Here is a 144,179-nt window from a genome sequence, read left to right on the forward strand (position 1 = left end):
TCAAATGCTCTTTTTTTAGTAAACGTTTTTGTGTTCCCATGGTTTTGCTTGTTTGTATTTCAAGATAGCCAGTGTGTACTTTTTGTGAAGCTAACCCTCTTATTGTTCAATATAGCAAACACACATGAAACAATCGTGGAAGTCGCATGAAGAAACATTTGTTTTGGACTCCTGCTGGTTTACAGCCTATCTAACCAGTGATACACATGTTACTACTACATGTTCCTTTAGTGTTCGAACAGATGAAACAAAAATAGACTTTTGTCAGTTTGTATTGCTACCATAGTTAGCACCAAAACAACAGTAAGTCCCAATGCAGCTAAAACACAAATTCTTTACGGTCCGAGTCAAATCCATCCATTTTCTATACACCCTTGTCCCTCAAACAGGTCAGGAGGGGTGCTGGTGCCTATCTCCAGCTAACGTTCTGGGTGAGAGGCAGGGTTCACCCTGGACAGTCTGTTGCAGGGCAACACAGAGACAGACAGGACAAACAACCATGCACACACACTCACACCTAGGGACAAAATTTGGAGAAACCAATAAACCTGACAGTCATGTTTTTGGACTGTGGGAGAAAGCCGGAGTACCCGGAGAGAACCCACCATGCACAGGGAGAACATGCAAACTCCGTGCAGAAAGACCCAGGGCCAGGAATCGAACCAGGACCTTCTTGCTGCAAGGCAACAGTGCTACTTACTACACCACTGTGCAGCCCAAGTCAAATCCAATGCAGCATTAATATTAATCTACCGTAGCTGTTCAAGTCTGGCAGGGGTGACTAAACCTTAGATACTTTATTTATCCTGGTCACAGTTTTTATTGTCGCTACTTTAAAATCAGTTAGAGTAGCCAAAATGACGAAGTTCATGAATTAGTGTAGAATTAGTTCTTTGAATTTCTTCAGCACGAACTTTGTCGGTTTACGCACGTGACTACACAGACAGTGGGCGGGCGCTTGCCTGTCCACATGAAAAGCTGTCAAGAGAGAGATAAAGCTCCCAGGTGGTTCTTCAAGTCAGCCGCCTGACAGCCCTAGGGGTTATAGGTGGAGTGTGCAGCTGTATTGGTGTGTCACCTGAACTTCCTTGACCTCACAAGCGCTGCATAACACATTTATTCCTCTATATCCTCATTCTCGTATGGACGTGTCACACACCGGAGCAGGAACCTGCTTTGGTATTTAGGCCAGCGGCTGACCAAATGGATTGATTTATGACTTCTGAAAGCTCTGTGAGGCTGACAACCATGAGCAGTCATGATAATCAAGCTACCACCCTGATGTCGGGTATGCGTCTACCTTATAAGCCAGATGAAGAGTAAAGGGACTTGTTTTTTTCATGTTGAATACCAATGTAATGTGAAGGGGAATATTTCATATCATTTCCTGACATGACATCTACACCAATACCAGAAATGAAAATAATTTGACATATTGGAAGACCTTTAATAGAGCTCTTCACTCACACAAATAATACTGGGCTAACACCATTGACATGTAAATGGTCACAGATGGCATTTATTTAATGTTATCAGGAAAAAAAGACATTGTTTATTCATCAAACCAGTCAACTTTGGTCAATTAGCAACTTGAACATTTTGAGAATGTACATCGGACAATGACACAAAAAAAAGGTCTGTACGAAATAAATAGCTATGTTGCTCATTTACAGCTTGGCTGGGAGAAAAAAAAACAAAAGGGTTAATCTTCATATTTAAAAATGGCATACAGATGTGATGTGATTCTCGTGAACTCACTAACTGCTCCAAAAAAAGCTGTCCTTTTTAAATAAAGCTTTTCACGTTTAATATGTACCTTCAAGAGCCTGTTATAGTTAAATAAATAGAATGCTTTCCATTTCTAACATGCACATCCAATTTGTCCGGGGAAACTATTTACAGTTCACTGATCCTAAACGTCCGCCTCTTTATTTCATTAAATTTTTTTTGTTTTTGTTTTTTAGTTTTTAACTCCTCTACACGTTTCTTTCTCGTCACAAACGCTCATACGCACACAAATGTACAGTCACTCTTGCAGACATGCTGCGTCTATATACTATTAACACAATACCTAAATCTATGGCAAGTGATCAAATGCTAACGGTGAACATGGAAGTCCATGTAGTGTGAAGAAGAAATAGTCCAAACACCACATCTTAACCAGGGAGAGAGGGGCTTACAAAAAGTTAGTTTACAATTGATCATGCACTGTATAAACTCAGCGTATTATTTGGTTTGACAGGTTTTCATCAGTGGCTTCCGTATCTACTTGTTTTCTTTAAGTGAACAAAGAAAAGAGTGAGGAATAAGCAATCCTACCAAATAATCTAAGAATATTTAAGTCCTGTGTAAGTCCCCGCCATTCTTCACTCTCCTACATCAAAGTGGTTTAGCCATCTTTTCGTTAGCTTCCGTGCGTAACCAGGAGCTGCTGGAAGGGGTCGTCTCTTCATGTCCATAGTAGTGTAGGAACCCCAGGCCATCGCGCTGTGGGTTGAGATGGGCAGTTTTGCTTTTTCTTCTCTCTGCTTTTTTTTTTTTTTTTTTTTACGCCGACAATATTTGTTCCGTTCTTTTTCATGACGCAAAGTAAGAGTTCTGCATTGAGTAGAGGCGGTCGATGGGGTTTCCCACGCGGGCCTGCATCGAGTTGACTTCTGAGGACGCCATAAAGCAGTCGCTGAGGCTGGTTAAAGACGTGTCGCTGTCTATGTCGTGGAACGCAGAGTCGTTACCTGTGAGGAGAGGACATGGGAGGCGATCAGTCGTCAGAATTCAAAGCGTGCCTGTTCTGGAGTAAGATTAAAAAATACTACAAGGTGTTGACTAAAAATGTATAGCATGATGTAACTGCTTAAGAGAAAAGCAACAATTTTTCATACTACTGCTAAAACATTTTTAAGGACAGTTTCAATATGTGTGACATTTCTTTATTGTTTTATTTTTAAATACATAAACTATAAAAAAACATACACACCAAATGTAGTAGCAGTCTTCAAGCGCTATTATGCAAATTATCGAGAGCAGAACGGAAAAAAATACAATACAGTAGCACCGGAAAAACAAGCTAATATTCACTGACATGACAGGCACGCTGCTTGCAACATGACTACTTTTATTTTTCTTATAAACAAGAAAAAAATGTGTCCTTAGCCAGCTGAGCAGACATGTGGAGAAACAATTAGTTCCTTCCAACTGAACTAAGCTCTTGCCACTCCTGCACTTTGACTGCCATCTCATTAATACACTGATTCTGTGGAATGGTATGCAGGAACATTTCAAGCTGCTGTCACATTGTTTCTTACTTTTTCATATATGTTGGCGTATTGAGAATAACTTGTCATGGAGGTCTAAATATAAGGAACTGAAGAGGATTTAGAAGACATTAAAGTTCTGTAAAATGTTTGAAAAACGTGTCAATTTTGAAGTGCACCCAGTATTTCTCACGATTGTGTAGTTGTGAGATCAAGGGTGTGAAATTTATAACGTTCACCTGCATCGACACAGGAAACTCTTACTTTTGTTTTCTTTCTAAAAATCTACCAGCGGTCTAAAAACAGAGATTTCTAGAAATCTTTCTCTGTGAGAAATTTCCTTCTCATAGAGAAATAAGTTTCTCCTTTGTGTTTAGAAAATTAGGAGACAAAGTAATCAGAAAGTAGGTCATGCCATGAGTTTCACTTTTAGTTTCAAGCACCCAGTACCTGAGCTTAATGAATCATCATTAGCCTGGCCTAGATGGTGATACATTTCCATACTCAGCCCTCCGTCACAACATGATCGGTCAGGAGGAGAGATTGCTGAAAAGTCAGCAACTTGAGGCTATTGACTACAGGTTTCCTTAAATATAAAACATTTTACCAAGTGGCATAATAAACATAACTTGACTACATTATTTTATGACCTGGATCAAATATGAATATATGTAATGACTTTGAATTTACCTATATCATGAGAATAAGTTGGCTTTATATGTACAGAAATTGAATCTGCCTTGTAAAATGACTTCAGACATTGTTTGTTGTGAATCAGCGATATATAAATGTAGATTTGGAACTCAATAGAGATGCAAAACAGGGCAACATGGGTATTTCTGAAGCTCGTACGTCTTGCCCATTCAGAGGGAGAGACAGCAGACAAAAAAAAAATTAAAAAATAAACGCTGGGCTATGACTATAAAATCACAGCAGCTTTGTATTTAAGATTTATAGCAGAGTTGGAAAATTATAATTACTAATAGTCACTTTGAGAAATAGCTGTTGTGTGTCATCACAATTGCGTTCAGACTTTTGTTAGATATCATCAAAGCTCACTTTTTGCTGCCCTCCCCGGGACGATTGAAAGACAGCGAGGGAGCATGTAAACAAGGGGCACCCTCTTAAAAGATCTGGTTAATAGCAACTGTTTACGCCTTTCATAAAAACCTCAATGTGTTATTTCTCTGGGGGGAATAGTTAACTTTATTACACTCTGGATCTTAATGATAGTGTTGCACAAAATGGGGACAGCGTTTTGAGAGATATCTTTTAATGCCTTGCCAATATTGTTCTGCTCCCCAAACCAAAGGAGAGTGATGAGACGAGGGATTTGGTTTCTTACTGCCGCGAAGAACTAAATGGGAGCAAATTATAAGGAAGTTATGAACTTCGGGAAACGGTCCCACTGGGACACGTTGAGGACATCACTCAGAAATGTGCTGTTCCAGTTACGTCCCGTGGACTCGAACGTTGATCGACTCCTTTTCCCGCCCTGCCTCTATTTGCATTTTAATTCCGTCTCGTATCAAACAGAAATCGGAGGCTTGTTGTCTTCCTACTCCTGCTCCTCCATTATCTCACCCTCCTCGGACTGCAGTGCATCTCGGGCGGCGGCCTGCGCCAAGCCACATGTTTCTGCCGACATTAGGAAACATCTTCAGTGACAAGGCATCTCTTAGAAGTGGAGGCATGGAGTCGAAACCATATTAAACAGATCTGAAAGCACACTTCAAAACCCCGAGAGTTTATGAGAACAGTCGTGTTATCTCATGTGGGAGGAGACGCTGCTCGCTCCTCTCCGGGGAGCGGCTTAGATCAGGGAGCTGTGGCCAGGGAACATGTCCCACACAGAGGAACCGTGGGGCTGGTTACGGGACGGGCATGTGTTTGTCTTGTGGGAGGCGGATGCTCACCATATGGGTTCATATGGTCCCCAGGCATCTGTGGGGGGGTGAGCCCCTGCTGGAACGGGTCTGTGCTGTAGCCGTTCTGATCCATGGTGACCAGCTGCTGCTGAGGGGGAGCCAGCGGTGTAAAGGAGTTCATCATCCCCTCCATCCGATTGGACATCACCTCTGCAGCGAATGGAAAAGCAAAAACATGTACTTACATAAAACACCCTTAATGAAGCGGAAAAAAAAAAAAAAAGACAACGAATGTCAGTCCAAGGCAGTAGGCCTCCCAAAAAGAGAACTGGATTCACACCTTAAGTAATATCCTCTTTGTGTTGTCAATTTACCGTAACCAACCATTATCGCAATCTTGTTGAATGAATTTGAATATTGTTTTATGGCAGTAACTCGATTCACTAAGTGAAACGCATGACGTAGATTAATTACACACAGACCGATGCTTTCAAGATTTTTATTTATCTTAATTATGATTATTTTCTATTTGATCCTTATATTAAAAAATTACATTTAAGATCAGAATATTGCAATGGAGCAATAAAAAACACATTTTTGATCCAGAAATTTGGGCTTCATGAAAAGTAGGTCTAATACAAACAAACTTCTTCTCAATACATATTCTAATTTGCTAAATGTGACTGTGCTGTAGAACTAGACGGTAACCAGTTGCGCCTTGCTTAAATCACATCTGTCTCCCATAAATTGCACATTAATGGCTCTTGGTTTAAGGTGTGCATACATAAAGATATGGAAAACATATTTCCTTATTTTGATAATAATTCTGCCCCAGTATTGACAGAGTACAGGGTGGACATTGTTAAACAGAATTCACATTGCTTCCAATTTGGCCTTTAAGAGACATTGTTTGAGACCATTAATTTGTAGCATTGACGTCATTTTTGGTGGTTTGTGCTCATGTCTGCAGCTGAGGTGAGCATGAAAAGATGCAGTTAAAAGCAGCAAAGCTGTTTCTAAGTTACTACCCTGTTCAAAGCTTACTTAGAAAAAAGTCTTAGCAGATTGACGTATATCCTATATAAAAAAGATAGTGAGGCCAATTTGCGCAATTATCACTGACGCATCACTCAGACTGGAATTTCTATTGGAATTGTAGTTTTAATGGTTCCTATAATAAACTTTTCTATGATTACCAACTCCATTTTAAGATGACATAACCAGAGACAGAACTTACTAAAAAGCTTCAAAATAAGAGCCTTCAATATAAATATCTTGTATTTTGAACTTAGAGAAATTTTTTCAATCCAATTAAAATAACTTCCATGTTTAAAAAAGACAACAGTCTGAGTGCACTGACTGTGTTTGATTTCAAGATTGTGATTTATCTGCGACATAATATAACAAAGAGCAGTTGTTGTAAAATTTTTAAAAAATATCTATGTGAATGTGAACTAATTCATAAAGGAATTCAATCAGGTCATTACCCTCATTAGTTAAGCTAAGTCCAGTTAAGTTGACAATTTGCTGCTGGCTTCAGTTCAAGTGGATTACCTTCAACCTGTGATAACACATTTTCCATTTTCAAGCACATTTTAACAAAACCATGACAACAAATCTCCACACATTGATCATTATAACAGGTTTCCAAATATTTACAAGCCTACAAAATCGTGCATTTATAAACCTTATTTGTTAGATAACTCTGGTGCTACTGGGGGCCCCCTGTTGGTATAGAGAGTCTAAAACAGCTGGTCAGGGTTCTTTCGCCTTGGGCCATCTCTGTTTGCCTACTGCAGTAGCTTTTGAGAAAAGCTCCTGCGACTATCCAATACCTCGATTGCTCGCCTGTCTCTGCGTTAGCATTTCCATGGTAACCTACAGTAGTTCTGCCACAATTCCCCTTGACAAACACTGCTTTTGGCTGACTGAGTGTCAAGAGGGACACAAAGCTGTCTCGCAGCCTCAATACTCGAGCCCATCCCCCCCCCACCACGTTTCACTTTCCAGCGGTTTTACAAAATAATGTCTGTCATTTATTTTGTTTGCCTCCGGAAAACAATTTCCAACTTTGTTCTGTGGTGCTGTTGTTTACCCGCTGACGTGTTTGTAATCTGTTATCCTTGCGTAATCACTGATTAACAAATTTGATTACAGTGCAACACGGCTACGTAATGAGGGATTTCTGAGTTCTCGGTTTCCAAACATCACAACTCTAAATAGTTTAATTGTTTAATTTTATCGGGTCAATTAAAAAGGGCTTTGCAAATATATGCGTCCTTCAACATTTTCCACATTTTGTCACATTGAAAACACAAACATCTATGTATTTCATTGAGATCTAATTTTAGAAAAAGACAAAGACGTATTAACCTCAAGGAGTAATGAAAAGAATACCTTGTTTTCAATAAGTTTTTACAAAAAAAAAAAAAAATCTGGACAGAGTGGTATGCATTTGCATTTAGCTCCCATGAGCTAAATAGTTTTGCTTACGGTTGCAAATTTTATGGAGCACGTCTCTATCAGGTTACCCGTAGTTAGCAGCATCTATACTCCCATCAACTCTGAGGAGCTTCCCAGTCTGTACTGAAGTAGAGCATAATGTTGCCGCCTCTATGTATAAACATAGACACGGTGTCGTCAATGGCAGCCGCACACACACCTCTCTAAATGTCTCATCTCACTAGAGTACCTTCATCCACGTTTGCCGTGTCCCGATATGGCTTGTTATAACTTTTTAAACAGACTGCATGTAGCTTTTTTTTCTTGCTACATGTCCAACAGCTGTTCTTCTGACAGATTATCCCATCACAGCAGTGACATCTTTATAAGTTCCCACATGTAAGACACCATTACCATTTTCAGATAATGGATGGAATAATGTTCTGTCAGCTGGGATATTGTTTAATTTAATTTAGGGGTGTGAGAGTAATGGATGGTTGAATGTCGCATGGATGTTTCAAATTGTAAAAAGAGAAAAAAAAAAAAAAAGCTTCAACGGGTAGAAAAACATTTGCCAGGCCCCGCACAGCCACCGCTGCTGCCGAGAATATGAAGGTCGTACCTTGGCCGAGCCGCTGGGAATTCTGCTGCTCTTGTTGTTGCTGCTGTCTTCTTGCCAACTTCTTCATCTGAAACGAAGGAGTCAAAGTTGTAAAGAACTCCCAAAACCAACATGCTGTCTTTAATTTAAAAAGGATGCTCCTCGCTGTTCACCCTTGCGTGAACCGCCTGAAATCTCTATCTCAGCGCGCCTCGTTGTCGAGTATCAAAGGTTTTCGCGAGATAATCATCAGCAAAGAGGAGGGCGTAGACATTTAATGCAGGACTAAGCGAGATTTGCAACTCTTCGCTCTCGTTCTCCGCATTTCGGCGGGAGGAATGCGGCGATAAGTTTTAACGCACGCATAGTTGTGGTGATTTAGTGGCGAAAACGGAACGGGGCAGTTCTTTCAGACGAGGAGAGTCGGATTGTAAACTGGTGTGGTTTGTCTCTCTCACCTTAGCTCTCTGGTTCTGAAACCACACCTGGACCACTCGAACACTGAGTCCCGTCTCTGCAGCCAACGTCTCCCTCACCTAAAGACAAAAAAAAAAAAAAGAAATACCGTTACCATCACACAAGCCAAAAGAAAATATAACTTTTTTTAATTTTTATTTGGTTGGAGTGAAAACCGAATGGTTCTGTCTTTTTTGGGCCTATTGGTAATCGATTACTAAAGGTTCTGCAGCGACTCCTGCTCCTGTTTTGGTGTTTCAGGGCTGAAGTTATGCAGGCATTCCCCCCCCCCCCACACACACACACACACCCGCCTCATCTCAGTGTGACGTTTGATGCAGACGGACTGTGTTACCATTGCCTTGCCTCGGCAACGCCAAACAGAAAACAGCTTTCCACTTCAAAGCTCAAGTTCAGAGGTGGAGGAGAATTTTTTTTTTATTTATTTTTTTAATTTGAGGATTTTATATGTCAAACTACTGTTGGGTTTTTAAGTCCCCATTACGCTCTAAACAAGAGAAAATAAAAATCCCCACTTTGTCGTGGAAGTTTTTCCCGTGCGGCGCCTCACCTTCCTACAGGGTTTGGAGGAGACCTCAAAGGAGGCCTTGAAGGCCCGTCTCTGCTGAGTGGTCAGGATAGTCCGCGGTCTCTTGGGCCTCCTCGGATCCTTCCCGTCGTCCCCTTTGCTCTGGCTCCCGATTCCTTTCTCTGGCTTGATGTCTAGCTCCTCCTCGTCACTTTTCTCTGCAGGGGGGGAAAAAAAAAGAAGAGCATCGTTTCACCAAAACAAACCCAAATCTCGACAAAGCACAGGCGTTGTTGACAGAAGACTGATAAATGTATATTTCTATTCTGCTACGTCGGGTGAGGAACAAACTTCAAATCAAACACGACATGTGTTTTTGATGCTTTATCAATTTTGTACAAAAGGGGGAAAAAAGCAAGGCATGATTAGACTTTCAGAAGCATGTGGAGAGCACACTGAAAAATGATCTTTTTCTTTACCCTGCTGGACGTGGTGTCATTAGTAATTTATTGCTCTCAGCTTTGCCTAATTTAAACTAAATCAGTCTCTGATAAGGAAACTTACCTCATGAGTACCATGGAAAACCTTTGCGGGCTCATATTGGAAAAGCATCTCTAGGAAAAGTAAGTTTGACTTTGTCGTAGCTTTTAAAGGCAGACCGAGGCTGCTGCCACAGATCTTGTATTCAATATGTTTTGTGTTCTTGAACCTTTTTCAGGAAACAGACAAATATCAAGTTCTCTTTTACCACTACTGTAGATCTTGATTGATTTCAAAGAAATCTATCCCTAGGTGTATTTGTTTTTCACTCAAAGGGGTGTAAACTAACAAAAACTACAGAAGGATTTTCACAAAATAACACTTAAAAACTTCACGACAGAAAAAATCTGCAAAATCTGCTTTCTGTTTTGATGATATCACAAGGGGCTTTGACAATCGATGATTTAAATACATGTTTGTCTCATAATTTACTGTGAGGAAAAGTGGTTATTTGAACTCAACAAATAGTAAGAGGTCACTCAGTGATTTTGGTTTGACCAGGGGTCATAGTTCAATTTGACAAAGAAAAAGCTCAACTGGGAAGAGTTAAAAGTCTCCAGATAATAATATGCATTTGAATACAACAAAACTTCAGCACCAATTATGGTGGTCCAGCACCATAATTGGTGCTGGACCACCAATTGTGGTGGTCCAGCACCGTAATTGAAACAAATATTATCGTAGTCCTGCTACCAAAAAAAGAAAAAGAAAGAAATTGTAGTGCCATGTTTTAAGTAGAACAAACTTTGGTGGAAAAAAGATTTTGAAGTATTTAAGTTCAAAATTACCTTTTGCCAAATTCGCACTGATTTTACATACGCCTTTGATATTACGCTAGAGCTCTACAGATTACATTGTAAACCGTGAATAAAAAGGACAAAGCAAGAAGAATGCACACAGATGTACTCCGATGAAAAAAATCTGCCTCGTGTGATGTCATCATGATGTACGTGTATCTTTTTTGTTTTGGGATGCCAGCTTTTTTTGCCTGATTAAAAAACATTTCATAACCCCAAAAAAACTAAAAGAAGATATGACAATGACATGTTGATCCATTGGCAAACAATGGATCAACATGTCTTCAAACGCTATTATGCAAATAGCGCTTGAACAACAAGTAAAAACAAAAGTGGGTTTAAAACAAGTATTTCCAATTTTGAAGCAGCATTGCTGTTCTTGACTTTCAGGCTGTCACGGCTGAAAACGGAGGCTCTCACACCATGGCCGACTGTCTCCTGTCATCTGGTTCTGATATGTTTCTACATTTCTCAACCGAAAACCTCCGTTTGGTCCCCGACATGCCGAGGTTAACCTCTGCTCGTGTCGAGATTCTCTCCGCCTCGAAAATCCCGGAGACTCCTAAAGACATGTGTGAGTGATGCGCTGGGATGCGAGTAAACGAGGGATGAGGGCGGGTAGAGGGCGGGTGAGTGGGGGCAGCATGGGGGGGAGGAGAGAGGACAAGGAGCAAATATTCCCACAAGTTGACAAAAGTTGACACAGGCACAGATGTATTTGACAAATTCTCGCTTTTGTGAATGTCTAAATGTAAGCCAGATGGCGGCGAACAGCGAGGCTTGGCTAGGTGCCTCGTTGTGTGTGCAGTCTATAGGCGAGGAGCATTCTGGCTGATAAGAGCGGAGGCGAAGGCTTACTGCAGAAAGGCCCCCCAAATCCCTCTGTCACTCATCGTGATACAGTAATTTAATTCTTTCCAGCACCAGATCCTGCCCACGCATGGAGAGCCATTAATGCAGGGTGGCTTGGCTTTGTCCTGTTTCCACTTCCTACTGTATTATAAAGCCACACTCCTCGCTTGGATGAACGCGAGAAAAACCATCGGAGAGCTCCAGATGGAGCCACAGGAGTACATAAGTTCAGCTCCGTCTGGTGCAAGCGTTGCATCTCAGATGTCTATGAAAACTATTCTAATAATAACAAAGTAAGGTGGGCTTCGTTTTCTCATGGAGGGCATCTTTGTTGGCGCGCGCTGTGGTGCAGCAGAGCACACTGAATGCAACACCTCAGTGCCGGATGATGATAGCACCAGAGTGCTGTTCTCACCCTGCTGAGAGAGGGGCGCCGGGCGGGGAGAGGGGTGGGGGCTCACCTGAGTCTGAGTCATCCGGGCTGACTGAGCTGAGTAAGTCTTTCTCCCTCTCGTAGTCGATCTTGCAGAGCAGCTGACCCTCCTTCAGGACAAACTCGTCACCCTTCCGGAGCTGGCGGTCGCACACGCAGCAGCAGAAGCAGTTCAGGTGGTAGACGCACTCCAGGGCCCGCATCACAAACTCCGTGGGGGCGATCTTCTCCATGCAGCCGCTGCACTTGGTGGCAAACAACCTGAGGGTGGAGGAGAAAAACGGACTGTTTAATATGTCATGTTTATAAAATAAAATAAAAAAACGGCACACTGTGCGTTGTTTTTGTACGAGAGGCCGGCACCAAGACTGAAAAACCCAATCCTAATTCCGGCTATCCCTCGGTGCCAACCAGGAACCACAGCTCCGACAAATGTCTCATTAAAATGGTCAGAGTTTAGACGGTAGGTCAGAAAGCTAAATAAAATTAAATGTGTTTTGCTTGAACGGTTCACTTCACATTTTACTTATTTTTATTTTCCAAAATGGAAATTCTGAGTTACTGAGTTGGTCTGGAATATTGTCCACAGTTCAGCTTTTCACATGTTCAGTCAAGTTAGTAAGGAGAATTTGTTGTGCTTATAAGTACAAATTTAACAATTCATTGATAAGATAATGAAATGTACTTAATTAAAAAAATATTTGAGAAGGTGTCTTTATCAATTCATTTAATGATTTATTTATTACTATAAAGAGTGATTATTTTTATTACGTCTTATAGTCACGTCTCTCACTATCAAAATTTTAAAAAAACCTCACAAAATATTATGACAAATCTATAGTTTATATGCATTTCTTTGAAATTAAGAATTTTCCATTCAAATTATCTGTGGTATGTCTTCAATGAAGCTTTAGTTGCTAATAAAGGATTTTTTTTTTTTTTTTTTGAAGACTGGCTCGTTGACCCCTTTAGGCAGTCAAAGGGATGTGACTCCTTTGGCAACAACTCATCTGTTAAAATTTCTAGGGTGGACCCAACCCTGCATCAGTCCAAAGTGAGCTCAGTCATGGAAAACAAAATCCCTTTGAAAACCTAAAAAAAAGAAAAAGAGGCTGGTTCAGGTTCTGCTGCAGCGATCTTCAAACAACAAAACCCCAATCGACTCTTTGCTAAAAGTTTCTTTTTTCCAGATATCAGAATAAGCCAACTTTCCCTTTTTCTGCTCTGATCAGGAATCTGCAGAAGAAATGCTAAAAAAAAATAAAAATAATCAGATTTTTATTTCATTTTCTTTTCATTCAAAGCATCAAAGCTAAGAACTCAAAGTTTTCAGTCTGTAAACATGAAACCTGCATGCACTGTGACGTACATTTTTGTTGTTGTAGTTTTGATGTATTCTTTCATTGTCTGTGGGATCCAATGCTATCAGTTCAAATCACAATCGACGGGTCCGGCCTGAGATAAAGAAAAAAAAAAAAGCAAAGTGGACGTTTGCATTGCCTTGGAAAAGCCTGATTGGTCCACCTTTACTCCTTTCATTTCCACAGTTCTCTATATGCATCAGATAGCATATCTGAGACTGTGATTCATTGCTGGCTACCGTTCATATCTCATCTCTGCGTCTAACACAATGCCCCCCCACCCTCTGGCCCTCTGCGCTGCGACGCCCACCTCTATCACCATTCCCCTGACAACACCTCCATCTTCTTTTATACCCTTTCAGTGAAGATGTTTGCATTGTTTTATCGGTGACTGAGAGGCATTTAATTCGCACTCTGTTGTGTCGGAAGAAGCCACATTAAACAGAGCAAGAAGGCAGAGGAGTGCGGTTGATCTTGTCCAGCTGTAAAAGCTGGATTTATTAGTGGCTTCTGTGTTTGCCCTGGTCTGGGAGACAGCTGGCAACCGCCTATCTGTTTGTGGTGAACATCTATTTCATTGTGCAGGAGGCGGCGAGGGGAGCAGTTGACATCATCGGCAGTTTCGCGACAGGGTTGAACGATAGGGATGAATATAATGTGTAAATATGAGAGCGAGGGGAAACCAAAGGACGGTTTTTGTCATGGTAATGCAGTTATAGGTACTGATTGAGTGCTGATAATGTGTGTGTGTTAGCACGCGTGCGGGTGTGTGTGTGAGCAGCTGTGTGTGTGTGTCCCGAGTACCGACACGCTTTTGTTCTTAACTTTTAATTATAGAGCAATTCATTTGTTATTTTTGCAACATCCTTAATGTCTACCCACTAAAATACAACTTCTTTCTTCCAGCAGGAGGTAAGTAGAGCGTCTTAGTCTTTTTTTTTGTTTTCCCCATCATGCAGCAGTGAAACAACAGAGATGTCAATGTTGGCACTCGCAAGGTTCAAAAATCCTTTAATCTTTCGTTTATTACAATAGGTTAAGAAGATTATTATTGAACTATGGAAAAACCTCCAGGATAATCCTCTGCGAAAGAAATGCTGGCATGCATCTCAAACATGCGGCGCTCTTGTTGAATTGACCTGCCAACCTGGATCTGTCCTCTAAACAACCAAGTTAGGTCCATAAAGAAACAGATGATGGGAAGTTGGACGACGGAGAAAGAGAGAAACATCACATCCAGGGCCGGATTTAGAAGGACGAGGGACCAGAGTCGGTTTTGTTGCCCACGTACATAATTATGTTATTCTTGTAAAATATCGCAGGGTAACAGGGACGAATAAACGTAACGGTTTTTAGGCCTTTTTTTCATGTGAAAATAGGAACTTTCCTACTACAGCCTGTGTATTTATAAAAATGTTCATTATTAACAGATTTCTAGAATCATCTTCATCCATATACAAATATTACTCAAACTGTTTTAACAACTATGCCCAGCATGTTTGTGGGAATCTAACACAGCTACTGAAATGCAGTAAAATTAAAACAGGAGGCATGTGATGCTTTGTCTTATGTCTGCAGTGCTGAGTTGAGGTTTGGGTTTGTGAGACATCACTGATTTAAAATACAATGAAACCCCTGAGTACAAACAAACTTGAAACCGATTTTTTTTTTTTACACTTGGGGACACATAAAAGTCCCCCCAGAGATATATACTCTGATGAACGTGGTTGGTTTGTGACACATCCAGCAGAACGCCTAATGATTTATTTATTACTTTACAGTAATAAATAAATGTATTACTTTATAGTACAGGCAAAACGGAGTCTCACAAAACCCAGACTCTGTTTTGCCTGTACATGCTTATCCTCTGTCTCCAATTGCATCAGCAAAGACACCGACTGCGGTGTAAAAACACACTGAAGAAACACACTGAAGAAACACGTACTGTATAAGCAAGAAAATGTGCAAAGCTTCAGTACACAAGATCCCCGAAGCAAAGCAGCTGTATGTTCCAGCATAACGTGGATGCTATTTGATGTTTTTGAAGCACCTCTCCATCAGGAGCTTTATTTTCAGCTGAAAGCTTAGAAGTAGTGATGATAAACTGCTATTTCCCCACCTGTCAGTCGTCTCCATCCTGTCAGTCGCACCTCTTCGAACAGATTCCCTCAGAAAGTTTGTCCATTGTCTTTATCACTGATTGTTTCATTACATATTTAACAAATAATTATTTTTAAAAAGATGCAATAGCTGTAAGGTAAAAGAAAATTACCTACTAACTTTCAAGATCTTTTGAGAGAAGCCCATCATATTTCCGATTAGAAACAGGTTATTTTTCAAAATCTAAACCCATCATGGGTATAATTAGGCTTTGGTTTAACTGTTCAGTCCATTTACCAGCGATGCTGATGCAATGAGCAGTCTGCTGCAGCCACATGCTCTCTATGAAGAACTGCCGCAAAGTAAATGATGTGATGCAGCTGACTTTCCTCCGATAGATGACTTTTTACCATTTGACAACATGAACCGACTTCGTCTGCATTGAAACACATGCAACTGAAATTGAATCTGACGATATGACCGGACTGCACTGGGTTAATTTTTCTGTGGCTTCGTTAGGTTCTTGCTCAAGTCCAACGCAGCTCACGCCGACTTATTCCACCAGTGGAAAAAGTTGAATATTGTGAGATGTGTCTCTGGTTTTCAGGGGGGATTAGTGCGCTACATGCTGGGATCAGGGAAATGGAGGTGATGAATCTGTCAAGACGAGTTCCCAGCTCCAGCTCTAATGTTTAGCTAATGATCGGCGGCTTAGGCTCAGCAAAAGGGGTGCGAAAAGTTGAGGAAATGACTTGTTAGCGTGGTTTTGATGCGTCAGGCGAGCTGCATTCACCTACGACCGCTCTCTCTCTCTCTCACTCGCGCTCTCAAATCTTCTCATCTGGATGAAAACATTCTCATTCAGCTCCCTTCTCCTTTCTTCTTTTTTTTTCTCCTCGCCGGGCCTAATCTTGTAAGCCATTATTTTTCTATTTCCCCTCTCTGTCACTTTGCATTATTTTTGCTGCTGTAATTCCCATTCGTCCCTTCTGGAATCTTCCTGTCCTGCTTTGTCCCCGGGTCTAATCCGGACTTTCTGCCTGTTTTCAGTCCCCCGGTCCCCATTCTCAGCGGGGTTCAGATGGAATAGCCATGCGTGACGCCCCTCCTATGGCAACCACACCTCCACAGGAAGGCAACGCCGACTTTTCGGATGGGCAGAGAAGGCCTTTGAGAGGCTGGCAGCAGAAGTAAATCCTTCTCTAAGGAACAAGGAGAATTAGCAGGGAGCAGCGGACTAGGGATTTAACCCTACCCCTATCCTTTGAAAGGCACAGTCGGTCCCACTCCTGCGGCTAGCCACAATCAAACAGAGGAGGAGCGGGGAGGCGGCAGTGGGGAGAGGGGAACACAAACTCCCTGAATGACACAAACAGTGGATTGTGGAGGAGCCTAATCCCACTTTAATACCTTTCCAAGTTCAGCTGCTAAAGAATGCTCTTAAAAACAACACCACTGTGTGAGCAGTGAAGGTTGACTGGGTGAGGGTGGGGTGGGGTGGGGGGGTGGAGGCACGCCATTCAACCTCCCTAACATTACCTGATTAGAGGTTTGCGGCCGGGGCTGCTGGGCTGGCACGGCCAGCAGGAGACAGACTGGAAGATGTAAATTATGATTTCATAAATAAAAACAACACACAAGCAGAGGCAGGGGGACGACGCTGAGTCCGCCCGACTCTCCGGAGACGTCTACGACGCCGTAAGTGGCTCTGAATCAAACTCGAAGCGAGTTAGGTCGTCTTTAACCAATTTCCCGCGTTCCTGCCTGACTCCAGCGATGCTAGTTTCCAGCTACAAAAAAAAAAAATCCACTTTCCAGTCATTCATCTGCTTGAGTAACAGGACGCCTGGTGTTGCAAGTCAAGCCTGCGTGAAAAGGACAACACAAAGAGGGACCACCAGCATGATAACTCCTGTTCTGGCTCTCTTTTTTTCTTCCTCCTCCTCCTCCCACACCTGAGCGCACAGATCGAGTGATGAGACCCCGCCGCCTGGATCAATGGCTGCATCTCAAGCAGAGACCTGTCAATATTTACCTAGGCCTCCCTGGAACAGGACTCATAAATGAGTAAAAAAAAAAAAAAAAAGCCCATCTCAGCACATACCTCGGCCCCTGTGGAATCATTACGTCGCTCTTTTTTTTTTTTTTATCTCATACCTGTAATCCCTCGTCTGCTCTTTCTCACATCACTTCTCTGTGTGACAGATTATCACACTGTTGAGGGTGAAATGCGCAGATAGAGAGAGAGAAAAAAAAAAACTGAAAACATTGAGGGAAAAACAAAAGCCAAAGAAGTATTTTTATGTCTGATGAGCTGCACCTCCAAAAAGTTCAACCGGGGGACCCGGGCTCGTCGTCTTCCGCCCCTCCATCCAGGCACTTCAGAGACCCGCCGCATTCTCCCTTTGAGCAGATTAAGAGCAACTTAAGAGTGTGACAACATGTTAAACTCGCACCACGTGTTGCCAGCCATTTCTCCTCTGCAGACTTTTACATTTATTACTTCTGCCGCAGTAGCGAGCATCGGTAGGACGGGGTGGGATAAAAGAAAAGCAGGAGAATAAGAAAGAGAGAGAGAGGAGAAAAAAAGAGGAAGACCGGATGAGGAGGAGGAGGGGGTAGGAGAAAGGTGGCTGGCTGCTATCATGCCACATTTAACCAACACGTGCAACAGCCTCACCTACTCCCCTTTTGCTTTTGAACAACACTCTGAGAAATACCATAACAATTTAGGCGAAGAATAGCCAGGGCCATTATGTCACCGCATCCCTTCAAAAGAAAAGAGAGGACGAGGATTATCCAGGCAGCAGCTGTAAGCTATTACTTTGAAGATGGGCTCATGTGCACGCACGCGTGTGTGTGTGGGTGTGCGTGTGTGTGCGTGTGTGTGTGTGTGCGTCTTTGTTTTTTTTGGTAGGAAAACCTGCGGCTGTGCCAATCATGCAGAGGTGAGGCTTGAGGTCTATGTGGCAGCTCATGAAAAGAAAATACAGATATAAAAAAAAAAAACAATTCAGTTTTTAGGGTTTGATTAAAATAACTGGATGTTTGTTTGATTCTTTCATAGAGTAATGATGTGTGTGTGTGTGTGTGTGTGTGTGCGTGTGTGTGTGTGTGTGTGTATTGGACAACTTTGATCGTTGATGAAAAGCAGAATCAGTACCTAAAAGAAAAAGGAAATCTATCAACACAAATACAAATATCATAACTGAGTTGTTAAGGCATTTCTTCATATGATCTCGGATGGATGTACGTTGATTTAACATTTACCTCACAGCTGGTAGCTATGCTATGTTTTGCACAATAATTTCTGAACTAGTCAGTGATTAGAATTTTTGTCAGAATATTCAAAACTTGGGGGGAAAAAATGAAATAATCACCAACAAACAAAATGTTTTTTTTGAAAAGCTGGAGGACTCGGACTAACCTAATGACACTGCAGCTGTTTTCCTGCTTTGCCGCGTGTGTCAGCATATCAAACAATGTCTGAAGCGCAGGTCTAAACCTGAAGACATGAAGGGGAAAACAAAGTCCGGCCATGTCTTTAACGTGCGTCCGTCATGCCTGATGTTCTCCCGTTCTGAAAAGTGAATGTATGTTGGGATCAAGGTTGTGGAATTCACTTTGCACTGCTGCATCCGGATGGGGTTTGGCAATGACATGACCCACATTTTTCTCATCCTTTTGTCATATTTAAGGCTCCACTGACCATCTGGGATTGAAATTTTAATGCTCTTTGATCACCACCGATTGGTCAGATCATTTTTATCCAAATGAATCAAAAAGTAGGTCCTGCCGCCTGTTTCACTTTACATTTGAAGCTAGGTGAGTGGATCTATCTGCGACATTTGAGAATCAGTCACTTATCTGTATCAGTGACATATTGGGTGTGTAAGAGCTTAATATTTATGTGACAAAATTTTGTATATTTTACTGTAAATCGCTTTTGAAGGCAAAGCCGCAGCATCATTTACTTAAGGCACCACATCTTGCCGTATTGTTAAAACATAAGTCAGATCTTACAAAATAGTGTAAGATGGGCAAAAATAAGCAATTTTCTACATTGATATTTTGATCATTCAACCTAGAAATACCTCTTCCTCAAGGAATAACAATAAATCTGAAACTCATTACCAAGCATAACCAAAGGCACCTGATTAAAGGGATGGTAAAGTGTTAGATGTCATGTTGCTGTGAGTTTGTAGAAAAGAGTAGAAATCCTCAGAGAGGACCGGCAGTCGGTTTTGGACGTTTTTAGCTATTTTAAACAACTCGCAACGGCACCGTTTATATCAACGGGACACGAATGCTGTGTTAAACTTTCACACTCAGAGGAAACACTCTACTGCTTATCATTTCCTGAGCTGAAGAACGTTGGCATTAATATGCTAGTTACATGATTTGAGACAGACTGTTTTATCAATTCGCTTTATCAGCTGTGACTCAATAGTCCCAAAAGTGGAGTAAACCTGTCATTAGTGTGACGCCATCAAAGAGCTTTTCCAGGTCTCGTCATTGTTTGGGAACTATCCCGGGGATCAGCTGATGGGGCGGATGCTGCGGCACAACAGCCATGTGTTGCAAACATGAAGACAGATATTTATTATTAATAAAGCATTCTCTGTCACACATATCAACGTTTCCAAAAAGTGAAAATTCAAAATCAGCTCAAAGAGGGAACACACACACACAACTAAACACTACCTGTAGTAAAACTGATCAAACTTTGCAGGACCTCACTTCACACAAATCTAAACTCATCATTTTTTTCCTTCCAAGACACATCTACTTAAACTTCAGACTTTAGGTTAGAGTGAATGAATACTTCATTTGTCGTAAAGTGTTCCTTATCCTCTTCCCTGTTCCTCACCTCACTTTGAAGACGGCGCTTCGGCAGCCGCGTGAGGAGCCGAAGCCGCGGAGGAACATTTGATGACCAGATGTTTGGCCTCCCCGTTGATGAACAAACCTCTTTAACTTCACCAGAACGTCACGAAAATTACTTTGTTATGCACGGCCCTGCTGTCCTCTCCGTGCAGCCGAGGCTGGATGTTGACCACGCTGCCCTAAAATAGCAACCCCGGATTCTGCTAATACAAGTGTGTGATTGCTTGCAGAGGCTCTGATGACAAAAGCAGGTTTAAGACAGCTGCTCTCGCGAATGTAAAAGAAAAAAGAAAAAAAAAAAAAACTGGTGAAGTTCAGGCCTGTAAGGAAAGCGGACCGCGAAACAAGAAGTAGTAAGGATGACGCCATTTCTAGGAGCAACCTCATTGGCCGACCTTGTTTCATTGTATCAGCGTTTCTCTTTGGAGAACACGTTCATGGAGAGTAATGAAGCCAAATAAAAAGTGCCATCCTCGCGCTCCCGAGGGTCAGCTCCAGTCAGCTCTAAAAGCTGCTTAATCACCATCCCTTGCTTACTACATTAGCATAATAATGGCCTTTAAATTGAGGCTCTTTGTTTTTTAATTAAACTCCCAGCAGGTAAAAGTAAAACACATTAACGGGAAATGTGTACACCACTAATGGCCCAAAGGTGCCTTCTTCATCAAGCGGCTCTTGGCCGAAGGGTCCGGCTCGTTCTCCCGCGCTGACGCGCCGTGCCGGCTGCCTGCAGGCTCACAGGGGGACGAGAGAGACGAGCAGATTGCACTTGCCGTTAAAAAAAAAAAAAAGATAATAGCAGAAATATGTCTGATGTGTTACAGTTTGCATATGCACGTGCCCTTCCTCTCAGAGGAAACGCACTTAGTAATAGATGCTGAACAGAGCAACGCTAAACCTGCAAAACAGAGAGAGGTTACAGAGAGAGAGAGAGAGAGACAGGAAGGAAATGTTTCCAGGATCAACCGCACGTCTGTTACTGTAAAAATAAATCGAGCAACTAGGTTTCTGCGGCAGTATCAGCTCCCATGCGCTAGAATGCGCAGCTCGTCGAACGAGCCTCCAGCCAGACGGACATCCCAGGCCGGTCCGCGCGTAGCAGCACAGCTGCAAAAAGAAATCCTAACCCTGGCGTCGTCATTTCAGTGATCTCATTCCGGGCTTCACGGATTACTCAACACCTGAAATACGGCTCGGCAGAAATCTGTGTCGCTTGTGCTCCGGCTCACTACCGGAACATGATCAAAACATAAAAATCGTTCTTGGTTTTCCCCACGATTTCTTTGTTGAGACAAATATTTTAAGCTCACGTTGAGCTGAAGAAGGTCAGAAATGATGAAGTCATAATAACTATGGCCCAGAAAACATGTCGGAATCAGTGGATTCCTGGAGAGGGGCTAGGGTTAAATTCCTAGAGAAACAAAGGAGGAAAATTAATATGGATGCACCAGTCTGGCTTTTCTTTGCCAATAATTATTTACTGTTGTTTTTTTTGTTTGTTTTTGTTGACATTTTTCTCCCACTAAAAACTAAGAAAAGGCGTTCATGTTTTTTGAAAGAGCAGTTTTCAATCCACCGGTAAATAAAGAAGTCATGATATCCTTCCCATTGAACCAAATACTTTACCATTCACTGTTCAACCCAAAGTCATTCATATCACTAACCAATTTATTACAAATAACACATTGTTTTGGTGAACTGGCTTCATTTGACCAAAAATGTTTTCTTTCCAACAATAAATGGTAAAACAATCTCTATTGGCATTACAGCAATCAGACCTTTGCATGTTTTCACTGTTCAGTGCTGAGTCTTAGAACACCTCTTTGCCACCACCTTCATTTTTACCTTCTATCACAGAAGATGATAGGAGGATATCACAGATTATCTATCAGATTCAAGTTACAATGTTAATATTGATTTCAGGAAGGAAAAGATGTTAGTAAAATCAAAAGAAAACGTTGCGCCTTAAACTGCCAGTGTGGTATGAATAACTTTGGGTCGAACTGTGTCTGATTTTTATTAAATCAAAAAAGCGAATAATAAAGCATGGTGTTGGCTTCAGTGTTCGTAAAGAACGAAACAGAAGAAGGTCTTGCTTTTAACAAATGCAGAACAATAAGTACTTGCAGAATTGACTTGGTATTCACAAATCAAAGATGTTAAAGGGAAAATTGGCAGGCTACAGTCTGACTGATTCATTGGTGTCCTTGTGAAATTTATAGTTTTTGGGAATAAATTTGGTCACAACAACGCATGGTTATGAAGTGGAAACTAAAGGCATGTCACCCGTCTTTCATTTTAATCTAATGTTATAAATTCACAGTTGACAAGCGAAGAGCAGCATGGCTGTCAAGCGGACAATTGCAGACTACCTCGGTTTTTTCGCTTCTGCTCAATAAGAAGCAGAAGCAAAAAAATAATAATTAAAAATGAATTTAGAAGATTTGTATGTTTTTGCTTAATTGCTTAATATCCAAATGAAACTAGCAAAGACTAATATCGTAGATGCCGTTATTTTAAGCCCTAATAATTGACACGTCAATTTATTTTAACGGTGGTAGAAATAGTTGAAATGAAAAGTAATTATGTCATGCTGCACATCTCTGACATATTCTGTGTAGATACCATGAGACGACGGTAGTCCAACACAAATCATCATGCAGTGAGAATCTGTGAGAAAATGGCCAGTCAAAACCAAAAAAGAGGATGTAGAGAACTTCTTCTTCTTCTTCTTCTCCCGTCTTTACTAATGAGTCGCTACAGGACAACAGCGCAGAAATAATCCTCCGCAGCCACACAGGTAGAACAAAGCTCATGGAGTGAAAAGGACAGTGTATTGGGCAGCGGAGGAGGCTAAGTACACAGCTAAATACAAGAGTAAGCAGGCGAGCACACACGATGCTGTTTGGACAGCTGCTGTTCCTGAGTATGTAAAATGAGTGCGACATCACATTTAGGCTCAGTTTTTAAAGCCTCGAGCAAACAGTGTGGTAGCACACGCTGCGCTACAGCATCTGTGAAGAAATGATGACTGAGAAGATTTTTTTTGTTTTCTTTTTTCTTTTTTTTGTTTCTGTGTGCGCCATATTTGAGTTGCTTCCTTCTTTACCTAAACACAAAGACTGTAAATTCTCAAACCTCCCAGCTTGAAGCCGTGTCACACGTTAATCACCGCCGTCAAAAGTGACGAGTTTGAATTTTTGCCGTCGTTCACGTGAACAAAATCGTAATAGAAAACGCACTTTGATCCGTGAGGCGTAAAGCGAAACCTACCACTGCTGAGCTGCTGAAACTGACGCCGGTTTTAAAAGTGAGCACAACACGTGCTTCAGAATTACAAAGTGACTATGACCCCCCAGACAAACACTATTATTATTTTTTAATAAGAGATTGACAGCAGTTTGGGACGTGCAATAATACGTTGCAGCAATAAAAACAATTCATATGTGCAGGAAGACAAGATAGAATCATGGGAGCAGCATCCAGCTCAAGGACACTTTTTTTCCCCCTCCTCTCCTTTCTTTATTGTAAGAAAAAACAAATGGACTCGTCTCTCCGATTCAGCACCGGAATGGTTAAAAAACAACATTTGGATTGGAGGGCTTCATAATTACTATTGACCCAGAGGTTCTGGGCCTAAGAAATAAAACAAACAGTAATATGAGGTGTTCTAAAGCACAAGTCTGCAAATATGCAAAGACAGGGTCTGGTGGAGAGCATCACGCTTTGGCTTCTTTTCTCCGCTCCTAATCTTTGGGCCCTACACAATATTAAGACGGCTTTGGAGCCACTTGTGACCCAGCTGTGCACTAATGAAAAATTCCACAGCTCTGTGCAGAGGCCAGCGAAGCTTGACCCCTTTCCACCCCGAACCGAGCTGTGTCCGTCTTGAGGAGTTTACCAGCACTGAAAGATGGTGGATTACAGGCTAGAATGGGAGACAGAGAGACAATCTGGGAAAGTGTCGGGCAAAAAAAAGAAAAAAAAGAGAGCATTTCCCTTTTTTTTCTTCTTCTTCTTCTCTTCCTCCAGTCTTTAGAATATTGGTGTGAAGTAAAGTGTTTGCCCAGGTTTTAATGGGCTGAGATGATCTGGAGATCCTTGTGACGGAGGATTGTTGGATGAGTGGGGGGCTCTGTTTGCTTAGCAGAGATTCAGTCTAAGCTCAAAATTAGTTTGGAGGGAGAGAATGTGAGGCAACCAGGAATTAGACGTTGTTCACAAGATCCGGATTCATGTGCCTGTGATCTCCCTGCCCTTGGAGTCTCTATTGGAGATATGAGGAGATTGAAAAAAAACAGGAAAACCTTCTCCGATTTCAAGTGCAGTGAGCATTTTAGGTCACAAATACTCACTAAAAGGTATTTTCTGAATATATCTAAAAAGTACAAATGCTTTTATTATATGTTTTTATTTTTATTTTTTTTATTGTGTTTTAATGTACAGCACTTTGTATCAGCTGTGGTTGTTTTAAAGTGCTTTATAAATACAGTTGGTATGGTATGGTATGGTATGTCTTTCTTTTATTCTCTTTGATTTACATATTAAAGCATTTTCAGAGATGTGTCTCACTGCCCAGGGCGGTACGGCCTTTAGGGCGGACCAGGAAAAAAATACAATCTGTCAATTGTTACCCGAATGAGTTTCCTATTGCTTAACTGCATGTTAAGTCATTGAGAAATGGATGTAGCTCTAAGCTGAGTACAGCTCAAGCACAGTAAGAAAAGATGGCCGTACATCACAGTTGGCTAGGACAGATTTTAAAGAAATATAGTTCATTCAGTATTTACCATGGAAACTTTACCGGTTAAATAATGAGAAGGATTATGTCGAAATAAACAAATATTTCCATTGCCCCTTCTATGTAGAAGCAGCTACAAAAACCTGGAGAGAAAACACTTGATAAAAAAGACTTAATTGTCACAAATAGCATCTAATAAAAAAAAAAAAGTTGAACAAATAAGAAAGATTTTGTTCACATTGCTATCTGGATAAGTTAACCTAAACTTTAGTAGCTAAACTTCAAAGATAAAAAAATAAATAAATAAACATTTGATGAAATCTAGCTGGAGAGATTAACTTGATTCTACAAACTGATAAGTCGGTCATAATATTCTGTTTCTTTAAAAATATCTAAATCATTGATGTTTTAAATTGCTGCATCCTTTGAGAGTTTAGTTCTCCATCTCATCTTTTAATAAAAGGGATGAAAGAGGTGGTTAAAAAAAACGCAAATTATAATTAAACACTGTTATTGAGAGACAGGATGCTTTAAGACCCGGGGCCAAGGATTAACATTCGGCTTAGCATTCAAATAATATATTTGAATATCTGATCAGCAATCCTCTTCATAGAGCTAAATCCCAAGATTAGCAGGTGTTATGCTAAAAAGCTGTGTTTTTTTTTTTTTTGGTCAGGAACGTAGCTACACTAGCCAAACAAATATGTCTTTGATTGTGAAGAGCTGGCATGGATGTATGGTTGTAGCCATGGTGACCGGCTGGTAGTCCGGAGCCACGGAGCGGCGGCGCTGTGCTGGAATGTGTCAAACAGACAGAGGGGCGCACACACACCGCAGAGCAAACCAAAAACCTGCTGTTTCACAAAAAGACTAAAGACTGTTCGCACTGAGACCACCTACAAATTCCAAGCAGCTATACTGTCCCTATTGTTTTGTTTTTTTAATAGATGGACTTTTACAAATGGGTTGATTTAGGTGTGCCTTGCCTGGTTCAGAGGGAGTCAGATGTAAAAGTGATACATTTATTCTAGAGGAGATGTCTTCATCAGGATGAATTAAGGAATGTTCTTCCTGCGTTGTCTGAGATTATTCATCCAGTTACCTTTGACCTATAAAAAAAAGAATTCTGCCAAAATACATGCATCAAACATGGCGAATGCGATCAAATTACATCTAAAGCTACATAATCAAGTGGAACAAAACTGCTTTTTCATGTAAAAGTAAGCGATGGTGGCTAAATACAACGTCTGTAGAACTAAAATGTAATAGTCCTTTCAGTGAATTTGGTGCTCATGTCACGTTCCACATTTTGTCAGATTACATCAACAAAGCATCACATTTCTCCTGTTTGCCACAGCTGAGCAGAAAATAATGTCTGTGAAGTGAAAGAAAATTTTAAATATGTTTAAATTATTATTTACAAAAACAAAACACCTGACACTTCTCCTCTGCCCCTTTTTACCCTGACATACCAAAATAAAACATAATAAGCAACAAAAAAGAACAGCTGTGCATAAACAATCTCCATTATAAACTCAATTGTCCTGTGAAAGTCTCAGAGGTTTGCTGTAAAACATTATTGTAAAAAAAAAAAATAAATAAAATCAGCTTCATGAGGACCAAGAAACTCAGCAGGGATGAAATTGTGGAGATGTCTAAAGCGGGACTGGGCTATAAAACATTATCCAAAGCTTTAAATATCTCACAGAGCCGCATTTATCCATCCTCCAAATATTGACCAAATCAACCAAGACATGGCTGGACAAGAAAAACAGAAAAACGGCCAGGGAGAGAAAAAATGTTGACACGACAACTAGTTGTGCACTCCACATATGTGGGTCTTCTTATAGGAGAATTGTCAATAAAGTCATTTAAAATCAACCACAACATGGACAGAGAGAAAGTGCTTTGGTCATAAGAAAACAAGATTAGCCCATTTGACCTACATGCAAAAAGCAACATGGAGAAGAACAGACCATCCCAACACTGAAACATGGCTGTGGCAGCGTAATGTTTAGGGGATGTGTTTTCTTCAGCAGGGACAGAGAACTGATGGGGAGACGGATGAGCTAGGTGCAGCTGTGTTAAACCCAAATGTTCATCTTCCAGAAGGATAATTGTTCTCAGCATCCAGCCAAAGGTTCGATAGAAGATTTAGAAGCACAAGCCTCAAACGCCAGTCCTCAAGATGTGTCCTTGGTATGTTTGTCACAATAACAAATTTTGCTGGATGATCAAATTTCCCAGAAGCATGTTATGCATGATTATATTGCTGTTTTGAGACCCTTTTTAAGTAATCTAACAGTATTTGCATAATAATGCAAAAGCACCCTCTCAAAGATCAGTAAAGCTTAATTTCTAACATATTTAGAATTGGACCTGTGAGACACATCCAAACATAACAAAAAAACTATATAGATACTGAAGTCTTTTAAAGTAAAATTCCCCTCCAAAAATGGTTTAGTTGAGACCAATGCACAAGACTTTTGTCATCCAGTCTCTGGTATAATGAGGCGGAGTCATGAGAACAGTCATGCAACAGGAAACTATAGAGCTCATGTTAATTTATTGTGCGACTAATTGATTCACTGCTTATTGCGACAGTCTTTGTCCTTGGTCCAACACACCTGAATTAAATGACTGAATTTCCTCCTCAGCCTCCAATCAGGTTCTACTGACGTGTTCATGGCCTAAATACGTGATTCAGGTTTGTTGAAGCTGAGACATATAAAAGCTGAAAGGCACCGACGAGAGAGTCTGGAACCTCCGGGTAAGAAAAAAGAATATAGTCAATGGTTGAGGGCGGCCAAGTCAAAACTCTAACTGTGAAATTGTGGTAAAACTTGAAAACTGACGCTTAAATACACCCTCTGTCCAATCTACCTGAGTTTCAGCTAGTATAAAAAAGTAAAATGAGCAAAGACTTTAGTATCAGGGCGTACAAAGCTTATGGAGACGTACCTCCAGCAGTAACATGCGGTTATGCATAGAATTGACTCAAGGTGGGAAAATAAAAATGCGCTGCATATTATTTTGTTTTAGACTTTGTATTGATCTGCCACATTGTTGTCTTCACTGAAGTTTATTGCTAATACGCGACATCATGTGAAAAGATACGCAACTTTTACCTGTGGCAGAAAACAGTTCTTTTTAAAAGTAAGCTGAAACAAGTTTCATTCAAAATGAGCTGTATTTCTGCAGATGTCAAGTCGAACTCAGTCAGAGTTACTTTACCAAGTGTTGTCTCTGTGTTGTTTCACCTAAACAATAAATGAATTGTCTGTACTTGCCGGGACCTGCTGCATGTATGCGAGTGTTTGTGTGCGTTATCTTGAAAGGGAAATTCTCTCCCCTTTGTAGCAGCTAAAGTTACTGTGAAACTATTTTGCTCATGTCTTCAAGTACTCAAGCACGCATTCTGCCCCCAGGAGGTCTGGCAGATGAGGTGTCTGATGCCCCCGCTGCTCTTTTTCTTCAGCTTTCCTCTGTCTTTTCCCACACACCCACACACGAAGGCGCACGCGCGCACGCACGCGCTGCCTCGGCGCTTTTCTGTCATGTGGTTGGTGGAGTGTAAAATCTCATCTCTCCAGCTGGAACAGAACAGGTTCGGCAAAATTCCCTTCGCTGCACGTGGAGCCTCCGAGGCTTGGAGCGGAATGGCCGAGCATGGCACGGCACGTCTGCTTCCCTCGGCACACCAACTGACAGCGTATCTGCATGGCCCCCGCGGCGCTTACCTCCAGTCGGCTCAGTGGCCTTAACCGCAGCCCTTCAGTGACTGCATTATGACCTCTAACAGAGCACTGACACGGTTCATTTTCTTCACTTTGGCTCTGGACTCAATAAGCAGACACTGTATTGTGCCGAAGTGCACACAGATACATACAGATGCCTCGACTCGGATGATTCATGCATATAAAGCCTGATTAAACGGGCTGATATGAATTCTCAAGAGGCTATGACTCAAAGGAGCCGTGGTTACGCACATTTAGCTGCGAACAAGGCCGATCTCGCCGGTGCCCCCCCACCCTGCCTGCCACAATTGCACACATGACTCGATCCGTGCGGATCCGTATTTGTCTTTGGACGCGATGACAGAGTCTCCCGCCACAGTGACACCCATTGTCAGACCTCTCAGGCATGAAAGAGGTTTGCATTCACCCACCAATTTTACACTCTCTTTAGGTCCACGAGCGCCTTTGTGTGGCGGCAGGCAGCCCATTCTCTGAGGCCGTCTGAGAAAAGCAGCTGTTTCTATAATGCTGTGGCAGCACTTTATGTTGCAGAATGATGAATGAAGGGGAAAAGGCAGAGCTGAGGTGCAGCTGAAGCGCACACACACACACACACATACAGGCATACACACCCCGCCACCCCCGGACAATGGCTTAGGAGGGTTCGTTCGCTACATGGATCAGCACTCTGTGCCCGCCTCTCGCTTTGACATGCTCTGCCTCTCAGCAGGTTAGACTCCTGGCGCTTTACCCATAGCCAGAGGTTATGACAGCATGCTGAGGATACCCGGTGGGGATGGGGACCGACACATCCCACCAGTCCTCATGCGGGCCCAGGGGAGCGAGAGGTCGCGGCGGCCGTCCCATCGAGACCTGTCGCATCTCTGTCCTCGGGGCAGTCATCTTCCTTTCCACCGCCACCCTAATGGCAGAGCCCCAAGGCCTCATCACTCCACCCCTCCTCCGCCTTGTTGTCCAGCACAGGTGCCAGTCAGAGGGGTGTCTGCTCTTTGACTGGTGTAGCTGTCCGCATAAAGGACCCCCCTCCACTCTTCTCCCCCACCAGCTCCCTTCTCGCCTTGCCTCTGTGGCCCCGGGCTCAGCTCCTTTCATTTTGAAGTGGCGCAGACCAGCTACGCACCAGCCTGGGCCCTCGGACTGCAGCCTGCTCCATTGTTTGGCCTCGGAGAAAGACTATTATTTCAACTCAATTTACTGTGAGTAAACACTGAGTGATAAGGCCCCCCCATCCTATCCCTCACACACACACACACACACGCATCCCTCCTCCCCTGACCATGGGGCTGTAATATACGCTGCCAACAAATCACTGCCCTCGGCCCATTGCTATCACCAGCTTTAGAATCGAGCCCACTAATTCACTTTATAACACAGATACGAAGACAGGCCTCATGTGTTCCAGAATATGGCTCCATCACTGAGCGGCATTTAAGGGGGCTTGTGGCCATTTGGTGGCCTGTTATAAATTTCGAGCAACTGCATTCTCACGTCCTCACGCAACTATTTACATCTCACACCTGCGCTAATCAGCTGTAAATATTCCAAGATATCGACTGCGAGACAGAGCTGCGACAGTTTATTAAATGGGAATTCCAATCGTTTTTGGCATCAGCAATATCAAAGGCGAGCCATATGATGAATAGCGTATCGCCTCGGATGGATCAGTTGAACTGAATAATCATGAAGGTGGCTTTTTATCTTTCCTAGACAAAAGATTCGGAGCGACTTGCAGCTGCAGGGACGAGACACGACGGCTAGAGCGCAGAGTTAGGGATATTAGGTCCCATGCATTTAAAGCAGCTCGAATAAAGGAAGCAGGAACTGTTAGACAGTATCGAGCCATGCAAGGGACGCAGTGAGAAATCAGGCGTTTGAATGAATCTGACGATCATCTCTAAGCTCGAACCGAACGGTTGGGCAATCCTTTTCATCACCATGACATAAGCACAGCAAAAAAATTCACAACTGGTTCGGCTCACGTTCACATTGCACTTTTGAAGCGGATCGATCGTCTGGACAATGTGACGCGAATACAACAATGAGTCGTCTGAGGTCGCTGTCACAAGAATCTGTCCGATATGAGCAGCAGCCAAGGGAAGAAGCTGTTGGTACGCTGCTGTGTACGCATGAGACAAATGCAGCAGGACAGACAAAGATTGCAGAGGGAGGAGAGAAAACAATGTGCTACTACGACTACCCAGACGCGGAGTGAGGTATTGAAAGGATTCAAAAGGTTTCAGATCACGTCAATGAACGTAAATTGTACGTCAATTCCTCTCTTTAGATCGCTGGATAGTGGACTGTTATTCTCACGGACGCAACATGGCAAGACAGACCAGGGCAGGGATGTCCAACCCCGATTCCTGCCCCTACATGTAGATGTGTTCCTGATCTAACTTGGCAGAAACACAAGCTGAATTAACCAAAAACATAAGTAACCGATTGTTTAAGCTTTATCAAAAACCAGAGAATGGAAATCAGGTCACAAAGATCTGAGATCAGTGCATTTCTACATGCATTTGAGACGTTTCAGCCCCCCGAGTGCATCTTTACCAAGAGCGGTGTTTTTCTCCCTTTTTGTTTTACCCATGAAAAGCCCTCAGTCCCTCTTCCTTGCAAGGAACTGTGCTACATCTTAATTATACAGAATTATCAGCCAGATTTAAATAGCAGTCGTTTGCACTGTCTCCGCCTTATGTGGCTAATATAATTATTTGGGACCCACTTTGTCTTAGGTAGAAAGAGGCTGACACAGTAGCGCAAACTAATGTGATAAAAGCTCAGCATATCACGGCTTGATTCAAGGATTTTAAAGGTAAGTGTTTATGACAAGGTAATAATGCCTCATGCAAAAGGCTGGGCTGTAAATTGGTTAGTTAGGCCATGATGGATGAGGGAGAGCCTAACCTTATTTCCAATAGAGCCTCTTGATTTCTGGAGCTGAGGATAATGAATTTGATTTAATTAGACCATCTCTCATCTAATTAAGAGAGGGAAAAATCTGACCCCACATCTTGCCTCAAAACCTGCCCTACACTTCCCCACTTAATGGACAAATCCAAACAAAGACAAAATTTGATTGAAAGGAATGCCTCTGCGAAGACCCATCACATTATTCCCATCGATCTAAGCCTCCTCGTTCACGAAACAAGTAACGTTAATCAATTAAAGAAATGATTATTTTGAGAAATAAAAACAAACTACCTGCCCATTAAGTACGGACTTGAAAAGATGGGAGTCAGGGATCAGGCAGCGGCTATAAAGGTCCAACTAAAGTGGTGATTCATCATCAGATTATTAATGAAGCTGGTGAGGGTCCCCTGCAGTATTGGTAATAGGCTGGTTGGCCTGCCTTTCCATAACCCTTCGAGTAGAACTTCTCGCTATGCTAGGCTAATCTCTTTAAAGGCCAGGGAGATGCGGCCCGCCAGGGCCCCCGAAGGTGTCCTCTGTGCTTCCTCTTCTGCAGCGAGTTTCTCCGTGCAGCCTTGACAACTCTCATTATGACTCCAACTTTTTCAGGCTTCACCGCAGAGGGAAGAAGGGAGAACCCCTTAACGTGATCATTCGGACAGCCAGCGGTGTTGTATTTGTCATCATATGACTAAATGGAGGGGCTCGCAAGCGCCTGGGATTCGGGAAGAAATGGTGCAGAGTGGGGAACTGCCCACAGCTGGATACCCAAAGTCTGATCTACATCCGGCCTCTGATGGGTTCTCAGCTACAGCATCTCAAATCGGTCATTATTTTCCACACATCTGAGCAAGAATTACAATGCCTAATATTGGCAGTTCATATAATAATGCCCTTTCCCAGCTCTGAAACCAAAACACAACATTCCATGCATGGTTTGATAGAACAACATGCTCCAGACCCAATTATCTATTATACGCACTTCAGTTTATCTCACTCCCAGTCATTATCTAAATTGCGGACATATTATTAGGGAACCTGTTTGTGAGGTGTGTGTTCCTCCTCGTGTCCTAATAGGGCCCAAAGGGAGTGTTGGTTTGTAAGTAAGTCTCTGTAGAACTGCAGGAGAATGGGCTTTTGCGACCGCTTTCCCAAACACAGACAACCGGGAAAGCCCAGAAGTCTTCACCATTATGCACCGAATACAAACGTATCTGTCAGGACATGATGAGCGGTGGAATCTGGAGATTAATTACATAACAGTGGAAAGAAGGAACCCAGGCACAACTTCCCCCCCCCCCCCCCAGTTGGAAAGGTCCCTCATTACATTACCTTTTCCTCCCGAGGAGCCAAATTGACTTAAAAGGCACGCTGCTCCTCGGCGGAAGATCTACAGTGATTGAGAACAGTGACAACTATTAACGGCTGATAATGCATGTCCAGACCCCTCTGCTGCACGTGGCACCGAAACCATTGAGGCTGAAGCCATGTCTTTGCTTGAAATTGAAAGTTTGTTTCATACTCAAGAATTTCAGTACATCACAGTGACTTGCAAACATCAACCAGGAAATTGAATTTGTTTAATTAGTATTAATTAGTATTATTCTATTGGTATTTTATATGGGTACAGTGGAGAATCAAAGGCGGACTCAAACAGAACTTGATGTCAGCATTTGCATTTTTCAACAACAATGTAGCCGATTCTACATCGAAGTGAATTAGGTTGTTATATTGTTGTGAAATTTATCGATCCGGGAATTTGCTCCGTCTGCTTATGCTACTTTATTCACAAGGGTTAGTGCTATTTTTTCTACTTTTCAAAGTTGTACATCATAAAATCAAATTAATTTCAGGAACTCAAAAAAGACTATTTGTCAACTGCTGAATGGAGTAAAAAATAAAAAATAAATATATATATTTTTTTTATTTATTAGTACAAAAACACAACGAACCATTCGGCACATGTCTGAGTTTCAAACTCAAATATGTACAGAACTATAATTTCTGTGTACCAGCACACCCCAAGCAACTTATTCATTACACCTATAAAAAGAAGTGCAAAACTGTGAAACGCATTTTCAAGGTTTTCAAATAAAAATCTGAAAAGTGTGTCATAGCAGTGGTATTCAGTCCCATTCAGTTGATACTTTCTCGAACAATTACAGCTGCAGATCTTTTAAGGAATGCTATGCACATCCAGAACCCGTTCTTATTTGGAAAATACCACAAACTCAAACAGATCAGACCAAAAACATCTCTGCACACAAGATTGTTTTCAACTTTTACCACGAATTCCCCTTTGGATTTTTTGTCTGCATTTTGACTAGACCATTTTAACAAATACATAGTGCTTTATTCTAAACCTTCCTTTGCCCAGGTGATAGGTGAAGCACTGAACTTTTTTTTCTTTTTTTTTTTTTTTAGGGTTTTCCTCCATTTAACTCCATCCGTCTTCTCGTCGGCTCTAATTAGCCTCTCCGCAGCATACTGCTGTCACCACCTTGTTTTACCCCAAAGTTGTTGTGTTAAGGGGTGGCGAACAGAGCCAATGTTTCATCACGTTTTTGTGCCATACTCTTTCCATTTTCAAATTGTGAACTGGTTGGTACCATAATGCTACTCTAAACTTTTCTATAACTTTCTTGATGCCCTTTCCACTGTGTTCCTTGCTTTTAAAGCTCTCTAACAACTCTTGGAGGCTTGGACTGGTTTCAGATTAAAAAGGACAAACATGCTACATTTTATTTTATTTTTTAGATTTTTTGAATTTTTTTGGGGTTTTTTTCCCAATTCACAATTATTAACAACTTTGTGTTGATGAATCACAAAGAAATTAAAATACATGTCAGTTTGTGTTTGTAATGTGACAAAAAAAAGTGAAAAGAAAATATCTAGGGGAAAGGAGATGTTTCACAAAGGAAGGTTGAAGAAGAGAAGATCTAACCTAAACAATTCAGATTTCTTTGGAATTGCCTCTGCTTGTGCAGAGCCCAGCCTTCTGGCTGTCCTTTACAGCCACTACTTTTGTTTACTATGCTGAACACATGTAATGAGAAGACCAGCACGCCGACTGTCACAAGCACCACAAAGGGAGAACCGAAGGCTAATCAAGCCCCCCCATCATTCAAATCTTGTCCATGCAAGTAAGATGTGCTCCTGACACTGGTCGCTCCTCTGAGGCCCATATATGCAATTGCAGAAGAGCCGCGGCTGAAAATGTCTCATCCATAGGGACGCTCACAAGCAATAACACACAATATGAGAGACAGACAGCTAGATTGAATAGAGAGACAGCTAGACAGGCAGAGATCAAGTCCAATCCCGCTCCCGTCATCTGGCTGTGCATTCACAGGTCAGGCTTAGTTAATCTAATTCCTGGGCTTTCCCACAAAAAAAAAAGCCAAGTGCCACTCAGGAGAAGTGGTAGGGAGAGTGAAAAAGAGAAGGGGCCGGCAAGTGGATGTGGAGTGGGCCCGCCGGTGGATGCAGCGGTGGGCTTGAATAATTATGAATCAGGGAGCTTAACCTTCTGGGGAGTTAATTTGAAGAGCACTGGGGATAGGGGAGTGGGACTCTTTATTTCCCTGGGGTGCCCCTAATGCCATTGTGAGGGAATGGAGAGATCAGGACACGCAGCAATATCGTGTCTGTTAGCCACCATATGACGAGCTGACCCCGGATCTGCTCTCACAATCACACCTGCCGTCATCAGGGCTAATTTGTTAAACATATCAATAGCGCTCTGCTGGCCTTTTCTCTGCCACGTCGAGCCGCCATTGATTGAGCCAAAGCCGTGAGTGACAACAGCAGACCCTTGTTTTCACGCCCCCCTCCTGTTCGCCACACTTTAAGTCGCACACATTGTTAGAACAGTTAAAAACAATGCTTTCCTAATTGCAGACCTTGAAGGATTTGATTTTGTTAGCAATGTACAACTGTATTATTTTCACTACTAAAACATCCATATCTTAGTTCCCCATCAGTCAGCCATGCGTACCGTGTGTAGACGCACACTTTAACAGATGAGGGAAGACAAAGAGGGGATAGACACACAAACCAACGCATAGATAAATCACAGCATGAGGAGGCCACACTCTGCAGACCTCGGCCCCGCGAGATCCGTGTGCTGGAGTTCTTTTATTTGGAGTAGGGGCCTCTGTCCCGGGCTCTCACCAGGAGAGGCTCCTGTTATGTTTGCATGCACGAAGGTTGAGAGATTGGCTGGCTGCTAGTTGGCAGAAAGAGACTGTTGTGCGGCTGCGGCGGGAGCAGCGGCAGCAGCCGCCTATGGCGGCACAGACCCGACATCTGGATCCTGTTTGCTGGGAGCACTCTCAGACGGGCCTGACTCTGCCAAGGGGAATCTCAGCCCTTTGATTTCTACTCCCATGGCCTGCTCTAATTGTCATCCCTCATTATTTAGTCAAAGGTGGAGGAATGAATCATAAACTATTGCAGAAAAATTACATTTTCTGCTCCAAGAGAAATCCTCCTCAGCCTCGCTCCCCCTCTCATCTTGGCTGATAAGGACAATGAATTTTATATGCGGCCGGAGCAGAAACATGCCTCATGTGTGCGCCGAGGACTTGGCTGAGCAGGTTTGTGTTCCTCTAAGACTGATTCAAGAGGACAAGGGTGAATGTTGCAGAACTACGCCATTAAGCCTTTATTAGATTATTCATTTATTTGCATCTATCTATTCTGCCAAAGGGCTAAAGTAAAGAAATCGTAAGCAGAGGGAGGGCAATAGGAGCTGCAAGGATTTCTATAGGTAACAACAAAGCATAAGTGCATTCTTAATTGAATCGTACAAACACAAATAAAAACTTGGCAAAGTTCGTCATAAACACGCAAATAAATACGCTCTTTACCTTTGATTATCATTTGTCATCATTTGCTTTGAACACGTGGCCGTTACTATAGCATCAGCTGCTTGTTGATCGAGCAATACCGATATTTCGTGCATTTGTTAAAGTTGTACAGCGGTCGTCATAGTTAACTGCACGGAACGGGAATGACACAAATGGATACGTAAATAAATCAGATATGCCATCTTTTTCTTTTCTTTAAGACGAGACTTTGACATCAAATCAGGGCAGAGTTGATATTGTATAATAAATTCACAAGTTAATTTGTGGTTGCTTTCATCATAGTCTGACTGATTATCAGACTGATAATGACAGCCTTGTGTCTGCACACAGCGGCGGGCCAAGTGAGAACAGGTTTTGTTGATGTGAAGTGGTTCATAGAAACAGAGCTCGTCTGCCTTTGATGCTCCCCGTGTTTGTTTTGGAGACTCGGGTGACGTGTGAATAAGTTGCATGATAAAATGTGCTCGAGTGGAGCCCATGCCCCTTTCACTGCAATGAAAGCGAAACGTCTGTTCGGCTTTCTGCGCTGTCTGTCACTCAATCAGTGGCAACAGACTGCTGGGACGACGGTCCTTTCAGATTTTTATCTCAAGTGGAAGTTGAGTTGTAGGTCCCAGAAACTCCTTCCTATGTTCCCCCCCGGAATTTCAGGGCGACGCACTGTTTTCTGTACATTTACAGGAATTCAGAATGAGAAAGATCTGTATCAGCTCCTTCTCTCTTACAATTCTTTGAAACTCGCTTTTTTTTTTTTTTAAAGTGGCCATCATTCACTCACCAGTAGCTAGATGAGGCTTTTTTTTTTCCTCCTGAATGTTAAGCCAACTATCAGATTAAGCAGTCTCTGATTTCAACGCTAATTGTGCACGTCCACTTAAGAAGCTGACAGCCTGGCAAAGGAGGAGGCTCGCAGGCCTCTGCAGCACGACACTCATCCATCAAGGCCTAACCGATTGCATCCCTCTGAAGGCTCAACACGCTAACACCATTAGCTCTACTGCTGGGCATCTAACTAGCACATCACTCACGCGGCTACATGCTAACAGCATTACGGCTAATGCTGCCCCTCTAACTAACGCATCCGTCATAGGGGCTGGAAATCCTACGGCTGTACGGAGAACACACGGCGCCCGCACAGGCTCTGAGAGGCAATCAGCCACATTATTTTCGCCTCTGTTCCCTTCCGCTGCTCCGCGGCTAATGCTGCTCATTTGTCTCCGAAGACGCTTTGGAAATGCCACCGAAAGCCGAGCGGCTTTGATTCCGCTCATCTCGGGGCCCACGACGCACGAGCTTCCATGAAGGGAGCCATTCAAATCCGATTACGATTTCATATTTCACAAAGACAGTACACCACTCGGATGATTTTTAATTAGAACCAGAATCAGTAAAACAACAACAACAGGAAAAAAGAAAAAAAAAAAGAGCGGGGTAACGGAGACAATAAAATGAGGAATGCATTCATGCATGGGATGATTCTCCGGCTTTATTTAAGATCTGTGCCAATGTGCTAACAGCATTAATGAAGTTATAAAGAATTATGAGGGGAAATCAAATTTGCCTCGCCACTTGAGCGCCACTAAAATGCCAAACAATAAACTACCAGATTGCAAATTAGATCAGTAAAAATATCAAACACATTGCGGTGCAGGAAAATCCATAATTGCATTTAGTGCCTGGCCTCTCCTGGGGGAAGAGACACTAAAGATCATCAGCAGGGCTACACGGGAGCTGCTATTGACAGAGCGGTAAAAATCGACAGGCTAACTAAATAAACACTCCAGGCTCCATTAAATATTCAACGGCTGAGATTTGACAGTCGAGCATGCCTGCCTCTCCCCATTGCTTCCACTGGCTTCTTTCTCCCTCTCTCTCTGCCGCACACCTTCTTCTTGTCTCCTCTCCCCCTGCGCCCCAACCCCATCCCCCCCTCCCCTCCCCCTGTCCTACCCCCCCCCCCTTTCTCTCCTCCCTCCTTCCTCTCTACTGTGACTCCTGACAGCAATAAATGATGCGGAGCCTGAGGGCGATGCTCTAGCGGGAGACCTGGGAGGATAGAGCAGGAGAGCAAAAGAAATAAAGGGGAGACAGCCTATGACCAATGGCTATTAACCAAGGACTGAGACAGGGCCCTATGACATCCGCTGACACCCACCCCCTCAACACACTTTCATTCTCCGAGGCAGAGTCACGTGTGCACAAACACTGTTGCAAAACTGACAGGCAACAACTTCCTATTTCTACTGTTTTTTTTTTTGTTTTGTTTTTTTTTGCATACATTTTAATCTCACAGCAACAGAAAACGGGTCGCTTTTTCAATCTGCAAACTTAAATCACAATCAAATCGTGCAATTAGTTGGAAACCTTAAAAACAGGTGGGGTGAGGTGGGGTGGGAAGAGAACCTTCAAAACCCTATAAGCCGCGCAAAACCCTCGCAGCCTCCTGACGAGATCGTATGCATTCGTCTGCCGCTGCAAGCAGAGCCGGGGTTATGCAAATGAGAGATGACAGTGTTATTGTGCGAGGAATATCAATGGAGTAATTACTGTTCCATGTCGGGCTATTGGCCCTCCGCTGCCGTGCCCAGCCCGCGTGCTTCATTTCTCAGCAGCCCTCTCTTGGGAGAGATGAGCGGCGTGCTCTGGAGAGCAGAGCTAATAATGGCAGCTCGGATACAGCCGAGGCTTAGACGAGCCCCGGGGTTTCTGAGCCGCAGACTGCTAAACGTTGCAGGGGTCTCGGGAGGGCCCCCCAGCAAAGATGAAATGATTAAAAAACCCCAACCTTCCTGACTGACAAGCTGACCGACCACCTATATGACTCTTTGCGTGCCGGGTCAGACCGGCACGGCTCGATTCAGCCGTAGCAGCGGCTGACCTTTGCTGGACGTTTGCCGAGGACGATTCTTGGCACGGGGAAGTCGGAAAAAGAGGAGCGATAATGGCAGAAAGGATGAAATATGGGAACAATTGACTTTTAAGGATTTGCAAATCAAAAGGAAAGAAAGAAAAGTCATGGAGGTAAACGTAGAAACCAGTCGGAGAACCTGTTCGTACTCTGCTACACTGTCGGTGTCAGCGCAAGATCACAGCCTTTAGCTTCTTTTGGCAGGAGTCCAGAGAGCAAGCCACTCTGGCATGTAAAGTGTCATTAAATTTAAAGCTCAAATTTGCTGGGGTGTTTAACAAAGCACACCTCTCAACGCGTGCAAGCGGCGACTGCCTGTAATGTGTCAACTTTATCATTTTTTTAAATGTAAGGAATTGTCTAATAAATAAAAATGCTGAGGGGGCCACAAGTTCACCCGATAGAGGGAAGGCGAGGCGAAAGGGAAAACTTCAAAGAGCGAGGGACGGCGCGGAGCCCGGAGCGGCGAATTAACATACCAAGCAGCAAGAATGCTTCTCCCACACACCTTCAAAAATCAGCTGCCTAATCGCTTGTTCTTCACTGCAATTCTGCTTTGCAATAACATCTGATTCCAAAGGAATTATCAGTTAAAATGTATCTGAAGAAAGATTATACGTTTGTTTAAGGAGCGGTAAGGTCCGTCTTTAGCCCTGGATGTCTGACCATGCGATCTGTGGCGCTCCAATCAAAAGTGCTGCAATGCCCTGCCACACCAGGAGGTGGTAATGCCGTTAATATACGGCCGTCAAAACTTCCAGGAATAAATCCAAAGTAGGTCTCAGGCAGCACGATGCCAATTTCTCTTCTAAAGCCACAGCAGCTCATATTTCCTTTGACATGGTTTATTTGTTCCTTGTTGTCATTAAAGTCCAGATCCTAACGATTGAAGTGCCAGCCTACAGTTTGGACCCTTGGTGAACAGCAAGTGCTCTGCTGTGCCTTTTGCACTCGGTTTTAAAAGTACACCAACAAGTCTTGCTTTTTGGACTTGGTTTATTCTTTCCTTCCTGTCATTAAAAGTCCAGATCCCAACGATTAAAGCACAAGCGTACAATTCGTACACTTGTTGAACAGCGAGTGCTTTGTTTAGCCTTTTGCACTTGGTTTTAAAATTACATCCAAATCTTTACTGCTCCAACACACAAAATAATCTTCTTTCACTCAACGACCCGATAAAATCTTGTAATGCCCTAAAACTACAATCGTCCGCTCCTAATATCTGTGCCGTAATCTTGGGTGTTGCGCGTACACGACAGGAGCCGGGTGAGTAAGGAGGCTCATGTGCTGCACTTGCACCTTCACACCATTCATTTCCAGGTCAGGTGCACCTCTCGCCATGTCCAGACACCTCATACATCTTGCAGGCAAGGACTGGCTTATCTCCATACTTATCTCCACAGCAATAATTCCAACTTAAAGCTCTCTAGCCGCGAGCAAATGAATGGGCAGGGCGGGAACTGCATGGCCCTGATGGTGCTCCATAGCCCTCCTCGAAGCAAACGTCAACCGAACATGTCAACTAGCAATGCGGAGGAAGCTCAGAGATTAGTCTCTGGTTTTAAAACGAAAGCATATGAAAATGAAAAACAAAAACAATTGCGCCACTCAATCTTTGATTTGATGGATAAATCTGCCTTGATTGAAATCTGTAAGCATGAGGGAGGAATTCAAAGACGAGTGGGGTGGGGTCGGGGGGGGTGATATTTCTGAACGTATCCAAATAAATCAGTCAACCCAATCTGCCTTGTCCTGCCAACAAGCACCAGAACGGGTCCCAAGCTGAATCACACAATGCTGTTGTCTGATGGCAAAATAAGACGGAGTGGCTGCTGAGCACATCCACCCACAAACCGAGAAATTCACTGCAAATGGAAAAAGTCAGACAGAGTTTTCAGTCAATCAGCGTCTCGGACAATAGTAGAAAACACAGCAATGTTGAGAGGCAAAAAGAAAAAAGAAAAAAGAAAGAACCCATTATTTATTTGGGGTGTGACATTTTCGGCGGTTTACTCTTGCCTTTGCTTGTATTGTCCTTTTAACTCAGCTCGCCTGCTGTTTGGGACTTTTTCGCAGCAGTAAAGAACGACGTAGCAGACATTTGCCTTCCCCAGAGCTGGGTTCTAGCAGCCATAAATTCCTCTATGACTAACTGGCTGTTTTGTTTATCATGCCTGTGTCTTTGCTTAATTTCCCTTCAACAAAGCTTTGATCCGGCTAACTTTGTGGATCCTCACCATAAACACTTACCTCCCAAGGACATTTTTATTGCCCCGCGGCTCGATGCCAGGCATATGCACGGAAGTACAGAGCAACAGATAAAGTTGCCAGTTACCAGTGAGGGCAAGGAGGACAACAGACGACATGACTACAATCTCATAAAGGCTCTCCATCAACCATAGATTTGTATGTTTGGGAACAAAAGGTCTTTTTTTAACATCTGTTTTGTTTATTTTTAATAACCCCGTAACTGTCAAGAGGACAGTGGTGTCCTCATGGATCCATTGACTTACATGTAAGTCTTTTGAGGGCGACACCTATGGGATTTTAAACCCGGAATCCAAAGTCAAACTACAAGAAATTGTCGTCTTCTGGCTTGAAATCATTTTACATCGTTGGAATATTTTATCTGATTGTTGCAACAACAAATATAAATGATAAATTGCAATACATTTATATCTAAATAGCACTATGAAGCTGCAGATTTAGTCTGATGCGATTAAATTGCGCTTTGGGTTTCACATTCTGTATCCATGTCTGACATCCATTTGATATAAGACAGTCCAGTCCTATGACAGAGTAAGGAACCAAAACTGGGTGACATCTTAAGCAGTCTCTGATTACATCAGCATTGGGTAAGCCTCCACCTGTTTCAGATCATTTGTGTAATCGTATGTTTTTGTTCCCATTATGAAAAGCAAACGGTGACAGTTAACAGACACGATACAACAACATGTTACAAGAATACCATGGCTGGTTAACTGTTTGCTGCTAGCAATGCTAAAGTTGCTATTTGCGTTAGAGCTAACCTAAAGGTAAAGTTCTTTTTTTTTTTTAAGTTGTCTCAATCTGGAATGTAGTTTGAAGCGGCTGCTCAAAATCTAAAATGTTTGAATATAAAATGTTATGTTTGTAAAACTTATTGTCTAAGGTTGTAAGGAGCTCTTGTTGCACAATGTCTGACAATGGAAAAAAAACACCACAATGTTTCTCGACCAATTAAAGTCTCACAAAGCACTGGATGGTTGTTGCATAATCTTAGCTGTTATTAGGGAATTTTGAATATAAAGGTGAGTTGTTGAAGCTTAATGTCCTGTGTCTATGAATGAGACTTAGACAGGAAGCTAACTTGTCTTTGAGCTGTTGTTCAGTTTTGAGATGGAGTTGGAAAAAAAAAACAATTGTTCAAGAACATTTGGTTGCAAGAACCCTGCACCTTTTTTTTGTTTGTTCTGTGGCAGCATTTTGAATAACTAACAGAAAATGAAAACAAGTGACAGCCAACATAGAAGATACAAATGATATGTTAGAAAAGGGGCATTTGGCCAACTGAGGGGTGCAAGTGGCTCTTTGGGCCTTCCTCAATAGTTCTTAACACCTTCTGCAAAAATGATGAGCAATGTTTTCCAATGGTCTCCAGCCAAGATGGATTGAACTACAATGAGGCTGAAATAAGAGCTATTAATCCCACAACGGATGGCATTAACTCACTTTCAGTTTCGACAGGAAGAGGAGTTTCACTGTGTGATTATGTGACACCATGTCAACAAAGAGAAGTCATTAACGGAAGTTGGCATCTGTCCAAGGCGACTGTCGCATTGGAGAGAAAACTTCCTTCTGATACGCCCTTCATAAAATTTTCACATTAAAATGGCAATTAAAGTACCAGTAACATCATTTTAGATCTATTTTTATGTCATAAGAACTTCCTATAGCATATGGATACAATAATGCATCCATCCTCTTTTTGGAAAAGTTTAGTTTTTCTTACTCAAAACCTAAAAATAGAAACAAAATTATAGTTCTTTGAAAAAATTACCACAAATTTCCAATTAAAGCTATTTATCAAAAATCATGTATTTTTTTTAAATCATGCAACTAGATAGAACAAGGTTATGCAACCTTTGCAACCAAAACCATGTTTACTGTCAACTCGCCTACATAAAGCTAGTCAAGAGCCACAAATGTTCCACGATCTTTTGATAAAAGACAATTTGTAGCTTCTGATAAATATACATGATGGGAAACGTGTTGCCATTTTTAAAGAACCACCATTGTACTTCTATTTTTAATGCCTAAAATAAAGAAAATCATAAAACTCTTACAAGGAAAAGATGGATATTTTTTGGGGGGGATGTCAATTTTAACATTATTAAAAATTCATATTTTAAAATAGACAATCTAATCTATTAGAAACTCAGTGTAATTATTCCATGAAAAACAGAAAACCTGCAGAAAAGAAGCTGTAGATGTTTCTTTGTCACTTTTATCATTATTACAATAAATGCCCCAAATATTGTGATAAGATTATAAGACAACATTGCTCACCGCTAATATATATATATATATATATATATATATATAGAGAGAGAGAGAGAGAGAGAGAGAGAGGTATATTTAAAAGCGTTAGCTGTTTATCATTTTACCCAAACTAAAAGTGGTCTAAAGAGCCACTTGTGGCTCCAGAACTGCAGGTTGCAGACCTCTGAGCTCGGCTGGACTGGAGTTCAAAATGACTCAGATTGTAAAGTTTGCAGACCTCTAGACTAACCATTAGCCTCTACAACAACCTGAAGTTTTTATCTACTTCAGAGTTTCCTATCAGATCTTAATTTTGGTCAGTCTTGCGGTCGTTGAATCACCTAGGCAATTTTTCTTTGAAGCAAAACAGAAAGAAGTTCTTGATTTGTTGATGTCCAGCATATAATAAAAAACTATTCTATGCGCCTTATAATGCGGTGTGCCTTATATATGAAAAAAGTTTTAAAATAGGCCATTCATTGAAGGTGCGCCTTATAATCTGGTACCCATTAGACCGTCCAACTACAACAGATTACAAAAACTCCAATCAAAAAAAAGGAACCAGCAACAGTTGGAAGGCGAGATACGAACGATTTGTAAGCTTTTCAATGTTGTCGTGATCAGCTAACCGCTGGCAGCTAACATTATTAAAATTGGCTTCTGCATCAGAGCTACCTACTGGCATTAAATAAAGGGGGCATACACAGTTTTCAAGGCATCAGGACTGCTTTCATGTCTGGATCAAAAAAAGAACCACAGACAAAAAAAATGAATAATTTGCATATGCTGCGAGAATGACTGGTTAAACATGAGCTGCTAACAACTCTGAACCTGGCAGCTATTCAGGGCTTCTTTTCAGCACTAAACTAAAGGGACATTTCCCATATTTTTAATTGGGCTAAGCTGCAGTTTGCACCTTTTGTTCAAAATCTAACTTATTTAGAATGGCTGAAGCTGACTGTGACAAAATTAATAAGAATGTCACAAGACAAAAACATTCTTTCTACGACAATTTAAGATCAATTTCTGAAAAACATAAAATGTTTTTTTTTAAGGTTTTCTCAGCATTCAGGACTCATCGCACCTGTAACAAATCATGCAGCACTGATTTAACATTGTCTGAAACACAGTTTGGGATATCTAAAAATTTGAATTAGCCTCATTCATCAAGTTTGTGCACACACACACAAGTAAATGTAAAATATACAGCGTATTGTCTCGTCAGCTGGGTATGTCGTCACACCCAAACTGTTGTGGAAGACCAAAGGTTTTATTTTTGGAAATTGCTCTCAGCGCGAAAGCTCGCATTCACGCTCAGAAGCTTTACATGTCTGGGCATACATGCAAACACACAAACCACCCATGAGCACCGAGCCGTTGGCACCGACCTCTCTCTGAGCAGGAGACCGCAGGAATTGTTTATCACTGCAGATCAGGGTGACTAATCAAAAGCAGGCTGTTTCTTCTTGAACCTGTGCAAGGCTGAGATGTTTCCTCATCCCACACTGAGACACTTATGTGCCACGGCATGACCTCCATCCCCCAACTCCTCCTCCCCCTTCGGTATCTTGTCAACCTATAGGCCACAACATTACACCCATGAGGGACACTCTACAAAAGACTTCAAACCTCCTCGCTCTAGGGTAGCAGAATGTGGGAAACCAAGCTTTACTCAAGACAAATGTTCCCTTTTGTTCTGGTTTATTTATCCAACCCTTAATCTTAATAATTAACAGATAATGCATGTTTTTTTCCCCTCCACGCTGTTCTCTCAACCATGAGTTCATACTTAAGCATATCAAGGAATAATTATAGTAAATTAAAAAAAAAAGAAAAGAGCAACTATAGAAGTAGGAATTAAATTTGATTACCAAGCAAAGTAAGAATTTCCATTAGCATTTGCCAAAGTCCCATTAAATGTTATGGGTACATCGAGGCCCACAGAGCATGTTGGTCAGCACAGTGGGAATATGACATCTTAACACTGTGCAGGGCCTCGTCCTGGACCATGCAGGCGGCTTCAAAAGAACATAACCTTCAAGAAAAACAGTCTGTTGGCCTAAACCGCGCAGGGAAAGCACCTCTCACACAAAGAGATAAATGCTGAACTGATTTACCCTGAGGGGGAGCACAATGCTTGATGTATTAGGGTTAGTTACCAAACATTTCTATGATATGAAGCAACACACAAAGCTGAACCCAATTTCCAGACAGAAAGAGGCTGACCTGTGCAGAGATGACAATCACACAAAGCCTGGGCAGAAGGACGTTTCAAAGCCTTCTCGGATGCTTGTCAGCACACTTTATTACTTCCTTAAAATATAACTGGAAAAGAAGAACGGTTTAGCAAAAGAAAACTCTTTAAGGGCTCCGGGTGTAAATCTCTTTTAATGCCACTGATCCCAGAAATCTCCTCCCTACCGTTCCCTCATTACGCATCGTCTTGGAGAAGCAACCTTTTTCCTCCACGTTCTTAAACACTGCAACAACTAGAAGTGGTTGTCCAAAGTCGTAACCGTGCGAGCTCGTGTCTGCCAAGAGTCTGTCGCTTGCACTTAGATTTTTCTTCCCCCCGTCTCGTTCTGTGGATGCTGGTTGGAAGAAGTTGTATTGCACAGCCGCTGTTATGACATACAGAGGCATGTTGTGGAAGCCTAAATTCGATATGGCTATTCTGACTTAAAAAAAAGAAAAAGAAAAAAAAACATTTCATAGCGTACTCTGAAGGCCAATAGAGGACAATCAGACACGTCCGATGAAGGATTTGTAAATCTGATGAATGAAGATATTTCTTTTGCCTCTCTGGATTTTCTTACACTAAGCATAACTTTTTGACTGCGGTCCCTGAAAGTCCTCAATCTCTTGCCCTCGGTTGGGTTAGTTCCTGGTGGGATGTTTTTGCGCCGAGAGGCCACCTCTCTTTCTTATCTTCCTGTCATCTCTGTGGGACGGCAGGGCACGACTCCGTCTCTGGCTCCAGAACCGCAGGCTTCCCCCTGGACACCAAACCACTGCTCCACACTGGATGTAGTCTTTGAGAGGCTGGTTGTTTAGGGTGTGTCAGAGCTTATTAGCAGCAAAATGTGTGAAAAAAGCAGAGCTGGGTAAAGCCGTATTTGAAAAAAAAAGGGGTTTTATGGGCTCTTTTACTCGTCTGGAGCGCCAGCGGAGTGGGGTTTCCCACATAAAGCGGGGCAGGCGGACAGAACTTTCAGACAGTAACAAATAATGATGAGAAGGTTAAGTTGAAGACTAACCAGACAAAACGTTTGCGTTTATGATTTGTTAAACCTCATGCTGCTGATACTTGATGCTGGATAAGATATATGATGTGCATGAAAATTCTTACAGACCTTCTCATCAGCCATTAGTTTTAGGTGGAAGTCGGTGTATGTGTGTCTGAATATCATATTTCTCCAGCCCCCCTTCCCTGAGATAGGCTTCCAGGCTTTGAGTCAACGAAACTCACACAACTCTGTAATATGGACTCTGTGATTACCTTTAACAAGTTGTTTTCTAAATATGCTGACATAAAATAGTTTTCAACACTTAAAAAAACAAAACTATATTTAACAGTTAACGGCTCAAAACGCTAAAATGACCTTTGCTTTTTGTCCGTCAAACTTAAATAGACCTGTTTCGAGCCATTTTCCAGTGTTCTTATTCAACTTATAAAATCTATCTCAGATCCTTCCAGGTCTTAAAACAGTCACATAGTGTTCCTTTTATTTGGTGAGTCTTACGGATATTTCTTGTGCTTTATCGTCCCCTCTCAACTTCAAACATCGCCTGTTTTAAAAAAAAAAAAAAAAAGCCGTGTAACTCTTCTTGATAGCGCTTTATATAAATTATTATTTTGAGTAAACACCGCAGTGCTCTGTTGTGCTTACAGGTTTTGCTTCTACAAGTAAATGCTAATGTAATGCAAATGTGAGTTTAGCGTTTGCTGCAGTTTGCAATATTTACATGTAAATGCATGTTAATATGCAATATCTTTAATCTGTGTCCTTAATAATACTTGGTATTCTATGGCCCTGCAGTTTCAACATAAAAAAAAGTTTGAAAAAAAAGAGAAAAAAAGCTCAGGTATTTTTTTCAACACAGATGCTGGGTTTATGCTCTTCAAAGAGAAATTTAGCAGTTTCAACCCAACACTGGATGCAAAATTGTGTTTTTTTGTTTTTTTGTTGTTGTTGGATTAGGAAACAAACTACTGTGTCAAAAAAAACTTTACCAAACCTCTTTCACACACTGAAATTAGAAATGTCATGAAATAAGACGGTATTAATGTCATTGGGTCGTATTAATGATATTAGTTCACACCAGAGACAAAAAAATAGCCTTTCACCAACACAGTACATAGCCAAATGTAATTGTTTTTCAATATAAATCTTATCTGCTATGAGCTAGCACAGGGGGGTGCTATTGTAAGCATGGTCGCCTAGTGAGGCATTTCTGGGTGAAATGAACATGTTCTCCTTGTTAATGCATGGAGAACACGCATTAACATGGAGAACATGTTCATTTCACCCAGTAGACTTAACTTCAGACATTTGTCACCTTTACTCACTAACATTCATCAAACCCATCGCCCTGCTGTGTTATGTTGTGGCTGGATTGGTCCATGTTTGATCCAGGACTGGTTCAGCAGTATGACCCAAATGTAATTGTTTACATGCACAAAGCTGTATGAGAGCTACATGTTTAGGATTGGGAGATTGGAAATCTTGAACTTCCTCAATTCATATTTTTGCAGATAATACATAAAACAAAGATCTTATCTTGATTGTGAACGGAACAGAAGAGATGATTGTAGATTTCAAGAGAAACAGGATTAGGTCAAATACAGTTCCCATTACAGGAGAGGAGGTGAAGGTGGAGAAGCAGAACAAATATGTCAGTGTTCACCCGGAAAACAGGGCTGGAGATTCAGCAATCAATCAGTCTGCAAGAAGGAACAGATCAGACTTCACTTGTTGAGGAAGCTTAGGTCCAACAAGATGCTGCAGATCAGCTGTAATATCTGCTGTAATTTCTTCTACCATCATGTGTTGGGATGGCAACATCAGAGCTAACAACTTAAAAAGACTAAATAACCTGACAGTTGGTTCTGTTCTGGAAACTACAGAACCGCTGGAAATGATGATAAAAACAAAGGTTTTTCTTAAAATCCAGAAAATAACAGACAACCTTGAACATCCTCTGTATGAGAATGCTATACAACAGTTTCCTCAGTCAGAGCCTTCTCCAGATTGCTGTAACACAGTCTGCTACAGGAGAAGCTCCGTGCCCACAGTCATCAGCATCTACAACAACTCTTTGAAGAGAATTGTATAATATAAGTTACAACAACCACAAATTTCACCTTGAGACAAAAAGTGTCTTTGAATTGAACTGAACTGAAAACAGAGATGCTGATCAGATTCTGCCGTATTACATCAGCAGATTGACTTTTACTGCCTCTAGTTGCTTCTTAATCTGACTTCTTAATTAGAGTGCTCTAATTTGAATTTGGTCTAAATTTGATATGAATATAATCTGATATAAATTGAACCTGTTTGTCTTGCAAAGCTTTTCAAGATGACATCTGGTATAAAATGATGCCACGTAAGTAAATTGAACCGAGTACATTTTATGGGATCTTGAAGCTACGTTGGACATTAATTACAGTTTAAGAGATTTATTAATTATTTACTTTCTCAAGACTGATTTTTTTTTTTTGTCATTTTATAGCCTATATGTCTACAGAGCACTTGCGAGCTACTCAAGACAAATGTTCCCTTTTGTTGGTTTGGCAACGTTTACGCGCCTGTGTTGTCTGCCACTAAACGATGACCCTCATTTGCCCACAAGACAAGGTAATAATTACTGGAACGCTCTCAAGCTCAAGATATTGCAAAGACTGAAAACAAGAGCAAGAGAACATTACTTAGAAATTGTGGTGAGACCAAGGGCTGTAATAAAAATCATGAATGACAGCGTGTGTGTAGATAGTCCCTTACATGGACATACTTGTGGGCAACAAGAAAAACACTCGGCATACTGAGGCACTGAACCTGCATGAAGCTTGGAGAATGTTAATAAGGATTATGGTTAATGTATTTATAATAGTTGCCACAGAGGCTAAGTGTGTTCTGCCACCATTTCTGAAAGAAGAACGAGAAGAAGAAGAAAAAAAAGGCAGAGTCCTCTGCCAAGCAACACTAATCTCCACCCTTAGCTTTGGAGAAAAGATGTCTTTTTTTGTCACATTTAACAGCTTGAATAAATAGGAACCAGCGAGAGCAAGCAGATAAAAGGTTCTGTCACTGCTGGGCAGAGTGAGCCAGTAAGTGCTGTAATACGTTTCTGAACACGAAGAGACGCCGAAGCCAGAGAGCGTGCCGTGACCCCTCCAACCTCGGCCCCGCTTCGCCTGGCTTCTGGTTTGTGTAAGCGGCATCCAGCTGAAAGCTACCAGAGGCCTTCGTGTGTGTATGTGATGTTTCCAAGGAGAGATGGACCAATTAATCTGATTATAGTCGCAAATCCTCCGACATATGTAGGGCCTGTCTGGAGCCATGTGCCGTGCAGATGTGCGCTCGCATGTGTGCGTGAGCATTTATGTACCTGTGTTTTGGCGGACGAGATTTCACGGACGTAGCGAAAGGTACGGCTCCAACGTCAAAGGGAACAGAGATCAGAATCTTGGCAGGAGCTCCACAACCAGCAACATTTGCAGATCACCACATGTGGCATTTGTAAACATTTATCAATCTAATAAATGGAAGGTTGTCTTTTTTTTAATAACGAAAAAAACAAAACAAAACAGCATTCTTAGCAGCCAGCGGCTGCTAAGGATCTAGAACTGTATGCAAATCCACACTCGGGGTGAGCGACTGCTTCTCGGAAGTCGTAACGCAGCAGTTCAAAGCACCTGAAATGAAATACGGGGTGAAATAGTAAACCGTCTGTCAAGTCTTTCGCAGTCTGTTTAAAAGCACAACACTTAAACAGACCCTTTTCATTGGCAGGGCCATGAATATGCCTATTCTAACGGGTTATCCTTTCATTCCCCTCCCGCCCCCCCCTCAAGTCAAAGATCTGACTCAGTTGCAGCTCAGCGTGTGTTTGTGTCACCGACTGCAGCCCGCTCTGAGGGGCGGGTAGGAAGTGGAACGAGGAGCTGACAGACAGAGCCTGATACTGCACTTCCACCACAGGCCAATCCCCAGCTAACCCCTGTGCTGACAGCCAGGATGTAGCACTCATCCATAGGCCACAGCCCGGCTTCTGGGGCCCAGGAAAAGGAGAGCAGGGAGAACCGGGAGAGGGCTGCTTGGCTGATGATAGAGAAAAGGGGGAGGAGGAAAGCGACGGAGGCGGCCGGTGGTTTGGGTGGCACGCACCACTTCTGTGCCTTTAGAGTCCACAGAGAGAGTGGCTGCCAGGAGCATGTCCGATGCCTGGCTGAGTGACGGAGCCACGGTCAACATGAGAACAGGCGTACGCAACCCATCCAGCTACACATAAACATACGCCAGTGCTATCATATGGAAAACAGAAAGAAATACACGGAGAGGGAATACCGAGGCCAACAACAACCAAACAGTTGACTGTATTTTCACAAGAAAAATAACACGAGTCTTCTGCTTTCACATTTCTTCTCATGCTTAAAAGTTTCGGATCACCAACGAACAATCAGATAAAGATAATCAGAGTGTATGAAGGAATTTGCGAATGATGATTTCATTTATAGTACAACAAAAGCTATACAAACTAACCTGGCCTATATAAGAAAGTTAATTGTCCTCGAAACCTTGTTTTGCCACTTGTCAATGGCAACAAATGTCATCAGATATTTGGTAAAAAAAGATAATCATTCTGTTACATCAGCCTGGAGAAGCTGTAGCCCACCAACATGTGTGCAAAATGATTTAAGTTCAGGACTTGTTGAGGATTTTCTGCTAGAGTTGAATTTGCGGTTATGTGAAGTCATCCTGGTTCTGATGCAGTAAAGCCAAACCACCATACTGCCACCCCCGTGTCTGACTACCTGTATGATGTTGCTTTTCTGAAAATGCTGTGCTTGTTATACGCCAGATTCCACAAAATCTATTTTTCCTTGTCACTCAATAGAATATTTTCTCAAATGTCTTAAGGGGTCATCAAGATATTTCTTGGCAATTGTGAAATGGACATTTGGTTTTGTTTGGGTCAAATTTTTATGTTGGAACTGCCCCGTTGAGCAATCATTGTTTAACCCGTCTTTATTGTTGAACTATGAACCCCAACCTCAAATGACAAGTAAAGACTGAAGGTTCGCCATAGGTGGATAATGACTCTCAATATGGTTCGCCAGAGACTCACAACTTTAGAAATGCCTTCATAGCCCTGGCCAGACTGATAGATGTCAAGAACTTTGTTTCTCATCTCTTGCTATAATTATTTGTCAGGCCATGATGGGATGCTTTTTGAGATAAATTCACCAAATTATTCTTTGTAAGATTAGTGATATGTAAAAGATTTCCAGATCGTAGACGCACGTCTGAGTTTTAAAACTGAACTCGCCTTTCCAAAAATGTGGCTATGAATGACATAACAAACAGAAATTACATTTTCCACAAATAAATACATTGCTTTGGCTAGCTTTTTTTTTTTATCTTGATAAATGCAATCATCATGTGAAATGTTTTTAATTTGTTTGGTTTGGGTCTGGCAAAAACAGAAGAAATCTGTTTGAGAGCAAACACTTTTCCACGACACTCTATAGATGACAAAACCTCCCGAAATACTGTTATTCAATATTTGTTCGAACAAGGGGAAATACAGACACATCCAGCTCACAGGATGAGATGACACGTGACATTGGGTTTATAAAAACAAGCTCAGATTTTAGCGATGTTTTTTGGTACAAGTCAAAATTCCTATAAAACTAAAGATTTCACGGATCACAAACTGTGCTAACGAATCTAATCAGGGTAAAACATCTCAGCCCACATTGTCTAGTCAAGACACTTTGGCATTCATAGTTTTTAGACTTTGAAGGACACATGCAGCCCAGATTAATCAGAAACTCTGAAATAGTTATTTAATTTAACAACAAGCTCTGAAGCTGGAGGTCCTTGATGCTTTTGTAACAAAGTGTTGCCAGCCAGTCTGACAATAAGTCCTCGTTAGCCGACTGCATAAACACAACAGGGCAACAACATAACAGTCAGGGAGTTAATAATATGTATTTATATGAAAATATATGATTACATGTGCGTAATCATATATTTTCAAAGTTTATGAAAATACTTAATTACAATAAAAAACCAAAATGATACACAATTTCTTTAGTAAATAGGGATTCTTTGTTTATAGATACCAAATGGAAGAAAGAAGGGACTAAATGGAAATGCGTTGGTACAAAATGTGGGTAAGACGAGGTGGAGAGGTGAACAAACCCAAAATTCGCATTAGATGGACAAAAAATATTGTCGCGTTTCAATATCGCGAGATCCCAAGCCATGAGATCTTGTTACACCCACGGCTCGGACGCGGCACCTTGAAGAACCATAGAGTGTGTAAATGACGCCGTCTGAACCGGTGCTCAGTGGAGTGATGAATGCTAGAGGCTCAGAGGCCAGCGGTGAGCCCGGCTGCATGCTGAGAGACGGCTCTGCGTAGAGCCAGAGATGTTCTTCCAGCTGGGATCCCAACGCCGCGATAGAGCTCCAGTGTCAGAGCGCAACTCCGGCCTGAGGCTGGGACAGCCTCAGGCCCCCCCCCACCGCCGCCAGTGAGGTTACGCCTTTGGGGCCAGTCTTCGAGCTGACATTCTCCCCCCAGAAGGTGGGGGGTACAGGAGGCTCAGTTAACCCCACCCACACAGAGAAGGAGGCAGCAGCAACAAGACTGATTGAAGTTACCTCGTGCCACATTTTCTCCTTTTACCAGCTAAGCTTCAGTTTGCATCAAACATCAGCTTATTATTGACGTTTTTAGTTCAAAAGGGATTTTCAGTGACGCCGTGCTTTAGGCTGGAGGGTTGGGGGGGGGGAGGACTTTGATAAATAGAGGAAAAGGCTTGGCCTTCACCTGCAGCAACCCATTTTTCTTATCAAGGCAAAAGTATAGATTTTTCTATTCAGACAGCTCTATGAAATTACATATAGACAGAGGGAAAAAAAACATCTACGTTTTTATCCCCTTATCCATCCTCTTCATAGACACCAGATCATTTTGCAGCGTTCGGGAGACGTGGAAATTCCCAAGAAGACGTATTGCTGCAGCTTTCTGGGAAATATTAATATCCAGCCTGCAGAGGAAAGGTAAAGAGAAGAGGAGAGGGGGAGCTGCAGAGGGGTGGGGTATACAGACGTTTGGTATCGTACCTGATGTAAAAAATAAAATAAAATAAACACCTCCTCTATTGCCATTGCTGCAAATCTTTCACCCCCTCTGACGGGGGACGTCTGTTTCCCGGGGGGCATCGAGGGTGGTGGTGCCTGGATGGGAGGGCTGGGAGTCCAGAGAGGACTGTCATCTCGGCACACACCTCCCTGTCATCGCTGCTGCACTGCAGATCCTCCACATCTGCCTCGCCTTACGCAGCACGGACCCCGGCTCTCAACCAAAGCCCCCGTCGTCTCTGCCGCCCTCCCTACGCTCCCTCCCACGTCTCCACTCCCCCATCAGGATCATCCAAATATTTCCCCTCACTGCTTTTTGAAGCTTCCATGGGTCACGGGACCTCATGCACAAATCACGCTGGCTTGCCGTGGGGGGGCCGGTCAGAGAGGACAGGAGGGAGTCAGGCGCGCAGAAATCCAATCTGCACTGTTTTCGTAAGTTTTTTTTTTTTTTTTCCCTTGCCAAGGCAGCCATCGCCAATCAGCAGCTGGTTCTAAACAGCGAGTTTTAGGGGAGCTCCCGCTGCACTGATGCCGCTCCTGGCAGCTGATCCCAAACATATTCCCAGGACGCGCTAAGGGGAAGGGGTGGTGAGTAAATTCAGAGAGCCTGACAGCCTGCAGTGGTTTAACATGGGGGTTAGCCCCAAATACATAGCTCTGGGTTTATGTTGATGGATGGATAACCAGATCCACTTCATTGTTTGCAATAAAACATAGATGTTGACACCACATTTGCTTTGGTGCTGAATTATGATGTAGCAAGTGAAAGAAATTAGGGAAGCCACCAGATTCTGTCAGTGCAACGTCAAACACTTCACTTTGACATGAAAGGACATCAGTGGAAGTATTATATATTTAGTTAAGAAGGCACTGGGCGGTTGGAGGTATTACAAGATTATAGTTTCAAATATTGTCCATAGTGTTTAAAAAGAAATGTTAAACTGTAAGAACGATATGGCAGAAAAAGTGGCAGAGAGCTTGACAGAGTCGTGTAGTTCTGCCCCTCCTCCAATGGCTGCTGCCCACTGCTAGTCAGCTGGCTGAAAGAAGGCTACTGCACTATTCCCTTACTCAACACAGATCCGTCTGCTGAAAACATTTTCCGTAGTTAAGTTTCTGTGGAAACTGAAGGAATCTCTGTTTAAGTTAAAAGGGAAAGCATCAAGCATTACTTTCCCGTCTGAATAATAAGTATTCAGACCCTTCTAGCATCTTTTTCTGATGCTACTGCAAACTTTTAGAGTCATCCCAAAGCAATCACAGATCACCTAGCCTGTGATTGCTATTGTAGCATCATGATATGACCGCCCTCCTTCCATTGTAAACACACTGCAAAGGAATTGTGCTTGGACAAGATCGATTTAGATCACTAACGCAGAGTGTATACAAGAAAATATCAAAATAAATATGTTGTGCCATAGCCTCTTAAGCAAACTAATAGGTTAGAAGAGAAGCCAGACACAAAACTGAAAAATAATTGACAAAGAATTGAATTTGCACTTCGGAACATATCTAGGATATTCCTTATTAACTTTTTATATCTCCCACAGCATCAGTCGTCTCTGCTAGAGGTGCTATTACAATTACATGCACTTTGCAAATTAAGTAAATTAGGTGAAGATGTCATTTACCAACTTTTGGGGACTTTTAGGACAGCCAATAGCTAGCTTCCTTACTGAGAACCTGGGAAAAGTGGCAATGCCATATTAACCAGCACTTATTAATGCAATAGATGAAATAACATTATTTAATCTGTCATAATAAATATGTTATACTGCTTTTGTAGCAACAGAAATGCTTGCTGTGTTTCTGTTTTAATATCAGCTAATATATTTTACTTTTAGAAAAAAAAACCTGCTAAATAGTGATACTTTGAAAAGTTATCCATTTCATTCTTATGCATAAAGGTGAGTAATAAGGTCACTCACTTAATAAATAAAAAACCCCGTCTAAACAGAGAAGATTTCAGACCCGGGACAGACAGAGCAGCCCCCCTCCGCACCCTGCACCGGTCGCCCGCTGACCCCCACCGGCTCATGGTGAGCAGAGATGCCGGGCCGGGAATCTGCAAGTGCGGGTTAAAGTAATCACATTGGTCTCACTGCATCCGATCTGCAGTCTAACAGACTTCCAAACAGTTGAATGAGTAAATAAAGTGCCCCAGGGGACTCCCGCTGGAGCTGGATTACCAGGAGGGGTACACGCACAAAAGGGGCCGAAGCCCCACAACCCGGTGGTGAGCCGCAGACAAAGGCCTCTCGTTGGACCTCGACCAGGGAAGCGGCAAATTTTATTAATCTCATCCTAGACCGAGCCCCTTATTGCTGCAACACCCGTAGCTGGTTGACTGTGAACAGGTACACACACCGTGGAATGACCCTGTGTGAGCAGTTCCCCCAAATATGAGAAGAGACTGTCTGCACCCTGAGATGGTTTAACATTTAAACACCCCACGTTGTAGGTGCTAGGAAAACATGAGCGACTGTTGCCGTTGGAGGGCTTCGGACCACATAGGACGGCTCTCATGCTCACTTGGCTGTGGAGGCCAGGTCTAGAGGCGACTAAGGGCCGCGACATTCTGCGGCCCCAACCCACCCTGGGCCCCATTCTTTCCCTCTTTCTGGGTCTGACATAAATAAAAGGATTAGGAGCCCCCGTTTCCGTCAGAGCCCTCTATTCAAGACAAAGCTTCTGACCGGCTTACTGTCACACTTAATGATAAAAGTGCAAATCTCTGTCAGTCACTTTGGGCAGGAATACCAGCATTTGGAGGCTAATCTGATTTGATGAAGATTAAAGGATTTTTTTCCCTGTTGTTGTTTTTTCAAAGAGAGAAAGAAAGAAATGACGTATTTGTGCAAAAAGAAAAAAAAAAACTGCAGCAAGCCAGCAGCTAAATCTGACACGCAGCGACGAGGATGAGACGCGTCTTCCTGCTTGCAATGCGAGGCGGTGGAAAAGAGCTGAATTTAGAGACAAAGAAAAGAGAGGAAGCGAGTGTGCATGCATACGGGAGCGTGCCCACACCCTCACTAAAACCTGGGCTGAGTGTAGACAAACACTCTGCTCTGCCCATTCGCATGCACAGCTAGAATGTGTGGCGTGAGTGCGAGAGTAAGCCTTGGGCACACAACAGTCTGAACGCAGCACTTGCCACCGCCGTGCCAGTCCCCTCTTGTGTATCTGTGAAAAGCCTACGTGTTGGAAAAACATTCCAGAGGGGGGATCACATATACACAGTTGGGGCCAGGAGCCGCACCACGAGCCAGCAGCAGAGGCCCCTTCTCAATTTCTCATGCGCGTTCGATCGGGCTGCACCGAAAGAAACAAGTGGGGGCTCATTCCAGACGGCGCAGGCGAGACAAACAGATCAGAAATATCGCCAGGAACAAAACTGCAAACGTGCGGGAATAAATTAGCCAGCCGAAGAAGCGACGCTCTGATTGAATAATTTCACGGCGGCAAAAGCAACGCGCCCGGATTTGAGTGTAATTTAAACTGAAAAAAAAAAAAAAAAAAAAAAAACATTTGCTGAGTATGAGTATTATCCCTCAACTGGTTTGCTTTGAAAAAAGACTATTATAGGATTTCACAGATTTGGCCAAAAAAATCTAATTTGTAAATTGCATTTAATGACTTGCGGTTGCCCTGTTTTTTTGTTATGAAGAGCCGTCATGCTGGGAAAATAAACCTGAAGGCCTTAGGATTTCGGAGCCAGTAATAAAAATAAAAAATAAAAAAAATCACTGCTTTGCCGAGCCGAGGGCTTTTCTTTCTCCCTCCGTCTCGTTCTCTCCCTCTCTCCGTCTCTCTCTGCCGTTGCTGATCAGCGTTCCCGGTTGACTGACGTGTCCCACTGGCTGCCTAACAGCCGGCTTTAGGAGATGAGGTTAAATTGTGGCTACCAACAAATTGCATGCTTGAGTTCCTCTGCAGCCCTCCGCTATCATGCAGTGTAATGTGAGCACACCGGGCAGATCCTTCTCCTCCGCTGCACAACAGCTCCCCCCGCCACCACACAAAGCCACAGAGAACCTCTTTCCACATCCCTAGCCACCGGCCTGGCCTTCTAAAGTGGTGGTGGGCATTACCGTGGCTTCCCGTGGTGTCCTGAGAGGCGCTCACAGTTTCAAACCGCTCTCTCTTCGCTCCCCCTGCGACGTCTTGGCATGCGCACCCTAGTACCCAGTCGTTACCACTGAAACACACAGTAGGAGAACTGTGTCTGTGCACAAAAAAGACGTCTTAATCGAATCACCTCGGTGTCTTATTTTATGATCCATTTGTGGCATCAAAAATACCACTGGATCCAGAAACGTGGCAGACCGTTTCCGTTCAATAAAAGCAGCTGCTGAAGCGTTTCGCTCAAATGCGACGAGGCTTTGAGTGTTGCACCTTGCTGAAGAAGAGTTCGTAGATTAACTTTTTCCACATTTTGTCACATTACAACCTGATGTTACGATATATTCGATAGCGATTTTAAAGTGATGGACCAACATTAAGTGGTGCCTGGTTGTGCTCGTAAAAACTGCCTTTCTGAAACAATTACGGCTGAGAGACGTTCGGGCAATCAGCCCGTTTTTCTCCGTTTCTTAAAAGAGCTCCAACTCATTCGCACTGCATGGGATCGTTCAAGAATCTTTCCGCAGAGTCGCCTTCAGAATTAGTTCAGAACTTTGACTAGACCATTCTGGCACATGCATATCCTTTGATCCGAACCGTGCTACGTTGAAGCTCTGGCTGCATGTTCTGCATTGCGATGGAAGTTGACCGTTCACTCCAATGTCAAGAACTGGCCTTTGTTCAGCTTCATCCATGTTCTCTTAATCTCAGGCTAGTTTTTCCTGTCCCTGCTGAGGGATTAACCCCCAAGCATAATGCTGCTAACACCTTGTTATACTTCAACACAGCGGTTTGTTCAGGGTTATTTGTGGTGTAAGGAAGAGCTGCGGATCTTTACAGTAGTCCAGTGTCTCTTGGCTGCTTTGTTTATCATTTATCGTGAAAATAACTTCATACTTCTACCCTCTCATTCCAACGTGTAAATATACTTTACTGCTGCTCTTCTTGTTGTTTTGATTGCTTTTGTTTTAAACTGATTTTGTTTGTATATAACTTTGCTTATTCTTTCATCACACTACGTTCAATAAAGTCAAACTCAAAATCAAAAATTTCTTGTCACGCTAAGAATGCTGATTTGTCATTGTCATGATTAATTTCTGTTTTTGATGTTAAAATGATAATAAAAAACAAACAAGGTCGGTAATGTTACTTTTGCTGTTTTCACCACTTTTTGTTCCACGAAAGTATTAATAGGTTTCCGTAAATTGTTAATTTGTGCATTTTAGTGATGTGAATCGTATTTTTAAGTGGCATCTTGAAGAAGCCTAAATCAAATGGAAATGTTTTCAAAAATGATATTTGTGTTTATGGTGCCATTCCAAGCAGTCACAGCCATACAGTTACATAAAAAAATAAGAAACAAATAGTTTTTCAATCTTTATCGGACCACAAAATATCACGATAAAAATCACAAAATCCATATCGCCCTCCCCTAATCCCATATTATTAGTGGGTGGTGGACAGAAAAGTCCTTTGTCAGAAAACTGACAAAAGGACTAAAACTAAAACTTGTAATATTGTTTCGTAAGCTAACCTGCTTTAAAGCTTCTCCACAGCTTTCTCCTCGGCCTGTCTGCCGTGTTCGTCATGATGCTGTTTGCCCACCGATGGTCCCTAACAAACCTCAGATGCCTTCACAGCATAGTCTTTACCACACACAGCTGAACTCTATTTACTAATTAGGCACTTCTGAAGAAAACCAAACACTGAAGTCCATGACAAAGCGACAGCAAGTTCAATGGGTGCGAATACTTTTTGCAAGGCGCTTAGAGAAAGAATGAATATTGCCTTAAAAATTCCGCTTTTGGAAAGCAGATGGAGGAGAGAGAGAGAGAGAAAAAAAAATTGGGAACCCAAGCTGATGTTGCAGCGATGCAAATATATACACACCCCAACAGGTCTTTAATGGCTCTTAATGTGTCGGGAGGGAGGAGGGTGTGGGGGGGGGCATGGTTAGCAAGCCGTGAGATGACAGATGATGCATCCTAGTGCGCTGCTGGGACAGGCCGAGCCGTGTTGACATAAAACCCAATACTTCCTTACTGGAGAACGGGGCCAGCTTCAGCCCGCTCCTCGCCGAGCCACTATAAAAAGCAAGCCGAAGCAATATCATCTGCCTTTGTGTTTCCAATGTGAGATTTATATCTCTGCAGAGGTCTTGATTTATTTGCCCAAGAACAGGAGGGTAAAAACACCTCTTTATCGTGTTTCTTTTTCTTTTAAAAGAGAGATTTAAAGGTAGAAGAAGGAGGAAAAGACAAAAGGCAGAGCTAAACGTGAGAAGATCTTCCTGGAAAGGAAGCTCCACACTCGGCAGGTTGAGGAGCATCTTTAATTAAGCGTAAAACTCCTCAGCTGAGTTTACAACCACAACGCCGACTGTGTTTTTTTTTTTTTACTTGCTTTTTATTCTTAGCTTGCATACAAGTGCTCTAGCAGCGTCGGGCGACGCAGGAGTGTCCTGGAGTGAGTAAAACACCACACACACTACACACACACACATTAGGCGAGCCAACACAGAAACCAAGCCGTCAGCATCTATCCTGCACATACAGACACACACTTTACACACACACACATTCTGCGGCAGTGTCCCGAGCACGGCTAATTAAAAAACAACAATTTCACAGGAGGGCACTGCAAACTGTTCTGAAAAAAAAAAAAAAAAGCACTTCTCAGCACACCGGGGGGATCCTGCACAAAACACCGGGAGGTGAGACAGGTTCTGGGAGCGCCGCTTTTTTTTTTTTTTTTTTTATGGCTTCATCACTGCTGTGTTTTCCTACTGCTCACACTGCCGTGACCTGGATTTTTTTTGTTGTTTGTTTGTTTGTTTTTTGCTTACAGCATGGGAGCTTGAAGAAAAATCTGCTTATTGAACGTTTTTGAATGAACAATAAATAAAAACATTTAAGATGTGCTCCCACTGGAGTACAGTCAAACTGATAGTACTTATGGAAAAATTGAGTAAGAAATAATAAGAAGAACAAAACAATATAGTGTAAAATATAGTTGCTAAATGTTATGTTTTGCAGGTAGAGCCTGTGGCACTTTCTAACAAGGCAGTCCATTAGAGAGGGGTGTTGTCCAACACTCGGGTCGAGTGAAAGGCCCTTATTACGTGCCTCCCTTCAAAGCATCTGCTTGGTTAGACGAAAAAAAGAAAAATCCCTGTGGGGTGTATTTGTGTGTGTGTGTATGTGAGGGGTGGAAGATCTCCCTCTTTCTAATGATGTATAATTGACCTCCCAAACACCAGGGCACAACAAACTCTCCCGGAATGGTGTAATTCCACTCTGCCTTTTACATACCGCTCGTCTCGTTCGAGCTTGTTCCTCCTCTACGGCTACGGCTGTCAACCGGCTGACAGCCTCAGCTACTAGCCTTTCATGCTCGGCCTCGCATTTTCCCACTAGATTCTGCTCCACGATTCTCCGCGCAGATATTCTGACGCGCATTTTAACTGAGCGGCTGTACTTCTGCACGTTTCGGACGTGTCGGATCCTGCTCTCGCACGGAAATTACATTTTGTTTTGTTTTTTCTAGATAAAAAAACAAAATCAAGGGCAACAAGAAAAAAAAGGGAGAAAAGGGAGTAATGCAAACCAATCTTGTTACAATATTGTAGCGAGATAGGGAGCGAGATATTTTTAAGCTTGGGTTTGTTTTATGCTGAATAACGTAGAACACAATTGTTTTCCCCTCTTCTGCACTTAAACCTGTTAAAAAGGTGCAAAATAAAAAAAAAGAAAGAAGGGGGCCCACTTGCCAATGCCTTGATTTATTATAGCTAGTGAGCGCTGATTACGGGGCATGAATCAGTTGCTGTAGGAATGTAATTAGGCACAAAGTCCTCTGTAAGGGGTTGGAGCTCTCTTCACAGCCCAAAGCAGTTTGTGGGCTGACAAATGCATCTTAAATGGCTGTCATAAAAGTCAAAAAGGTGCCAATTACATCTTTAAGTATCGCATCAGCGAAAATGAAATAAACATGGGAAAAAAAAAAAAAAGATGATATACCTGTGCTGGTGTGAGAGAGCGACCTGGCAGCTGTTTTTATGTCTGGGAGGGGTTGGAAGAACAAAAAAAAAGGGAGAAGATCTTGAAGATGCAATGAATATTATAGCATGCGGGAGAGCCGGATGGTGTGCTTGGCTGAGCTTGCTCACAGCATTCAAAGCAGCAAACCGGGAAATAATAGTTAGGGATACAGACAGACACTTTTATTCCAAATGTGATTTCTAAAGAGCATAAGAGTCAAAAAAATTTATAGAAAGATGAATATTTAGAAGCAATTCTAGCATTTGTATTTCTGTCAGTTTTTGTTTTTTTTGCAAATGACCAAACTTCAAATGGGAACAGAACGCCGCAACAAGTATGGGAGAGAAAGAGAGAGATCCTTCTGTCTCAGCTTCCAGCCACCTCTAGGCCGTGACGCCGTGACTCTGGTATCCCCGGGTTACTGCTCTGAATTTTTTTTTTTTTTTTTTTCCATTGTTACCGGCCGACTACACCGCCGTCCCAGAGCGGGGTGAATGCCACGCATGGCAATAGATGTAACTCTTTGTCGCTTTGCAAGGTGTCTAGCAGAGAGCCATAATGTCCCGGTAATGGAAGGAGAATTGCTCAAAAGGGCCGGACACAAAAAGCTGGAAATTTGGTGACAAGCATGAAAAGCGCTCATGCAATGAGAAACACTGGGGCACCCCGGGGTCTGCACAGGCCGGGGAGCGGCCCTGCTGCACTTATGGCCACTGCATTTCTTTAAGTCTGTCAGATAATTTAATCAAGCCGCTAATTCCATCAGCCTTATGAGGAATGTTAAAATATATATGTATATTTGTATTTTTTTTTATTATTATTATTTTCAGGAAATACCAATTTAGTTTACATTATTACCTCTTCCTGGAATAGGTTTAAATTAGAAGGTAGCACTGAGTTTTTGTTGTGTTGTTTTTTTTTAATAGATATTAATACATCTTACAATAATCATCGTGCTGACTTTAATTTAAACTAATATTTTGAAATAGTACTAATAGTAATAAACATTTTTGCATGTGTGTAGTAATAATAATAATAATAATAATAATAATAATAATTAATAATAGTTTTATATTATTATTATTATTATTATTATTATTATTAATGTGTAATTTTTGCATTAAAAACAATTCCATGCTTTTAAAACTTTTTTATTTGCGTACATGTGTGCATTATTCGCACATGCGCAAATTGCGCGAATCTAAATCGGTACAGGTGTTCTTAAACAGGCACGTTTCTCTTCGGCGGAACTCGAATATTCGCACGGAATATTCCTCAGCTCCATTAAAATACATACAATAAAATGATTTATGTGTAAATAACAAATATATAAATGTGTGATCAAATAAAAATGTATTACATGTTTACAAATAACGGCGTAAACAGAAAATAACAAGCAGAATATATAACAACTAAAAGTAATAGGATATGGCATTAGGTCGCCATAATCAAATAAGGGAAAGAAATTTTAATATTAAAGGCATATCAGCGCTAAATGATTTACAGAGCGAACCTAATATGGACTGATGGAGAAATAAATCTAAGAGCGCTGTGGGCTCGCAGAAACATACGGAGAGTGTTTTCCATCTTTGGTATTATTTAAAAAGGGGCTCTGAGGTTGACGGGGAAACGCCACATCATTCAACCCGAAAACAAGCGTCAGGGAGCGGAATAAAAACCGACTTTTTACGCCTCCGGATTTTCGGACTCGAGCGGGATCCAGCCGCAATTTTAAACGCCGCATATGGTGCAGAGGCGACTATGGAAACACCGTGGGTTACTGGGACGGTTAATCGACATGCACAACTGCTCCATGCCTAAATTGAATCAAGACATATCACGTGGATTTAAGACGTTGCTGTTTTACTTACAACGATAATAATAATATTGATGATATTCTTGTAACTTTATTATCAACTGCCCTCAGATGCGTGAGACCCGCTGAGGGGCCTTCAGTCCAGCCAAAAGCCATTTTCTGTAGAATCACTGCACACCCACTCAACAACGCAAAGAAATCTATATATATATAAAAAAAAGAAAAAAGAAAGCGGAGGAAAAATGAAAAAAAAAGAGAGAAGAACAAAACAAAAGAAAAGAAAAGAAAAATCTTCCACCTCCTCGGACATTGTGCTTACTGTTGGTAGTCGTGTTTGCAGTAAAGTTTCCTTTCTCTGAAGTAACAGCTGGTGGTGAGGGGCTGTTGACACACGGTGCACTGCAAACACTCTTCGTGCCATGAGGAGTCGTTGACCCTCATCAGGAAGCGGTCGGAGATGGGCCGCTGGCAGCCCTCACACACGGATCTGTGGTGACACTCGGAGCCTGGAGGAACAGAGAGAAGGCCTGAGTCAAGGTCTGCAGCGCCTGATCACACGGGAAGCACGACGCGTTCAGATTAATAAAACAATATACATGTGATAAACATTTTATTATTATTATTATTATTATTATTATTATTATTATTATTATTATTATTATTATTATTATTATTGTATTCCATTAGGCCTGGGATAATTACCGCCTTAAAAATAGAATAAGGACTAAACTCGCCATCATTCCCTCCATCTGCTTGCACAAACCTCCCTCCTTTTTTCTTTCTTTTTTTTTTTTTTTGCATTGTTGTGAAATGTAAAAAAAAAAAAAAAAATGCATGAATGCAAATAGTAAGATAAAGCCAAATAATCCAACATCTGGCTGCATGCGGGTTTTTGTGCTCGGCTTCGTAGAAATGCGTGGCACTCACCGAGCATGACTCCCAGCGTGGCTTGTCCCGATCGCAGCGGGTGATCTTCGATTTTTATGCCGTCCAGCATGATGCGCGTCTCGGACCGTTCTCCTGCGGATAGGCGCTCCAGCGACACCAGACCTGTTGCGATATCCATAAGAATATGGGGGTGAGAGCCGACAGGGGGAGGATAAAAAAAAAAAAAAAAAAAAACGAAGAAGAAGAAGGGGAAAATATCCCGGCTAGCCCAAAGCTGTCTGGAGGACTTTGGCGAGCTGAGAAACCTGTTGGAAACTCCGTGCGACGCACAAACTAGCCGTGCATCGCAAAAAGATACAGATAAAGCGAACGAGAGGAAAGGAGCGGGGGGGGGGGGAGAAAACACGACTTTTTCTGATTCTCGACAATAAGGCAGTCTAAGCCGGAAGCGTGAATCTCTGGTGCGTCAGGGAAGAGCAGCAAACAAACATGGGAAAACTCTGGACAGTCACCTGTTATGATTAGAGGAACCGAGGAAGCTTTATCTTCTCCTCCCCAAAGCCGACGGGGGGGTGGGAAAAAAAAGAAAGAGAGGAGGCAGCCGCAACAAAATGACTTCACCGAGTGACAGCCTCGCCAAAGAGGAGGAAAGAATAATGATAATTATAATAGTAAAAAAAAAAAAAAAAAAAAAAAAAAAAAAAATGAAAGAAGGGTAAAAGTTGACACCAAATCCAGAGATAGCACAGCCCGTATATGCAGATGTCCCGGCAGTAACTCTTTGGAAGTAACAGAGACGGTTGGCTGCTTGTGCACCCGTCGCTGCAAAAGTCTGAGATCAAGATTGAAGCGAGCAAAGATCCTCCCACTCCTGCATGCATGGCTACACTTTTTTTCCCTCCTCCATTCCCTCCATTCACTGCCATTGGGGCTCTATTGGAGCAGAATACAGCGCGCTCTGCACTGTCCGGTAACAGCACGGAGGGGGAGGGAAGGGCGAGGGGGGGGGCGTCAAATCATAATAATAATAATAATAATAATAATAATAATAATAATAATAGAAAAATACTAACTCTGAAAATTGCATGCACCAATATTAAAACGTGAAATTGTAAAAATAAAAAACAAATAACAAAACTGAAAAATATAGCAAGACGTTAAAAAAATTAAAATAAATAAAAATAATGGTCTTTTTCTGTGCACAGAACTCCTAACTAGGCTGAGGGTATGCGCGCGCGCGCGCGCGTGTGTGTGTGTGGGGGTGCGTGTGTGTGTGAGTGTGTGTGTGTGTGTGTGTGTGTTTTGGAGCATCACAGGCTCTTTTGTGTATTGTCTCTGGTGGACGCTGCTGCTCCCTTTCAGCCGATGCACCTGGCGATCAGGGGTGATAACAGCGCCGTGTCAGCCACTGAAGTGGCCTCTGCCACCTCGGCTGGCCAGCTTTCGATCAACCAGTGCAGGGAAACACCAGCAATAATAATAATAATAATAATAATAATAATAATAATAATAATAATAATAATAATAATAATAATAATATTCATTTCTTACGCTGAACATGAACTGGGTGGCTGCAAACTGAACTAATAAAGTTTGTTTTCCTGAGCCATGAAGTGAAGATCTCCACACAGGATCTGTAGTGTGGATGTTGAGGATCACCCTGCTGAGCAATCAGGCCTGCATGGAATGAAAGGTCGTTTTGCTGAGGCTGGTCACAGTCAAAAGTGGATGTTATCGTATTATATATGCGTATCCCCGAATAACCTTTCAGATGTCATCGAAAGGAATCTCTCTCTTTTGCTCACAATCGGACCGGGAAGTTTGATAAGATCTGTGTTCCTCTCCTGACCGATCATTTTGACTCAGCGATGGACCCGCTGTGTTTTTGCGTGTCGTGTCGACTCGCTGCAGCCATGGTGGCACATGCAGCCTGGCAGCAGCCGCGAGAGACGGTCTTGGATGTGAATGCATCTACATTGGGGAGCAGGTCATATGTATGGGTAGGATAAGAAGTTATTGTGTCCACATGTGCTGCTCCTACTGTTTTTGTTTGTTTGTTTTAAGTCCGTCCACAGGAATGGGTGACATGGGATTTATTTATTTACTTTTGAGCATTTGTTGTTATTGAAGAAAAACTAGAACTAAAATAAATTGGTGAGTTTAAATTTTATGAATTTAAATAATGTAACTATTTGTAGAGTTGTTTGTTTGTTTGTTTTGCAACCAATTCTTCATCCATTCCCAAGGCCTTCGCTTGCTGCTCTCTGCGCTCCTTCGAGCCGATGATGACCCTGTTGTCCAGTTTGGAAATCAGGAGGTTGGGGATTGTTGTCGTTGCCCTCTGCCGTTCAAAGAGAGAACTGCATTTTTTTTTTCTTAAAAGGGAAACAAATATTTTTAGTAAGCTGTTTTTGATCAACCTTCACACAAAAAAAGAAAAACAAATTCTAAAAATAGACAAGAAATTATTATTTCATTATTTCTGATCCCCCATGAAGACATCCTGCGGGAGGCTCCACCTCTAGCTTCCTTCTATTTCCAGCGCCTCCATCAGCATGGGGTCAATTACCTCCGTCTCACACTATATTGGATTATCTCACCACTAAGCAGCATTATGAGCTAAACTCTATCAATAGAACATAATCGATAGTTTTTTTTTTTTTCGTTTTTTTTTTTTTAAAGAACATATGAATGTTCCCCTCTAAAGTCCTCCATCTACACAGCAGTCCTCTGATGGGGTCACCTCTGTGAATGAGGACATCAAACATGCATTCAATAAATCAATCCGCCAACTTTCAGCCTGCGGTGTTTTAATGAGCCTCTGCATGACGAGCCCTCCCTCGCCTTATGGGACAGAGAGAGAGAGAGAGAGAGAGAAAAAAAAACAAAACTGTAGCAGCAGGTGTGCAGCACGGAAAGCAAGCAATTTACTTTAAAGTCAGCAGAACTGTTGCATCCATCGGAAAGGTAAGGGACCATTATGCTAACCCGGCTTTTCAAAAAAAAAAAAAAAAAAAAATCAGAATGACCCAGATTGATTCCTGCAGGCGGCCTGCTGTCATTTCATTTACAGACTTTTTTTTTCTAACACTGTAAAAAAACAAACAAAAAAAAAAAAAACAATGTAATCTCGATTCATTGAATCCAACTCGAAATGTAGATGTTTCGGGTGAAAAGTTGAAAAAGTTGAAAAAAGAACATGGGAATCAGTCAACTGGGTTCCTTCGTGCGAATGGGAGGTAAAACTTTGTTCGAAGTTTGAAAGAAAGCGCGTAAAGTGGTTTTAAGTTAAGTGCTTCTTGCGTCGCCTGATTATTATTATATTACAACTGTGATTGATATTGTGAGGTTGCTTATATGAATAAAATAAATAAATAAAAAATAAAATAGCATATAGCCACAAATTATTTCGAAACGTGTTTAAGTTGCAATCTTTATCAGCAGAAGCGAGTTCTTCAAACAGAAACGTTGGCTTTCAAAAAAAGTGGGGCGAAGTTTTAGTGTTATTAATTCAGTTTGCATAGTGCTGCGTTAGAAACACGCACACGCACACGCACACACACACACACACGCACACACACACGCACACACACACACCCACACACACACACACACACACACACACACACCCCAGAGGCATGCCTTAAACCCGGAGGCTCTGTGAGTTGCAAAACTAAAAAAATAAATAAATAACTTTGATATTTCAAATAAAGCATGGGCTGAGTGCGGAAAACTGTTTCTGGTAAGTTTCTTTAGCTGAGAGGTTGCTTCTTCTCCTTTTTTATTTTATAATCCCTATAAAACTGAGAGGCATTTTGAAATAAAACGCCGTGTTGAAAGTGGGAAGACCTCCTTACATCTTCAAAGGGGGGCATAATAGCAAAGCAAATACCTAATGGCTGCATAAATTGCAGAGCTGCAGGACTTTAATAGTTTACGCACTTTGATCTTTAAATAAGGGTTTCTGATGAAGATTGGCCTTCCTAAACGTATTTAAAAAAGCTGCATTGTATGTTGTTCCTTGAGATATTCTAAAAGAGTTGATGAAAAATATTGATATTGCGCATTGTTTTTGTTTTTTTGAGAGGGGGGGGGGTGGGGGGTGTAGCCCCGTGCGCTCTTCGCTTTCAGGGGGAAAAAAAAATCATTCCCGGCTGCAGAGGCTTTGCAGGGGCGCAGCGCTTTTCTGCTTAAGTCAACGGAGCCGCTGACCGCCGTGGATCAACACAGAGGCTTATTGAAGCCTTAAAAACGTCGACAATTTGCGACCCGGTCCGGTGTAATCTAATCTGACTTTTGCTGAATTTGTCCACGTTTCTTTCTTTCTTTTTTTCTTTCTTTCTTCTTTTCACACATCAGAAATTCTAATCTTAAAGTTATATTTTTACACAATGGACCAGCGCAGCTACGAATACATGGGCCCCGTTTAGGCCTGTACAGGGCCACTGTATAAAATGCAACTTATTGTTTTGTATGCTTTGATTTAAAATTCCACGTCTATAAATATTTTAAGGATATATATATATATATATATATATATATATATATATATATATATATATATATATATATATATATAAATAAAAATTCACAGATGAAAAGTTTCTGAACAATGACTCCCCCAGTCCAGCTCTTATCTAGACCGAGGCAGCCAAAAAAATAAAAAATAAAAAATGATACTGCGGGATAATCCCGGCTCCCGGAGGATTAGACCAAAGTACAATACAGCACTGTCAACCCATGGCGAGATTTGTTTACGTTATGATTTATTGGATTCAGATTTTCTTTTTTCTTCTTCTTCTTCCCCTACTACCATCCCCTCCACTGACAAATTTATTGAGTTTCTGACAAATGACCTGACAGCCTCCTGTGTGACAGCGAGCTGACATCCAGATTTGAAATGTGACTCTGAAATCTGTTTACCTGTGGCTGGCTGTGGGCCGCAGCTTGTTAAAGCAGAACTGAGCCGGGACTTGATTAGGATTAGATTTAATTACAAGCGGAGTCGCAACGCCGTTGATGGTGCGCCTGATTATAAATGCAACTAAATGCGCCACCGTTTTAAAAATGTTCTTCCGTTTGTGTATGACTGTGAACAGAGGCGTTTTTAAGATGCTGGAGCGCTGGGGGGGCTCAGCCCATTTAGGCCGGAAATAGTTACATTTTCATATGGCAGCATCATAAATTCTCACTTTTATATTATTGTATATTATAATAACATATATTAAGTATTAAATATAATTATGTATAATAATAAATATTATAAGCCAAGGTGAAGTAAACTAAAAAAAAGAAATATATATATATATATATATAAAAATCGAGATTACATTTTTTTAGAATCGAGATTAATTTTTTTTTTTTTAAGTTGCTGGACAAAACACTAAGCAAACCCAAACTCACTCTTCTAGTTGTGACTTTTCTACTCCAACAGAAGAAATGTTCACTGTTTGTTTTCATAAATGATCCCTTTAAATCAATGAGCTGGATGAAAATCCCCAACTTAATCAAGCTGAAGAAACAGCCCAGTTTTGCTGTTATTGTAGCAGCAGGCAAGTCTTCCCCCCTCACCAGGCTCTGGTGTACTTCTCTGACTCAGGAAAACATATATATCTTTGATTGTTAAAATTCCCCCCCCCCCCCTTTCTTATTTAATCCCCAAGACCCAATACTTCAGCCCTAAATATCCAAGATGGGGAAATGCTTTCAATCCTGAAGGCTTTTAGGGGAATTCATGTTGTAAATTAAACAAAAAGGTTCTTATGTAAGATGTTGAACAGTCGGATGTCTCACCTTATCGTCTGTCAAATAAGACGTCTAATGTTTGCTTCGTGCTGTTGACTTTAAAATGATTTCAGAATCTAATTTTGTCGCACCGTATTGCGATAAGGACTTAGGCTGAGATGTAACTGAGGGATGAATTGGACTAAATGAATAATTAAACTGCAAATTTTGTGAAGCTGGACATGAATCTTATAGCGCCCTGAGAAGGTTTTGTTTTTGTTGGGAAGATGCATTTTATAATTATATAAAATATAAAGTCGACTGGATGTGACTGCAACTCGGTTAAATTAGGTAGTCCATCTCATTGGTTAGATCTACTAGCAAGTACATGTTAATAAAGAAAATGTAATGTTGGTCAAATGACTAAAGCACTGATTAAACTGTTCAAATATAACTAAGTTGGTGTGACAATTTATGAAGCTTCTATTTAAGTAGATTTTAGTCAATACTTCTGATCAGAAATTTTGTAAATGTGTTAATTTAATGGCTGAAACATTTCAAGAACAACTAACTTTTATTCCTAGTGGTTTTTAAAACTTACTGTCTTAACCAACCTAATAATAAAATAAATGTTAGTTTTAAATTGTCTGTTTTTTTATTATTATTATTATTATTTATGAAGACTTTAACCACAGTGAGAAAAATGTAAATACATTTATATTTTAATAGTGAAGTTCTGAACATCTACACCACCAACAGTTCATAAGCAAAAAGCTAACAGCGTGTGATTAAATGTCTTATTCTATGATGATGGTGCTCATAAAAACAAAACAAAAAAAAACGATACAAGTTTGGATCAACTATGATGCTTCTGATTAATAATAATAAAGCTTCATAGCTGAATGTGCACAACAGATGCATTATATAACACACAACTCTGCTGGTTTATAAGGACTTTTGCTGTTGTTTTCAAAAGATCATCTGGTTTCAAGCTAGAAGTGTAAAAAGGAAGAATTAGGTTTTTATTAAGACATAAAAAAGTTCTTTAAATAGTAATAGACCTTTCAAATCTTTTCTAATGAGTTGACACGGTAACCTTCTCCCTGACAACCACAGCCACAGTGAGCTGATCACTGGCAACGGTTGCCTCAGGGTTTACTCCACATTACCAGCAGCAATGTTGCTCAACTAGCTTGTTCCATTACAGGAAACTTTCTCCATGACGACTCTTATTACAAATTGTACTTTTTTTTTCTTAATTAATATTGAATATATTTATTGGTAATAAATCAATATAAAGATATGAATTACCTTTGTTCTATCCCAGACACTGTGAATGAGCGAACCGTTGCCTGAACCGACTTAAACTCTAATCAAATGTTTAGCTTCATTATCAGAATATAACAGTTAGTGTTTTAAGAATCTAGCAATATTTCTAATATTACACTACCAAACCAATATGAGTTATTAAAATGTAGCCAAATAAGCTAGTGGAATCATTTCAATTAATTTATATAATTCATGTATGTATATATGCAATTAAAAATAATCCAAGTCATCATTCAGCAGCTGGTTTCTTCTTCTGTAATTCCGTCTCCTCCTGTCTGAAACAGACAGGCCTGACGCAGCTGCACAGGTGTTATGTGCCAGCGTTCTGAACGACAACATCGCCCCCTGCTGGGACGTTTCTCTCATCACAGTTTCCTGAGAGCCCTCCTCGTGCAGACTCTTCGTCATCCTATGTTTGCCGTGTTCACTATCGTGTTACAGAAATCATGAGTTGTCCATGAATGATGTTGAGAGAGGCTGTACACTAAATTGAATTAAAGGTAAAACTGTAGAAAAATTGTAATAATATGATAATAGTAAAAAGAAAAACATTACAAAGCCATATCGTTTACGTATGATGCAATTTGGACATTATATTTATTCTCTTCCGTCACAGGGACGTATTTTATATGCAAGCACTTTTTATAGCATAAATGCTTGAACCTTTGTTTGTATGGGACGTTTTTAACATTGGTTTCGCCAATATTTTCAGATCCCATAACTTTCCATTAGTCTTTATTATTTTATTTTATTTTTCAACATAAATGTAACCAAACACAGAAGTGAAACACTTTTTTTAAGTATCAGGGGGAATATAAAATAGTGCAGTCAAAAATTGCTCCAATTTTCAGTATTTTCCATTTCCCAAAAAATATTAAATTCATAATATTTTGCAAAGTTAGTTTTGATTACTTTTTGTAGTAATCAATCATATATTTTTTTTCTCATCTAACCTGTTCAGAATAGATTTAAGTTGTTTTATTCAACCCAAAAGCTAATAAACAAATATAATCAACAACTAAGAAACTAACAACAATCAAATAAACACAACAAAAAACAATTATAAATTTGTAATGGTCAAAAATGTAAAGAGCAAAAATGAAGAAAATGCCTACGAGGTATGTTTATGAAATTTAATTACTATAAATCTATTGTTCTCTGCCTTATCGTAATTGTTGACGTCACTCCAAAAAAAGAACAAAACTTACAAATGCAAAAAACCAAACAAATAAGTAATGTGCAAATTGAAAATTAATTTAATTATTTGCATTACATCATATTTTTCCGAAACGTAAATTTTTTTTAATACAAAATTTTTAAAGTTTCTTTATATAAAAAACAGAACATTTCATGTCAGAAAGGTGTGTCACAATTAACTTTCATAATAATAATAAATAATAATAATATTTGTGCAATATTTTTTTTACTTTATCTTTCAAATATTTTCAAAAAATGTTATGACCTCAATTTTCTCCTCTACTACTTTTTATAAAACTGACACGCTCAGAGGCAAAAAAACCCCCCCACAACTTACAAGGAATAACTCACAAAGGTGGAGTTGCAGGTAGAGAAATAAAGCCTGGCACTCTCAAAAAACTTTCAGCTCTCTCACAAACTTTGAAAAGTGTCATCCTGTTGCAAGGCTGGTGTTGCCGTTAGCGAAGGTGTACCTCTGTTCAGGTATGATTTGCAGCTTCTTTCATCAAATGATCATGTCGTTCAGTGGTTTCGTCCTGCAAAAAAATAATGTTTCCTCTGAGGGAAAAAGTTCAAGCTGCAGGGGGCCGAGGGCATTATTGTAGGATGTATGCCATTAGCAACAAGCACGGGCCTTCATGTGGAGAGGAAAACTTCTCCGTCGGCTGAGTAAGCTGCGTGTGTTTGCATACTCTGTGGCCTAAGTAGTGAAAGGTATTCCAAAAATGGGTTTCATTTCTGTAGAACAAAAATACAGATAAATTCATGCATCATTCATGCAGAATTAAATGCAATGAAGACAAAAAAAAAATCTTAAAAACTGAAAAGAAAAAAACAAAACAAAACATGCAGACAATCTGCCTGCGAAGGCCAGCAGGGTTTTAACAGATCACACATCTGTAAATGTGCTGCTGCTGCTTCTTCTTCTTTTCTTTTTCTCTTTCATGTCTCAATTAAATGCCTTGGATGTGTTTTGTGCGCAAGCGTATACGCATACATGATTGTGAGTGTGCCAATAACAGGCCGCACTTCAGAGGAAAAGGTAGAAATCCTCCAGATGTCTTGCAGCTGGGTGGATCTGGTAGTGAAGATGGAGACAGCATCTGTCACAGGCGAGCATTTCTAATCTGTCCTGAACATTAGGCAGAGAGCACTAAAAAACCCATCGCTCGCAACATGTGCGGCTCGCAACGTGCTCGCCGCGGCCTCTGCAGTTTGAAAGTTCACAGCTACAGGAGAACAAAAGCGATGCTTGTCAGACGGAGCGCGGAAGAAGCTGGTTGAACTTTGCCTAAAAGCAAAGTGTGAGCGAAAAACTCAACCAAAACCGGGGACTAACTTCAGTTATTACAGGGCAGAACGCCGGAGGCTACAGACCGGGGCTTTGTGAAGTAGAGGTCCAGCACGGCTTAGTGAGGTCAAGATCTATCAAATAGCGTGGAGAAATAGCCTCTCTAGGTCGTAGATGGACAAGTTTCTTAAAACATTTCAGCTTTACGTGGCATCGAAAATAAATAATGTACGTTTGCTAGCAATATATAACTTTTGCATTACATGTTCATGTAGTAAGTCCACGCAAAGCAGAAAGTATTTAGTTGATGGAATTCCAACATCAAACCATCCGGACTTCAGAGCTAATGTGAAAGCTTTTAGCTGATCTCTGCGGGCTTTGCAACTGTGGGAATCACAGCAGGCTGACCTTGATGCTATCTAGATGTTTGCCTTCCTGGGTTCATGTGCCTAGTTACCACTTGGTCAACCCCGCACCCCGTGAACTGACCCCGTCCTCCCCTTCGAGGTCTGAAAGGAAAAGAAACCCAATCCTCCAGGGAGCCCACTGTCTAACAAGAAAACTGCTGGCCCGAATCTCTCAGAAGTGCCTTGTTTTCCCACTGGACCACTTTCAGCTTAATAAACATCTTAACTAGCCAGAGGTCCTGTGGGAGCTGCTGGGAAATCCTCTGGGCAGCCGGGGCTCAGGAGCCGGACCTTTATTGCATCCAGGTGGCGGTTAAAAAATGTTGGCCGGCCATAAATGTCCAATAAAATGAGAGTGGCACCTACGAGGGTGGACAGGGTCAGTGCACCTGTCTGTGCACAAAAACTTTAGTCACGTCCCCCATGTCCGACTGGTTTGATGTCACACTCTGTGCCACAGCAGTGATGAGGGAGAGATTAGTTAGATGGGCTCTGCAGTCTGGGCCTTTGATTTTTCTCCTTAGCACCAAGAAATGTCAAATGTATTGGGGGTGGGGGGCAGAAAATGAGAAGACACTTTAAAAAACTGAAACTTTAAAAATAGCCAAATATACTGTATCAAACAGTTTCTGACAAGGAAGAAAACCCAGACATGGCTTGAAAGCAGAGTAAAGAAAACACCATTAACTACTACTTTAGATGCAGAGATTGTTAAAGCTAACCACATCAAGGAGCAACATAGAACACAAAATCTGCAGTAAGTCAACTGTCCAAAAACCCAAACAAAGCCCAAACAGAAAACATCATTAGTCAGAGAACAGCTCAACAGACAAGCAAAAAAAAAAAATTACACTTCAGTTCATCAGACAAGTACATATTTTCATGTTTCTTTCGACCCAAGTTGGTCCATGAAACCAATGAAATCCCTACTTTTTTAAAAATCTTTTCACAAATACAACAAATGCTTATTATTGGTCAATAACAAACATTGACCCAGAGGCCAAATCAGCACTTTTCAAAATGGGTAAGACATTAAAAAAAAAACTCCATGTATGTGTTGCGGTCCACAGGTCCAGAAATGTCTACAAGAAAATGACTGCTTTCTTGAACTTGTCCAGAACTATAAACAGTTTGAAACGGAGGCAAAGAGTGGCATCAAGAGGTCTCTAATAATTAACCTTAAGGCATGGGTGGGCAATCCTGGTCCTGGAGGGTTGGTGTCCTGCAACTCTTAGATGAATCCAACAGCTGAGTCACCTATGTGCAGTCAGGTTCTCCAGAGTCCTGCTAATGACCTCATTATTTGACTCAGGTGTGATGAAGTAGAGATACATTTAAAAGTTGCAGGAGACCGGCCCTCGAAGTCTGGAGTTGCCCACCCCTGCCTTAAGGTATGTATGCCTTAAGGGTGCTGCTCTATAGGTGTGTTATCTTTACATGAGGCAAATGGCCTTCAAAGTCAAAGCGGTAAATTCTGTAGGATAAGTGGGAGTAAGATCACTTTTGCAAGAGAGCAATTTGTAAATGTCATTACTGATTATCGTGAAAAAAATGCAACAAAATATTCCCTTTTGTTATCATCCCAGTTGTTTACGGCAACTTCACACGTCGGCAAACAGTGGCAGCGGCCTGCCTTTATCTCAGCGGCCCCGTCGCTGTCCAAAGGGAGACTTAATTGTCCCAGAGGTCTCAGTAAGACCTGGTCGGTGCATTGGGTCTTTGATCTGACTTGAAAGGAGTTAATTGATTTCTGTGTCGCAGGCAGTGTTGGAGGGGGAAGAGGGGAGAGAGGGAGTAGGAAAGATGTTTTCTGGTCATTTCACAACATGTGGCGAATATCTGCAAGAGAATGAGAGGGGAAGGGAGGCAGTGGCGAGGGGGGGAGAGAGGAGGGTGAAGAGAGAGATCACCTCACACCCAACTCCATCCCTGCACAATTCCAGTAATGTGACTCACATGGGCCGGCCGCCTTGGCGCAGAGAGGGAGAGACGAGGGGAGGGAGAGGGAAAAAGGGGGTTCCCTGCTCTGGGACATCACTCACCTTCCCTCCAGCTGAAGCATGGAAAGACGTGTGTGATGTGCGGCTTCCCTCCGAGTGCAGCCCAGGGGCTTGTTAAGGTGGAGGTACGGTGAAGACCACACGTCTGACCTCTTGCTTTCAGTCTCAGTGAGGGTCTCCCAACACTTAATGACGTCAACAGGGAACCAAGACAACAGAAAAAGACCAGAGGTAAGTGGTCGGATTAAAGGTTGGGTGATCATTCTTAACTTTTCCTTACCAGTTTCTGAAAGCTTAAAGCTGCCCCACCAGACAATGCATTTGCCCCCTACTTCTCCACGAATACGATGATGGATCTAGTGAACCTTACATTCTGTGGCAGAGTGATTTGCTGCATCACCTGCCCGGGAGCCCCTGTCTTAGACAGGCTCTCCTGCCTTTACTCTTTCACCTCACTCTGTCTCTGGTCACCTCCACTCAAGGCAGGGATTGGGGGGGGGGAACAGGCCTGTCAGAGGGAGAGTGGCAGGCTAAGCCCGTCTTAACACAGCACCTCAAACCACCTCATAAATACAGGCTTCCTTTTCCAATTTCCAAGTGGCCCATCTACCTCTGTCTACATGCTTACACACGGCTACATGTCATGGGCCCGGGGTGTGAGTTTAAAAATGACCACGAGACATCTGGCAGACTCGCACAGGGGTGGGGCTTTGATGTGCTGCTCCGCTCCGCTCAACATCATTTAAAGGCAAACCCTTCCGAGGGCCAACTTTGCAGCAGAGACCCGGCAGACTGAAGTGGCCACTTGGCCTCAAAGCCGGCTCAGCACAAACAAAATACACGAAACTTAAAAGCGACAGCTCATGAGTGCAACTCAAATCTAACTGCAGTGGAGTTCTTGTAAGTCGTAGTAATGGGGGAAAAAAGAGCAAAAATATGGCAACTTGAAATCTGGAAGACCGCCTTCCGCTGCAATTACAGCCGCAGGTCTTTTGAGGTATCACTCCATCAGCTTTGCTCATGTAGAGTAAGGGAATCAAACACTAGTCCTCGAGAAACCTTTAGAAATGTCTCCATGTCTAAACACCTGAATAAAATAATTGGTTACCTAGGAGATACTATGGACACGTCTAAAACCTGTGTGATGCCACACAGGTATCTCACAGGTTCTTTGAGGACACAAGTTTGAAACCCAAATCTAGAGTCTGCAATATTTATTATTTTTTTTCTGTAAAGTCCTTCAAGTTTTGCCAGATTGGATGAATAGCATCTGTAAAAGCACATTTTCAATACTTGCCCCAAATCTTTTAACTAGATTTATGTCTGAACTTTGACTAGGCCATGAATGTGTTTTGATTTAAACTAGTCCACCTATGTGTACAGTCATTGCATGCTGGAAAGTGAACCCCCATTTAGCTCTATTCATCTTCTACCATCTCCAGCTTCCATTTCTTATCTGAGGAAAGGTGTCCCAAAGCACGACGCTCCCACCACCATGCTTCATCGTATGCTAAGAATCTTGTGCTTTGCTAGTTTAGAATTTTGCATCCAAGCCAAATAGCAGAGCACCTTCACCTCTTATGTAGAGCATAATGGCCGTCAACCTAACCTTTCCAGTTAGGTGGATGGTCTTGTCTGTGCCGTGCCCCCTTTCCGTTTTTGAATGATGAAGTGAACAGATGTTAAGACTTGGAGGTATTGTTTTATAATTTAATGCTGCTTTAAACCTGTCTACAGCTTGTTCCTGAGCTGTCTGCATGTGTTCCTTGATATTCATGTTTCCAATGTTGTTTTAGCAGACAGCCAAACTGTCCTGAGAAGCAACTTCTCAGGACAGTTGCTTTACTTGCATTTGAAGAAACTATTATGTTGTAGTTTATTGAATTTTCTTTGCAGACTTAGTCTGGTCAATTTGTAGAAATAACCAATACAGGAAAAAAAGATGACATAGACTGGAATTAGGTGACTTCTGAAGGCAAAATGCAATTTTAAAGTTTTTTTGGAGGGGTAGGAGTGTAAAAGAGCTTATACCCAAATGCGCGCCACACTTTTCAGGTTATATTTTATTATATTTTTATTATTTATTTATCGGATAAAATGCCAGTGACATACATTAAAGCTTGTTGTAAATTAGCAACATTTGAAAAAGCTCAAGGGATGTGAATACTTCAGCAAGCAAAGTTACCCGCTATTGTAACATGAAAGCAAACCAGTGTTTTAGTTTTGCATGAACGTAATGCAGTTGTTTGCCACTCTCTTTTCTCTATTTTTCACGTCTCTCACTGCACCACTTCATTTCAGTAGATGACGCAATCGGACTGCAGGCACATCTGTTTAGCACCTCCAGCTCTTTTACTTGCCCTGCTTTTGAAACACTAGGGAATGAATGCACTTTGGTTCTGTGAGAATGTTGGAAATAGTCACAGAGTGGATTGAAATTGTGCTGTTTTAAAAATCACAGGTGTAAAATATGTCATGTGTTCTGATTAACCTGATTAAGAAAATGGGCTGCAGATTTTTTTTTTTTGAAACCCATTCGTTGTCTTTTTATTTGTTAGAGGTAAAACTGGATCACGAAACAACAAACCATCTTAAAATCATGTAGTTAAAAAACAAAAATTAAGAAAAGGCAGAAAATAATTAGTTACTGGATTTAATATATAAAACATCCATGAATTACCTGGAGAACTAGTGTAACTAACATGAGATTTTTTTTTTTTTTTTTGCAGATTAAACATTTCTACATACATCCCTTAACTATTCAGAATGGAGAGTTTAGCTTTTCTCTTGCCCTGGAAGCTAACTGGTCATTAACTCCATGCACTCTTCCATCTCACATGCAGAGTGAACAGCAGACTACAGCTGAAGTCTGAACACAGCTCTGCTGCTCAAACTGAACTCTGCAGAAATACTCCCTTTATTTAAAACAAAATGCTATTTTAAGAATATGACAAATATGTACAAAGTTTTTTCTTTTACCGTCTTCTAGAACATCGCTATAGTAATTCAAATTACTTTACTTGAAGAAATATATGGTTTAGTTTATTGAAGTTTCACAGTAGGTTCGGTTTGGTAACCAGAGGAAATAACCAGTAAACGGTATTAAGACATACTGCTGGAATTGAATCAATGAAACTGGTGTAGAAATATGCACCCAGTTTAAACAGGTAGGTTTTTTGTTTAAATAATCATGAGGGAAATAATATAGTAGTTTTAACAGCGAAAAGATACATAAATACATGATTTCAATTGCTTTTTTAAAAATGAGCAAACTGAGCTAAATTAAGTTCTATCTAGTTGAGATTGTTTTGCTCACCTGGTTACTCGTCCATAGGGGGGAAAAAACATAAATATATTTGGTTTGTGATTAAGACTTGAAACTTTACTTTTTAAATCTATTTTAAAAAGATTTTATGTTAATGTTTCCCATGAAAGCCATAAGTAAGACGTGTTGCCTTACTTCCTCAGGGTTGGGTTTTCTGGCTAACAGGTTTGACTTTAGCGTTAGCATTGCTGCTAACATAGCTAGAGCTGTTTAAACTTGGAATTACTGCAGAAACCTTTTCAACCACAAGTCTTAAGACACTTATTAGCTCTTACCAACGTGACGGCTGCAGTTACAGTCACACAAATGGGCCAATATGTAATCATCACACTGCTACAATAGATAATTGTATATTTCACCATAGTTTTCAAATCTTTAAATGTAGGATTTAATTTAGAGTAATAAAGGTTTTTTTTTGTTTAGAATTTATCTACAAAATCATAGCGTTATATGTGTTTGACTAGATTTCATCTTTCTGCTTTGTGTTTTTTTAGTTACCTCAGTGGCAGCTGCTCCAGTTCTTCAGGTGAACGTAGAGGTGGAAAAGGGGCGGAGCAAGCGGAGATTAGGTCATACCACCACTTGGGATCATGGGGGAGAAATGGGATTTCAATATGTTAGGTTTTTGTGAGTTTTCCCCTTTTTTGTCTTTGTGGGCTGACCAGTCAGTATTTAAGTTCCCCCCTTTGTCTTATTTAGGTAGGTCAATTTGTTTGAGTTAATATTCTTGTTGCTTGTTTGAGTACACTTCAGTTACTCTGACATCGTTTATGGGCCCAATATTGTTATTTTGTATGATTTACCCAAGGTTTTGCTTTTTAGACCAAGGAAAAAAAAAAAAAAAACCTTTTTAAATTTAGAGACCTGACTGTCCTTTTACAGCTTGCTCCATTACAACCAAGGTTATGTAATCATTCATAATACCACCTATGTAAATAAATAAGCTTAAACACTTAGCCAAACATTTTCAGATTCTAAACAAACTTTTTAAGTTGGATTCATTGCCAAAAAATGGTATTCAACCATACTTGCTGATGGGAATTACAGCTTAATATGCTTTAATAAAATTGTAATAATTTTAATTGCTTGACATTTTAAACGCTCCAAGTCTATTTTTATAGTGTAGAACAAAAACAACGACGTTTAAGAGCGCTTACAGCAAAATGGAGCATCTAGAATGAAAACAAAGCCCAAAATGTTTAATGTGATATTAAAAACGCCTGGCACATTAGTTTGCAAATCTTAACTACGTTTCTCGCAGTCATGCAGTATGCATATGGCACACCGCGTAGATGCACTGTGTGAACCAGCAGGGAGGGAGGCTGTTGAAGCCTGTCACGTTCTCCGGGGCTTCGCTGACATGAGTGTCACCTTCGCGAAGGAGCGTGAAAGCTGTTCCCTCTGCAGAGAATTCCTCAGTCGCTCTGATTTTAGCAGCAGAGCACAGCAACAAACCAAACGCTCACGGAGGGCTGTCATCTGCCGTCTGCTTCATTAAACACCTGTGAAAATCAAAAGCCATTAGGAGTTTTGGTCAGAAAAAAAAAAACAAAAAAAAAAAAATCACACAGTTGGCAAAAGCTAGAAGTTCACAAACTTAGCAGAATGAGAGTCTAATTAACAGCAAGGATGCTAGATTGTGTATGAGCGTCTGGTACTAATTACACCTGATAAATTTGCACAGAAGTGTACTGAATTGCTAATGAAACAAGAGCCGCAATAAAATAGTCATGCTTTGTTATTAAAATTCAGCTTTATTACTAGAATGTTTTTTTTTTTTTTTTTCATATTTAAAAAAAAAAATGAAACGATTCTAAGCCATTGTGTTTTTGCACAGGAAAATAAATTCTAATTTTAATTGCCATCAGAATAATTCAGGTCATTGAAGTCCAAGTTCTATTAATTATTTCCTCAAGATATGCAGCAGACTGGATGAACATTCTCCACTGCTACAACTTAATATAGTGGTGCTTTTAAACGAGCTGAGTCAGTAAAGGAGCCACTGTTGACGTGTGTGTTTGTGTGTGTGGGTGTCTGGGGTAAACGCTCCACGTCTCAAGGCTCCGCTCATTCGTGCCGTGTGCTGCTCATGATCAACTTCCTGACAGAAAGATGCTTCTTCTGGAAAATGAGCGTCAGATGGACCCGTTTGTGCATTCTCCTTCATCCCCCCCCGAGGCATCGGCAACGACGTGCAACTCTGATGAGCGAAACGTGAGTCACTGCTAACATAGATTTAACAAATATTCCATTTGGGAATGTGAATTAGTTTTATTTTTGGCACGTAAGATTGTTTTAATCTCATCTTGTGCTGCTATCTGAGAAACACAGATACGTTTTTTTTTTGTAAACTATCAAAAAGTTTGCAAGAGTTATCTAAAAAAAAATTACATACAAAGTATCTTTTCTAGTACTTTTTTAAAAATTAAATAATTTAAATAAAATGAGAAATCATGCAACATTTGAAAGTAAAAAATCCCAGTTTAAATCATAAATGATCCTTCTTGTCCATTTAACTGTTCTTGTTGCGATTCTCGGAGGGAGAGCCGGACGAGGGGTTAAGGAACAATACTCAGTTCTGTGCCGAAGTTGTAGTGGAACTGCAAGGAGAAGAAAAAGATGGAATTACAGTCTGACAAATGAAAACCAAGCCAAAAACAAAATCTAAATAGTATTGAGTGTAGAGCACAAAGAAACACAATTAATTACACATTTTTGACCTAGTTTAACTGGATCGTGACTAAAGCCATTCAGCTTCTGATTAAAAATGTCTGATCTAATCGTATCCACCCAAACAGAAGCTGGGAGCCCACAGCAGCAGAACGAAGAGAGAAAGGATTTATGGAGAATGTAAAGAATTACTGCCCCCTTGCGGTGGAACATCGACAAGACAGTCAATATTAGAAGTTGGCGTCAATTCATTTGTTTGTGGTTTTTTAATGGTTTTTCTTTATTGCTGTTTGTTTCTTTGTTTCATTCTCTTTTTATAGTTTTTATTTGTTTGGTATGTTGCTCAATGATGTCCTGGGATTTCATTTAAATAATTTTTGACACAAATTGAATAAAGAGGAAAAGTTGAAACACTGCATCAGCAGATTGCTTTGGAGTTCTGGGAAAGACTCAAAGCCAGGAAATGAGTGAGGTCGGTGCAGGGCTCGGTAGTTGGATAATCTCACCAGAAACCAGCAATAAAAGGCAAAACGCATCAAAACAAAAAAAGTGATTGATTGTAACTTTAAAATGTAAACAATCAACGGTAAGCAGAAGATTTTTTGTTGAGAAATAATGTAATTTTCCTTTGATGTTCTATTTTTCACATTTAAAATAATAATACCCAAAAAAAACTTCACACTTCAGTCTTGCCATTGTCATGTTTTTAAATAGTAATCCTCATCAGAACTCATTTGACATTTAGATATATTATGCTTGTCTTACATGTTTAGCGCCTCTTGGGGTGATTATGCGGGTTTTTTTTTTATGTTTTATTATTTTAATTACAAAAAAAATCTAATTAAATTTATCCTCATGTGTTTGTGACCATAAAAATTAGTTATGTTTCAATTTTATACTTCCACTTCTATGAAAATATGCAGTAGCCAAATTATGCATGGAACGATTTTAATTGACTCGTAATTTTTGCATAAAGTTCAATCATCAGTCTAATTCTTGTCACACTTCTATTTCTCACAATCATCAAATCACTCGTCAAAAAAATGACAATGTTTACTGAGTTAAATCTAATACATTGCAATTGTTCCAAAATGTTTTACAAATTTCAACTTTCTGATTCCAAAACCTAATTACACTTTAATTAAGACAAAATTAAACTAAAGCCTCACAGGACGAAGCATTATTTTTGCTTTTACAATTGGACTGAAAACTTTACTATCGTGATAGATTATATAGAAACTGTTTCAGAACTACTCAACAGCACATATCGTCCTCTAGTGAATTCAAAGACAAAAGTCCAGCAGCTGCATTACTGCTACAAAGCACTAGGTGATGCTGTATGATCACGGGAAGAAGTTTTCCACAGTCCAACTCCAAGAAAGCAAGCTACAACTGAAATGTTGAAACTGTGCGCTATCGACAGGGCATTGAGGGGGCTTGAGGGAGGGAGGAGGGGGGCGACGACCCACCTTCGTCTACTTGGTGGTGAAGCTGCAAGTTACCCAAACCTGTCACATATCAGAAGCCTATTATTTGTGAAAGAATTCAGCTCCCTCCACTCGCACACAAATCAGTCTCAACATCTGGCACAGTAAATAAATATACCAGTGTGCGTACGTGTGTGTGTGCGCGTGTGTGAATGTGTGTGTGGATGATGGATGGGGGAATGGGGTGTTATCAGGGAGAGCATGTATCAATGTCTGCCAGTTTTACACACAGCCTGACAGGACAGTGACACACTCGAACATGGGCGGCAGTCACCCAGACGAGCCGAGCTTCATTTCCTGTCCCTGCTCCACTGCCAAAAATATGTGACATGTTGTCTTCATTAATTCCACCTCTATTTGGAGCTCTCTCTCCCTCTCACACACCCTTGCACACTACTGTCCTTCCATTTATTCACACCCAAACACGCACGCGCGCGTACGTACGTACGGACGCACGCAGAGAACTCCCTACAAGCACTAAAAGGCGATCATACATAGGTGCTAATGAAAACCCCTTCATGTGTGCACACACACTTCTTTCCACTCTGCTATACTCGCTCTAAAAATCATTAAGCAGCCGCCAACAACATTTTTCAGCAGAGCAAACTACATAAAGATGTCACTTTAATTCGCTTACTAATTAACACTTAAAAAGACACAAATTAGATATGCGTGGCTAAAAGCAATTATAATATCCGCAAGTTTTTTGCGAGTCATTTGGGAAATGAAAAGAATGCCTAATTGCTGGAACCAACATCGCCTGAGACATGGCTTAAGTGATGCCTGTTAGGGAATGGTCCTATCTACAACTGTGGCTCTGATTACAACAGTTTACCTCGATTACACGTGCATGTGGAGAATTTGAGAAGGTACATCTCTTTCTTCTCCTTCTGTGTGTGTTTTTTCTCTTTTTTTTTTGGAAAGAGTTTGAGACGAGAAGGCAATTAGAATTTGTCGTAGTAGGAGCGCCTTTAGCCTTTGAGACAGAGGAAAAGCTGAGGACAAGTGAGAGTGACCTCTCCTGGACAGCAAAGGAAGAAGATATTTGCAACTGGAAAGCAGCAGCTGCAGCCAAGAAAGAAAGAAAGAAAAAAGAATCTTATTAATGGCACTAAAAGTGTAACAAAGAAAACAAAAGGAGAAGGGTTTGGTCCTCGCAGGTACATCACTGACTCCACTCCACCCCCCACCCCCCCCTGCTTGTGCCGCACATCTCATCGGGCTATAATAATAAGAGGAGAGAAGTAAAAATAACACAATGGTGAGGGATGTTTCCACTTGGAAACTAATTATCAAGCTAAGCTGTGACTTATCCTCATCAGCCTGGCCCCGCCATTAATCTTGTGCTGTCGTCCACTTCACTAAATCCTGTGTGTTACACTATCTCACATTTACTTCATCAGCTCCAGCGCGGCTGTAATTAATGATTTCTCATGCCCTTCCCTTCTCTTCCCCAGCTCAGCTCACCATGTGTCCTCCTGCTAATCACGCTCCCGGAGAAGAAAAGGCGGGTGGAGGAGGTGGTGGAGGAGGAGGTGGAGAGGAAGCAAGAGCGGAGGAAGAAGGAATAAAAGACGAGAATATATAGGATGAGTAGTCAGCCTGTCTCCAGCCTGGACACACACACATGCACATGTAGATGGCGTTAATACCTGCGCCGGCAATGAGCTTCATTCAGATGACCATATGACAAGATGGCGACTCTGTGTGATTTGGATAGTGTGTGACAGAAGACAGAGGCAGAGTGCAGAACAGACACCCGGTTTGATGAGGGAGTGTTTGCTCTGTAACACATCTCAAACCCAACAGCACCTGTTCTTTTACAGTGGTCTGTCACTTCCTGGCAGTTCTGATACCAAGATACCGTGCTAATGAGAGAGAAGGGGGGTTGTCACTCTCTTTAGAGCACACACCCGCGTGCACACAAGCACACACACACACGCACACACAGCGAAACGCACAAAGACATGCGCACTCTTTCTGTCTCTCGCTTTCACAAACACTTGAGCTGTAAAGGGAAGGAGCCGCACACAGATGATTTCCTTCCTACAGATGCCTGTAGGCTACAGTATTTCATCAGAAATGGGGAGAACTTTTGTAGCTCTTTTTTTATTTGCTCTACGGCACAGTGTCACTTTCTTCTCGACAGTGGGGCTGACTGAGAGATTAAAAAGTTTAACATGGCGAATCTGAAACTAAAAGCTCTTCTGAAAGGTTATAGCTCGGGATTCTAAAACGAGGTCGTGTTGAAATATCGTAAGCACCTGTTGTCTTAACTGCACTAGATAACTTTGTTGGTGTCTTAGCAGAGTCTCAGATGCTGATGCTAACAGCTAAACGTGAGTCGCTTTGGGTGATTATTTATGAAAAAGGCAACGGTTATTTCCACAAGTATTCAAAGTTGGAGTCAGTGCATCGCCAATGATCTTCCTACATGAAACTCACACTAAAAAAAACTTGATGACTGATTAAACCAGACATGGGCATCTCCTAGCCCCCTGGTCCACGTTTAGATGGAGAAAATATGAATGTTAGAGCTGACCGTTTTAAATTGATTATGCCCGCTCTACTTTGAAAAGCTTTGCATTTTGAAGGACTCTTGCTGTTTCTCTGCTTGGTTAGCTGCAGTAGAACCCTTATGCGCGGCGGTATCGGCTCACGCTAAAGGGAGAGCGAACAGCAAAACTGAATACACAGACTTTGAAAAGAGGCTTTCTATTGCTGAATATCATTATCACCTTATCTGTGGGCGAAAGACTGTTGGAAGTGCAATATTTATAGGTTGCCATTTCCAACTGTCATGAATAAATGTTTTCCATGCCATCGATATATTTAGCATCTTAGTGCAGTGTATGCCCACACCCCTCACTTATGATGGGGTCCAAGATGCTAAAGATCAAAGAAACTGTTTGGATGTAATAAGGTCACAATCCAAATTTCTAGCATTGTGCAGATCTACTCTAATTTTTCTATTGCAATCAAAGGTAAGATGGAGAAAAAGCTGTAGTTCCGATGGATTATTGGTTAAAATAATATTGAAATTGTTTTTCATTTACGATAAGGTAAAGGTTATTTTGTCATGTCACGTTTATTGTTCTGTGGCAATGACCTGTGTTACTGTCAGCCAGACAAAAAAAAATATTTAAAATTCACCAACAAATATTATTTTGCCCATCCGGTAGACTGGACTAGTCAAAGGTGGTAGAAGTTCTCCTTGGTATCGATCCAGTCCTCCTGGATCAGCTAATAATGACTTAAACTATAAGAAGAGGTCCAGAGAATTATTACCATCTTATAACATTTTAACAGAAATTAGTTTTTAAACACCCAAAATGGGCCTTTAAGCTCTGCGGCGCTGTGCTGTGTGAGATGCATGATTGAGTTGTTGGAGGCAAGAATAAGGGGATAAAAGTCAACAGTTCTTGGAACAGGAGGCAACACTTTTAGGAGAAAAAGGCTGCCTAGCATGGCCATGCTTTTATTCAATTGGGGCTTAGTGGAGCCAACAGGGCCTCACTGTCTCAGACACTTAATTACAACCCAAGACCGTTTGCTTTGCATTCTGGGCCAGCGGCGGCGGCAGCCGAGCGTTGCAGCCTCTACTCACTTCCTCCTCGATCTCTGCCAGGGATTTGATCGTAATGCCCATTAAATTGACTTGCTGCATCTGAAATCAAAAACAGGGGGGGGGGGGAGGAGGGAGAGGAAGGAGGAAGAAGAAAAAAAAAAAAAACACAGAAGAAACATGGCGGTTAGGCTCAAGGCTAAGTAAGCATGCTTAAAAACTTTAATCCTTTCCAGCTCCGTGTCAATACAAACGGGGCTGCAGTGACAACCTCTGCCTACCAGCCAAATGGACTGCATTGAGTCAGCTCTGCCTGACTGCACACATTCATCTCTCAGTGTGGAAGAAAGGAAAGGAGAGGGACAAGGAAGGAAAGGAAAGGAGAGGACAAGGAAGGAAACGGGAGCTACTGCTCGTCTGAAGAGATGCACTAGAAAACGAATCATTTTCACTCTCGTGTTGCATTTAAGGTCAGGAAACAATCGCGCATTTGTCATCTGATCCTGAGGATTTTCTTTTTCTTTACCTGTTGAGGTTTTACGTGAAACTTCTCCGACACCATAAATGGCACATCGTCGAGAGCTGCAGAGAGGAGAAAGAAAGAGAAACAAAGTTGAACTTTAAACCAACAGAACATTTTAATCTGGAGCCTTAAATGCAACTACTTTCTGAAGTCTAAACGCAGGATTACAAAACAGCAAAGCTATCACCATCCCCAGCCGCCCCAGCGCCTCCCCGCCTTCCGTCTACAGAGAGAAGATGAAAGGCTTTTTTTTTTTTTTTATTCACTGTGTATGAGCACCTCCACTCTCTCCTCCAGCCCAGCCCTTCTCCCAGCCCTCTTCCAGTTTAATTACTCTTGATTATTCCTGATTCTGTCTTGTCTGAGAGATGTTCACCTCTGAAACAAAGACGCGCTCGCACTGTAGGCACAGAAAAGCGTATAGAGGGGAGACAAAACACTCACGAGATATCGAATTTGCATGAAAATAAGCCGCACTGTTCAGCCAGCGCAAAAAAACAAAAAAGAAAAAAAAAGTGGATTGAAATGAGGACTTGCCAGGAGCGTGGTGGTATAATTAGCATTTGACCAAACAAACGAGCTTCAACAGAGCTATAATTAAGCAGGCCTGTAATTAAGTGTATGCCCTTTATCATAATGATCGTGGTTAAAATGGTGTGATGGCTGCCAGTTGATTATTAATGGTGTAACCCCGTCCTGCATGCATCCTGCACTGGAATCAAGGTGTCACGACTGTCAGGCTAGAGAGCAGCCCTTTGTTTATAAAATACATTAGGGCCCAAATTAACACGGGGTGACAGGAGACACAAAGCCTCTCGCTTCCACGCTGAAGGGGGGAAACTGCAGCTGCTCGGCTTCTTTGTAAAACTCCCAATTCTGGAGTGATAAAAGTTGCCGGCGCTGGCTCCCGACCACGGCTGCAAATTATCAAGGGGCCGAGCTTCAAACTGCTTCTCTTTAACCCACAGTCAGGTCACGGCGCTGGCCCGCGAAAAGGAACACATAAATGTAAGCCAAGGTTGTGAGTCACTGTCTGGGAGCTGGCGATCGCGTCGGCCTTTCCTGTTCGGAGCAATATTTAACAGTTCTGACATGATAAAAACCTTTTCCTCACGTTGACGCTTTCTGTGACTCGGTTATTACAGGGATGCAGGGTTTGGCACCCGGAGACGACCGTAATACAATGCGATCTTTGTGATCAAAGCGTGGCTGTGGCCTCGCAGGCAAAGAAGGAAATCTTTTTCACTTTTCATGGCTTTTTTTTTTTTTTTTTGCTCATTACCCCATACTGTTCTTAAAGGTTGGACACAGAGCCGCTTTGAGCTAAACGCTAACGTGAGCAAGCTTTGATTCACGTAATTACTAAAATAACAGGTTAAAAGTTTTCTTAGTTAATATTTGAATGTTAACACTTTGATATAATGAGAAATCAGCTGTTGACCAAAGGGGGAATTGACCCATAGCTGACTTCGATATTTGGAAGTTGAATGCATTAGAAAGTATTTCAATAAAGTTTATTTGTTAAGCGCCTTTCACAGACAAAACAATCAAAGTACTATCCAGAAAATCAATAAAATAACTTAGAAAAGTTATTTTATCTTTTGTGTGATTTGTAACATGCTGGATCTGGAAATGTTGGCAGCTTGAGAAATTCTGTAACAGAAGATTTTGGAAAAAAATAAGGAAACTGATGTTCAAAGTTACCAATACCAACTTAGCTAACTATGCTTTTTGCTAATAAAAGATGCTACAAAGTGTTTCAAAAATGTTAACTCCAAATAATATGACTTTGCTTTGAGTGCAAGATTCATTCTTGCAGTGACTCCTCTGTAACACACACAGTGAAACGTCACCTCTGCTTAAGGCGAGAAAGACAATTTTCCGAGAGAAATCACTGCTGGCAATTCCACGCCTACCAAAAACCAGCAACCAAAAACTGGCTACAAATCTGTGATTAATGCATCGCTATAAATCTTTGTGGCATCATTAACATTACGTGCTTGATTTCATGATTACCATTAAAATATACAAAATATCATTAAAATAATACAATCTGAAAGGCGGTGCTACAAATAACCTCACTGCCTAAGCCCAGCCCAAAGCAGGAGTGATCAAAAACATTTCAAAATACAGAGCAGCTACATATCTCTCTACATTAGCTTTTAATGTGTGCCTATTCAGAGCATGGCAGCTGTTCCAACCTTAAAAACACAAGTGAACGCCACTTTGTTGCTGCCAGGACCAACGCCGGGGCAGAGGTAGGCAGCGAGAATACATTTAAATCAATAACTGGCAATGGGAAGCAGAGATTGTGCTTGCTGATGGATCTACACGGCACGGACAGATGGATGCAGAGAGCCGAAGGCCAGAGAGTTTCTTTATTGCTCAAGGATTACATTTAAAACCAGATCTTACTTTGTATTCCTCCGCCATCTATACTACAGAGCATATCTTACATCCAGACAAATGGAGAGGCGCAGCAGATGACTTGGCGGTAAGGGATGGATGCTGTACTACGGAGCAATCCGAGGGTGCAAAGGGCAAAAATAATGTAAATCCAATCTTCTGAGTAGAAATCCCAGCATGAAGCATGTTCCTCCCACCCAAGTGGCCACGCTACACTCCATTACCTCATACGCGTATTGCAGTGTGGGGAAGCCGGGTACCTGTTTGGCATTTGGAGTCAATAGGAAAACATCTGGCAGGACTTTTGGTAGAGTGGCTGTGATGATGGTAGTGATGATGATGGCTGTGAGCGCGGCGGCGGTGTTAAGTAAGGAGGACCCTGTGGCTTGAGTGATTGTAGTGTAAAGAACGAAGTCAGCACAGGCCCCGTGTGGATCATTGCCTTATTAATGGCTCCGTCAGGTGCAATGAGCAATGGCTGCATTGTCATCTCCAGCCCCTGGGCACAGATGAATGGCTGTTTCAGGGCGGGAAGGGCTCCCTCGTACGCTGGGCTGAGCACTAATCCCTCACTCTTCCATTGTTGGATGCACTGTCACCCAGGACCTCAGCAACACCATACATCGCATTCCCACACCTCCGACATACGCCGCCGCGCACGCCACGAGGGCTCGCGCGCAAACACACAAGCCGCAGCGCTGACTGATGGGAAAATATGCGTGGCTGATCGAGCATACCCCATATTACCTGAGCCACCACTCAGGAGTAGCACTTCAGGAATGTTGATGAACTTTTATTTTACACTTCACTAATCCGGCAGAACCGCATTGATCTCCGTCTGGTGTGATTACGCGGGCGAATCTGTCTGAGCCCCTGAATTAAGCGAGGAACGACGTGCGAGCGCAAATGAACCTCCTCTCCTGTGCGGCTCTATTGTTCGGCAGCACAGAAATAATGGAGAAACCGCTCCAAAATAGCTCAGAAGCCTCATCGGGAAGCTGCTGCATTTCACATTCCAAACACCTGAATAATCCCTTCCCTCTGCATGCAGCGAGGCTAGGCATTGCAATCCCTTCAGTGTCGATGTGACGTTCAATTTGAGCCTTATTCTTCATGCAGACCACAGAAATGCTATTCTAGTTGCAGAACCCGGCTCTCTGTCACCACTGCAGATAATGGTGAGTAGATGAACAGAGAGCTGGAGGAGGAGGACCCCTATGCCCACTCACAGCCCTTAGCCCCGCTCTGACATGAGAAATGGTGCCCAGGCCTGACAGCATCTCGGAGACATATTGTAGTTTATTTTGTCGCCCGGGCATGCCATCTGTGCCATTCCAATAGAGGGTGTGTGTTCAGGCGGCTGCAAGGGAGAGGGCGCGAGGCTCTGGGTCCCTCAGTAGCTCTGCAGCCGCGGCAGGTCATTAGTTAAATTGCCTAATGAGAGAGAATACAAATGGCCCCCTACCCTGACAGGAGGAATTTTGGAGGTGTCAGAGCTCCTGACCCGTGCTATGAGAACAGATGATAGCGAGTTGCTATTTTCAGATTCTTTTAATGACTATGGCTCTGTGAAACTCATTCTTTTTCTTTTATCTTTCCCCTACTTTTTTTTAAACCCGCAAGACAGATGAATAAAAAAGGCAAAAAAAAAAAAGATTTGCAAAAGCGTAAGTGTAAATTTTGAATAATTTAAATGTTTACTGGGAAGTCGATTAACGTTCTAAAATGCACAAAACACTGATACTGAAACAGATTACGTGTGAAAACGGTGCTGAATCTATTTTCATTTGTCTCCTCTGGATGTGTGCGGCTTATTTCCTCAGCCTCGCTGCAGTGGGAGTGGAGCATTCTGTTGCAACCTTCCTGACAGCAGCTGGGTTTATGTTAAAACATTCACTTTATTTTATGTGAATGTGTAAAAAAAAAAAAAAAAAAGTAAACAAGTGGGAAAAGGTTTTGCGAGTGCGGACGACGGAGTGAAGGAATCTGTTTGTGGTTACCAACCTCTGGATGAGATGGCTGGATGTTTCTGATTTATGAAGAAACAAAGTGAAGTGGAAACATGAGGAATTGTGCAAAGAAGCTACATTATTTTAAATAAGCTTAACTCTTTGTCCAGTTCACAGAAAGTGTTGAAATTGCACGACAGAGGTATTTTATTATCCACGCTTAATGTGGACATACAGTGAAAAGAATTGAATCTATGTTTATGTAACAACAGACAGAGGCAAAAAAATAAATAAATAAATTTAGGTTAAATGAGTCACTCATGTTTACATCTGTTACAAGCAGTGCTAAAAATCCGATGGCGAGATTCAGCCAAAAGTCAGCCCCAGCTGTGTGCTGGACGGCTCTCATGCCAAATTGCTTGGAAACAACATTTATCCCCCTTTAACTTTATCACTTTTTCCCCCACTTTGCGACCAAAATCTCCAGTATATTTTATTCAGGGTTTATTTGTTTGATGTAGGAGAAAAGCGACACATGGCTTCACGTAAATAAAGTGTGGCACGCTTTTGGAATTTACTTTGAAATCCTTTAAAAAAAAAAAAATCCAAATCCTTTCAAGAATCACCTCATTTAATGTCGCTGAATCCACTAAAGCATAATTTGATCTCAGTGTAACTGCAGATGTTCTGAGACGTTTTGACAGCATCATGAAAACTAACACAGCGGACGGGTCAGGATGCGGCTTGTTGAGAAGTGTAAAATACAGATGGGTTATATCTCTGTTTGAAACACACATATATATCATTTCAAAATAGACACAGCACAGTACATTGCAAACTTATGAAGATACTGCTGCCTTCTGAAACTGACAACCCAGTTGAGCAGAGGATTAATAATGTAGGAGAGTCATGGTAAATCTGAAGGAGCTGCACATCATAAACCTGATTTTTACAAAGGAAACATTAAAACAAAGTCATAAGAAAACAACAAACAGATATGCTACAAAAAAAAACTTCATCCCAATAGTGAAAAAATGATGGCAGCATCATGTTGAGGGACTGCTTTTCTTTAGCAGATACAAGGGACGGTTCCCTTGTATCAGAGTTAGCTGGGAAGTCGGATAGAGCTAAATAAGCGACAGTCCTTGCAACAGTTTTGTTTCTACGGTTCCAGTTTCTGGCAGGACAACAACTTGAAACACGACTTGCAGAGCCGTTCCCAGATTCAGTGAATTGAGAATTGTAAAAAAAAGCATTTTATTGTTATCGCGGTAAAACAACAATGATGATAAAATTGCGATTTTAAAGTCATGAATAAAATTTTATTCATGTCAGCAAAACCTGAAGAGAGCCAGCGCAGTTAAAATTAATAGGTTTGAGGTTTGAATGAGTTTTGGTTTCATAAGAGAGTGAATAAAAATAGATATGTTTGAAAATATGATTGAAGGTAATTATAAGCAGTTTGAAGTATCCTATTTGATGATGGGTGCGATCATTTTTGGATCAGTATTTGAGTCATTTTATTTTTATCATCTGTTTTATTATGGTAAATTCTGCAGAACATGGTAATAAAACTTTAAGTCAGTTGTTCCAACCTCTATAGTAAACCTACTGATAGAGACATACCTAAAGACTTTTAGCTCTATAGTAAAGGTACAGTGAGGCTGAAAAGAAATACAAGCCAGACTTTTCAGGTTTTGTTTGCAAAGAAAAAATTTGAATTGCATGTATTATTTTCCTTCCGCTTAGCACATTGAGGTTTGTGGTTGTAACGTGAAAATTCATAAGGGACATGCATAGCTTTAGAACCTAACAGAACCTATTTCTGTCACTGGAAACACTAACTTCTCAGAAGTGACAGGAGAGCCATGTCTGCTAGCCTGCAACTGGGAGCGTTGCTGAAAAGAAACAGTTGACGATCAGACTTTAATCAGCAGCACGGAGTATTTTAAGACACTGCCATGCCACTGGCGTTGATCCCCAGCTGTGGCTGCTGGTAAATGTGCAGCAGAATGTGTGCATAAATGGCGTCCGCCTCTCTGGACAAGTGTAAAAGCTGGCAGAGGACTGGCAGTAAATTGCATGTGCCGGATGGGACGCAGCAGAAGGCACAATTACACAAATCCCCTCTTAATTAGCGGTTCTGTGGGCAAACTAACCCGTAATGATGGGAGGGATGTGGCGAGCCCCAAGAAATCCTAACAAGAAACACTCAGCGGCTCGGGCGACTGGGTCATATGGTTTCAACTCCCCTGAAGTAGTGACTGACGTGTGATCTGTTTTGATCAGCGGAGCTGCAGGAGACGGCTCCCGTGCAGCCCTGGCTCTTCGCGAATGCGAGCCCTCGCAGAGAGACCTGCCCTCTGGACTGTGGGTAAAGCAGCGGGCCCCGCGTGGTTGTGGGTGGCGTTATTAAGTTCTCCGTGCTCACAGTACCGGGCAATGTAATGTGGCATCTCACATGGTGAGTAATGAACTGCGCCAGAGCGGAAGCAGGAGGGATGACAGCCAAAGAGGCCTCCTTGGCAGCCACTAACCTGGGCATCCACCAATTTATCATCCCCCAGAACCAATTCACCAATGCTGCACTGCCATTTGTCATTAATTATGCTAATAAGGATACCATTACTCTCCTGACGAAAAAGGAGACTGTTTCTGGTGTAATGCGTTTGCCGTTGGATACATATACGTTTGCTTGTTAGCTGTACTGTCAGAATGAGGGGACTTTAAAAAGAGATATCTTCCATTATTCAAATTAAACTGTTATGCTTTGCACTTTAAAAATGCATGCGGCATTACAGAAGGAGCGGAGAGTTCTGCTGCGGCTGTTTTATAATTATGCAGCATTCGGTGCACCACAGCATAAAAATGGCCTCATCTTTGTGAAAACACTGGTGTGTTTGAACTTTTCAAAGCAGACTTTATGGTTCTAAGCAAAGCAGTCTAAGCAGAACTATTTAATATGGCTTCTGGGAGCCCCAGATGCCCTTTTCCAAAACGACTTCATTCCCAGAATCTCATTGTGCTTTCTAAATCACACCACACTTTGTATTAGAAGACCATTAATTACAAACTTAACAAGTCAGCAGAGCCATTAAAAGATCTTTAAGGCATATTTGACCATAAATCTCCTTAAACTATATTTAATGACTGGATTTTTTGTGAAATATTTTTTATCAAGTTCTAATTAGATGTGTGATAACAAACCCTGCTGTACATGGGGGCAAATGAGAGAGCCGTGACAGGCCCATCCATTGAGGCCGTCCACGTCTGGACACCGAAACTAATGGAGCACCGCTTCTATCTCAGGGACGGATAGAAAGCAATGAGGGATGAGACTCCACAGTCCAGTCTGGCCGAATGCAAAGTCATTTAAAGTCCCTTATTTGACTGTAATAAAGGTCCAGAAATGCCTCGGGGCTTCAAGGCTCCAGTCAAAAAATCCATTAGGATTTACACAGGATTGATCCTCAAAAACTTAATGGCGCCATCACGTTGGGATTGATCGCGTTTGGCAGCTGGACCTGGATAGACCGGCCTGACATATGAAATGAATAAAAGTCATTATTTTAAGCTGTATTTCAGTGCAATTGACTCTCATCACATTTTATTGGATTTCTTTTTTTTTCTTTGGTTTTTGAATACGCAACAATAATATCTGAAGTCATTAGAAAAACTGTGGGAAAAGGAAAGCTCGTGGCCAGTGAACTAACTCCATTTCCTGTCCCAGTGAAATTGTGACAAAGTCTCTATGCTGTCATGTGTTAAAGTCTTATTTCTCACAGCGCATCAGCTTTATAACGCCTGCTTATAAACTTTCAAACTGTTTGAAGAGCTCCTATGGACTCTTTCTTTTGCTGCGTTTGAAAACCTTCCCATGTCTGAGTGTAAAAGTGTGATGCTTGCTTGAAATGCACAAATTAACCTCAAAATTATTCACAAGGGTGCAGTTTTTGAGTTTCACCAATGCATTTTGTTCCCACTAGAAGAAATATTAATGCTTTGGAGTGGTCGAGTCAGAATAAATATTTTTGATAGACAATCTGTGGAGAGAGTGAAAGATTAAGGTGACGGCAAGGAGGCATTCTGACGACAAAGACTTGGAGCTCATCATCAGATAAACACAATACCACTGGAAACGTAAAGAAGAAAAAAAAAACAAGTCACCAATTAAAATAAGTGTTGTATGTAATCAACTACTACTCTATTGACTATTTGTAAAGGAATAATATAACAGAACTTAGTTTTCTTTTCTAGTCTGACACCCCGATTGTTGACGCAGACTTGCAATTTCCAAAAGTCATTGCAAATTTGACACAAATCTTAACAGTTTCTGTATTTCCTTTTTTTTCTGACCAATCACTGCAGCTCAGCTGAATTTTGACCAATGCCTATAAGCCCCCTTCTAATTTCACTTCCTGTTTCCCGACTTATCTAGAAAGCTGGAAAGACAAAAGCATGTGTGATGCTAACGGGTAACATTTGCGTGTTTTTTGTTCTTTCCTTTCATTATTTTGAGTCTATTTTGCAGAATTTGCTTAAACTGTGGTTACACTTCATGTTAACTTGTTAAGAAGGTACTTGAAAATGTTATTTGCGCTTTAAATATTAAATATGATAAAATCTGTTTTTGGCAAGATGATTTGAAGCAATTTCAACTTTTTTGGGAGACCCTCTAGAGGCACAAATAAACCCACTGCTTATATGCTGAGCAGTATCTAACCTTAAATCACTGAAGCTAATCTGCTATGTCGTGATGAAAAGAAGCACAAAAAGCAGAATTAAACACACATTTATTAGCTACAGCTTTATTAAAATTAAATTCTGCACTGCTGTATATCATTTCATTTTTTTAGGAGGTTGTTTTAGTACGTGTGCGTGAATGCATTACGTGTAAATACCGTTCTCTCCCTTGCAACACTCTGCCTCTAGTATCCCTTTCGCTGACCAGGAAAATTAAGAAGCAAAACGCGGGTTTTAAGAGCATTCCTTTCATGTCTTGATGCAAGCGTTGGCATCGCTTCAAACATCAAGATCGGTTTCATAGAAATCCCTTTCCATCTAAAGTAAAAAGCGTGGCAGTAAATCTGCCCGAGCCTCCCCCGTAACACTTCCATAAATGATTCATTCAGCTCAGTTTAGCTGATGCAAAACAGAATGTTAGCGAGTCGTGGACAGAGCCGGAGCTGCAAAAAAAAAAAAAAAAAAAAAAAAAAAAAAAGGGGAGACGGAACAAACTGCTTAGTAATTTCATCATTCTCTCAGGTATAAAACTGGGAGAAAGGAGCGAGAAGAAGAGCGTGGTATACACTGATAATAACTTTTATGTCACCATTCAGGGGTCATGTTTTTTAATCTTTCAGCCTAAAGAATTGTGTTAGTCTAAAATATAACCCGAGCCGCGCAGAAGCAGTTGAGATTCATCATGGTTGGAGATAAGAGCTGCCTGATCTCCTCCCTCTGCACAGTCTCGCCTAGAACTACACGGGGGAGATAAGATGGAACTTTTGTTTGAAACCTGATGAGAAGCCTCTTAATGAAAGTGCTGCGCCAAAAATAATCTTTTTTCTTCATGTTAGTCAATCAAGAAATCGTGTAGTTAGGGGTGGGGTGGGGGGGGAGAAGAGGGAAAAAAAAAACAGAGGAGAAAGAAAGTAATTTTGCATAATCAGTGAGCACCATCTGGAACAATTAACCAAATTCCACAGAACTCAGAGGATCAGTCATATTGGCTTATTAAAGATCCAGAATTATACAAGTAATAAATCCTTGGAAAAACGAAGCGTACCCCTGCCTGTCACGACTATTTTAACTTCAAATACAGTGGAATACTTGATAAGGCTGAAAAGAGGAGATTAATATATGCAAATTATGTGGAGCATTTAAAAGCCCCCCAACAACTGTCTCTGGGTTTTTTTTCCTGTCTCTTATTACAGGGCTTTATGTTTTATTCATACACCAACTCACCTGTCATTTCATAAGCTATAATATTATGAGGGTATTATTAAACAGTATAAAGTGGAGCTTTAATTGGAAAGCTCCATTGCATTTTCCAATTATTTGGAGCAAATTAAAAGCAGATGCACATAGTTTAATAAGAATTCTAATATTGTTTCCTGAAAATCAAAAATCACTGTCATCCTGCCAAGATATTTTGCAAACCAGAGTTAATTTTGAGCCTCCATATTTATTTTTTTTCCTCCTCTGAAAGATGGTCTGTCTAGTGTCTGTTAATTGAAGTTCCTCTAATGGATAGGGAAATAATTGCTCTCCATATTATGTTAGATCAGGGCCAATGTCAGTGTTTATTTTTGATTAACGCTATAGATATGCAAATGTATTACTTTATATTAGATTTAACTTTTCATCAGGTGGACAACTGCCGAATGCTATACGTCGCTGAGCTGGTAATAAAGGCAGCCTGCAATCCAACATGCGCAAAGGAAGTTTAATATGGGAGTTTTCAACTAATGCATTTGCATTTTTTTTTTAACTCAAAGACAGATTTTTTTTTAATGCACAAACAATCTCTTTCAAAATATCAAGATTTACTGTCAAAGCATGAATAATAGACCTAATTGGCTGAGGGAGTTGGCATGGATCAAAGCAATACCGGTGAAGGAAAGCAAAAAGGTTGAGAGAGGAGGGGCGGGGGAAAAGGAGGAGGCTGAGTGCTGCTATGAACACTTGATAACTTTTCAAATGAGCCTGAACTGTCAAGTGATGGAGGGCTTCAAAATAAATGTGAATTAGTTTTTAATATTCGGGTAATAAATGTCAAAGCTTCTGCACATCACATGTGAACATGATGTGACTGCAGATGACAGATTTCCCAGACACGTTACCTCTCCTCTCAACTCGTCTTTTCTTTCTTTCTTTTTTTTTAACCCTTTCTTTTTGTGTGTGCGTGTGCGTGTGTGTGTGTTGGGTTTTTTTTTTTTTGTTTTGTTTTGTTGGGAAGTGACGGAGGGTTTAATCAAGAAAGCAGGCAATTCATCAATCCTAAAGAAGGCGCCTGTACAACCCTGACAGAGCGCACATGGTTTTAGACCAACTCAAACCTGGCCAGCTGTCAGCCCACACACACACACACACACACACACACATCTGAGCATATACAGACACTAACACACACGCACACACACCAGCTCTATTGGGCTAACAATTATCACAAACAGGCTGTCGGCTACGACCTCACACTTGGTCTGCAGGCTATCACGTTGTTAATGAAGGGAAGTTGTGTTCTTTCACATTCGCAGTGATGCTGATGAGAGCAGTCTGGAAAAAAATAAAAATAAAATAAAAGCAAGAAGTGTTCTTATTGTGGTGCTTATAGTATTTTATTTAAACTGCTCCTTTCACAAGTGGGAGAAGCGGGAGTGTGTGCACCTGCAGAGGACAGGTTCTCTGCAGATAAACGATAAGTGCTGGCAGCGCACTGTGGAGTATGTGCATGCTCCTCATTGTCACTCACACCCTGTCCCAGTGGATGGATCCCACACCAAATGCCACAAAATGTTCGGGAGTGTGATAATGTACTGTGTGTCAGGGCTTAGCTCGCAAAACTAAATGATGTCATGTAGAAACTCTTTTCTTTCTTTTAGAAAGAAACAGTGCTTTTTCTCTCTTTTCAGGTTAAATTTGGAATAAATCCTCAATAAAAGTTGTATTATGTGAAATATATTTGATTGTGGTAGCTGCTTAAAAACAGACTTGTGTTAATCAGGACGGGTGCAGCATTGCTATTGCAAGCGTGCGCCTCTGCTGGAGCAGCAGGAGGCATCCTCACCACATGGTGTCTCTCTCCGGCTAGATAAAAAAAAATAAAAAAAACCCGCCTGCCACATTCACCCGCCACAGCTCACACACACTTAAAGCCTCCAGTGTCTCAGCCCACTCTGGTTTTGTGGCGCTGATGCTGTCAGAGCAAAGCGCTGTTTTCTACCAAATTTACCTTTTTTTTTTTTTTTTTTGAGTTTTAGTCGTGGGGCATATTGCAGTTGCTAGGACTGGAATTTCTCCCTCGACGACAAAAGAAGCATCCAGTGCACAAGAGGTAAATGTGCAAGTTTGGTATGCAGCGGTTCGTCTTTGATGGCTGTTAATGCCGAGCTCCTCTGGGAAGTCACGTTCACAGAGATAAGCAAAGCTCTGTACGGTGTCCATCTCCAAGAAACTCCAATATGGGGAGGGTTTACTTTAAATGTTTCAAAACAGTTTTTTTTTTTGTTTCTTTTTTTAAGATCCTGGAAAACGGTTTTTTAAAAACGTTTTTAAAAAGAGTTGTGCCAAAAAATTCACTTTTGGTAAATTTTCAGCTTAATCAACTCCCACTGGTGACAGGCCAGTTGTGAAGTTTTAAAAATTGATCTTTTTGTACATGTACCAATTGAAGAACAGTGAAGGTTTGCCATTTTCAGCATCAGTGAAAATGTTTGAAACACAATTCAGAGGAAGCAGACATAAAGTCATCTATTTAGAGACAACCGTGCTTTCTACGGCATATCAAAACACGTCTGGGGTTCAATCGGGCAATGAGAGTATTTCAGCAGATTACAGGAAGACTGAAAATTTGAGCTTCCAACCTCTGTCTGTCAGGAAACAGGCTGGATTTGGAAATATTGGGAGGCTTTTGGAAATCCTAGAGTTAAGGATCTTCATTCTGTAGGAGTCTGCTATTGATTACTGTTGATCACTAATGTAAACTGAAGGATAGTTTAACATGTCAACCCCAATATTATGCCATAGTTTAAAAATAACTTTGCAGACTGGTCTCTCACACACCCAGTGTGACATCACCTCCATTCACAATAAAAATAATGATGTTCTTCTATTATGGCTGTACAAGAGAAATCAGAATCAGCTGAAAATGTTTTCAGCCGTACAAACACCGGAGACCAGAAACCTGCTACAAAAATCTGATTTCTGCTTTCCTCAATTTGCCGTTTTCCCCCCCAAAGGTCGCGCCTGAAACATTTTGCACAATTAATTTATTTGAAAACATAGAATACATCAAACATCAAAATGTACCTGCATCAGTCTGTCATCTTTTACCTGACATAGTGTAGATGCCACTGTTCTCCTGCTGATACTGTGGCCTGCTGATTGCGATCCTGCTGGAAGGGGAAAAAAACAAATAAAGTGAATAAAAATATACCAAAAAACAGCTTATAATGTCAAAAAAGATGGAAAGAAACAGTGCTTGTCAAGAGATGTATTTCAAGAGATGTATCTCGGACATTTTTAAAGAAATGTACTCAAAAATCTAATTCCCCTTTGAACACAAGTGGCTTCTGAACCGTCTAAAAGCGAAAAAAAAGAGCACTGAATTAAAGTGAATTCAGAGTGGAGAAACATGGTAGAAGTTCAACAGTGCCTTGGCTGCCCAGGGGCTTGAACAGACCTTTGGAGCGGGATCTTGTTAATTCTGAGGAACTGAGAGATTCCATTATTCAAAGAGAAGACAAGTTTTTTTTCTTCTTTTTCTTCTTTTGCTCTTCTTTTTCGTGGCCTTGTATTACAGAAAATAGCAGAGAATGCACTTTGTGGGTAGTTGAAGTTAACAAACCATATAAGATTGAAATCCTCATCAATCAAGCTATCATGAATTACACCCTGTGACTCACCCCCACGGATCGATAAATCCGCAGCAAGAACAGAGGGAAAAAAAAAAAAATCACAGCTTTGAGAGAGAGCTGCTTAACATGACATGCTTTGGAGGTTAAACTATTTCCAGGATGTGTTCGCAGAACTCATGAAATTATAATGCGGAGAAGTTGGGAATTGCATTTAAAGCCGCATCGAACAGATTTGCAAGTTGCTGTTAAAGAAGGAAGGGTGGCATGTAAAACTAAAACATTCACTAAATTTAAGCCGACGGCCAGATCTGCATATTCTGCGGGCGCCACACCTTGAGTTGTGACTTTCTGAGCTTTATCTCTCCGGACGAGATAAATAAACGCAATAATTTCCATCAACAGCAATAAAACAAGAATTGTGACAGGCCGTGGTATTTATGAGATGAAGCCTGCAACTCAGATTTATTTGCAGTGAAAGGGTCGACTTTTCTGCACCTCATTTACATCAGCATTTGGCCATGTTAAATCCGGGCCAATGGTGAATTTTTAAAAGGTTGGCATCAATCTTGTGGGGAACAACTGCCACATTCAGCGCAGACTTCTTTTACCTCGCAAAGGTTGATCCCATTGCTGGGGAACGGAAAAAAAAAGGTACACATCTTTCAAAGCACAAAGACATCATATGAGCAGATATACTAGAGCCAGATGGTTGAAATGTCTTTTAGAGATTGTGCTGCACGTTGTTATTGTCGTACAAATACTCAGAATAAACAAAGCAGCAAAGAAAATGGTTTTAAGACTTATGTTAGAAATGGAAACACACAAGAGTGAGCTCATGAAATGCTTTCTTTCACGGATAAAACAATTTGTAAGATTTTTTGTAAGATTAAAATTTACCCAAGTAAATATGATGCGCAACCACCCCAGCATTTTGCTTGGGTAAATTTTAAATTAATATTTCTGAGGAGAAATTATGCAAGTTTTATGAATAAAACTTGCATATGGACATTTATGTTAAATGTCCATTTAACATAAATGTCAATTTATGTTAAATGGACATTTTTAATATACAGTGGTCCTTTTGTATATTAAAAATAGAAGAGGACCAAGTCACCTCCAAATAACTAATATCGGTTAACACTTGAGATCCTATGAAAATGTTGAAGCACCAATAATATTTTATCGTGGTTTAATCAGAACCAAGAAAAACAAATGGTGTGCCTGGAATGGTTGATGTACAACATTGCATTGTGCCAAGGTATTTCAACTTTCCAAGTTAAATTTTCTTCTGAATATTTTAGATGTGATTTAGGAAAATTAGACAGATTTTCCACTAATAATTTGGGGTCATGTTCCACAGAAATATCCCTAAATAGCTGAATCTGTGAATAGGAGGGGGTCCACTGTACTTATTCTAAATCATTATTAAGACTACTTCACTCATCTGGTCTGTCAGCTCTAACAGCTTGGTATTTACACTCTTTCCTTAGCAACCAGAGCAAAGGATTAAGGAGGTTAGCTTGCTAACAAGTTTGACTTTAATGTTTTAACCATCATTTAGTAGCTAAGAAATCATTCTTAGCTGTGTGTGTATTGGTGAATGACTGAAAGTAGCACAAAGCGCTTTGGGAATCTCTGGACTTTATAAAGCACTATACAAATACAGGCCATTTACAATTCATTATTTAAAACCTATTCAACCAATTTAGCATGTAAAGCATTGCTTATCGGCACCAAGTGCCCGAGACTTCAAGAGTAACTAAACTCCAAATAAACTTTTTCGAAGAAAAGCTGTAGACATTCAGCCAATAAATTGTGGAATTTTCTTGTAAACGTTTTTAATTCAGTAACATCACCTAGAACTGTCTTATTATTGTCCTTTTTGTGTTAAAGTGTGGCTATTGTTAGTTATGACAAAAGTTATGACAATGTTTAATTTCTATTTGGCATACCGTATTTTCCAGATTATAGAGCACATCCCACTATAAGCAGCACCCAAAGGTTAAAAAAAAAAAAAAAAAAACTGAAAATGTACATACATAAGCCACACCGGGCTATAAGCTGCTGGAATCTCTGCCGCTCTCAGTGTTGCAGCAGAAAATAAATCTATTAAGGACGCAGCCCTGCGTCTCCAACCCCGAACCATGGATATCGATCTGTACTGCCTGATCGATAGCCTTCAGCTTAAAAGCGGCATCATTTGAACTTCTACGTGTGGTTTCCATGATGAGCGGGTATGAATTTGAAAACATTTATCCATTGTGCCTGCTGCTAGCCAGCACTTTCTTCTTTGATTTCCAATTTTGACTTCCAATGATTCACTTCCTGCTAAAGAGCCCCCTGGTGGTTGAAGAAAAAGCCACAGAAAAGCCGCACTGGGCTACAAGTCGCATGGTTCAAAACGTGGAAAAAAAGTAGCCGCTTTTAGTCCGAAAAATATGGTAAATAAAGTATTTGTGAATAAAATTGAATTGAATATTAAAACCAAATATAAACACAGCAGCCTTACTGTTTGCTGGGAACAATGAATGACAAGCTTAACATCAGATAAATTCTAATCAAAATAGTTTTAGGTTTAAGCCGATATGCTTCATCAGATAAATAATACCAATATTTAACTAATATAATATTTAAAAGACTCCATAGTTCTGTTTTAGAGTGTAATGGCAGCCTCCTGGGTTGGTTTCCCATCTGTCTACAACATCCCCCCCCCCTCAAAAAAAAAAACAGACAAAAAAAAACAAGTCTCAATCCAAATTGCTGATTTCTAAATACAATTTTAGGTGCATTGGAGAAGGTAGCATATTGCAAATCAATTAGACAACTAATTCTTAAAACAAAAACATGGCAAGAGCATTTGCTAATCAACAGCAGTGTTTGGGCCCACATTATGTCGGCCACTGGAGTTTTGAAAACAATTAATCCTCATTCCAGGCAAGGAGAGCCATATTGACACATACTCCTAATTTGAATATTCAATTACAGCCGAGTTCCTCATCAAATTATGACAAAACTGGGAACAAGGCCTGAAATATTCACGCAATTACAGCGTGGATCAAAAGTGTTGTGTTCCCATGAAATCTGCCCAGGTTAAAATCAAATTAGCGCAGCAAAAGCAAAACTGCAACACAAAGGATCACTTTGAAGACACAAACTCTAATTTATACAGATTTGCCTCGAATCGAATTCATCTTTGTTTAGCGCAGGATAAAGAAAGGACTTTTATTTTTATAAAGATAAAACAAGGAGGCAAAGAGAAAGTGTGAGGGGAGACCGTGGGGACCGGCAGGCGGCAGGCAGCAGTCAGACGGGAGGTAAGAATGGGAGTAATTTCCCCGAGTGTGAGGAGCCAGAGCTGCATTACAGAGAGCTGGAGGCTCTTGTTTTGACACACATCTAGCCTCTCCTGTGACAACATCTCCACACCTTCCCCAGAGTGCTGGCACTGTTGCTTTGTGGGAGCTGCTTTCTCACCCATCATTATCCTCCTTTAAGCTCAGTGTCAGCTGCCGAAGACGGGATCCCTCTGAATTTCGGAGCCCCCCCCCCGTGCGATCTCACCTGATCATTCAATCATTTCTGGCATCGCCGCACATCCCTTTGCTTGATCTCTGCTTCTTCTCGCAACTTTCTTGAGCACAAAGTAATGAGCGAGATTGAGCTGGAAAGGATTGTTCCTCGGCACTTCAGACAGAAGATCTGTCTTGTGACAGTCACTCACAGTGTCTCTCTCTCTCTCTCTTTCTCTTGCTCTCTTTCTCTTCCGCTGGCAAGTCTTGGTTAACCAGCATGCAATGAAAGCTGATACAATACTCCAGCAGTGCTCCGCCAACGTGTGGAGCGTGACAGGTAGAAGACTGCAATTCTAAAAGTATTGATATGAATGCCAATTCTGACACTGATGACACTCTATATACTTCACCTGAAAAAGCCAGCTACGCAAAGAGAGAAGGAGAGAGAGAGAGAGAGGGGGAGAAAAAATGAAAAAAAAAAATGGCCTTGACATTTTTATCACCGTACAGTTTGATTTAAAAAGTGGCCGTGTGTACAATAGCCTATTATTCTAAGAGAAATGTCAAAAACCTTGATTCTGAGTGAAGTGAAAGAAATTGCAATATTAGGACAAGGCTAATTTATGCCAGCAGTCAGTGTAGAGGTCAGATATCAGCCTCAGCAATGACAGTTTTATCAGGAGAACAAATGGCAGCGCTGGTCAGGAGGAGGAAGGAGGGAAGATACTTTACAGGATACATTAAAACGCTGACCGGATGGCGCGACGTCTTTACATTATAGAGTCGGGGAGTGGCTGATACGGCCTGTCTTGACAGAGAACAAGCCAAAGTGGTTGACATCTAGCTGTGGCCATGAATCAAAACAAAACGCCGTCACTGCTTATAATGCCGTGTACCAACTTGATAAAGAGACTTTTAACACAAGGTCTAAACACAGCTTCACAGGCCTCCGCCTTCTAGCCGGGTTCACATCAGCGGTAAGGTGTGTGGTGGCGGCTTGTGTGAAATGTCACTATTTTAGTCTTTGGTTCCTATGTTAACAGGTCAGAGTGTGGACACGAGGTGCATCACTGCAACTGAGTAATGTGCTGGGAATGAGAAAAAAAACAAAAACAAAAGACACACATTTCATAACTTTTGGTGATCATATTTTTTAGTGACACATTATAATGAAACTCTAGAATACATCATAATATTTCTTCTAATTTCACCATCTGCATGCTGATAAACAAGCTTTGTTTTCTAGTGAAAGGGCTACAGCATAAGCTTAGACTGCAACTGTTTTTGTATCTTGGCCGAATAAATGTAGTTTTTATGTGGTTAAAAGAAAAATCACTATTTGATTGCAACTGGTCAACCGTCCTTGGAGCAGCAGCATAACAAAAAGGCTAAAGATGCAAAGCAGAATATAATGCTTTGACTACAATAGGTTTAAACCTGTGTCGCCTATGCCTTGAAACAAAACAAATGGCAGCTTAACATGGAAACATTTCAGATTAATCATAAAAAATAGTAATTAACTATATCCCTCTATTTTATGTAATGAGTTGGATGATTCCAATGCTGCTGAATGAAATTTTAAATCACTAAAAAGCAGTGGTGGGAAGTAACGAAGTACAAGTACTTTGTTACTGTACTTAAGTACAATTTTCGTGTATCTGTACTTTACTTAAGTAGATCCAATAATGGGTACTTTCTACTTTTACTCCACTACATTTTACTGTAAGTATCTGTACTTTCTACTTCACTACATTTCTACAAAAGTGTTGCGTTACTCGTTACATCCAAGTCGCATTGTGCTTTTTTTCGTTAAAATGTGAAGTTCAGGGACTTAAGGTGGCGCCGTAAAATCCGAGCAATAATGTGACTTAGTGTCTGTTGTCACCCATCGGCTCCCCCTTTACTCGCACGCGGAGCTCCAGACATGCGCAGTGGTTTCCTCTGAGCAGATGGAGATGTCTGTCTAATCGTCAGTAATATAATAGCGCTGCATAAATTGATATGACTACATGTAAAATCAGCAGCGCTTTGCTTTCACAGACGGTGGGGACTTCGTCCAACTTTTAGCGTCACTTGGAAGGAAAGCTTAAAGAAAGGTAAGGTCTGTGGATGTGTTGCTAGCAAAACTAGCTGTACTGAGACAGACGTTGCATCTGCGATGAAAAAAGTTGTCACTCTTGCGCTGAATTACTGTGTGGAGGTGTTGATTGAGGTGTCGTAAATATGGGACAATGCTGTGACCAAAGTCTGAATTGATACGACATTCAGGAACGATCCGATTCTTCTGGACGGATCTTTACTGATTACATTTATTTCAGCTCTAAATGGTTTTTTTATGGGAATATGGATCTTTCAGATCAATTTGAGAAGCAATTTTGATAGGTAAAACTTCGTTTTTTTGTGTCACGTAGCGTGGGGTGCTGGTCTTGACTTGGTCTTGGGTTGGTGGTCTTGACTACATCTCTGCTACTTGGTGTCCTCCCCCACCCACTTTCTTTCCATCCCCTATTTGCTGGATTTCTTTAAAAATAAATGCCAGTAGTGGTAAAAAAAGTGAAGTTCATGTTTGTTAGGACAGGAGAAAAGATGTTTCCACCCCTGAAATTATGATGCATAGAATCACATATCTAAATCTAAACTATGTTACAGAGAGTAAACACAATAAAAACATGATTTATCTGTGGCATTGTTCATTAAAATGGCACATTTCTAATGTATTAAAATTAAATATGATTGGTTCACTTAATGATATTGCATTAGGGATTAGGTAATCCATTCAGCAAGTATTTTTACTTTCAATACTTAAGTATTTTTAAAAGCCAGTACTTTTTTACTTTTTCTTAAGTACAAATGTTAATGTGGTAGTTTTACTTTTACTTAAGTACATTTTTGTCTGTGTATTTGTACTTTTACTTAAGTACATTTTTTGAGTACTTTCGCCACCACAAAAAGACGCGACAGTTCTTCCTCACAGATTGTGGGACATATTTCCCCTTTCAGTTTTTAGGCGTCTCCAAAATAAATCACGATGGCAAGCCGAAAATTAACATTATTGACGATTAAAATTTTGATCATCTGGTTACCGTTCTTCTTCCCCAGCAATAGAGAAACAGTTCCAATGAAACACATCTGCCTTGATGAAACAACCTTGGGCATCCCATAATGATGCAACACGATGCAGCTACTCCGCATTGCTGAGGGTTGTGGGGGGAGCAAGATTTGTGCTTTATGTTTGTACACAACACTAACAGGCTCCTTATGCCTGAGGCAATGGGAGATTTGAAGAGGGGGATCAGCGCGCCTTCAAAATTATAAGGGTCATTAAAAATTTACACATTATTGACTGTATTCAAAACATCTTTTCCAGTGACTGTAAAGAGCACTTAAATTTAAGAGCTGCTGCCCTGCTAAGGCCATAAAGTCGCTGCAGAAAGCCTGAAGAAGGCTCGGAGTGGAGACTTTTCCTCCAGTGAGTATGTATAAAGGCACAGCTGAGTTGAGGGAATGGTGAGAGATGAGGAACTGCTTATAAACCGCTGTGTCAAGATATCTAATCTGTGACTTTAAAGGAGCATAACTATTTATGGTTGTGTGTATGGCTGTCGGAAGTGTATGTAACTACACAGAAATAAATAGTCAGAAAGAGTGCCACGGTTTGAGTCGCCCACAGTCCCGTCCTTATGTGTCAGTGTTTTACGGATGGAAAAACTTTCAAAAGAAGGCTCCCAGTCTGTGAAATGAATTTTAATGTTAATACAAAAACGGCAGCCTGTGATCTCAGCAGGCATCAGGAGGTGGAGGGAGGGATGGGAGTGAGTCGCTTCGAGGTGCAATTTATTCCAACCTCTGAGCCTCACCAACTTGAAAGTGGGCTTCAAAAGAGCTTAGGATTACCAGGAAGAAGTCGTGAAGGGGGCGCGTTGGCCTGAGCTCCGACACATGAAAGATTATTGATCAGCCGACTCCCAAATTACGGCGGATTCGCCGAAAAAGCTTCGGTTTTCCGCTTTAAAACGGTCCGTTTATTGTTCTTATCCCACAGCAGCGACCAAACGCGAGCAGCAGCTCTGTTTTGAGTTCGCCTCCCGGTTTCCGGCGTGGTGCTGCTTTGTAAGCGGCTTCAGCGCAGGATGGCGGCACACTTTGCTTCCAGCTTGGCAAACACCTCGGCCGGCCCGTGCCAAAGCTCCTCTCTCACCAAAACGGCACACCGCGGCGGAAAAGAGTCTATAAATTGTTTATTTACAATTTGCTGTGGAAATCCCCTGCTCTTGACTGGAATACATAATTCAGCTGTTTGATCTGAACACAGTACAAAGGTTCACTCTGTTCACTCCGAGGCCCGAGGCAGAGGAAGCCACAAGCTTGCGCGCTCCACATGGCGGAGATTTCAGGAGCTCTCCTCCCTTTCCTCTGCAGCTGTCACTAACTCTCTGGGCCACGTCTTCCTCCTCTGTGTCTGCACCGTGTCGGAGGAGCGGCCTTTCCTCTGCCTCGTGGGACGCCCCCCACCCACACAAATAGCAGGAGTTTAGCCCTCGTTGAACTCCTGTTGTTGTTTCAGGGGATCCTGTCTAGTTAGAAATGTCTCTCCGGTTCACCCTCGCTCACTGCCTTGTTGTCCAGACACGACCCTCAGAGGCGGATTGCCCAGTAGTGATCAATTGCTTGTGTCTTCATTGCCATACGCATGGTAGAGAGAGGTGGAACAAAGGCTCACGAGTACAGAGAGTGTAGAAAAAACAAAGAAGGAGAAGCACAGGAGGAGAGTTGAGCAACAAGTTAGAAAACACGGCATGATGGTACCTTATTGTGCTGTACAGGGCGTCAGTTTTTGGAGCGCTCCTGGTTTGCTGAGATGACAGACTCCGAGGAACGTCTCCCATGCGATACCATATTCCCATATTGTTTATCTCTCTGTGAAAAACATCAATATGAGAAGAAGAAGCTTGTGTAAAGTTAGTAAGCTTAATAATAGAACCCTTAGAATAAAGAAAAAAAAAACTTAGGATATATAAAGCCAAGAAAATTTAGTGACTGATTTCATTCATTTCCAGTGACTATCAGCTCACCCCACACAGGTGTAGTTAACAAGCTGGTACTTGGATTTGGCGGTGATCTGGATGTCACATACAGCTGTCTCGGCAGCCTCACGAGTGCTCATTTTCACACACAGCCTCCTCTTCCTCATGGCAGCTTCCTCTGATGAGTAAAGTCATGTACATGTGAGCGTGTCAGGAAGGAACTAGTGCATATTCACTTCTGTGTCCTCAGAGCTTGGATATATATATAAAAAAGAAAAATTCCAAGAGACCAAGAGACACCTTCAGCGATGGAGAGATAATAAATATATATCTCTCCATCATTGCAAAAGTATTCAAACCTTTCAACTTTTACACATTTTTTCAGATTCTAACTAATAAACTTTAATGTAATTTAATGGGATTTTATATAACTGACCAGCACAAAGTGCCTTTGTGTAATTGTGTGGATTTTTGATCTTTAAAGCTTTTAGAAGACGTCTGAAAAGTGAACTGTGCTTTTGTTTCAAACCCCCTCTGAGTCAATACCTCCGAAAATCAACTTTTTCTACAAAATTTACAACTGCAAGTCTTTCAGGGTATGTCTCCAAAGCATTGTTCATCTAGACAATAAAATTATCGCCTATCTTGGGTGTTAAGTGTCTGGCGATCGTCAGTTTTAAAGCTACGGATTCTTGATTGTGTTGAAGCCTGGGCCTTTCTAATACATGAATATGTTTTTGCTCTAAAGCACTCTATTATGCTGTCACATTGTGAGGATGGTGTGTTCGAGATTACATGGTCACAAAGTTTTATTTTACTCTCTTTTGCTACATGCTATGTTCCCTACAAGGTGTCTTTTGGTTTTCTTTTAGCAACATCTTTCCTCTTTCCAGTCTCCCAAAAGGCCAAATTTGTAGAGTGTAGCAATGTTTGTCCCTTCAATTGATGAGTTGTGAGTTGCCAAGGGACTGAATGCTTCTTTGATTAATTCTCTCCTTACCTGGTCTGTCACCAGATAGTCAACAATGGTTTTGTACATTTAAAGTTGTACCATACTTATCCATCCATTTTTATTAAAGCTGTTTTGATCCATTCATTGATTAACATTTGAAGTTCTATGTGATGTTCAAAGCTTGGGATATTGTTTTATAACAGAATGCTGTGAGTCTACTAATGTTTTCTAAAAATAAAAGTATTTATTGCTTAAGGTCTTCATGGGGCAGCTGGATTTTACACACAGCTGAACTCTATTAACTTCTGGTTCTCAGTTATGCACAACTTAAACCCCAACGACACATGTAGAGGTTTGTGGTTGTAGCAAGTAGTGAAATATATTTTTTTAAATTAATACCTTTGCAAGACTCTGCATATTTATAAAAGTCCTAGTTATGCATAACCCAAGAAAAGGAAATTGTCTTATCTATGTTTCTGGCTGACTTACTGTGCTCTGAGGGAATTGACTGGACACTGGAAAGGCACAAAATATGCGTGCATTATTATCATTTTTATCATTTCTCCAGGTAAAATGACGGACGCAAGTGAATTCTCCATCAGGTTTAATGCACGACAGGGATTTAAACTCGATATTCTGGATAGGGATTCATACATAATGCCACATGTATACATTAAACATGGATTCGCGCAAAGTAATAAAACATTAAATTACAACACAGCCAAAGAAAACATAATCTCTTTTCCTCATTCTGGCAAAAAAAGGAAAAAAAAAAGGCATTACCATGCTTTTCTATATTGCATTTGTGCCTTGCTCATTTATTTCCTCAGCAACACAAGGAAGTGCTGTGTAAATGCAATGATAATAAAAATAATAAACAAGCTGTCCTCACTCCCCACACCAAAATATTATTACATTTTCAAGGCATGGATGAGGTGGGAGAGGGTAGAAGGGGGGGGGGGGATACGTAGCACTCAAAACCCACTAAAGCATTGGGGAATGCATTTCATTAATATTAGATAACCCCCCCATCTACTGGTCCTCTCCCCAAATAAATACATAAATAAATAAGCCCCTCATAAAGAAAAGCCCGGCTCCAGCTGAGATAAACAATGACTCATGATTCTCCTCTCTTGTACCTCCGGGGCAAAATGTTTATTTTATTCCCACAGTCTGCCATAAATTAAGCTAACCTGCACCCATAAAACATTTACTATCTCAAGCAAAGTTGCCCCTGAGGACCCCCCGCAAAAGCTGGTCGGAGAGAGTGGAAGAAAAAAAAAAAAAAACAGGAGAAGGAGGATGCCTGTGGTTAGTATTGACTGCTTACTGTTTATTTACTTTTGTCTAATGTTTCTTGCACAAGTGTGAAGGACTCTGGCAACGGGTCCTTGATGTCAATCAGCTTCATATCCACAACAACTTCAGGCTCCTAAAACCGAAGAAAGGGCGATAAAGAAAACGGAAAAAAACGTGCAGTTATGCAAATTAATTTTCAAAATAAGACATAGATTAAGCAGTGAGAAGAAAAGGTAAATAAATTAATAATATACTAAAAGCTCCTAGAATCCCTAAAGAGAACGGTTTGCAACATGCCTAATAATTGCGCCGTAGAAACGTATTCTTGGTCTGAGAGGAGCATCTATGAACTTCCAATCATTTTCAACCATTCAAGGATAGAAGTTGTGCAATGATGGGAGACAGAGCGGGCTCTCTGATCAACAGAATTGAACTAGTTAAAAATAATCAGGGGGGCTGCGTAGTTGACATTTTCAAGCATGACTCTTCCCTGCCTCCCATTACATTTTCATTTTTTGCCATAATAAATTGCAATAATACACAGCGGCAGCAAGGAGTGGGGCGAGCCAGGCGTGACTTGATGCGTCCAAAATGCCTGGATTACACTCTCGCAGCTCCTCGACTGTCATTACCATTAGAGGCATTTTTTATTCATAGTTTTTACACTGACGTAAGGAGGAATATGGATGAATGTTATTATAATGCATGAAGCTTCTTTTTTTTATTGTTTTCTCCCCTTTTTTTCCAGGAGATTTTTTTTTCCCCATCACAACCTGACAAAAGAAGGCTATCTACCTTCAACCTAGAGTATGATAAATCACAAACTATTTACCTCCCCCTCCAAATAATGCAGGGGCTAATTTTACAGAATCTGTTTTTGTCATAGACAATTACAGTGGGAGTTCCAATGACTGGCAGACAAAATAGCCTTTGTTGATGGTTCTGTCATGTTTTATTTGCGTCAAAGCCTTTAAAACAATGTGGACGGACATTTTAAGATAATACGCAGGAACTAGGGAAAGGCCATTTGCATGCTATATACTAAACTGGGGGCCAAATTGAGCTCAGCCTGCCAAGTTGCCTGGCTTTTTAGAGGACATACAGAAAAAATATGACTTGATTAAGTCCTAAAATTGAGCTGATGCAAAGTAATAACAAAAAAAATTCAGGTTTTGTTTACAATGCTGTCTGCATTATCCACCTGCAAGCCAGGGAAACTTAATTAATAGACAGCCAATAGCATGAGCTGGGGTTGGACAGGCTGGTGGCTCTGGCGCTGTAAGCAGGTGTATTTATGGCCACAGAGCAGCTGACAGCCAAGCAGAAACACATCAACTCTTGACTGCAGGCAAGCGAAGGGTCCAAAAATGACCCAACCGCATTATGTGGAAATGTAATGTAAAGATCATTTTAGACACAGAGGAGTCATGGCTGCTCAAATTGGGAATTCTATATATGGCCTTAACTACACTGAAATTGCTTTTTGCAGTACAGTCCTGCCCCTTTACCCCCCTCCAAAAGAAAGAATATTCACATTTATAAGTTATAGAGTTGTGTTCAAAACAATAGCAGTCTAACTTGATTGAAGTTATATGTCTATATGGCAGCTAACTTGTTGGTGTAGAGGAGTAACAGAAAACCAACAGACCATACAGGCCATGACATGTGTGCTGCTGATTCAGTGTTGCAGAATTGTTAATTGAAAGCAACATGTTCAGAGTAATAGCAGCGTGGAGCTCGACCAGTGATGTTATCAGCATGACAGTAGTGTTTGAATATATTGGTTAAAATTCAATTCCTCTAAGTGAAATGGGTGGTCCCAGATTTTTTTTATCAGAAGAAAAGAAAAGTTTAGGCTGCTCATTAAATTAAATTTAATGTATTTTTTTAAATGTCAAATGATTTAAAATGGAAGCCTCTATTTCAAAACACAGAAGAACAACAAAAATGGTAATGACTCAAGTGATTGTTTGTTTTTTCAGCTTTTCAATGGAATTATTGTTTCCAAAACAGAGAGACATCTAAAGTTACAAGTAATATTTTCATTTCTAATTTTGTTGTCGTTGTGTTTAAAACTACTCCTTTTTTTTACACACAATTTTCCACAAATAAACATTCCACAAAAGAAACTGTGTTAATTCTCTTTTTGTGTTTTCTTCATTTTAAACAGAAATAAAATGGTGGTTCTTCAAAAAAAAAAAAGAGACAACAAATCTCATCTAGTAGCTATTTATGAAAAAAAAAGTAGCAGTTGTCTTTTACCAAAAGGTCAAGTAATGGTTGCAGCTGTATGTTTTATTCAGCAGGATTTTGGGTTGCCAAGGCAGCAGACCCTTCATCTGGGGCAAGTAAAGGAAGTCAGAGATCTGTAACAAGTAAGGGGCTCCTTTGAAACTCCTGAAGACACACAGTACAATATAATGTGTCACTGATGAAAGCAAAGTTAATCTTTTTTGACCAAGGAGCAGCAAGCGGTTCTCTTAGAAAACCTCTGAATACTCAATTCAAGTCACAGGATTGTGTGAAGCATCTTGGCTTAGGTATCGTGATACAGGAATATTTGCAATTGTGTAAATAGGTCTATTTATCACAAAGACTGCGTTTTCATACATCAAAATACATGAAAGTGTTGAGTCATCTTAAGGTGAAGAGGAAATACTTATAGATTGACATTATGGATTCCCATCCCAATCGCCAAAGTTCCCCTTTGTTTTTGTTCACCTCATACAGACTGATAACCAATTGGAGATATTTCTCTTCACATTTGGATTTGGAATGGAATGCGCTATAATCCCAATCCATTTCTGTGTTTCTAAATAAAACCTGTGATTAGGATTTTAAGCTTTACTCACTTCTTGAAAACACACTCCTATCACTTTGAACACTGATGGTATGTGTATCTTTCAAAAATCATAGTCTGCTGGTAACAATTTTCTCCACAGGGATAGTGTTGATTGAATAAATTGGAATAGTTAAAATGCAGCTCATTGTTATTTCATGAATAAACATAAATAATATCCTCGGGAGGGCATAAAACAGGAAAAAAATATCTCTGCGGTAATATTCATTTCAAATATGCATGCAAATCCATTATATGTAAAAACTTCAAAAATGTGCTGCCAACGCGGGCCCCCTTTTTTTTTTTTTTTTTTAAGTGGGACTTTCACTGATCAAAGTGCAAAGTGCATTAAGATATTCCACTAGCGGCGAGGTGCACTAATAACCGCCGGCAAACTGAGAAGCTCTTCTGGATGAGGAAGGAGAGAAGTTTGCACGCTTACAGTTTTCCTGGAGAAGCAAAGGTAGCGAGTGACCTTGGATTTGAATAAGCCGTCCTTCCACAGGTCGGCGTCGGAGCCATCTGTTGTTTGTGTAACCTATGTGGAGAAAACAGGAGGGAAAAAAAAACAAGGAGAGAGAGAGAGAGGGAGAGAAAAAAAATGCATGAAGGAGGTGGGATAAAGTTAATGTATGTATGCCATGGGCGTGCTGCTTTTGCCTTCTTCCTTTGCATACTAGCCTTAATTAACGCTTGCCTACACTTGTGCTCCATCTCATTAGTGCTCTGCGTGGGTAAAGTCTTAGCCTCCAAAAAAGGTGGCTAAAAATATCATCCCTTGGGAGCAGGCTGATTAAAGATGCCCTGACAAGAATCTGCTCTAATAAGGAAACCAAACTTCTATGTGCTTCACTGATGAAGCTGGGATTACATTTGGACCAATTTCTTTTCCTGCATAAAGCAAACATAGAATAGTCACAATAAGCAAGAAACAGGTAAACTGAAAATACTGCACCTGCAACATCTGTATCTTTTTGTAATTTAAAGAAAAACTTTTAAAGAAGAATACATTACAGTTCATTGAAATCCACTCCTAACCCGCAAAGCAGAACATTCATTTTTGTAAATAAGCAAAAGAGTCACTTTAAGGAAATAGATTGCATCATTCTGACAATATGTGGGCACCATAAGTCAACCTCAAGGTCCTACACTCCATTGCTATGTAAATGTAGGCATGCTTGGGCAAAATAGTGAAAAAAAAAAAAAAAAGCTGCAGACTGCATCACAGAGACTCTTCAATCGTTCGAGCAAACATGCTTGGCTGAAACGTCATGTTCCATTGGCTATCATGTGAGAATCACCTAAATAACTGCCAGAGTTATTTTCTAAAGGGATCCTTTACAAAGAAGAGTCAATCTAATGAGGTTCATTCAAATGAAGAAGTCATAGATCTCTGCACCCACCCACACACATTACCCCCTTGACAATAATGATGAATGACCCCAGTGGCTATAGGCAGGGGGGAAAACATGGTGTGGGGAGACTCATCCAAAACCGCTGCTGACTAGATGGGTTGAGAGCGCGAACCGGAGTCGGAAACGGAGACGGATAGAGGGACTGGGGAGAGGACGAGGAGACGACGAGCAAGGGGAGAGGGATCGTTGGGTGTCTCCCAACGGCGGTACCACGAAAGGTCCCAGAAGGAGCCCATACATCACCAGCCTCCCTCTTCCTTACAAGACAGCCCGTCTTGGCCACTTTTTCCAGGTCAGTGGCCAGCACATCCTGTCAGCGTAAACAAAGGGCTCGCTTTGTGAAACCCAAAGTCAAGCTGAGGAGTAACGAGGGCACGGTCCTCTGAGGAGGCACCTCAGGCTTCACGCCGGCAGCAGGGATGCGACGCAGCTTGAATGTGAAACACCAACCGCTGAGCCACAGCCACAGAAACATACAGGGAAAAAAAACATGAAAAAAGTCACATTGGCCCTTTTCTAACACCCTTACATTTACTTCTGTACAGCTTGATCATTAAACAGACTTCAATGAGAGGAATGTCACATGTGTGATAAGAGACCTCATCGCTGTGATATTGAAATATGTCATATCATTTGATTTAAAATGCAAAGACAGAATCACCTGCCACTTGCAGTGATCTGAGAGCCCACCTGTGAAACATGTCTTGAGGGGATGATTAATATTGCTACTGTATGAAGCATCTCTGGAGACAGACAATGCCGGCGAAGGGCTGCGAAGCACTAAAAGGCATGGCTGTGAATTCAAAGATAAAGGCTTGAAATAAAAAAATCCCCGGAGAGTGAAACCAGGTGAAAAAGAAACGGGACAGGTAGAGCAAATCAAGCAATCCCTTCAAAGTAGAAGTTGACAACATGGAAATGCTTTACATCCTGTCTTTGAACTGAAAATAGGAATGACACAACTGAAGATGTGCAATCTTTTAATCTCTCAAACTTCAACTGTTTCCTATATACACCTTTGGGAAGCTATTATTTTTTTAGATTACATTGATTCATATATTACATACAGTGATTGCTGGAGGGAGGGTCAGCTCATCCAAATATCTAAATTGAAAGTTTTGAGATTACTCTCCTCTTAAGAAAAATATTAATGTACATTGCACGGCAGGAGATGGAGATTTCACTCTTTACTTGTGTGATCTCTTATGGAGTTTCTGTGTTATGTGGCCTGCTCTCTGGGCTGTGCAGTGTTGTCAACTCCTCGCTAACAATTAGTATCGGCTGTCCTAAAGTTGCAGAAGTTGCTGAATTTGTATCCCTTAATCTGCATAATTGGCTGTGTGTGTAATTGCTATGGTCATTGCAGGAGAAAGGAATAATGTGTGAGCAGAAAAAAGAGCAAAATACACATCATGAATATGTTAACAACTTTCTTCTGTTGATTCTTGTTTTTTTATACTTTCCTCCTTTGTCTAGACTTGACAAAAAGTTACATTAAAGACAGAAAGTAGTTTGATTTTTTTTCTTCTTCTGGTTCTTTTATCATTATATTTATTAAATTTTTCTGTGTTTTTAAAGTTTTGTCCGAATGCTGCACATGAACAACAAATACCCAACAGGGCCTTCACTCAATTGTAGTCTGGATGTGGAAGGATACACATCTCCTGTCTGACTACAGTTTAGGGAAGAACAATGTATGATTTCATCCAAAGGTCTGCAAACTCACCGGAAGAATCTGCTACAATTGCAACTAGTTGCTTTAAAAAAAACAAAAAAAAACTCATAAGAGTTACCACAGTCTGACTGTCAATAGCACGAACGTGACTGAGTTCCAGCATTGGTGATACGCCATACGGCAAGAAGTACAGACAAAAGGTGAAAATCTAGTCAACATAGTTTGAAACATTATGAAAATATGTTACTTTCTGTCAGTTTTGTTTACACATGATTAACAAGAACTGCACCATGAGCCGAATTATCATATCGTTCAAAAACATGCAGCTCAGTAAACTGCTCCACCTTTAAACATCATTAGCATGACCAAAGGTTTGTTGGTTGTTGTACTTCCACATGTCAATAATTATGAAACTATCCAAAGTTAAAATTACTGTAGTTTTGAACATTATGAGTGAGTTAAGCGGCATGCAACCTTCATGAAACATAGTGTGAATTTATTGCATATACATGCCGTATTTTATCTATTTGTCAGACTTGGTATCAAACATCCTGATCAGAGCATCGTCAAACTTAATTACCATTGAAAATAACAACAACTGATGCAAGTTAAAATGCAAATGTAGCTGGCTGCCTCTAAGATTCACGCAGTCCCTTGCTAGCAATTCAGACAGAAGCAAGAACACAGCAAACACCACAGAAGCCTTTGGATCAGCAGATATTTGACCATACTTCATAGCAGAAAACCCATGAGTAGAGCCTGTCGTCAGCATTTTAGCCAGCAAATGACATCAGATTTATGTTTGTCGATGACGTCTGACCACAAAGAAAAATGTTTGAACTGCTGGACCGGATCTTGTTTGCTGGAATCGGGGCGTGGTCTGTCCCTCGACATTCATGGGACTTCGCATTTCTTTGTGAAAGGAAATCTATAAATACAGGCGTGTGCATGGCTAAACTACAGGTCGAATATGTTTCCAGAAATGTTGATGTTTGGGCTTATTTTAGACGTACAAAATAGAGGAAAGATAATCATATACTGCTCAATGTTCCATTGAACAAAATCCAAACATTATTCACCTGAAAACTATTCTGCAGCAAAAATATCCAGAAAAAGAGAATCTCATCATACAATGGGAGACATGTAATAAGCACAATTAACTTTTAGAGGAGCTCTGTGTGGTCTAATCAATTTAATTTGTCATTTCTTTTATAATACTTAAATGGGGGTAAGATATGTTCTTTAATACTTCACTAAAATTTCACTTATCCTAATAACACTAGTGGAGGTGTTAAATAAATAATGTAATTAGTAAGATAATAACAGTGGTACAAATCCAGTGAATATTAATGCCTTCATTTTTTTCTATAGAAAAGAAGCAAGCAATAGAAATAGACTCTGACAAAAGAAAAAAAGAAGAAAAACCAAGCAGACTCACACTAAAACTTGAGTTCACTGTTAAAGATGAAATAGGATTTTTTTAAGAAACAAGCTTTGGATCCAATTTGGACCAGGAATGAGTTCTTCTTTGACCTTTTATAGAGAGGAAACTCTGTTCAAAACCTACTCAGCTGCTAAACCAATAAGGCTGTAGCACAAAAAAAAAAAAAACTGAAGAGAAAAAAAAAGTGAATTCAGCTAAAGTTAGCCGATTACTTTGTATTAGGTGAATGTGTTACATCATTAAGGGGCTTCATTTTTTCCCCATTGTTTGATTGTTTAAAGGAACTCCAGGTTCCGAGTTGGTACAGTTTAAGCGGATTGAAATTTCTAATACAAGATGCCGTCACACCTCATGTAAATGCATGAAGTCTCATAACATAGAGTATATAAATGCTTTATGACCCAATTAGGTTTTTTTCTCTTTCAATTGGGTCCAAACCTTAATTAGCAGGGTTCAAACTCCACTTTACCCGCTATTATTATTTGCAGCACAATCTTATTTAAGACTGTAGTGGTTATAGCATTTCATTCCAAATTCAACAAAAGTGAAAGAGACGTTTTCGTGGGAAAAGCAACTGCATAACTGTAATTACTTTGAGAAACCAACCAGTCTCTGCTGATATAAAAAATAATGGATCGTTCATAATTTTTTTTTTTTTTTTCAATGTTCCAACCCCTAAAAGTTAAATTTAACAACACATAGGGATCATATTTGGTCATATACTATGAAACATGCAATATTAAAGGAAAACAATTATATTCTCTCAGTGAAGACTAAAATAAAGAATTTACTTCAAAGGGCACTAGAACGCTTTTGAAGAGGGTATTAACAATCTAAGGTTTCTATGACAAAATCTAAATAATAATAAAAATCAGCCTAAAATACCATTGTTGAGGTTTGTATGATTCTCCATAGTGTGTGGCACTTAGCTTGTGCGTAGAGAGTTTAAACAAACTAGCAACTAGTTGAGTTGAAAATGGGGGTAAGAGTTTGCTGGCACTTCCTGATTGTGACTCCTGCACAGAGTGCGAACGTGTGAGAGTCTGCTTGCGGTGTTTGATGTCGGGTGGTGGCTGGTGCTCCAGCAAAACTCCTGATCCCTGTGAAACGGTGTTTGATCTGGGCCCGTGCTCCCTTGCGTTGGATCAACCTGCTCAAGTTCAGAGATGTAAGAGCCCCATATCAGAGAGCAAAAGAGGTAATCTGCCCTTTGATCTGCTATGTAAAATGTGCTCAAAGTGCATGGAGCAGTCAGTATTAGGGGGGATTGTGAAGATTTTTAGAATTAAAAAAAATATATATATATATATATATATATATACAGCTTAATATCCTGACATCTCCACTTTTTAACGTTGGATAAGTGAGCCAATATGTAAAGATGATATTTTTGTTCGTCTCTCAAATCAGCAGATTAAAGACCGTGTAGCATTGCTTAAAAGATGTTTTAAAGACGTAATATACTAGAAAGTTACATCAAAACAGGTTCTTGAGGAGAAACAAGTGCATAGAGGTTTGTGTATAAAGAATCCAACATTTACTGATCCATAAATATGCATATAAGAGTGTCAATGCTTTCCAAAGTAGGGCTGCTGTTCTAGCTTAATTTTTCATTACCATCAATCTTTATGAAAATAAAGAAAATAGGTGGCATTTCTGTTATTTGTGTTTCCTGATCAAGAGCTTATAGTTTCAGCATTCACACAAAAATTTGTCTCAAAATATTCTCTATTCAACTTTGGAAAACTCCCAAAAGTGGGATAATGTTTTGAAATCTAATCTGTAGCGTTGATAAAAGCAAGAGCTAACACATATTGTCTTACATATATAAATCAAGTAAATACATGAAAACTGAAGAATACTCAATGCTTGTCCTTGGTCACACCTACTCTTCTCAAGGTATATTTTTACAGACTTAATCTACAACAAAACTACTGAAATACCCATTCAGTTATAGAATGTATGTCAGATTTAATTTTAAGGAGTGTTATTACATATTTTTATTTCTCCTAAAAATTCCAGTTGCATTAGAACAAGAGGTAAAATGTTCTGTTTGGCTACGTAAATATTCAAATTAGCTCTGAAAGATAGAAACATAGTGTTGGGCTTAAACAAAACAAAAAAAGACACAATGCTGCCTATAAATTATTAAATGTATGGGCTTTCATAATAAAGAACTTAAAGTTTGGTTAAATATCTGCTGTCAATTTTTTTTTTCTTCACTGCTTTTGATGGTACTTTAGATAAGAAATAAAATGATCTTATGGGATAGACCACCACAAAATAATAAATAATTTCAGAAGGAAAATTATGTATTTTTTTTGCAGAAATAAAAATCTGAAAAGAGTATAGTGTGCATTTGCATTCAAGCCCTTTGACTCTAATATGCAGAGTAACCGGCTGCCTTCTTACATCCCCTAATTAGTAAACAGAGTTACTTAATTTAACTTCCTATAGATCCAGCTGTTCTGCGAAGGCTTCAGAGGTTTACTGGAGACCATTAAACCAACAGCATCGTGAAGACCAATGAACACAGCAGATGGGTGAAGAATAAAGTTGAACAGGAGTTTAAAGCAGGTTTAGAACATAAAAGAATATTCCCAACTTTGAACAGCTGTTCAGTTCATCATCTGAAAAGAGAAGCTTTAGGGCTGCAAACTCAGAGAAACATGGTCGTCCTTCATCAACCTAAACTGACACTCACTGCAGGGATAGCATTGATCAAAAAAGCACCTCAGAGGTTTATAATAACTCTGAAGGAGCTGCAGAGAACCATAGCTCAGGTGAAACAATAATCAGTTGACATGACAACAAGTGCTCACGAAACCGACAAATCCGGTAATGATGGAAGCAAGGTGTAATCTGGTTTGCTACACGTTACTTGAGATAACTAATTTTCACTATGAAACACAATAGAGGTAGTACCATACTGTGGGAATGCTGATCTTCAACAGGATGGATGGCGTTAAACACAGGACACGATTGGGACAAAATTTAAAATTTGATGAAAGACATGAAACTTGGAGAGAGGTACATTTTCTTGTAGAAATATGACCATAAAGCACGACCAGAGCTACAGAGTGCCATACAATCCCAGTAGAGTAAATGTAGTTTGATGCTACTTTTGCAGGGACATTAAAAACTGTTGTATTTACCAAATTCTAATGTCAGAGTGAAATGTTATTAAGAAAATCTCCTAAATTGACTGATCTCAAGTATTCAATAACTTACCCAACTCCTAACTCATCTCTAACAAAAATACTTATTTGATTGAATATGTGTACAGTAGATTAACAGCTTCATATTGTTCAGTAAATTATCTTGGTGATATTTGTAGAAAATTGTGTTGCTTTCAGTTTGAGAATTGGCTTTGTTTTTGTGGATGTGCGATCATCCATCACTTACAGATCTACACTCCCACCATCTTCTTCTCAAGTCAGCAGAATGTGGATTTACTTTTAGATTGTAAACTCTTCCTGTACTGTGCCCCCCACCCCCAGAACGATATTTGCACATCAGCCAAAATGTATTAATGCTCTACGGCGCTGCAAACAGGGGGGAAGTCTGATGGGGTTTCTTTCCGTTTGTCACTATCCTGTGATGTGCATGCAGTCTTCCTGCCTGTGGCTTCATTCTTATTCCACCCACCATCATCTGCCAGAGATTCCAGCAAGCTGGGTGTGTAGGGTGGAGCAGGAAGAGATAAGAACTGGGAGAAGGAGGGACTGCGGGCATGGGGTGAAAAACAAAAGGGGTCGGAATAGGAAGAGAGAGAAGGAGGAAGAGAGATCTGCCCCTGAGCTTGTTTGGAGCTTTGTTTAACTTTCACATGCTCCTCTCTTTTCAACCTGCGCCAACTTGATCTACAACAACAACAAAAAAGTTCTGAACCAGGTTGAACTTCAGTGCTTCACATCAGGACCCGCTTTTGTTATTGTGAGACTGTTGCATGTTTAAAACAAATAGAGGACAAATTGAAATATTATAAGACTGGGCCAAATATCATTAACAATTTACCTGTGGAGTAGTGATGGCGACACATAAACGGGATTCTCAGAACCATCAAAGCAAAACTCTATGAATAAGTCATCCAACAAGTCAACAACCTCGAAGAAAGCTGCTAACATTCTGACTGTGCATTATGCCGTTTGCACGCTTGCAATGTAGTGAAACATTTTTTTTTAAAATTGCAGTTTATAATCAGTTTCTTTTGTTTTAAGAGGAAACGTAAATTGTGGATAAAATACACCAGCTGCACAGTAACTAAGTCAAACTCAGTCCTGAAACAAGGTAGTGTGACATAAAATTACAACTTTATTACAAAAAATGTGTAAAAAGGGTTCATTCACAATCCAGCAAATGATGCTGAAGAAACTATTTTTTCTAAATTTCTTCTGCATCAGTTTTGTCTTTCACCAAGAAAAACAAAACGTCCCCCAACATCTTCGTCAAAAACATACGAATGAAAGATTCTGGAAAATCCTCTTGAAGATAGTCGCCATTTATTAGTGAAAAAACACAGAAGGTGTTTGTATTTACCATTGTTTGGGGACAGTTCAGAACCATGACGTTGTTGTAGAGAGCTTGACAATAAGGCATTGCAGTGTAAAATTGTGAGCTTGATGTGCTGGCAAACTTGAATAATCAGATAAAATCCCCAATGGATTTCACAAAGTTCAGCAGAGCCTTTAATAAACATTAGAGGTTCATGGACAGCACAGATGTCATGATTTTTATGAATTTTGGAAGGAATTCCACTTTTCAACTCTGGTAGCCTTGACCAAGTTACTCTCTGCAACTCCTTCATTGTCAATGACCTTCTAACGATGTCTGTATTTCATAGTTGTAGCCTCAGGATCAGATAAAACACAAGTCAAATTACTGAAAGGAGATCACACTTAAAAACAACACAAAACACAAGTGATATGATAGCATGTAGATTTTTAGGGGAAATGAGAAACAGACTTCCTTTGAAAAAATAAATTAAAGGGTTCTCTTTCTTTTTGCCACTTTGTCTCTTTGTATTCTTTGAAAGTACTGATTTTTTTATATTAATGTATTTGCTGATGTTACATTTGTAGTTGTTTTTTTTGTTTTTTTTGCAATTTGATATTTGCTTAGAGCATTTAACAACAAAACTGTTTCTTTCCTGACTTGATTATACTCTTTTCTTTAACATTTCTGTAAATCTCTAAAAGGGAAATTCCCATAAGGCACGTGGAACAAGACTAATGACAACTACTGTGATAATATCTCTAATGAATTGAAACATTGTCGTTTTTAAGTTGGAAGAGCAAACATCTTGCCTCAGGGTTCACACATGGCAGCTGTCACATTTAATACAGAGACGAACACTAACAAACATCCATGTCTTACTTGTCACTAACTTGCAATTTGGACTCTTTGATCGTGTAGAGAAAAAAAAAACAGAATTAAACAGCTAAACTAGTCTCGTTTACTTTTTTCTCATAATTTAATTTAAAAAGAAGAATGCACAGTAGGACATTTAAGCTAAATGTTAAATTTTATAAAGTTAAAATGCAAGTAGTACGGCATAAGAAGAGTATTGTCAGCTAAAGGCAGCCAGCTGACAGCAGATTTGGCTGAGGTACGAGAACAGGTTATCTACAGCAAGCTTTAGTGTTCCGAGCTTGTCCACCTGTCCATGTGTCCTTGGGCAAGACATGGACCCTCAAGATGCTCCAGATGGCAGCGGATCACTTTGCATGGCGACGCTCCTGCCATCAGTGTAAGTTTTTGTGTGTAAATAAGTGATCACGGTGTGAAGAGGATTTCTCCACGTTATCCTTGATGTATCCAGTCTGCACCTTTCAGAGTTTTAAGGATTTTTAATATCCAGTGATGTTTTGTAACAAATCTCTCGGGTCTTCACAGAACAGCTTACATAAGAGCTCACATTACATACAGGTAAACTCTGTTCAGGTGTTTTCTGTACTAAACTGGTTGCACTGGATTTTAATAAAGGGAATTGATTAAAAGGACACCTTTTTAGATTTTTATTTTATCATAAATATAGGAAACCCTGTATCGTTTTTCTTCAATTTCATCATTATGTGCTACTTTGTGCTGGTCTATCACTATCCTAATAAAATGCAATAAAGTTTGTGGTTACAATTTAAGAGAATACAAGAAATTTAGGGGCCTGGACATTTTTTTGAGGCAAGTTGCCTAAATCGTCACACTATGCAAATACAACTTTTTATGAAATAAGAGTAAAGAAATGCTGACATATTTCTATTAGCCGGTGATGGACAGTTATTATCCCTGTTCCTTATCCAGTTTTTTAGGATCATCTTATAGCATCTCTACTCACAGCATAGTAACCGTCAGGGATTTTGGTGAGTGAGCTAACTATTCCGACAGCAGAGATGGGGCCCAGCTTGTTGCTCTCTTCAGACATGTTGGAGATCTGTTAGAAAAGCAAAGGAGCATCAAAATGCAGTATAACACTGTTTTTGTTTTTCTGGCACAGGAACATTTTTTTTAAATCACATTCATTGATAAGGAAAACTTGTAAATTTAGCAATAAATGCAAAACCAAATGTACAAAAGGTGAAAGAAAATGGCAATTACATCCTTTATAATGCTGACCTGCAGGAGGAACGGGGGGGTTTCTTCATCTAAATGGCTACATTATTGACTTCTTGATGAGGCCTATTAGGCTCTAGAAGAAAAAGCGGCCGCCTAATCCGGGATCAAATGACAAGTGAGACCAGTGACAAAACAGCATTCGGAGACCACCGTCTGACTTCACCAAATCGCAGATTAGGGGGGAGCAATCACATATTTTCAAGGAAGTCCCGATCAATTGCTATCTATTTCTGTCTAAGGGAATTTTTGCCTAATGGATATGCAAGCCTTTTTACTGGGTAAGTGGCTTTGCAAAGGTTCTCTTATGCAGTTTTATTAGATTAGGTCTAAAGCGTTCTTGCAGTAACTGACAAAGTTGCAGCATTCAATCTTTATATTTACAAAATCCATTGCAATTAAGCTGATCAAATTAGAGGATTTGCTCCAGAAACATGCTGTCTCGTTAACAAATGTTAGATAGCTGTACTTATTCAAATGAAACCGAATGGCCATTTAGCCAATGGGGTGAAAGATATCTTTATAACATTAATTTGTTCAAATTAGTTATTTTTTTCTCCCCCAACCCAAATCAGTGCTCAAGGACTAAAAAAAAAAGCCCAGTTAAATTATACTAAATAAAAAAGAAACTTAATCCCCTCTCCTCATATTATAGAAGTGTCAATAAAATTGCCATATGTGTAAAGTGGAGCTTTTAGCAAGATAACTATTAGGTCTATTGTAGGGGATTAGAAACCCTCCATATTAATAATACAAAAAAAACATTACAATGTGTTGTTATTTGACAAGGCTGATAGTGTAAATATTTGAATAACATTTTCATTCTGGTCATATCTACAGTTTTTGTCCATAAGGTTAGATCTCAGTAAGTTCATGTTTTTGTTCAGGCAGTTAAAACCTTGGATGTTTTCTTCTTATAATAAAAGTATAACTGTGAAAGTTTACTGACAAAACAGTGCAATAATAATAACAATTCTAGGAGGTTTTGCTGTATAGTTTGACTGAAACCCCAGTAAATAGATTAATAACACTAATAAATATAGTTGTCAGAAGTATATCTGGTTTAGTGAAACGTTTTGGCCACACTTTGCACCCCTTCTATCTTTTATTGATTCCATCCTAATGATGCCCCTAGCTTTTATTGTGGCGTTGTATGATTTGCCAGCTCAAGGTTAAAAAACGTAACTGTTAGCTACATGTTAAAAAATAATATAGAAATTTAATACAATAATAAATTACACATAATATATAGCTATGGTAATTATGCACATGTGTTGAACAGGCAATTTAGCTAATGCGAGTATAGTATTCATTCAGTTTGCTAAAGATATAGCAAGTCCACTTACATCCATAGTCGAAGGTTATTTCCGTGTGCACCTGTGACTCTAACCGGAACACAAAGGTGAGGCTAAACACCTAATATAATCTTGGCTGTTACATATTTACCTTTTTTTTACGTGAAAATGTCTGGTATTTGCCCCTTCAGCTCGACGTTGCCTCCGTGTTACGAAGCTTCAAGACTTCCGGGTGTCGCATATTGGTAATAATTAACCTGAAAGTCCACAGAGTGACATCACAAATATCTGAAGTCAGGTTCAAAGTCTCTTTAGCTATTTACCTGCATTGCTCACCAAAACCTAGAAAAAAAACTAGTTAACGGTTCAGTTTGCTTTGTTAACTTCTTGGAGGCCTCATTTCTTTGCCATAACTTATCCAGCCTAATTAGTTGTGTAACTACATTTGCGGCTGTCTTGCACTTTGACTCTCATAGATGCATCCACGGGTCGGGGCCTCCTGACAGCTGTGTGTCTCTCTAAAAGTTATCACATGTCGTTGCTGTAATCAGATAAAAGTAAGACAGAGCAATGTATTTACATAAGCCCTTACATTATTAGCTAAGTCGTGCATCTCCCTGAGCGCAGAAGTTAAAAGCCTCTTTGTAGGCTCTCTAAAAGACCAGCAGGCAACAGATGCTTCCCCATCATCAGGTTTATTATTTCTACCATCACTACACCAATGACACCATCTTTCAGTTAATTAAAACCTGAGATTTGCTGCTCTGTTCTGTTACATGGCGCCATATGTCGGTGGATTGTTTCTTCTGGGGCTAAACACTGACAGATGAACTTCTTTACATTTCTGATAATGTTTTTTTTTTTTTTTTCACTTTTTGTACTCATGGGTGGGGTGGGGGGGGGCATACACATTTGTAGTACATGTTTGTTTTAGATAGATAGATAGATAGATAGATAGATAGATAGATAGATAGATAGATAGATAGATAGATAGATAGCCATATTAGATTCTGACATCTAACACATAGAGGTCCTAACAGAGAAATATGTAGCCATACTATTTTATTAGTAACTAATAATTTATTATTTCTTCTCTCATTAACGTAGTGCCACGCGTAGTAATATTTGATCTCTATTTGTAATCTTATTTTAGTGTTTGAAAAACAGTAGTTTTCACCCACTGGAACCCACTCATCTTGTGACATCATTCCTCGATCTGAATTTTGGATTTTGAGACACACTGACTGAGGCATTGTTCACGTAATTTGAAAAAAAAAACAAAGAATTGAATTCGCTGTATGAATTGAAATCACATTGCGTTGAACCTTTCTTTTGTTTGATTTCACATTCTGGTGTCTGAAACTGGAATCGTGAAGGCAGGTGTACTAGTGTGCTCAAAGTCAGACTAATTCAGGAGTGACTGGCAGGAAAATATTTATGAAGATAGCGCCCCGCTGCCAAACCCCGAACCTCCGATCACACGCAGCAGCTCAGCGCTGCTTATCGTCGCTGATGCTGCTTTCTGTGGCAAATGATTGGAGCAGAGAAAAGCCTATGATGAAAGATTTCCATTTTCAATAATCTCACTCCTTCGTCTGCGTTTACACCCCACGTCATCACCCCCGCCCTCACACGCACATGATCCTACCAACACATGCTACCATATCAAGGTGTTGACGCACAGCGGAGAAAGGCGCGTGAAATTTTTTTGGCACAGTTGGGAGCAAAAGAATTCAAAGGTGTCTGTTGAAAGGAATCATAATTTGAAATAAATAAATAAAATACAACAACACAGGCACACGCTTAATCTGGTTTGGAAGAGAGAGGTGCACCTGCTAAAGTAATGGTCTAATTATGGAAGAGGCGACGAAGCGCTCGTCGAGAGTGGAGTCATCAGCAACACATGCTAACTGTGAAAATCATCAGCTTTTACAGTGTTTTTAACGGGCGCCGCCTCGCGCGCGGAGGATTGCGGGGTAAGATGAATGATGGCCGTGGCAGATTTCTGGAGGGGAGCCACCAGCGGGAGGTGCAGGGTGTTACGGCTGGTATTTTGAAAAGATTCATTAGAGCTGCGATTGCTGTTTTCACCTTTTGTTTGACTTCGGCTTTATTTCAACTCGCGCTGACCCGCCCGAGCACAATCTTATCGTGTTCGAGACATCAATCTGAATGCTGTTCGTTCTGAGTTTTAATTAACAGAGGACAGACAAGCACTGGAACCCAAAATTCAACTTTTTTTTTTTTTTTTTTTGAATAACTTCTCACATAAATGATGAAAGAAGAAAGAAGAAGAAGAAAAAAGGAAAGGTTCTTTTTTTATGTCTAAAGGTCATTTATTGCAATCTGTAATTTGCTGACACCAGCGTAGGGACTGAAGATGGAAATTTCTGTGCTGCTACCCCAAGAGTAATATTATCCCTATCTCAACTTGGGAAATCTACACAGTCCCAATGTCACCCACATGAACCCATTATGGGCTATGTAGAAATCTGCAGGTCTCATTTTATACATAACCCCCAGCCCCCTCCTCTCCTCCTCACTTTTTTTTTTCCTGTCTACACACAGAAAACCAAATCCCAGTGTCTCCTGAATGGCTTATAATAACCAGCTTTAAGAAGCCTACCCTTAGTGCCCCCCAAAGGATACAGCCTCGCAAGGCTCCATAATGTCATGCTTCTTTCTAATTAAAGGTCAGTTTGGTCGGGTCTCATTGTCGCCCTGGCTGGAAAAGTCCTCTGAAACATGATGGATTGTCCAAATGTGATTTAATTTTACATTCACCCCATCTGTTTTCCTCACTAAAACACTGAATTTGTAAGAGTTCAAAACGTATGAACTGTTATATTTATTTTCTAATTCAGCAAGCTTATGGTTGAGAGTACATGGTCGGGCTGCTTTTATGTGTAAAAATCCACGTTCTGACATCAAAGTGCGGGTTTTCAATTTTATTCATGCCTTGCACTTATGAGCTTTTGGCATTTAGTCTTGTTGATTGAGTGGCTTAACTAATGCAAAGAAAAGTGCATCAAATTTAACGACCACATTTATTTTAAAAAGCACAGACAGTGACATACTTCAAGGGTGTCTTTCTGTTCATTTTAAAAGACCATGGCTTACAGGTAAAGTTTGAGTTTCTCATACTAGAAGAATATTACATTGGACCAACAAAAAATGTTTTTTAATACACTAACACCTACTGAAAAACACTGTATGTGGAGTTACTGCACAGTTTACCCACTCAATGCCTGGGTTCTTGTCTTCCTATTGATTACACCCTCAGGATGCACTTTGGGGCTTTTGGGTCAAGAAAATATTTTAAGTCAATTACTCACATTGACACAGTGATCAAAAAAAGGCAGCCATTGGTATTTTTGTCAATCTCTGCAGCTGTCAAGTCCTGCTAGAAAATGAAATGAGCATCTTCATAAAACTCTTCAGCAGAACAGCATTAAATGATCTGAAATGATGGCTGCACTGGCTTTGGACTTGATAAAAACAGTGTGGATCAACACCAACAGGTGAAGTGGCACCTAAAGAGCAACTTCCAAATGAAATGCAAAATTTACATCCTACTGAAAGGATGACCGAGGATCATCCACTGCCTTTTCCCCTTGACTCTTCTGATTTTGTTTTTGGTTCAGGAGTGGCTACAAGTAGAATTCTGCCACACTTTTTCCTTCCACTTAACTTTTTATTACATTTGCATACTCCACTTTGTGAACAGCCATCTTCTTTATCAGTGCATTACTTGGTCTTTCTTTAATAGGTCATCGGTCCTTGTGCAGTATTATTACTTTATAACAATTTTTATTAGGTTTTTTTTTTATCAGAAGTCGTATTTTGAGCATTTGTTTTAAAATAAATGCTCAAAATACATCACTCTATGTGTCTGACATATTTAAATGATACACAGCGTGAGTTTCACTTTTTGAACTGTATAACTGAAATAAATTCCCAGCAAGACTCTGAATTATTACTGTGGACGTGCATCTCTAATTTCCTTGGTGCTGTTTTGCATTAGCTAACACTTTCCTGCTCAACTTATCATCAAATACATGCTCATATACTGTCATGCATCTGTGTATGTGGACCTCACATCCATCCACCCACCTATCCACACACACACACACACACACACGCACACGCGCACACACACACACACACGCATGTACACACGTATACTTTCCTCCGTCTGGTGGGGAGTCTGGACTGCTCCGACTGACTGCGCCTCACTGCCCTTGTGCAGTGGTGTGCCAGTTGTGCCTTCCCCCATTGCTGTGAACGCCACCATCTGGTGTGCCACGTGGACATCATAATCTCCCCTTAATTACATTAGCAGTGCAATCAGTTACTGCATTACAAGGCCGGGCGAAGAGCTTTTAAATCTTGGAGGAAATCATAAATAATTGCACTAAGTACCCACCGCCAGATGTGCGTGCCAACTTGGCTGGCATGAGATAAATAGTAACCTCAACAACGGTGTTTGCTTTTCTGTCTGAAAGGAGTTCTTGGCCAGTTTGATCCTCCTGTCCTTTATACCCGTCCCTGTCCCTGGATCCCATGGATTCCCTCGCTTTGTGTGCTAAAGCTCACAGAGCCACTTGTTGCTTTAGTGTGTTTCCCATAGACGTGTGAATGAAGGCGCCAAGGAAACGATTTGCTACAAGGTCTCTTGCCTCACCATCATCCTTTTTTTCTTACTACCTCTTCCGGTCGTCCTTATGCTGATCATAATCTGGTGTTTTTCAGGTTTTTTGTCTGCCAGATTAAAGCCTTTTTTGGACTCTTTGCACTCTATGCAGTTGAATGAAGCACATAAGCATGAAACATTAAATATTATGAGACACCTTCTGGATTTTTTTTCTTTGCTACCAAGGGAGTGGAATGTTTTCTTGTGGTGCATGGTACTCCACTCATTTTCCTGTCAATCATCTCTGGAATCCCCATTGCTGCTTGCAGTGACACGCAGCTCAATGTATTGCAAGCTAAGACTAGATCTTCCAGCATACAGGTAACATGAAGCTACTGGATTTTTAGTAACTTAAACATGAACTCCTAGTACAAAGACAATTACACTTACACTTTTTATTTTTCTCATAACTCATCAATAGTTTGGTGAAAATGTGTATTGCAGTCTATAATGCATATGCATCTTTTAGAAAGCTAATGCCTCATAAATGTTGTCCTCAAGGATGCTTGAGGACAACATTTTATGAATAACCTCTTATGAATAACCTTTCATAAAAAAATCTAATGAGCAACACCTTAAGAAAATTTCAAGTTCAGCCTTCAAGTATTGTGTGAGCATTTTGATCAAAATACTTGCATAAGTACATATAACAACGAAAAATATTGAAATTGTTATTCCATTTCAATCCAGTGGTATAGGTAAAGTATTTTTCACCTCTACCGACATTACCAAATAAATATGTATGCTTACAAGATAAGCTTTGATAGGATTCGTAGTTAGTCACAGCTGTTCTGGATGAGGGCGCCTGCATGAGCCATTTCCTGAAAAATTAAGATCAAAATGCATCCACTTTCTGTGGCATGTTGTTTAGAATGGCTAAGGAAAATGAGACTTCATGTCAGATATGAATGGATTGCTAATTAGATATTCTAGTCTCTAATCAATTTTAAAAAGTAAAGTGTAAATTACAAAAATTATTTGATAACATTTAATTCATAGGACTTGCTAGGAGTGCTAAAATTTGTTGCGCTTTGGCTTTTGTTGAAAACAATATATTTTTTAACAGATATTTTTCCCCCCCTAAACTGGATAAAGGACCTTTATCCAGTGTGAGTTTTTGTAGTGTGAGATGACAATGCTTCAATAAAAGATTAAATCACTATCAACAAAGAGGTACAATAAATTTGTAGGATTTCAGATCAATGCTACAGACTAGTGAACTACTTAAACGGTACACACTCAGGTTTTAACTACCGACAGGTAAAACCAATTGACAAATGAAGACTGCCCAGCCAAGGAAGAATACAGAAACAATAACTTCAAGGCTTCTGGCCAGTGATTGTTAAAGCAGCAAACAGGGTTAAGGTGTCTGTTGAAAGAAACAATGCTTTCACAGTGTGAGTATTGACTGAGTAACAACGGCACAACTGTCTTCTTCAGAAAAAACAACTGTGTAGGTTGCTTGTGCCAGCTGGCATTAAGGCTCTTTTTCCATAACAAAAAAAAAGGAATGTTCCACATCTTGTGTACTCATCACTTTGGTGAAAAAAGGGCATATGTAAGACTTGGTGAAAGTCTTTATTTCAACCAAAACTATATTGTTTCTCACTATACCAAGTACTGTAATAAGTGGCAACATTTTCACAAAATTAACCACATATAAATGTGAATAAACAATATGCTCCAAATAAAACAAATAAAACAAATTAGTTTAGGTCCAGACCTGGAATTTGAATTTTAATCTCTTTATGACTATGCTAGTAAGTAAATTCTGTAACTGCTCAGACTCCTGTTGGTGTTGCAGGGTATAATCCTGTTCAATTTGACTTTATTAATAACAGGTTAATTTATTATCTGCATTTGTATGATTATATAATCTGATTTAAAATGTGCAAAAGATAAAGTACTCAGATTGCATTTGTTTAGAAGAGGGGTTAGTTTAGCGTCACGACTTGCAAGATCCACTAGGGGGATTTGTGTGCTCTTTTCCCACACTTTTTCCACACTGTGTTGTTTTTTGTCAACGTGCTCTTTGCACGTCAGCTTCTGCGTTCCGTGATAAGCGGCTCGGTTGCTTCCGGTCTATTGAAAATGACATTTTACACTAGGTGCTTGCAGGGCTTGCCCAAGGTAACATTTAATGATGTACACCGATCCAAAGCTCCAACAAGTAAGCCGGAGAAAGGTTTTAAGATGTACGCCTTGTTATACATTCACAGATACAAAGGTGAGTTTTACTTTCTTTAAACTTTGTAGTTAACATTAACTTTAGCTTATGCTAGTAGACAATATTCTCGGACATATTTCTTATAAAAATGTGCTATTTAAGTATCTAAATATTTTAATCCATTCTAACGGACAATGTTTTTTTTTACCTTATTTTGTATTTTCAAGTATTCTGACTTTTTGCTTAAGAAGCATGAGGAAACGCAACAAGGCCTATAGCTTAAAAGTAGGACAGCACTGGTGTCAGAGTTCGAGTTCAGCTGACTGTTCAGGTTCAGAGTTGTTGCTTTTAGTAAAATATGTCCGTGTTCCTTAAGGTCTCGTGTTATTTAGTTTTATTACTTTTGCGTGCTTCTCGTGAAGAGCCCAAATAGGATGACGTTTACAGCAGCGTGTACAGGCAGATCGGTTGCTCGGCTGTCTGGCTTTGTCTCACTCATTCCCAAACACTCGCTCTTTCAGGCTGAATAGTGGTTCCATGGAAATAACACAGGGACAGCTTACCATCCGTTTCCCCGGTAGTTTTAGGCTGAAGAAGCTGACCCGGAGTGAAGTGAAGGCTGCAAACTTTGCTGTTTGCAGCCTTCACTGCAAACAGCAGTGAAGGCTGTTAGCAAGTTAAAGCTAAAGCAGTTAGCAAGTTAAAGCTAAAGTTGGTTAGCTTTAACTTGTGCGACGAATATTTACAAGCCACCATCTTCTTAATTCAGGATCTCTTGGAAATACATGAAAACTTAAAAGACCATTATATTTGGAAGACAACAATATTCATGGTGCCGCTTTATTTGCTTCTGAAATACAACTTTGTCTTTTCTAGCTGTCATGGTAACGCAAAGGGAAGCAAGAAAGCCACATTTTGCTCATCCTGATATGACATCAGTGCCGTACGTGCAAAAAGAGCATACAAGCGACTGAGTAGAAGAGCAGTGATTTCGTCTCCGGTGATAATTTCTCTTGCTCTTTTCCTTCTTTTAAGGTCATTAATGGTATACAAATTTTAAGAAAATGACATGTGGGTGTATGCTAGCACTGTATGTATGTGTTTGTATTTAATTTGCTTTGCATCCCAGTAGTTTGCTTGGTGCTAATGTGTGGCGTAAAAAGTATTCAGCTAACTAGTTTAGCTGGATTACTAATGGCAGTAGGCCTCATATTCTGTTATGGCGTATTGCAGTTTGCTTTGGTTAAATAAGAATAATGCACTGCCTATTTATGATTTTTGTGCAGTTAGTACAAGCACTGTATTTTCTTAGTCATTTTGATCGGTAATATTTCTGTTTTGCGTATAAATTTAGTTTTGACTTTGCTATAAAACATAATGATTCAAAACAAAATGCTTAAAACTGCTACATTTACTGTAAAGCACTCGGTTTTGTTTAAAAATATAGTTAAAATAATTTGCAATAAAAAGGGTTATACAGAAATAGTGTGAAAAGAGATGTATGTGTTATGCATTTTGTTTATCAAGGTGAAGGTAATGTGACTAAGCTGCTATAGTTAAGACATTCATGTCATGAGTGCTAATATTTTTTTATTGTTTTTTGAAATACACTCAGTACAAGTGAGTGAGTGATTTCATCTCCTGTGATCATTTCTCTTGCTATTTCCCCTTCTTTTAAGGGCTAACACTGGCCTCAGGGCTTGAAGGCATCCTAACTCGGGGTGGGATAAGTGTACAAAGGAATGTTGACAGCATCATATTTTTAATGACAGTTCAATCATTTCTGCAACGTGTGTCTGAGTCACAGACACACGTTAACTGGTAGTTCACAACATCTAAGTGAACATCTGTTCCTTTTGTCTTTGAAAGCATCAACATTGTTATTGGCTTGTTTTACCAATAGTAGTTGGAGCAAAAACAATTAGCAAATCCCAATGGCTTTTCTGACTTGCAACTAAAAAGAGCTGAACTCAGGTGCGACTGGTGTTGGATCTAATACACAGAACCAACACCAGCTTCTGACACTAACCTTAGGCGGCATAAATTCATTGAGTTTAACTGGAAATAGACCTCCGAAGGAAATTATATCTGAAGATGTCATAAAATCTGAGACTGGCTGAGGTGTTCAGTATTTTATGGCTCTTTGCCCAGGGTGCCACAATGTAAGGAAATGGTTTTATCTGTCAGCTGCACCTAACGCAAGTTTTCTATTGCTTATTCTACTGCTTATTGGCATGGTCATTCTTCTCAATGACCTTGTATTTTACATAATGTATGGAAGGGAGAATGATCTTGAAGTTGGTATCAGGTTTTAGATGTTAAGCTGGAACCAAATTAAAGGAAAGCATTTGATCATTGCTTGATCTAAAATACAATTGGCAGACAATATACAAACGGATTATTCTGTTCATCTGGAGTAACAGGTTAAGAATCTATACTGAATATAATTAATACTAATTATAGGTTTTTAAAAGCAGCTTGGGTTTGGGTTTTCCATGTAAAAAAAAATGTCTAAGTAATTATTTGTTTTTCTCATTCTGGGGGCACAGAAGGAAGGACTCAATCCAAGCAGCATTTATGAAAATAACCACCACTGTATATGCGTAGGTAGCATAAAGAAAGGCTTCTTCACTGCTCAGGATTGGTTTAGGTGTTTGTCAATCCATAGTTGCATTGCAAACTACAAAGTCAATAGTTTTAGTGTGTACTATCTTTAACAGTAACCATAGCCCCTGAAGCCTGTTTTGTGGGTTTTTTTTGCAGACATGCCATTTAAATAAGACGTAAATGCATGAAAAGGCACCTTGACAATTCGGCTGTTAAATGGAGATATTGATATTAACATTTGCAGTGTCCATCTCAATTTGATCACAATCTGGCCATCAAAGTGCAATTTAAATGAATGTGCATCTTTCTGTCTAAACAATTTGAGGATAAAAACACAGCGGAGAGTAGAAAAAGAATTCCAGGTATTGACTAAATTTGTCTTATCATTTATCATAATTTCACCAACCACTTTGTCACGGCTTCAGCTTTTAAGGAAGATAGATGATCCAAGATGTTGTCCCCCTCTTTCATACTCTTTGTGCTCTGGGAAGTGTGTCCAATATGGACTTACTTGAGCTTGTAGCAATATTGTTAGCCTTCGTTTGTCACTACTGAGGCAATCGGGGGCTTCTTGCATGCTTTTCCACATGCTGTGCCGGGACATCTGGCATTTTCTGACCTTTTAACCTATATTATTAAAGATTAATTTCATTATCAACCATATAACTTACCAACAATGCCAGTGGTGCATGGTGTCAAGTCGGTACACGGGCATTTTAGTTGACTAAGCGGGTAAAATTTGTTATTCTTTTGAACACACTACAATGTCAGAGCGGTACCAGTAAGGGGCACGACTCGGATAGGTGTGGCATTTGCTTCCCTACCTCCCTGGGGGATTTATGCTGAGGTGGTCGCCTCCACAAGGGCAACCATTAATTTCTGAGAGGAATATTCCCATGGTGAGGTGACTGGTTTAAGAAGGTCCTGCTCCTGGGCAGACACCTACAACATGAAAGTTCAAAAAAAGTGCTGACTTTCCTGAACTCTGCTATCGAGAGCCATCTGCTCCTAAGTTAAATTGCAAACAAGATTGTATATTCTGCACAGATTTAGAGGATGTATCTGATCTAAACTCCGAATTTTCTAACATTACTAAGATTATGCCATATACATGGTTTTTTGCAACATCTTGTGGAGGTTTGTTTCTAGCAGTCTTGCTCATCTAGAGACGGATGTTTTTGCGCATTATTTTTTCAAAATTGTCCATGCTCAGTCCAGTGTGAAGGAGAGCAACACTGAACATCAGCTTTTTAAATCTTGGGACGGATTCTTAAATACATTTACATATGGGCTTTTACCAGGCCTGCCAAATAGATGATTTTCAGTTTACTTGTATGTTTGAGGTTTTTGCCTTGCTTGGTTTTTGACACACAGCATTTGCAAGTAGGCAAAAAAGTTATTCTTTAGTCTCAACTGACCAGAGCACCTTCATCCATTGCATTGTGTTCTCTCTGCCTCTCTGATTAATGCTCTCTTTGCCCAGCCTGTGGGTCTAGGTGGGCAGCCATGAATTAGAAAGTTTGTATTAATGGCATGCTCTTTCTCTTTTGCTACAATTGATTAAAAATTGTTCTTGGGATATTGTTTAATAGCCTAACCCTGGTTTTAGCTTCTCTGAAGCCTGTCCTCTGAACAGCTGTATTTATACTGCAATGAAATCACAAGCTACGTTTCTGGAGACTTCTGAAGACAGTTGATTGTAATGGATTTTATTTAGGGAGTCAAAGTAAAGAGGTATTGAATACAAATATACAAAAATGCCCCACTTTTCAGACTTGTATTTAACAAGCAAACTCTATCCCTTCGTAGATGTGCGCTACTTTTTGTCGGCACACAAACAAAACCTGGAATGTATAAAACTGTTTACAGAGCAGAAATAGTTTCGCCGTAAAGTTTAGTAGAACACAAAGACCATTTCACAAAAGAAAAAAAAGTTTCTTCCTGTTTTTTTTTATTTGCTTTACCTTCATGGAGTGATCCTCAGATCTATTACACACCCAGGACTCTGTCACTTAACTCTTTCATATGTTTGTATGTGTTGTTTGCCTCAGTGTGGTGATTTAGAGGGAACATTTTATCACAGCTAGCCAAGGGAGCCGGGTCCACCAGGGAGCCCGGCATTTTATAAGGGTATAAATAATCAATGACACTGAATCTGTAATAGGCTGTAATGCTGTTTGTTAACTCCCCCCGCTCCACCCCTCCCCCGCCCGGGATGGCATGTTTGTTGCTCGAACAATGGAAACGAATTGCCAGGTCTAATTGACGAAGCAGCAGAATCTCCTTGTAAGCCGCGTCAGTTTATTTTCTGTTTCGTTTATTGCCTCTGAGCAGCCTTAAATCATGCAGAGAGGCACCACTCTGATGTGTTTGAAGCAGACAAAGTCTAAACCTGATTATATTCCATGCAAGTATACTGAGAGAAAGTTATTAAAAGATTTAGATTTCTGCGAAATCATTTATTGCACTGATCAATCATAAAGGGCGAAGTTGTTCTAAAAGGAGAAATCGAAGGCAACACATTGTTGTCAGAGAATAGAAGAAGAAAGAAGCAATAGCATCAAAAATAACACCAAAACTTTTTTTTTTCAGCTTTGCCATAACGTCTTTCAATTCAGCACCAAAACACCAAGTTTGATCCCCCTCGCCCCTCTTCTCTACGCATGTACACACCCACATCCAAATACGATACATATTTTGAGTTTCTCCCCTCCCCCAGTAGTCACCCATGAGACTCTGATTTCCATTATTATTAATATCTGCCTGTTTAATTTTCAGCTCTGTCATAATGTGTCGGCCTAAACTACAAGAGACAATCCCTTATTGATTACTTTCCCAGCAGCCCCGGCGCATGCCCCAGCTGATCACGCCTCTCATGCACAGACATCTCATGCATTTCAGATAATAAGCTGCTGCTCTGGAGTTGAAACAAATTGGATGTGCAGTCAGTCACTGTCCAAGTAAATCATGTTGCAGTCTGTCAGTGGACTAGGCTTGGATTATCATCTTACCCAAGCGAGGCGAAATATATGAAAAAAAAAAAGTAGAAAATGTGGCATGAGCACCTGTTATGATGGCATGGTGATACATAAACAGTAGCTTCCAGAAGTATTCATACCCCTTGAAAATTTTTGCTTCATAGGGATTTTATGTGATAGACCAACAACACAAAGCATTGCATAATTGTAAAGTGGAGGGGAAAAGATGAAAGGTTTTTCAGCTTCTTGACAAAAATTGGAAAACTTTGACATCCGTATGTTCTTCCCCCGTTAACAACAAAATTCAATTTAATACTCGCTCGCCCAATTAGAAAATTAACCTGTGTGTAATTTCATATCTATATAAATCTAGCTGTTTTGGGAAGAAACAACATCATGAAGACCAGGAACACTGTAGACAGATCAGGGTGACAGATCATCGACTCTATCTGACTAACCTTGGACTTTGTTACAAAGACACTTTAAATAGCCAAACCTTAGGTTCCTGTGGGGCTGAATTGAAACGTATTCAAATATACTGGGTTTTTATGTAAAAAAATGTTGTAACTCGTATGCCATTTTCCTTCCGCATTACAGTTAAGTACTACTTTATATTGATATTGTAAGAAAAATAAAAATAAAAACATTGAAGTTTTGACAAAATGCTTAAAAAATGCGTATGAAACTCTGGGGGTTTCAAAACTTTTTAAAAGAGCGTGACTCTCACATTGTTAGAGTTGTACTGAATGAGCCTCCCAAAAAAATATGATTAAAAATAACACTAAGAGAAAGCGTGATGTATTCAAAATAAACTGAACCTCGTATTACAAGTTATTTTGAAAAAGCTTGACGGTTGGATCATTCCCTTCAGATTTAGTATTCCCTTCAGTAGAAATTTTACACACTGGAACATGTCAAATGAGCCAGATAATGAGAACATTATACTGAAAAGCTGGCACAACAATTTGACAAAATCCTAACATCCCTCCACCCCACGTATTGTACGCTGTATCCTGTGTCTTTCTTACTGTACATGTCGACAGTTGTAGTAATGTTTCGGTAGATGATGCTGGAAGCGTTATGTTCCGTGGACGAGAAACACGGCGCCAAAATCTATTTCCAAAACAATGCGTCCATTGTCTTCTTGTGCCTAGAATTCTGCAACAGGGAGAAAATGAAGCATCACGTCACAACCGAACCTGGCAGTGTTTCACATCCAGTGCTCTTTCACATGAGGAAAAAGAAAAAGGAAGTTTTTTTTGGAGATGCACAGGAAGGCATGATTAATAATACATCAGGATTATATAGCACAGACTGTGCTGCGCTGGCTTTAATAAGTCCATGGAGGGAAAACAATCCCAGACAATGAAAACAACCTCACTCACTGCCTGAAACACATCTGCATTTTACCTCCAACAAATCTGCACAACCCCCTCAGTATTAGTTCTGTTGTTGTTTTTTTTAATTTAGTTTTTTTTTTGTGTGTGTGTTTTTATTTATTGAAAAATACCTAAATGCAGCACAAGTTCTGCTGTGAATCTCCTGTGTTTCGAAAAAAAAAAAAAAAAAAAACTATACAAAAGATGTGTTATCCAAGTAACACACCTGAGCTACAGCGGTTTGCTGTGAAACTCCAAGAAGTGGAATAATTGGCACCCTAGTGCAAGTTTCCCTCTGTTTGGTGCCAGCTGTTTAAAATATGGATGATATTGTTTTCATTGCGCGGCTCTTATTGAGTTCTGCTCGGGCCACGCTGTATAATCCTCTGACTTTGACCTTTTCTGGCATGTGGGGGAAAAAAAGGAAATAAACAAGGCACTGATGTATTCCTTCTGTTACCCGAGGAGCCGAGCAGCAGATTTCCTGTAGACTGCGATCAGGCGTCCAGATGCAGAGAGCTGTCTGTAGTCGCTCTACTCTATCTGAGGAGGAGTGAGAGAAAACAAAAAGGATGATGGGGGGGGAAGAAAAAACTTATTGACAACTGTGATCAGTGTATATTGTCTTCTCTCTATTGGCAGACTTCCCTGGCTGACAAAACTCAAAGCTGTTCACCGCAAGATGTTCTGCTTTAAAGTGTATTTTCAGAAAAAAAATGACTTCCTGTGGAGGCACCAGTCATTTGTAAGATTAAAAGACATTTCAGAAAACAGGATAACAGGCATAGACAGTCCCTTGCAAAAGCATTCATACCCCTTGAACCTTTTCACATTTTGTCATATTAAAACCACAAACTTCAGTGTATTTCATTTGGAGTTTATGTGACAGACAGACAGGTTTGTGCACCATCGAGAAGTGGAGTGTGGTTTTCTAAAGTTTTTACAGATGGGAATCCGAATAATGCAGTGTGGATTTGGGTTTAAGCTCAGTCAGATGGGTGAAGATTAGCCTGTAAGTTTCTGCACAGATTCTCAACTAGATTTAGGCTGGGACTTTGGCTAGGACGATATAACACATTGAGATTGCTTTGATCTAAATCTTCTCATTGCTGTATTCTTATGGTTGGAGTCCTGCTGGAAGGTATTCCTCCCCCTCTGTCTCACCTCTTTTTCAGCCTATAACAGATTTTCCTCCAGGGTTGCCCTATTTTTAGCTCCATTCATCTCGTGATGAAACCTGGTCAGCTTTGTTGTTTTCAAGACGATGCAAAAGACACCGTGTTGAACAGTGGGCATAGCATGTTCAGTGTAGTGCTTTTGGCAAAGGGTCCAAAATGTGCATTACAGATGCATATTTGTAAAATATTTAAAAACTAACAAATGCTGTTGTTCTCCTTTGGCTTGCCAATCAGGTTGTATTTCGAGCTGGTCTGGCTCTTGCAGTTACAATGATATACGTACACATTGGTGGCCGTCGTGTGACAAAATGTTAAAAAGGCTCAAGGGGTATTAATACTTTTAAAAGGTATGAAAATAAAACTCTAGTTGAATTGAATCAGACACTAACTTCTCTCTGATTTTTAAATGCATCGTGTTCTTGGTGTCCTGGACAGTGGCTGTAGTGATCAGTGATATGAATATGACACTCGCCCTTAAGCTCATTGCATTATTACATTCATGAACATCCATTATTAAGCTTTGCATAAATGCATATATCAGGAAAATGATTCAATTTACATGTTTCTTGTGATACACTGCCACTT

General features: G+C 40.6%; 2 protein-coding genes across 7 annotated transcripts; both read right to left on the reverse strand.

Moving 5' to 3' along the window:
• Positions 1–1,491: 1,491 nt before the first annotated feature.
• Positions 1,492–66,026, reverse strand: lmx1bb (LIM homeobox transcription factor 1, beta b). 2 transcript variants are annotated; one of them, XM_081610526.1, is made up of 9 exons: positions 65,590–66,024; positions 65,117–65,239; positions 64,509–64,695; positions 11,801–12,033; positions 9,193–9,368; positions 8,624–8,701; positions 8,187–8,253; positions 5,171–5,332; positions 1,492–2,735 (listed from the first exon to the last, which is right to left on the reverse strand). In XM_081610526.1, exons 2-9 carry the CDS (start codon positions 65,184–65,186, stop codon positions 2,578–2,580), a joined length of 1,131 nt encoding a protein of 376 aa, XP_081466652.1. In that variant the 5' UTR covers positions 65,187–65,239; positions 65,590–66,024; the 3' UTR covers positions 1,492–2,577. The 2 variants fall into 2 exon arrangements, with proteins under 2 accessions (XP_081466652.1, XP_081466651.1); XM_081610525.1 differs by having other exon boundaries at positions 65,117–66,026.
• A 16,384-nt stretch (positions 66,027–82,410) lies between these two features.
• On the reverse strand, positions 82,411–129,374 carry mvb12bb (multivesicular body subunit 12Bb). Of its 5 annotated transcripts, XM_008419219.3 has the most exons (10): positions 128,644–129,368; positions 127,023–127,118; positions 116,597–116,692; positions 113,358–113,448; positions 111,113–111,242; positions 110,847–110,957; positions 102,005–102,066; positions 88,599–88,654; positions 88,115–88,174; positions 82,411–82,950 (listed from the first exon to the last, which is right to left on the reverse strand). In XM_008419219.3, exons 1-10 carry the CDS (start codon positions 128,647–128,649, stop codon positions 82,909–82,911), a joined length of 750 nt encoding a protein of 249 aa, XP_008417441.1. In that variant the 5' UTR covers positions 128,650–129,368; the 3' UTR covers positions 82,411–82,908. The 5 variants fall into 5 exon arrangements, 4 of the variants coding, with proteins under 4 accessions (XP_008417441.1, XP_017161970.1, XP_081466653.1 ...); XM_017306481.2 differs by lacking the exon at positions 82,411–82,950 and having other exon boundaries at positions 87,922–88,174; positions 102,005–102,063; positions 128,644–129,374; XM_081610527.1 differs by lacking the exon at positions 82,411–82,950 and having other exon boundaries at positions 87,922–88,174; positions 128,644–129,372.
• Positions 129,375–144,179: the final 14,805 nt, after the last annotated feature.

The sequence above is a fragment of the Poecilia reticulata genome, chromosome 9 (assembly GCF_904066995.2).
Source record: "Poecilia reticulata chromosome 9, P_reticulata-male-v2, whole genome shotgun sequence".
NCBI classification, from domain to species: domain Eukaryota; kingdom Metazoa; phylum Chordata; class Actinopteri; order Cyprinodontiformes; family Poeciliidae; genus Poecilia; species Poecilia reticulata.

Bases quoted from the DNA above. Each gene is read 5' to 3' on its own strand.
- lmx1bb (XM_081610525.1), bottom strand. From the start codon at position 65,255: ATGGATATCGCAACAGGTCTGGTGTCGCTGGAGCGCCTATCCGCAGGA. The intron at 9,369-11,800 runs GTGAGCCCCCAC...CCCCCCCTGCAG, and splicing joins CCCGGATGACTCAGACTCAG to AGAAAAGTGACGAGGAGGAG. The intron at 5,333-8,186 runs GTACGACCTTCA...CATTCGCTGCAG, and splicing joins TTCCCAGCGGCTCGGCCAAG to AGGTGATGTCCAATCGGATG.
- mvb12bb (XM_081610527.1), bottom strand. The intron at 116,693-127,022 runs GTGAGTAGAGAT...TTCTCCACATAG, and splicing joins TCCCTGACGGTTACTATGCT to GTTACACAAACAACAGATGG. The intron at 88,655-102,004 runs GTAAAAGATGAC...TCCTCTCTGCAG, and splicing joins TGGCATCTACACTATGTCAG to CTCTCGACGATGTGCCATTT.